Source organism: Coenobita brevimanus, chromosome 44 (assembly GCF_032717465.1).
Source record: "Coenobita brevimanus isolate Jiangsu-jjx chromosome 44, ASM3271746v2, whole genome shotgun sequence".
Taxonomy (NCBI): Eukaryota; Metazoa; Arthropoda; class Malacostraca; order Decapoda; family Coenobitidae; genus Coenobita; species Coenobita brevimanus.
The window spans coordinates 42,174,526-42,318,704 of record NC_136997.1 but is presented as its reverse complement, the minus strand read 5'-3'; the positions used below and the strand labels follow the sequence as shown (position 1 = coordinate 42,318,704).

Below are 144,179 nucleotides of genomic sequence, written 5' to 3'. Positions count from 1 at the left end.
TATATATATATATATATATAAACACATATATATATATATATATATATATATATATATATATATATATATATATATATATATATATATATATAATGTTTTACATATATTTATTTTATATATATATATATATATATATATATATATATATATATATATATATATTTATTAGAGGAGTAGACTGTAGCACCAGTCGAGCAGGGCAGTACTCCCGAGATGGATGGAAAGCTGATGACATGGAGAGCAGGAGCTCCCGTTTCATCAGCCCTCAGGACTAGTTCCTGACCATCCCCCTTTGCTGAACTTTTTCAGTGTCTCAGTTACACAGAGAGTAGGCCAGCATGGTCTCCAGTACAAATTTCTCTAACTATCTACACCAAACTACATGCACAGCACACACTACACTTCGTATTCAAAATTCAACTAAAATGGCATCTCATCACCAAGCCTCGGAGTCCCCAGGGGAGGGGACCATAAATGCCCCCACCATCCGCCCCTCTCCCGGTGACGACTCGAGGTGCCTGGAACCACTGTCTAACTCTCTTTTTCATTTCTGCAACATTCGCGGCTTTTCCTCTACCTTTCGCTCTGTTGAACACCACCTCTCCTCCTCTAAACCTCACCTTCTTTTTCTAACTGAGACTCAGCTGTCTGAGGCAACTGACAGCAAACTCTTTTCTGTATCCTCCTACTTTCTCTATACTCATTTCAAAGCCAATGGTGGCTGTTGTGTATATATACGCAACGACTTATCTTGCTCTCATGTTCTTGAACTCGATTCTTCTGAATTCTCTACACTCTGGCTTCGGCTTTCCTGTCATTCTCTGAATAAATATATCTGTGCTGTTTACTTATCCCCTAATTCTACTATCAAAAATTCTTCGACTATCTTCATCTACGATGGAACACATTCTATCCATTTCTCCTTTCTCTGATATCTCCATTCTAGGAGATTTCAATGTTCACCACCACCTTTGGCTCTCCTCTCCTTTCACGGATCCACCTGGTGAACAAGCCTACATCTTTTCTATCCTTAATGACCTAGAGCAGCTTGTACAGCACCCTACCCATATCTCTGACAGCCTTGGAGAGAGCTGCAACATACTTGACCTCTTCCTCACAACTAATCCTCCTGCTTACTCTGTTAATCTTTTCTCTCCGTTGGGCTCCTCCGATCACAACCTTATTACCTTAACCTGTTCTATCACCCCGGTACAGCCTGTGGACCCTCCAGGGAAACGTCGTCTGTGGCATTTTGGAGCCGCGGACTGGGAGGCCCTCAGGCAGTACTTCTTTGATTTTCCCTGGAATGATTATTGCTTCCATGGCCGGGAGCCATCTGAGTGTGCCTTGCGCATTACGGAGGTTATTCTCTCGGGCATGGAAGCATACATTCCTTTCTCATATTCTTTGACTAACGCAAGAAAGCCTTGATTTAATCACGCTTGTTCTAATGCTGTCCGCAACAGGGAGAGGGCCTACAAAAGGTACCGGAGCCAACCCACCCCTAAATCACATCATCTTTACGTTTCTGCCCAGAATCGTGCTAAGTCTGTTCTTCGCTCTACTAAAAATAATTTCATCCATACTAAATGCTCTCAAATCTCGAACTCGAATTCTTCCCGCTCCTTCTGGCACCTTGCCGAAAATCTTTCTAACAACTTTACCTCATCATCCTTCCCTCCTCTTTTCTACTCTGATGGTTCTGTAGCTATTTCTTCTAGTGATAAAGCAGATCTCTTCGCACAGACTTTCTCCTCCAATTCCACCTTAGACAATTCCGGTGCTGTTCCTCCATCACTTACCCCCTCTGACTTCCTCATGGCTGACATTAAAATTTCTTCAGTTGATGTATTTTCTGCCATCACTGGCCTCAGTACTAACAAGGCATATGGGCCTGATGAGGTCCCTCCTGTTTTTCTCAAGAACTGTGCTTCTGTGCTTACACCCTGCCTAGGGAAACTCTTTCACCTTTGTTTGTCAACTTGTACATTTCCTTCTTGCTGGAAGTTCGCTCTCATTCAGCCAGTCCCAAAGAAGGGTGACCACTCCCAACCCTCCAACTATCGTCCAATTGCTTTAACGTCCTGTATTTCAAAAGTTTTTGAGTCAATTCTCAATAGAAAAATTTTAAGGCATCTTTCCTATCACAACCTTCTTTCCGATCGTCAGTACGGGTTCCGTCAGGGATGCTCCACTGGCGATCTTCTCACATATCTTTCAGACTCCTGGTCATTCTCTTTTCGGGACTTTGGTGAAAGCTTTGCCATTGCACTTGACATCTCAAAGGATTTCGATCGAGTCTGGTATAAATCTTTAAGTTCCAAACTGCCCTCCTGCGGTTTCTATCCTTCTATCTGTGCCTTCATCGCTAGCTTCCTTTCTGGTCGTTCTATAGCCGCTGTTGTAGACGGCCATCGTTCTGCTAGATCTATCAACAGTGGTGTTCCTCAGGGCTCTGTCCTATCACCAACTCTCTTCCTTTTATTCATCAATGATCTTCTAGGCTGTACATCTAACCCTATCCACTCATACTCTGATGACTCCACCCTTCACCTTTCCATTCGGTTCCCACAACGTCCATCTCAATAGTTACTTCAACAAACAAGAGATGAGGCTATGGCACACCTAAAGTCTGACTTGGCTCGTATCTCTGACTGGGGTAAAAATAATATGGTTGTTTTTAATGCATCTAACACTCAGTTCTTACACCTATCAACCCAACAAAATCTTCCACAGGTATAACCAGTAATGTTTAATAATATTCAGCTTAATCCTGCATCATCCTTGAACATGCTTGGGGTTTCATTTACTCGGGACTTATCTTGGAAAGATCATATTACATCTCTTGTAAAATCTGCTTCCAAGAGATTGGGTGTGCTAAGCCGACTCCGCCCTTTCTTTACCCCTGCACAATTGTTGACTCTATACAGGGGTTTTATCCGCTCCTGTGTGGAGTAAAACTCTCATGTGTGGGGAGGCTCCCTACATACAGCTCTTCTCAATAGGGTGGAGTCAAAGGCTTTTCGTCTCATTAACTCTCCTCCTTTTACTGACTCCCTTCAACCTCTGTCTCTTCGCCGCAATGTTGCATCTTTATCTCTTTTCTATCGCTACTTTAATGGTCACTGCTCCTCTGAACTGTCTGTTTGCATTCCTCCACCTCTATGACGGGCGAATAGGACCCGTCTGGCAGCAAACTCTCATCCCTTTACTGTCCAACTCTCTAATGCAAGAGTTAACCGTTACTCCCAGTCTTTCATTTATGCAACAGGTCAGCTCTGGAACTGTCTCTGTCTGTATTTCCTGCTGCCTATGATCTCCAGTCTTTCAAACGCAGTGTGTCCAGGCATCTCAAAATGATCGGATCTTGAATTTGGCTCTCTATTGTATTTTGTTTTTCTCTTGGAGGGAACTGTTACTGCGGGCTCATGGCCTTTGATTCCTTCTTCCTCGCATAAAAAAAAAGAAAAAATAATTGCCAAACGCATTAATCCAATAAGGGGTGGCCACAAACAAATCGCCTCTTTGTTGCCCTGTCCCCCGCCATTTAACTGCCCTGTTTCCAGCTGACAACCCCATCTCTCATATAGCTCTCCACTCCATCCCTCCATCTCATCCTTGGCCTCCCCCTCCCTCTCCCCATCTCCTCCTCACTCACATACACTCTCCTCGTCAGTCTCTTGCTCTCCATCCTCTCCACATGGCCAGACCACCTCAGTGTGTTTCTCCTAACGCTTCCTATCGCATCCACATGCACACTACAATGCTCCTTCACTTCGTCATTTATCAGTCTGTCTCTCCATGTGACTCCACATGCTCCTCTCCAATGACTCATTTCCACTGTTTTCACTTTTGACTTGTGTCCCTCCCACAAGGTCTAAGCTTCACTTCCGTACGTTAGATTTGTTATCACAATACTGTCATGCAGCAACTTTTTTACTTACATGCTCACTTCATTGTTTCTTATCACTGCTTTCAGAAAACCGGCAACCTTTCTTCCTTGTTGCACCCTTTCAAGCACTTCACCTTCTAAACTTCCATCCTTACTCATCGCACTACCCAAGTACTTAAACGCACTCACATTTTCCATTTCCTCCTCAGCCAACCTCCCTGTACATTCACCGAATCCATTTCTGTCAAAGACAATAACTATACTCTTCCCTATATTCACCTTTAGATTCTGTTTCTTACACACTCTCCCAGACTCATTCATCAAGCCTTGCAGCTCGCTTTCGTCTTCACTTAACAACACAGTATCATCTGCAGACAACAGTACGGAAAATTTCCACACATTGCTCTCTCTCATTAAGGAAACTCCTACATCCACTGCCCTACCATGTATCTCTTTTGTAACCCCATCCCTATACTGACTGAACAACCATGGAGACGTGGCATCCTTGTTCAATCCAACCTTCAAATAGAAGAATTCACTCAGTTCATTGTCCACACGCACTGCAGCAGCACCCTCATACACACTTTTCACGGCATTCAACAGCTTCTCATTTACTCCATATACTCTTTATACTTTCCAGAATCCTTCCCTATCCACCCTGTCATATACTTTCTCCAAATCCATGAAGGCCACATACAACTTCTTTTCCCTCTCTAGAAACTTTTCTACTGAAGACGTAAGAATGAACATATGATGTACACAACCTCCACCCTTCCTAAAATTTCCCTGTTCTTCTCCAACTAATTTCTCTGTTATGTCTCTAACTCTGTCAATAATATCGCATCATTCACTTTTCCTATTGCATTAAGAAGACACATGCTCCTATGATTACCACACACTTCTTTTTCCCCTTTACTTTTGTACAGAGGATTGATTATACCTGACTTCCAATCCTCCGGAAGTTTACCATCCTCCCAGGCCACTCTGCACGTCTTCCACATCCATTCTACTACTATCTCCTCCCAACTTCAGCATTTCACCACTTTCTCCATCAGTTCCTGGGGCTTTCCCAATTTTATCTTCATTGCTTCCCCAACTTCGATCTTAAACTAATTTCTTCCTCTTCCTCTCTTCTCACATCCCTCCTTCTCTCGGCTATTCCCCGGCTACTTATACTCTCATTACTTTCATTCTCTGTGTTCAACAATTCCTTAAAGTGTTCTCTCCTTCTGCTCACTTTTTCTCCCTACTCCACTACTATTCTCCCATTATTATCTTTCACTCTCCGACTAACTTCTTTAACGTCTTGTCTCTCTTCAGTTTTACCGGGTGACTTTAAAATAGTTTGGAAGAGACGGGCTTTCTGTACATTTAATAGCTAATTGATTTTAAATCGATTTTTTTTCTTTTGCCTTTTATATTATCTGTCTATGTAAGCAGGTATTGATTTTGTTCTACGGTGGAGAGTTTAACATTTTCTTTCTTTCGGTGAAATTTGAGTTGCTTTGGCGCAATGATACTTTTTAAATATTCAGTTCCATTCTCCCTGTCGCCTAGTTGGTTCATATAAAAAGTAAAACCTCGTGAATATCTCTGTGAATCATGGCAGGGCGAATCTTGAGACAGTCTTGCTCACGAATTAAGAAAAGAAGGGAAGACGATAACTCAAGTATGCCCAGTGGTCCATACCGGGTATATCCTTCCTGCCAAAGAGTGTAGTAGATCTGAAGAATAATAAAACAAAAAAGCTTAAAGTGCTTTCCATTCAAATCTGCAACTCTCACAGCATTCTGTAACAAGGGGGATCACGGATTTTAGAAAACTTGGCACAGAAATTCCACTGACAAGATCAAAGGAACGTATTGTCTACGTACTGGAACCTAGAATTAAAGAAAACTATGTCCTCAGGGCCGTAATGACGAGGATTTGATTATGCTGTACACAAGTATGATACACGAAATGCCAGGATACGTTCATTTTGTATGGTTATTTCAAAGTTAACTATTACTGACACCCGCTAGTCGAATATAGCAAGCTACGGATGGTACAGCAGGCTAAGTATTGGTTGAGATAAACGGTAGACTGAAGAGTACTTTAGGTCAGACCTTTTTTTTTTTTTTTTTTTTTCCCTATCGTCCATTGGGGCCGAAGCCCCTGGTCATTGATGCATAAATATATATATATATATATATATATATATATATATATATATATATATATATATATATATATATTTATATATATATATATATATTTATATATATATATATTTATATATATATATTTATACTGTATATATATATATATATATATATATATATATATATATATATATATATATATATATATATATATTTATTTATTTATACTGTATATATAATATTTTTTATTGTATTTATTTTTTTGTAATATTATTTGTATTTTATTTTTTTTTGTCCTTTTTTATGTTTTTTTAAACCTTGCATTATCTAGTAGGAAAAAAATGCCTACAACCTAAAGTCCCTAAAACTAATAACCTAACAGACAAATCGCTAACCTATACTAAATCTTAAAAAGAGAAATAGCTAAACCTACAGTAATGAGAAAAATAAAAATACCTCGACCAAGAGAACACCATCGACTGCAGATATGTAATGCCTTTCTACATTACATACCTGTACTCATCATCTGCTGACTGTCAGTTGAGGCACAACCTAATATAGGGGACATCAATATATGAAAGGGAACCAGACGAGTCAGGAACATTTCCATATACGTCAGCTGTCGGCCCTAATTAGAATAACTTAAGCAAGATGTTATAATATATTCACATAATATGTACAAAAAGTGAAGGACCTCGCCCTACAGACCACCATCGACTGCAAGTGCCCAATACCTTTCTATATTGCACACTTGCACTCATCAGCTGGTGACTGTCAGTCGAGGAACGGGGTTTAATGTAGGGGACATCAATATTAGAAATAGATCAGTGGGAAGGAGGACCTATTTCAATACGTCAACTGTCAACCCTAAGTAATAGTAAAGTATATACATATTTACAGTCGATAAAAACCATAGCCATTGTTACATGCCTATGATTTCATCATCATTTGTGTAATTTTAACGCACAGTATGCTGCATGTTTGATCACGAGCGTGTTCTGCCTCAGTCCCCCCTTCTACCGTTATAGTAGAGTAAATCGTCCTTTCTGTTGTTCAGAGCAGGAATGTCAGCTCTTTGTCCCCTATGGCTTCATTTGCGCGTCCTTCTTACAAGTTGTATCAAACTCTGCCGGCCCCTATATAATGAGCTCAGTCTCTACATTATTGCCACTTAGATCTACTCCTCATTTTGTTCACATCTCTGTCCTCCCCTGTACAGTTATTATTGTGAGTGCTCAGGAAGTCTCCAACCATCTAGCAGCTGTATAATTTGAGTATAAGTGTTATTGCATTTTGTTCTTGTACTGTATAGCATAAGTTGTTAATTTGTAGGCCTAGTGAGGTTTTTGTAATTCATGTAGGGTTCTTATTGTTAACCATTGTTCATAATAGCTGTAATAATATATCTTGCATTAACTGAGCATTACCCAGTGTATTTTAATTTTATCAGGGCTGACTTAGGTAAATTTACTCTTGCTAATTTCGTGTTAATAGAGGCTATTGCAGTTAACCATATATTTAACCTTTTTTTTGCCATTACATTATCCTTATGAGTCCTGAATGTTTTGTTGTTAGTTTGAGCATTAAACTTTAACTTGTAATTTTACCTAACTCTTTTCTTTTGAACCTGGAACTTTACGGGACAGTAGTGATTTTTAGTATTCTCACTTAAAGTGTACATTATCTTTCTCTGTTCCGTAACATAAATTTGGCGACCTCATATCAGGATATTCAGGATATTATCATAAGGATATTGCTCGATATTTTGTGACCGTGACTTATTCATGATGTCTACTATTACTACACTTGATGAAGCCAAAGATTTTTTTGTCAAATGTGCAAACAGTGTGTGATGTAGAAAACAGAACAAAGAATGAACTTAAGCTTGTTGCTCAACAATTGGGAATTGCTGTTCGCTCTCATCATTCTAAAGACCAAATTGTTGTCATGATTAATGAAAGCTTGTTTAATGTAACTCCTCCAAATGAGCAAACGCAGATTGAATTAGCTAAGTTACAGCTAGCCCTGCAGGAGGCTCAGGCTAAGGAGGCGGAGTCTCGTGCTAAGGAGGCTGAATTTCAGGCCCGTTCTTAGGAGGCTGAGGCACAAGTTGAAATTGCTAGGATTCAGGCAGACCATGAGTATCGCATGAAACAAGGTGGAACTGGATCATCTAGCTCTGATGATTTTGATGTGGCTAAAAATGTTAAACTGTCCCTCCTTTTAATGAATCTGATTTAACAAAGTATTTTCAGTTGTTTGAGAGGGTAGCTACAGGTTTTAATTGGCCCAAAAAGTATTGGCCAGTACTCCTTCAAACTGTTCTCACCGGTAAAGCTCAAGTAACTTATGCATCTTTGCCTCAGGATCAATCTGATAATTATGATGTAGTTACGAAGTAAGAGCTTGATTCTTAAGGCCTATGAGCTTGTTCCTGAAGCTTATAGAGTAAAATTTAGGACAACTTACAAGCAAGATAAGCAATCCCATGTTGAGTATGCAAAAATCGAGGAAGACCTGTTAGAGCAGTGGTTAAATTCTAAGAATGTGGATTCTGATTTTGGTAAATTTAAGCAGATGATTTTGCTGGGGGACTTCAAGAGGTGTGTTAATAAAGATGTAAGCCTATATCTTGATGAGAAAAGAATAGATAATTTGTGTGATGCTGCAGTTTTAGCTGATGAATATGTTCTCACTCACAAGAGATATTCTAGAGGAAAAGGGAAAGCTGTGAGTAAGTACCTTGCCTCTACCCAGAGTACAGGTAACAGGAAAGAGAATAAAGATGATGTTTCTCAGGAAATAAATACCAGCTTCACCTCTAGATTTCAGAAAAGTAAATGTACTTATTGTAGTAAGCTTGGTCATACTACGGAGAAATGTTTCAGGAGACAGCGTGATGTGAACAAAAAGGAGTCTTTAAATATTCAGTCAATTGGTCTAGTGTCCACTCTTGAGAGTTTCCAGAATTCAATAACTGAGTTAACTGAACCTGCTCTGAGGGGTAACTTAAATTCTCATGATGGAGCTCCTCTCTTGAGCAGTAACGTGGGTGATACTCTCAAGAGTTCATGTGCTAATTTCCTGTCTGATGGTTTTGTCAGTCCTCTGGACAGTAATGACAGGAAATCAGTTAAAATATATCGTAATACAGGTGCTTGCCAATCACTTATGCTGACCAGTGTTCTAGGCTAAAATGTTAATTCCTCTGATGAAACTGTAATCTTACAAGGTGTAGGGAATAATTACTTCTCTGTCCCTCCGTGCAGAGTGAATTTACTGTAGAGTCTGGTTTTGCTAATGGTTCCGTTATGGTTGGGTTGGTTGAGACACTCCCAATGTCAGGTGTAACTTTCTTACTTGGAAATGATATTGGTGGAAGTCAAGTGTGTCCAGGTCCTCAGTTGTCTAGTGAGCCGGTGGCTGCGTCCCGGGATTGTGATGTCCCTGATGTGTTCCCTGCATGTGCTGTCACTAGGGCTAAGTCTAAAGTTACTGGTGATTTAGAGGATAATGATGATGATGATGATATCCTAGCTGACACTTTTCTTGCTAATTTGGACCACTCACCAGATGAGGCAGTACCCCGTAGTGTTGATAATTTGTCTCGTCAAGAGTTGGTTGAGTTGCAGGTTGCTGACCCTGAGTTGAAAGGTCTAGCTAACTCTGCTTGCAGTGAGGAAGAGTCAGCTGGTGCTTCTACTTGTTATTATATAAAGTCAGGAGTACTTATGAGGAAGTGGAGACCCCCAACAGCATCAGCCGACTGTGAATGGGAGGTTGTACATCAAGTTGTCATCCCTCGTGTTTGTAGGCAGGATATCATTAGAGTGGCTCATGATTCCAGTTTGGCAGGACACCTTGGAGTGAGGAAGACTGTGGCACGCATTTTGAAACACTTCTACTGGCCAGGTATCTTCAGGGATGTTTCCTGGTATTGTAAGTCTTGTCACACCAGTCAAGTTGTGGGGAAGTGTAATCAGACCGAAAAGGTTGCACCTCTAGTTCCCATTCCTTCTTTTGAGGCGCCATTCACCCGTGTGTTGGTGGATATTATGGGCCCTCTTCCTAAGACTTCTTCAGGATTTTCTTATGTGTTGACCCTGATTGATATGGCTACTCGTTATCCTGAAGCCATTCCACTTAGAAATATCTCAGCAAAGAAAGTGGTTAAGGAAATGCTAGGGTTCTTCACAAAGTTTGGTCTGCCCAAGGAGGTACAGTCAGATCAAGGAAGTAATTTCATGTCAAATGTTTTCAAGCAGTCTCTGAAAGAGTTGGGCATCACCCAGATCACGTCTTCAGCTTACCATCCCCAGACCCAAGGAGCGATGGAGAGATATCATCAAACACTCAAATCGATGCTCAAGAAATACTGTTTGGAACATCAGAAAGACTGGGATAAAGGTCTTCCATTTGTTGTATTTGCCGCAAGAGAATCTCCAAATGAATCACTGGGCTTCTCACCTTTTGAACTACTGTTTGGCCATGAAGTAAGAGGACCCCTTAAGTTACTCAAGGAATGCTGGCTGTCGGAGGAAGATGACGTCAACCTGCTGGAGTATGTGATGAAGTTCAAAGAACAGCTGTCCACTGCTTTACAGCTGGCGGGAGAGAATTTAGGAGCTGCTCAGAAGATGAAGACTTGGTATGATAAGAAGTCCAGGTTACGCCACTTTCAGCCAGGAGATCAGGTTTTGATTCTGCTACCGGTGCATGGGCAACCTCTTCAAGCCAAGTTTAGTGGTCCTTATTTCGTGGAGAAGAAACTCAGTGATGTCAACTATGTCATCGCCACACCAGATCGTAGAAAGAACAAGCAACTATGTCACATCAACATGCTAAAGTTATATCACAGGCGGGACGAAAATAATCCAGTCTGCACTGTAGCTGTTCCACCCGAGTCTGCAAGTGAAGCTCTCCCATGCAGTATGAGCCTGAGTGATAGTTTGGGGAAGAATCCTGATATCATGAATGATCTCCAGACTAAGCTTTCTCATCTAGCTCCTGAGGAAAGGCAGGAGTTTTCGGCATTACTGCAGGAGTACCCGCAAGTGTTCCGTGCCATTCCAGGAAGAACCACTGTGTTGATGCATGATGTCGATGTTGGAGACGCAAAGCCAATTAAACTGCCTCCTTACCGTGTGAACCCAGTGAAAGTTCCTCTCATCCAGAAGGAGCTTGGCTACCTGTTGGACCACAGGATGATTGAGAACTGTCAGAGCGAGTGGAGTTCTCCTGTCACTCTAGTCTCTAAGCCAGGTGGGTCACAGCGGCTTTGCATCGACTACAGATGTGTTAATCAGATAACCAAAACAGACACTTACCCTCTCCCTCGCGTGGAAGATTGCATAGACAAGATCGGAAAGGCTAGGTACATAAGTAAGTTTGATTTGTTAAAGGGATACTGGCAAGTACCTATGACTGAACGTGCTGGTGAGATCTCATGTTTTGTAACACTAGGAAAGACTTTTGCATGTTCTGTAATGCCATATGGTATGAAGAATGCACCAGCCACATTTCAGAAGCTCATGAATGTTGTAACAGAGGGTTTGGCAGGGTGTGTTGTTTATATTGATGATGTATTAATCTTCAGTGACAACTGGAAAGATAACCTATGCCATGTCAGTAAATTTCTTGAGCGTTTGGTTCAGGCTAATCTTGTAGCTAATTTATCAAAGTGTGAGTTTGGTCAAGCTAAAGTTCAGTACCTTGGGTATGTAATTGGTGATGGACATGTTGCACCACCAGGAGCTAAGGTTCAGGTTATAAGTAATCTTCCCAGACCTAACAGTAGGAAAGAGCTACAAAGATTTTTGGGAATGGTAGGTTATTACAGGAGATTTGTTCTTAACTTTTTAATTCTTGTATCACCACTTACAGACCTACTGAAAAAGGGAGTTTAATTTGTCTGGACCGATAACTGTGAATCCTCTTTCAGTAAACTTAAAGCTATCCTGTTAAGTCAGCCAGTGCTCGCTACTCCAAATTTTGCTAAGCCTTTTAAGATGGCTGTTGATGCAAGTGATACAGGAGCTGGGGCTGTTTTGCTGCAAGAGGATGATCAGGGTATTGAACACCCTGTATCTTATTACAGTAAGAAGTTCACTCCACCTCAAAAGAAGTACTCAACTATTGAGAAAGAGCTTTTGGCCTTGATTTTGGGTTTACAGCATTTTTCATTTTATTTGTGTTCTGGTTAAGCAACGTTGGGTCTGGTTAGTACTTGGATGGGTGACCGACTGGGAACACCAGATACTGTTGGCATCCCTACGTCAAGTGGGGTTGGTGGAGGATTAGTGCCCCTCCCTGTAAAACAATTAACTCTAAGCCCTTGGCCACCCCGTCTGGGATACATGGCGTCTGGCAATAAATGAATGAATGATGAGTTTTGACCCCATAGTCATTTATACCGATCGTAACCCACTGAAATTCCTTAGTAAGTTTAAAGATAAAAATCAGAGATTGACAAGATGGAGTCTACTTCTTCAGGAGTATTCATTAGACATACAACATGTCAAGGGGAAAGAAAATGTTATTGCAGATTGCTTATCTAGACCTTAGACAGATTGTTTTAGAGTAATAAGAAATTTCCTTTGTAAATTTCTTTTTCTTTGTGGGGAGGTGTTACATGCCTATGATTTCATCATCCTTTGTGTAATTTTAATGCACAGTATGCTGCATGTTTGATCACGAGCGTGTTCTGCCTCAGTCCCCTCTTCTACCGTTATAGTAGAGTAAGTCGTCCTTTCTGTTGTTCAGAGCAGGATTGTCAGTTCTTTGTCCCCTATGGCTTCATTTGCGCGTCCTTCTTACAAGTTGTATCAAGCTCTGCCGGCCCCTATATAATGAGCTCAGTCTCTACATTATTGCCACTTAGATCTACTCCTCATTTTGTTCACATCTCTGTCCTCCCCTGTACAGTTATTATTGTGAGTGCTCAGGAAGTCTCCAACCATCTAGCAGCTGTATAATTTGAGTATAAGTGTTATTGCATTTTGTTCTTGTACTGTATAGCATAAGTTGTTAATTTGTAGGCCTAGTGAGGTTATTGTAATTCATGTAGGGTTCTTATTGTTAACCAATGTTCATAATAGCTGTAATAAATTATCTTGCATTAACTGAGCATTACCCAGTGTATTTTCATTTTATCAGGGCTGACTTAGGTAAATTTACTCTTGCTAATTTCGTGTTAATAGAGGCTATTGCAGTTAACCATATATTTAACCTGTTTTTTGCCATTACATTATCCTTATGAGTCCTGAATGTTTTGTTGTTAGTTTGAGCATTAAACTTTAACTTGTAATTTTACCTTACTCTTTTGTTTTGAACCTGGAACTTTACGGGACAGTAGTGATTTTTAGTATTCTCACTTAAAGTGTACATTATCTTTCTCTGTTCCGTAACACCATATAGTAAAAAAGTCACACCACTCTGATCAGTCCGGTCTCTCTCAAGAAAGCCATCAATTTATCAGTCATAACAATATCCCCATCACCCATTAGGATGGTGGAGAGGGTGAAGGGGACGTCTGCTGCGCCGCAGTAATTTATAAGTGAACCACGTTCACGAATAAATCGCCGACAGCGCGGGATGATATGACTGATAGATAACATCGCATCACAGATGTCACAGTGCGGTGGGAATCGTCTTTCTATGTCAGGTTTCATGTGCGTAAGCATGGTGGCATTAAGCCGTAAGCGAGCCAACTCTTATTCTTCAAGGCGACTGTTACGGTTGGCAGTGTCCCAGTCGCCCATATACGGCTTACACGTTTGAATATTTAGTCTGGTCCACCGACCTTGCTACAAAAGATTTATTGATTTCTTTCCGAGAGAGAGACTCGACCGTAGATCATGAGGAACGTCCCAAGTCTCCCCGAGCTCTACAGTCGACTTTGCAAGTAAGTCAGCCTGCTTATTGCCGTAGATACGACAATGACCAGGCACCCAGATCAGCGTGAATGACTTGTTGCACGAATGCAACTTATTAACGATGCGGCCCTGGATCTCGTGCGAGTCCGTAGTGCAAGATGTAAATGCCTGAAGGGCTGATTTTGAATCGGAAAATATGACAAATGAATCATGTCTAGAAATGAGAGCATAGTCTATGGCTTTGTCAATAGCAAAAAGTTCAGAGGTAAACACAGATGAGGTCAGACAGATAACCGTGCAGCTTTTTCATACCTGACTGCAAGCGTCACTGTCGGTTAAGATTTGGTGGAAAACTAAAAAGATGGTGCACCATACGGCCTTATGATTCGTAGTGAAATTGTTAACATCAATCAGTGTCATATGATTCAAACATCTGTCTATGCAGCGCTATCAAACACTAGTCTTTCTGGCGATTAAGAAAAGAGCCATGGTACTAGGCATCTCGGGATTCTATTTCATTACAATTTTACAATTATATATGAAAGAACAGCTGACATTTAGTGAATAACAGCACATTACAGTCGAGTGTTTGCATAGCAAACAGCAAGGTGTTCAGTGCACTTCATACGATGATGTAACCCGAGGCACACTCGCCTGGCAAACAAGAGATACCGAAATACTGCAAGTTCTCTTGCCCACCACGGAACCTGTGGACAGGGTCTTCTTTGCCCCAATCTTTTCGTTACCTAGAAGTGAAAACAGGGACGTGGGTATAAATCAGTTTTGTCTTTTGTGTTCTGAGGGAATGTTTAGATGCTTACTTTCTCATTCACACACCGTGATATTTTGCCAAGTCATCTAGAGGGACAACGCTAAATATAACCAGGATGAAGAGGTTGATACCTGTGACTATTATACGATGCAAATAACAGTACATTTTCTTACAACACAATGAAGGTACACAGCCAAAAACCTGCAGTTTCTCAGTCTTTGGCAAAGATAAACCAGTAAGGAAGAGGTAGTACACAGTAGGTCCTAACATCCTGTAAGATGACAAAAATGCGATCCTCAGATTCGTTCTCTTTGATTATAACCTCGTCTGCTTACAATTCTGTTTTAATGCACGGAATTATTAACCAAACGCTACAGGCCTGCAGTGTTCGGTTCACACAGGAACGAATAATACTTTCTATATAAAGTCAGCAGCTGTGCTACGATAAACAAAGCACGAAGTTGGCTTGGCACACATAATCTCTTGTAAGCATATTTTGCAAGGGAGACAATATGCACCCCATTGTTTTCTTGTATGTCCTCGGGCTTTTAAATTATCGGCATTAACTGCATAAATGCGATAAAATAGTGCTTTAATAACTTTCAGCCATAACGCCCCACTAGCTTACCATTAAACTGATAGACCCCACGTTACTTTGCCAGAATAAGATAGTTAACAGGGCAAGAATAGCATTTTTGTAGTCTTCATCGTACAATACTTTATCACTTGTGAGGTAAAGATAAAGGGACTGACTTCTTATACATTTTCTTTTTTTTTACTTTATGTCTGCAATTTGCATTTCAAGATTTTCTTTTCTCCATTTCCTTTTTCTGTTTTGCGTTTAACTTAAAAAAAATATAAGTCTGGAAAGAAAACATGAAAACACTTTAATACTCTTCTATCAGAAAAAAAAAAAAAATCCAGTGATGGCAAATAATGTACAGCCGCCAGCAAAAATTCACTTCACGCCTATTCGTGTGATGAGTCATTTTTTATATCAACAGTGTATGGAGAGTAGTTGCCATATAGGCTATTATAAGCTTTAACCCCTTAACCGCGGGGCGTCACTTTTGTGACGCTCGGGTGCAATGGATCATACCGCGGGGCGTCACTTTTGTGATTCTGTGGTATTTTGAATTATCCCTGGCTTTCAAGTGGTGGCTTGTATCATCTATCATTACTGCCAATGTCCAACACTAGTCAGCACTCCAAATCTCATCTGTACTCCCATCCATTGTTGACATTTTAGCCATTTTCCCCTGTTCCTGACTCCCCTCCCTACCTCCCCTCCATTACCCTGTCCTTTCACCTCCCCGGCCGCGCCGCGCTAAGCAAATCTCCCCCAGATTTTTCCACAGATTTCATCCATTGAAATAAGCCCTATGCCCTATACTTATACAAAATATTATATACCAAAAAAAAATAAGGTAAGTGATAGTGGTATACACCAGGAATTGGCTAATTATCATCTGACAACACCTTACATGCATTCCTTCGCTACACTCCCACGGTAATTTCCCCTTTGAATTATGCCTTGTAATCTATTTCTGTAATAAAAATATATATCAGAAAGGAAGGGAGAAGTCTAAGTGACATTTACATTCACCTGGAACTACCTATTTCTTTATGTATTGCCGAGATTTTCTACCAATAATTTATTAGCATGTAAGTTAGCAGCAGTCAGCCCCATTGTCACTGTCAACCCTTGCCTTCTCAGATAAGCAGTGCCATTTAGTTCCTTGTCCTCCTCTGTGGTCAAAGCATGTCGCACTCGCGCCTCGCCATTTCTGCTGCTTCTGCACTTATTGCAAAGGGCCCCGTGACCTCTACACCCAGAAAAACTCGTGGGGGAAGCAGGAAAGGGCTAAGTGACTCTGCAGTGGAACGTGAACTAGCCGAATTATCAATGGTGATGATGGATAGTGACTTTGACCCTTTGGGGGATTCATGTGATGAGCCGGGTGAGGAAACTACTAGTACGAGTGCTTCAGTGTCCCAGGTTATCCCTAGCTCCAAGGGAAAGGAGCCATTAGTGCAGCAAGGGAAGGAATTTGGGAAGGGAGTGAAAAGGCGGCAGGTTAGCCCCGGAACAATGGCCTCGCATGACCCAGCCCGCCATGAGTCCCGAGTTGATTCACCTCCCCGTTCCCCAAGCCCCACTTCATTCATTTCTTCCTCTTCTTCTGCTGAATTTTTTCCGGAGTCTTTGTCGTTGGAGTCACCACCAGCATCAACAGTGAAGGCAGGCCGTAGAGGAAGAGGTAAATCCCTGACCCGTAAAAGTAGAGTTGCTAGTAGAGTAAGGGCTGCTAGTGCTGTACGGCAACCCAGGGTCAGTGCGAGTGACCTTGAACCTGATAAATCTGCCTCACAGCCACCCTCCACTCTCACCCACCCTACACCGCCACGACAGGGAATCCTGGACGCCTTTGCGTGGATGGAAGGGTCCGATTTTGTCCCTGAACATCTCCATTTTGACGAGAGTTCCTCAGGAGTTCAGCCTGCCTTCACTCTTGACGAGGATGCTGAGTGTGTGGACTTCCTTTTGGCCTTCCTCGATGACGAAGTCATGCAGCACATATGTGATGAGACCAACAGGTATGAATCACAACGTGCTGCAAGTGGTACAGGTGCAGTCAAGATGCAACAGTGGTCCATGCTGGGAGTGCAGGAGTTGTATGTGTTCTTCGCCCTCATGCTTCTCATGCCACACTCAAAGAAGCATGAGTTGGAAAATACTGGTCCATGGACCCCTTACTACCCTCACCCACCTTGAATAAGTACATGGCCAGAGATTGCTTCCGGAACATCATGGGAAACCTGCACATTGCCGACAACGATGTACCTTCCCAAACCAACCCACTCTGGAAGATCTGGGAGATTCTGAGCAGAATGAAGGATAAGTTTATGACATTCTTCCACCCCTGTCAGAAGGTTGTCATTGACGAATCCTTGGTTTTGTTCAGAGGATGTCTTAGGTTTGTGCAGTACATTCCAAGCAAGCGCCATTGCTTTGGAATCAAGTTCTTTGTACTGTGCAACTGTAAGACAGGGTACATCCTTGACTTCGTCATTTATTCAGCCAGCACTGTCGATCTTGATAAAACACACCCCCTTGGTTTCTCAGGCTGTGTAGTGAAAGTGCTCCTTGAAAGGCATTTTGGTGGGAATCATGTGCTGTACACAGACAACTATTATACAGCACCGAAACTTGCCAAATACCTTTCAGAGCATGGCATCGGCTCCTGCGGCACTGTGACGAGTAATCGTGCCCACTTTCCTAAATTCCCAGAGGCAGGAACCTCGCAGCGAGGAGACGTGCACCTACGCAAGTCTGAGACGATGCTGGCAATACGGTGGCATGACAAGAGGGTCATGCACATGCTCACCACCATACATAAGGGGGAAATGACAGACAGTGGGAAGGTCGACCGTAGGACAGGCGAACCTGTGAGGAAACCTGATGCTGTCTTAGACTACAATATCAACATGCGGCTGGTGGACAAGTCCGACATGATGATTGGAGAGATCGACTGCCTCAGGAAGAATACTAGGTGGTACAGGAAAGTTTTTCTGGATCTCATAGACGTGGCGATGCTGAACGCCTTCATCCTGTACAAGATGAAGGTCAAGCCACCCAAGTCCTTCTCCCTGATGTTGTTCGCCAGGACTTGTGTTCAGCAGCTGCTTGAAAGATATGGTAGGGTGACAGCAGCAACTCCAAGGCGCCATCCAGTAACACTTCCCAACAGACTTGAGCAGAGGGCGTACATGAATTGGCACAGACTGGTGCAAATGCTGCCACAGGCAAGAGGAAGGCTGCGATCTGCAGATGCCAAGTGTGTGCACATACCACCCGACGCACACCTGAGCACAAACGCACCTCTTGGCAGTGCGCTGAATGCCAGGTTCCCCTCTGTGTTACCTGCTTCTTTGATTACCACAGCCAGAAGCAGTTCTAAAAGTGCAAGTGGGAAAGGAAAATAATGTGAAAATAATGTGTAAATAATGTGAAAATAATGTGTAAATGTGTAAATAGCAAGTGAAAGCAATGGATGTACAGTACATATGATTGAACAGTGTAATATAGTTTTATGTTACTGAAAGTGACAGTGAATATCATTGTGTAAGTAAAATAGAAGTATAAATATTGAAAATACAAAAGAAAATGTAAATAGAAATGTAAGTAATTAGTAATATAAGAATATGAGTACAAATACTTGATGTTATAACGGTGAAAGTGGATCCGTGGCTCTCTACGTATTTTACTGAATGAAAAATTGAATGACTTCAGTGACAATAAACTAATACTACTGAAGGAAACTTATGGATAAAGACTCCAGATATATATAAGTGTTATATAGTAATAGAAATATAAAGTGTGAGGGGTTTTATGAATAATATATGACAGAATACCAACAGCGAACTAGCGCAAGTGGGAAGGTCATACGCGCTCGTAATTTTCATTGCTTTCACAGTGGTTCTTTTTTTGAGTATGGATCCCAAACTACTTGATAATCATAGAGTAGTGTTTATAGTGTTAATATCTGGCTGTGGTAATCATATTACGGGTTGTCGGGAAGTGTAAAGTGGAGACTTCGTTACCCAAATTCAGAGGTCTCCACAAGTCCTACGGTAAGAAAGGACGGCTCAACAAACATCCCAGGAGAAAGCTGAAGGTATGTGCCAAAGGCATATTCAATTTTGATATTCTAGGCCTAATAACTGATTTTTGGCAAATATTTTTTGAGAGTCTGTCGGAGCCCGAATAACCCGGCAGGACACGCAAAAGATTGGGAAACAAACCCGCGGTGTAAGGGTTAATACCTTTACCTAAACGATTTATTTTGCTTATTTCACCTTACTGTCCTATATAGCCACAATCCACGGATAAAAGTACAGAAAGATATTAAACAGGCATATTCAACAACAACAAAAAATTGCCTGGAAAAGTGTTAGGGATTTCCTTAATCAACAAGAATGCTAACCTTGGCCCGCACATGGTCATGTAGGTATTATATGACGAAAATGCCGTTGTCTACCTCTTGTTGATTCAGATTAATGCACCTATCACAGAATCTTTATCTTGACTGTTGTCGTTCATCACTAGATCTGGGAGAAAAAAAAAATCATTGTTTATTGGGAACCATACACCAACCGGATAGAAAATTATACAGCCCACTGCTAAAAATGGCAGTCAAGGAGAAACTAAATGTTTGATGATTTGGATCCACACGTGGAGAATCTTTCACTATATATACAGTGTTGTTTTCAGCTAACCACGGCAAAATTCTCGTCATGTTGCAGTTTAACATATTTTATGGTAGTATTTGTTTATAGAAGACGAACAGAGGAAGGAAAGGCAAATTAAACTAGAAATCAGTGAGAGAGTGCATACCTCTGCCAATGCTATTTCAATTAAAAAGGATGCGGAACCGGATTCGCCCCCTAATTTAATAATTTCTTTCTTGGTACATGGCCCATTTTTCAACAAAATTTCATTGAAACTCACTGAGAACTTTTGGATATATTGTCTGGGATATTCCGGATCCCTATCCGGATCTACACCAAAATTTATTTATTTATTTATTTTATTTTTTTCATTTGTCTATGACCCACCCATCCACAAAATTTCATCAAAATCCGTTCATAACTTTTTGAGTAATCCTGCTAACAGACAGACAGAAACACAGATAAACAAACAAACAAATAAGCCAACCCCGGCAAAAACATAATCTTGGCGGAGGTAATAATTTTAATCCTTCTCTCCAAGGAGACAATAAGTGCTCCATACACATGTACGAGCAGCTGGATGCATTCTATATATAATCAGAAAATAATTTGGAAAAGAAAAGTCATCACAGAAAACCAACTAATCTTTTATGAAATGAACAATAATTTTTGGATGAAAAGTGTAAAGAGTTCCTTCACAGGCTTTCAAAGGAGGTATTTTCACTTATCTTAGTGCCAGGATACCACTCAAGAAAAATTCATTCGAGTGAACGTGGAAGTCCAGCCTATTGATTCGTCAACATTTCATGATTCCTTGCAGTAACCTAAAAGATGCAGACTTTTCAGAGGAATCTTCCTTAAAAATTGTTTGTCTCTATGTTCAGTGAGCATTCTCGGGAAATTATTACGGCCAATTTTTGAACAGTAATATTGCCAGAATATACTCTTCTCAACATCAGTGTTTTTGATCCAGTTGCATCCATTCACTTTTACCTACTGCTATAAAACAGGCTATTTATTGCTCATAGTTGCCAAAATAAAGCATTGCAACAGATTGAGTGTGGTTGATGATCTTCGATCCGCCCAGCCAAATACATCACTGCATGATTTAAAATTGATAATAATTACTCAAGTTTGTCTCTGTGGTATAAGAAGTTTTATCTTTCCTGTGTGGTCTACAAGTAGTTTATTTTTTCACAGAAAATAAAGCCTTTCAGAAACTTAAGTCAATACTATGCATTTCGTATTATAGTATGGAATTATATTGATAAAAAAATTAAAATATTTGTTACTGAATACCAGCTGGGAAACCAATATCATTTATAACTATGATTATTATATATAGAAAACAATCAAGCCTTCAGCATGTCATCTTTTCAATAACCCATAATTATTTTTCGTCAATGTAGTATATACTCTTTGTACACTTAATAATGTGTGTTAGCACAGAATTGACGAAGTCGGCAAATGGGCAGTGAGCTGGAAAAGATTGTGAACCACTGCTCTACTTCATTGTCACAGATCTTCCTGCCTAGGATCATGCTCTAATGATAATCTGTAGTAAAAACTGAACAATGAAGATTGAGACAGAGGTCAGTTTTAGGCCAAGTTAAAGAACTCTCTCTCTCTCTCTCTCTCTACTATCTATCAATCTATCTATATATATATATATATATATATATATATTATATTATATATATATATATATATATAAATATATATATATATATATATATATATATATATATATGAGAGAGGGGGTGTGAGTTGGGAGCAGGGCAGTGAAATGGCGGGGGACCGGGCGACTTGGAGGCGATTTGTTTGTGGACACCCCAAACGAGATTGAGGCGTCAGGCAAAATATATATATATATATATATATATATATATATATATATATATATATATATATATATATATATATATATATATATATATATATATATATATATATATATATATAGGCTTTGTGTATGGCCACTGTTGCAAACTAAATGTATCCTGGTGTGAATAATGTGTCCATTTGCATTTACCTCCTCGTTCCTGGGACGATTGTTCTGTTTATATCATCCTCAACATCATCAGCCGTTGAGGTCCACTGCAGGACCGGCATATCACCACCGGAGTGGGGACAATACAGCCAATGTATCTCTACCAAGTGGCTTAGGCTGTTTGGTAGAGACTGTATGTAGGGTGAGAAGTGCTTATGAGTGTGATTGTATGGTTGTAGTGGCTTTGGATGTGTGTGTAGTCTGTGAACCAAGTGTAATCGGCCCGCCTTAAGCCGACTGGGTGCAAGCATACTAGTATACGACAATGATTCAACCACACCACCCCTGATGTCCGCCAAAGTAGTAAGTGGTTTGGCGAACGCTTCCCAAAGATTTTACAAGTCTGGCAGGAGGCGAACCCGAGTCCATCAGCGTGCGAGACGCACACTGTACCACAGAGTGTATATATATATATATATATATATATATATATATATATATATATATATTCACTCTCATCTTAAATGTCGGGACCAACTGCCTAGACCCGGGCTCCTACGCTCCTCATGGGGCAATGTAGGATTGGATGATGGATATATATATATATATATATATATATATATATATATATATATATATATATATTTATATGTCTTTCTCTCTCTCTCTCTCTCCGTATATATATATATATATATATATATATATATATATATATATATATATATATATATATATATATATATATATATATATATATATATATATATATATATATATATATATATATATATATATATATATATAGTGTATATATTAGTCCCTTTCTATAGCATTATAAGTTGTCTTGTCAAAATAACTGAAACTTTATTATTGAGCCCAAAATACTGTGTATTGAAAAAAAGTCTAGGAAACTGATTTCGCTCAGAAGTATATAGGTTACCATAGCTTTCTTAATATTAGCATGAAAATCAATGTTATGATAACGATATTAGTACCCTAGTCTCTCATAAAAGACGCCACTTAACATTAGAAGACTTGACAACAAATTATAATTTAAAGAGAGAGAGAGAGAGAGAGAGAGAGAGAGAGAGAGAGAGAGAGAGAGAGAGAGAGAGAGAGAGAGAGAGAGAGAGCAGCACTGATATAAGATTAAAACTGATGTCTTGACACATATCTCATAATTCGATACGTCAGTCAGGGACAGATAATGCAGTTATGATCATGAAATTATGATGTATACTGGCTTGTAAGAGAGAAAATAGTTTAAATAGCATTATGTGCTCCCATTATTAAGGTAACTAACCTAACATGCAGCCCTCTTACCCTCTATCCGTGTTTTCTACTTCCAGCACAAAACAAACTTCGGTCTGTTTTTTAAAGAAAGCCTCCCTCTGGTCGACCTATGACACACTCATTCATCTACCTGAACCAAGATCCAACAACAAGCAGTTGTTATGCTCACTGTGCCATCATAATTCAGAAGGCTCATCTCCAAAAGCAGATTAGCTGTTGAATAGCGTATTTAGACTTGCGCCATAGCGAGGGAAAAAAAAAAAAAGGTCGTGGTGCTCTTAAAAATGAGCACTGCATAGGTGTAATGGTGAGAGTGGAGGCGGCGCTGCCTCACTCACCATGACGCCCTCAACCAGGCAACTCTGCCTGCTCCTCCTCCACCTGGCCCTCGTCCCTGCCGTGGCTGCCTCCCTCACTAAATCCTTAATGCTGACAGGTGAGGCACGCATTTGAGAAAACAGTAGGCCAACAGGACACACTATACTATAATACACATAAACTGTGATATACACCATCTGGACTTAGACTTTAATGTAATAATCACTGTCCTGTAGCATACTTTGCTATAGGATACAAGAATCCCCTTCATTACTGTGGCAATATATACAGGCGGACAGTGACCATTTCCGTAAATGAACAGAATTATAATGAATGGAAAGGGTGCAATACTCCGTATATCTATAAATAACAAGGGAACACTGTGGAGAAACTGGGTTACAACATACTAATGTGCTGATGAAATTTGAGTGTACAACAAACCGACACACTGGTTAAGATCCAGTTAAAAATTAATGCTGGAACCTATCCACAGTTGACCATCCACTTAAACACTCATTTGTTAAACTAGGGGCGGGGTACTGTGTAAGCGGGTCCCATGAATGCTGGGGTTTTCCATTATAAAAGCTGAGCCGATAACTAACCCTCAATATTGATTCCCATTTCCAACTAAAGATCCCTCTATGACCCCAGCTACCCAACGAAAGCTCCCTCTATGACCTCAGCATGCAAATAAGGCCCATCTATGACCCTAGCTACCAACTAAAGATCCCTCTATGATCCCAGCTACCTAACTAAAGATCCCTGTATGGCCCCAGTTACCCAAGTAAAAACCCCTCTCTGACCCCAGCTGAAAGTACATTAATGATCTTAAAAGCATGAACAACTTAAATCAGTGTCTCGATATCCGCAGGCGATATTGAAATAGGTTCTTCGGGTATCCACAAAGGCATATTGAAGAAAATAATGTGTATGGTAACTACCACCAGCTGACAACAACAATTCTTGCCAGTTAGTCCTATGGTTCTGCTGCTTGATTATTGTCCTTCTCACATTAATTTTTTTTTACAAGAAATTGAAGTGCAAGGAACAGTAATTATCGAGAGGGACTATCACTTTGACTTGGAGTTGAACTTGGGAAAACTGAGACCAAGAAGGTTTAAGAACCACTCGCTTAGAAGTAATGCAAATGGAAGACTGACAATGATGAGATTAAAGAGCCTAAATAATTGGGAAAAATCTCACAGTAACAGACGCCGACGGTTGACTGTTCAATAACGGGGGGGAGGGTTTCGAGGATGAGGGGTTAAGGCTGGGACTTTCCTCCAAACCCCTCGCTGCTGATGCTAGTCGCTCAGCACCCTCATGATTTATTATAGGAGACAGTTGAATGATTCACACACACACACACACATATTATATATATATATATATATATATATATATATATATATATATATACATATATATATATATATATATATATATATATATATATATATATATATATATATATATATATACACATATATATATATATATATATATATATATATACACATATATATATATATATATATATATATATATATATATATATACACATATATATATATATATATATATATATATATATATATATATACATATATATATATATATAAATATATATATATATATATATATATATATATATATATATATATATTATATATATATATATATATATATATTGGGTTCTTCAAAGCATAAGAAAATGTTCTGAAAGGAGGTGAAAAGGGTGCGAAAGGGAGAGTCTGGGATGGAAGAGCGAGTAGAAGCAGAGGATGGAAGGATTTTAACTGAGATGGATGCAGTAAGGTAGAGATGGGCAGAGTGTTTTGAAAGATTGTTAAATGTGGAGGACGAAAGGGTGGCTGAGACTGTGGCAGATGGAAGGGTGCAAGGAATAAATGTGTTGGGAGAGTTGAATGATTCGTTGATCACAAAGGAAGAAGTGCAGGAGGCAGAAAAGGAGATGAAAAAAGGGAAAGCTGCAGGTATGCATGGGTGTGCTGTGGAATGCCTGAAGGGTGGTGGAGTGACTATTGTTGACTGGTTAGTAAGATTGTTGAATAAGTGCTTTGTGAAAGGTATGGTGCCAGTTGACTGGGCAAGTGCTTGTGTGGTTCTGTTGTATAAAGGCAAGGGTGATAAGTATGAATGTACTAGCTTTAGGGTTATAAGTCTGTTGAGTGTTGTGGGTAAGGTGTATAGTAGAGTGTTAATTAAGAGAGTTAGAGAGGGTACAGAGAGAGTGATTGGTGATGAGCAGTGTGGCTTTAGGAGAGGGATGGGATACGTGGATCAGCTGTTTGCTGTGAGACAAGTGTGTGAAAAGTAATGAGCGAAAGGCAAGGATGTGTTTTGGGCATTGACGGATTTAGAGAATGCGTATGATAGAACTGATAGGGAGGCTTTTTGGACTGTTTTAAGATTGTATGGACTTGATGGTAGGTTACTATAAAGGGTGAAAAGTTTTTATGTAAATAGTAGTGCGTGTGTAAGGGTGGGAAATATTGTGAGTGACTGGTTTCCTGTGAGAGTGGGGCTCCGGCAGGGATGTGTGATGTTGCCTTGGTTGTTTAATATTTATATTGATGGTGTTGTAAGGGAGATGAATGCAAGAGTTTTAGGTGGAGGTCTGAATCTGGTGAATGTTGATGGTAGAGAGTGGAATCTGAAGCAGCTGCTGTTTGCAGATGATACTGCACTGGTGGCTGATTCAGAGGAGAAATTGAGACAGTTGGTAGAGGAGATTGGAAGGGTGTGTGCAAGGAGGAAATTGAAGGTAAATGAGAATAAGTGTAAAGTGATGAAGTGTACGAGGTCGGTCGATGGTAGGAGGATGAATATAGTTTTGAATGGTGAGTTGCTTGAGGAGGTAGAGTGTTTTAAGTATTTAAGGTCACATGTTGCTGTGGATGGAAAAATAGATGCAGAAGTGAAGTTTAGAATGAGTGATGTAGGAAAGGGGCTGGGAGGAATGAAAAAAGTGTTTAGATGTCGTCCGCTTTGAGTGGATGTAAAGAGAAGACTGTATGAGGGTGTTGTGGTACCGGCTGCATTATATGGGGTGAAACATTGAATATGGGTGTAGCAGAGAGGAAAAGTTTGAATGTAATGGAGATGAGGTGTCTGAGGAATATGTGTGGAGTGACGCGTATGGATCGAGTGAGAAATGATGAAGTGTGAAGGAGAACAGGAGTTGTTCAGGAGATGGCTGATAGAGTTGAGCAGAGGGTGTTGCGATCGTTTGGGCATATGGAGAGAATGGATAATGAGCGATTGGTGAAAAAGATACCTAGATCTGATGTGAGAGGTGTAAGGCTGAGAGGGAGACCACGAATAGGATGGATGGACAGTGTAAAGAGAGCGCTGAATGCGAGAGGGATGTATTTTGAGCAAGGAAGAGTGGCTGTGAGTGACAGAAATAAATGGAGAGAAACTGTGAATGAATAAATGATGACGCAGCCCCGGGAGGATATTCTCCTGCATTTAGTCTGATCAGCTAATCAGGTCAGGTGCGGGTAAGTTGATTGGTCTACTATGATGTGGCAGGGGTAAATCAGCTCTGCTGTTGGGCCCTGCTGCAGATGTCACTGATTGCACTGCGCAGATGACCCTCGTGCGGTGTGGTGTGGTGAGGATCTGTTCCTTCTCCCCTTTGGAGCTAAGATGCGAATGAATGTGTTTGAATGGATGAGTAAATGGGGAGTGTGTCGTCCTGTCTCAGCTACCTCCCTTTCCTTGGGGGAAGCAGCCTAGGTATATAGATAGATAGACAGTTTCAAAAGTCTCTCATTATTTTTTAAAATTTATTAAAATTGCAGCAACAAGAGGAACAAAATGACAATATGATTGCTAAGTCTACGATTCACGAGAATTTTGGTGGCATCAAACTTGGCTTCATAAGTGTACTGGAAAGTCACTGGTACACCTCAACGTGGGCTCTGCCTTTTTCAAAACAAGCCAGTCACCATTTTACGCATTCTTGGCCGACATTGGACAACATTTCAGGAGTAACAGAAGCACACACATTCCTGATCCGTTCTTCTAGTGTGGGGAGGTCTCATGGCCTGGTGGCGTACACTTTGCTCTTAATGTAGCCCCACAAAAAGAAGTCGCATGGTGTAAAATCTGGCGAGTGAACAGCTCATTTGATGGGACCACGGCGACCAATCCACCGATCTGGGAACTGCTCATTCAGAAATGAGCGAACCTCACTTGAGTAATGAGTAGGGGCACCGTCTTGCTGGAAAATGACTTCTTGCGTGTCGGTTACAGCTGACAGCTGGGGGATGCAGAACTCCTGAAGCTTATGAAGGTATTTGTCTCCGCTGATGTTCTCGGAATTTTATTTATCCCGGAAGAAGATAGAACCAATCAGCCCAGCTGAGGAGATGGCACGCCAGACGACCAATTTCGGTGTATCCCTTTCATGTTCACGGATTTCCACAGGATTGTGTGTTTCCCAGATGCGGGTGTTGTGCCGATTGACGCGACCAGAAAGGTGGAAGAGAGCTTCGTCACTGAACCACATGTGCTCCAGGATCGATTGATCTCTTTCGTAGTGATGCAGCAGTGTCTCACATATCCCCACCCAGCAAACGTAGTCTTGAGGTTCCAGCTTCCGAACCACCTGGATCTTGTACGGATACAGCTTGAGATCAGGCCGCAAAATCCGTTAGATACATGTCACGCTAATGTTCAGTTCTGCAGCTGCTCGCCAAAGGGACTTTCCTTGACTCTGAGCAAAAGCCTCACGGACAGTTTCGACATTCTCCTCACTCTGCTCAATTCGAGGTCTTCATGATCGGGGTTTGTCCTTCAAGGATCCGGTCTCCATAAACTTCTGGTGGGTGGTGACGATGGCGTTCCTATCTGGTGCATAATGCTGTCCATAGACTGCCAGGAATCGTCGCTGCACTTCAACCACAGAATGAGAAACCTCCTGTCATACAGAGATTTTACACCTCTGCTCTTGAGTCAGCATGATACCAGAAGAAAGCAGTGCAAAACTTCAAATGTAGACTAAAAAAAATTCTCAGCTACTGAGTAAGAGTTTACCACAAAATGAACGTCGTTGGTTGATTACCTGCAAAGAAAATTGAAAATTAAATTAGCGAGGGACTTTTGAAACACCCAGTATTATATATATATATATATATATACCTAGGCCGCTTCCCCCAAAGAAGGGGAGGTAGACAGGACGACACACTCACAATTTACTCATCCACACCCACACACATTCATTCCTATCTTACTCCCAAGGGGAGAAAGGACAGATCCTTACCACACCACACCGCACGAGGGTCAACTGTGCTGTGCAATCAGCGACATACGCAGCCGGGCCTGACAGCAGAGCTGGTTTATCCCATGCCACATCATGATGGACCTATCTCCTTACCCACACCTGACCTGATCAGCTGATAAGACCAAATGCGGGAGAATATCCCCTCAGGGCTGCATCACCATTTATTCATTCACAGTTTCTCACCAATCATTCCTATCGCGTGCAGCCACTCTTCCTTGCTCAACAGACATCCCTCTCACATCCAACACTCTCTTCACACCGTCCATCCATCCTATTCGTGGTCTTTTCAGCCTGACACATCTCACATCCATCCAGTTATCTTTTTCACCAATCGCTCATCATCCATTCTCTCCATATGCCCAAACCATTCCAACAGTCTCTTCTCAACTCGATGAGCCATCTCCCGCATAACTCCAGTTCTTCTTCGCACTTCATCATTTTTCACTCGATCCATGAACATCACTCCACACATACCCTCAGACACCTCATCTCCATTCCATTCAAACTTTTCCTTTTTGCTACACACATATTCCACGGTTCAGCCCCATATAACGCAGTCGGTACCACTCCATCCTCATACAGCCTTCTCTTTACATAGATTCTAAGTGAAAGACATCTAAACACTTTTTTTCATTTCTCCCAGGATCTTTCCTACTTCATTCATTCTAAACTTCACTTCTACATCTGTTCTTCCATCTACAGCAACATGTGACCCTAAATGCATAAAACACTCTACTTCCTCAAGCAACTCACCATTCAAAGCTATATTCATCCTCCTACCATCTACTTAACTTCGTACACTTCATCACTTTACACTTATTCTCATTTACTCTCAAGTTCCTTCTTTCACACACCCTTCGAAACTCCTCCACCAACTGTCTCAATCTCTGAATCAGCCACCAGTGCTGTATATGTCATCTGCAAACAGCAGCTGATTCAGATTCCACTCTTTTCAATATTAAAATACCAAGGCGACATCATACAACCCTGCCGCAGGCGCACTCTCAAGGGAAACCAATCGCTTACAGCATTCCCACTCTCACGCACGCTCCACAATTTACATAAAAACTTTTCACTCATTTTAGCAACCTACCTTCAAGTTCATACAATCTCAAAACAGTCCACAAAGTCTCCCTATCAGGTCTATCATTCACATTCTCTAAATACATGAAAGCCCAAAACACATCATTACATTTAGCTATATGCCTTTCACACACCTGTCTCACGACAATCACTTGATCCACGAATCCCCTACATCTCCTAAAGCTGCACTGCTCATCACCAATCACTCCCTCTATACCCTTTCAAACACTCAACAGACTTACAGTATATCCCTAAACCTAGTACATTGATATTTATCACCCTTGGCTTTATACAACGGAACCACACAAGCACTTGATCAGTCAACTGGCACCATACCTCTCACAAAACACACATTCAACAGTCTTACTAACCAGTCAACATTAGTCACTCCACCACCTTTCAGGCATTCCGCAACACACCCATCCATACCTGCAGCTTTCCCTGCTTTCATCTCCTTTTTTGCCTCCTGTGCTTCCTCCATCATGATCAAAGTATCATTCAGCTCTACCAACACATTTATTCCTTTCACCCTTCCATCTGCCACAATCTCAGCCTCCCTGTCCTCCTCTACATTGAATAATCTTACAAAATACTCTGCCCATCTCTTCCTTACTGCATCCATCTAAGTTAACATCCATCCATCCTCTGCTTTTACTCTCCGTTCCTCCCCAGACTCTCCCTTTCGCACCCTTTTCACTTCCTTGTAAAACATTGTCTTATTCTGTTGAAAATTCTCAGTCAACCGCCTACCCTACCTCTCATCTGCTGCCACTTTAACATCACGCACAGTTCTTCTCGCCCTATTCCTCTTTTCCTTTTACCTCTCATATGACACCACATCCTACATCTGAATCCACACTTCATAAGCACGTCTTTTCTCAGCCACAGCAATACTTCCCCACACCACCATTCACTTCCCTTTCTTACACCACCGCTCACTCGTCTCACACCACACACCTCTTCCGCATGCCCCACCAAAGCACTCTTAAACTGCCATTCCTTCTCCACAGTGCCATTTTCTTGATCTTTCACTACGTTCCACTCATCTTTCAACTTCTGATACTCTATAATTTTCTCTCTTTTATCCAACTCACTCACTTTCAAAACCTGCCTGCCAAACCTAACTCTTCTAGCTCTAACCGATATCTTACCCACTCTCAGCTTTCCCTCCACAAGGTAGTTGTCAGAGATACCTCCACCCTCCCCTCTCAGAACTCTCACATCCAACATTCCTCCTATTACATTCCTGAACACAACCACGTAGTCCATCAATGCTCTAACAACAACCCTTCCACCCTCCTGTCTCACCCATGTATACTTATATCTTTCTTCTCAAATAAGGTATTTCTAATCACCATCTCTCGCTCAACACACATCTCTGTCATTCGTTCCCCATTTTCTTTTCTTCCAGGCACAGCATGCATACCAGCTACATCTTCAACTGGTACTGTACATTTCCCACTCTAGTATTTGGATCTCCCATCATTACCACATTCACAGTCTCCGCAAGACTCTGCAGACACTCATCAACATCATTCCAGAAAGACTCAGTCTCTTCTGCATCCCTTTCGCTACCAGGCCCATATGCACTCACAAATACCCACAATTCATGTTCAATTTTCGCTTTCACCCACATCAGTCTCGATGACACCTCCTTCCATTCAATCACACATTGTTGCACTCCCGGGCTCACTAACAGGGTCACACTTCTCTCGCCCTTCCTCTATCTACACCTGACATCCTGCCATTCACACTTCCAAACTTAGACTCACCTTTCCCTTTCATCTTTGTTTCATTCAAAGCTAATACATTCAACATTCTTCTCACAAACATTCTCCCAGTCTCCTCCTTTTTAGCCTCAATCGTACTACATCCACGCACATTCATAGACCCAATCTTCAGGGTACGGGGATATGTCATTAATCCCCCATCGCATTCTATTCCCTGTCTCATTGTAGGAACTAAAAAAACAGAGGAGGGGGTTCCTAGTCTCCTCCACACACACACACACACACACACACACACACACACACACACACACACACACACACACACGCACACAGAGGAGGATATAATAAATAAAAGTAGTGATCAACCAAAGCTGTTTTACAGCTATATCAGAAGCAAAACCAAAGTAAAAGATATAATACAATCAATTACGGACGAGGGAATCACTTATACACAAGAGAAAGATATCTGTGAAGCACAAAATAAAAATTTCCAATTAGTTTTTACAGAAGAAAAAAATTTTGAGAGGGACTATGTGGAACATGCATGTCCACACATAGTACCAGATATACAAATAGCAGAAAAAGTAATACAGGAGGAGTTAAGTAGATTAGACAGGAAAAGCAAGTGGTCCTGATGAAATTTCATGTTGGGTACTACGAGAATGTGCAAAGGAGATAAGTAAACCATTATTTTTAATTTTCAAGAAATCCTTGAGTCAAGGTAAACTACCTGATATTTAGAAAAAAGCAAATATTGTCCCCTTATTCAAGAAAGGAAATAGACAAAATCCACTCAACTACCGACCAGTATCACTGACCAGTGTTGTAAGCAAGGTATTAGAAAAGCTTATAAGAAAAGCTTGAGTAAATCATCTAGAAGAACACAGTATGATAACAGAAAGACAGTTTGGTTTCAGAAAAGGAAAATCATATGTTACTAATCTGTTGAGCTACTATGACAGAGTAACAAACACAATACAGGAAAGGGAAGGATGAGTGGACAGTATCTATTTAGATTTCAAGAAAGCTTTTGACACAGTACCACACCAAAGACTTTTATGGAAACTGTACCATCAATAAGGAATTAGAGGCAAACTGTTTTGTTGGATGCAAGACTTTCTCATAAAAAGAGAAATGAGAACAGTACTAAGAGGAAACTACTCATCATGGAAAGAAGTGACTAGTGGAGTACCACAGGGTTCAGTGCTGGCACCAATCATGTTTTTAGTGTATATAAATGATATAAACAGTAACACTGGAAATGAGAGCTATCTGGATATGTTTGCAGATGATGCAAAAATACAAAGGAGAATTACTAACACAGACTCTTGTAAAGAGCTACAAGAAGAATTAAATAAACTTCATGAATGGAGTAGTACATGGCAAATGGAATTCAATGTGGACAAGTGTCATGTAATCAAGTTTGATAAAAGTGGAAAAAGACCTGATTGGGATTATAAGTTAGGAAATAAAACCCTATACACATCAGAAAGAGAGAAAGACCTAGGTGTGATTATCAATAACAGACTATCTCCGGCTGACCACATCAGCGAGAAGGTACGGAACATGTATACACTGCTTGCAAATATGAGAATAGCATTCACATACATAAACGAAGACATGCTAAGAAGGATAATAACATCATTCATTAGACCAACCCTGGAATATGCATCAGTAGTCTGGAGTCCTCATCTCAAAAAGCACATAGACAAGATTGAAAAAGTTCAAAGGGCCGCTACAAGATGGATACCAAGCTTAAGGGACCTAAGCTATGAAGAAAGACTAAATAAACTGAATCTACCAACACTACAGGAGAGAAGGAAAAGAGGTGACATGATAATGCTATATAAGTGCATATCAGGGAGGGAGAAAATAGACATAAATGATTACTTAACGGAGAAGCATCAGCAAGAGGACACTGCAAAAAACTGCATAAGAAGAGAGGTGATAAAGACGTAAGGAAATTCAGTTTCCCAAACAGAGCAATTGATCAATGGAATGCACTACCGAATGAAATAGTGTGTGCCAAAACAATCCACAAATTTAAGGATATGTACGATAAATATGGTTTAAGACACGGGACAGTACGAGCTTGACTCATTCCTGTAAAGATACAATTAGGTAAGAACAATTAGGTAGGTAAGAACACATATAGGTAGATAGATAGATAGATGTAGATATAGATATAGATATCATCATCATCATCTGAACCTCCATTCCCACCCTAGGACAGCATGACGAGTAGCAATGTCCAGAGAGTCCAAATTTGCCCAATCCAATGGGCCACGCTTCCATTCACTCATCATTCAAGCCCCCTGGGTCCTGGCTCTATCGGATACGCCAAAAACATTCACCAAGTATCCGACTGAGTCAACTGGGATGCTGCCACATTAAAAAGGGGTGCCAAATCCCTGATCATGCACTTCTCCTCACAACATTCATCCAACCAGCTCGATGTATTGTCAGTTCCCTAGCTTCACCGATTTCCAAACCTCACTTCCTCACACACCCATCCACCATATTTCTCCACTTTCTCCTTGGTCTACCTCTCCTCCTCCCTCCTTCAAATTCTCTCAGATACAAGTATACCTTTTTCACCATCTATTGCTATCCATTCTCTCCACATGACCATTCCATCTCACTACACTTTCTTCGATTCTGGTGTCCACCGACTTCCTCACTCCATATCTTTCACAAAACACATGATTTCTCATCCTATCCACCCTCTGTACTCCACATACATTTCTCAGCAGTCCCATCTGCACTGCTCTTAGGCCGCATTCACATGAGGCAACCGGCAGCCACCGCCTATGGCCTCCACTAGTGGCCCAGTGTGAAGGGGCCGGCAACTGGTGGCGTCATATGATTGCGCCGATTGGAAAAAATGCTCTACAGTGAGTGACAGGAACCGCCAGTGGCGGACACTAGTTGCACGAGCGAGCCACCACCAGGAGGTGGTTGCCTGCATTGCAACCACAGTGGCCTTGTATGAAAGGCTCCATTGAAAACTATGGGAGGCAACTAACTGAGGCCACCAGTGGCCTCGTGTGAAAGCAGCCTTAAAGTTGGCACTAACACTCCTTCATGTAATCCTCATGCAGCTGCAACACTCAAACCTCTGTATCATATCAAAGCCTTCATTGCACCAAGTACTTTTCTTCCTTATGTCACTCTACTTTCAACTTCTTTTGCATATATATATATATATATATATATATATATATATATATATATATATATATATATATATATATATATATATATATATATATATATACATACTGTGTGTGTGTGTGCGTGTGTGTTCTGTATAGAAATCGAGAGGGATACATAGAGAGCTCGCTAAACAGCTATAACAGGTGTATCTTTTTTCGATGTATTTCATGGTGTATACTGCAGTTACAAATGGTAAGTGAATGAATGGGGCACTTGCGTCTCTCCATTTAGTTAAAGGGTGCAACATTACCCCTGTATTTGTTTATACAGATACCATCCATAGTTGTAAATGGTTTCCCTCAGGAAACCATTAGTTAGGACAGTCAGTATAGAGCCACCTAGAGGCAGCACTACATCGGATGAGTTAATCATGGTGCCCCCACCCTTGAATTAGTAGACCTCTTTATTACATGTCGCTCCCGACTGTTTCTTATTCTCGTCACTCTACACAACCGACTCACATTCCTTAACAATCCCATTTAGTCCATGAACCATTGTCACAAAGGACTTTGTAAGTTACTTGTAGAGAAGGGTTGTTGTTTAGTTGTCACTCTCGATTTCTTGTAGTAGGAATTAAATATGAATACAGTGAGTGGATCTTAATTTATTATCTTCAGAGAAATCTAAGCTGAGCAGGGTATGTCTTACAGAGACAATATAATAAGTAAGTCTAGTTGAGCCCCTCTTTCTTGTTCACTCTCTCCACTACCTATCGGTTCAATCGCAAGCCTCCTTCTGAGCTCTCTTTCCTAAATTCTGGTGAAACAGGGGTCGTGTCACATGTGTTACTCTGTGGTTGGAAAGTTCCAGAACCCTGTGTGTGAGTATGTGTGTATGTCACTAGGCTTTGTTCGCCTGCTATCTCGCTGACACACTACCTACATCATCTCCTGACATTGCTACTTCCTATGTGTCGTCAACATTTCCTCAGTTAACTTGCAAGATCATTTCCCTTTCCCAGGCTCGCATGGAGCTGTCTATCTATCTATTTATCTATCTATTATGATTTGTAATTATAATATGGACTCATAACATTGCTCGGCCACGCCGCTGAAGGTCCTCCGTCAACAATCATCATTGGCATATGCTAATCCATTAGTACATAATATTGATTATAATATTGTATACATATAATATTCATAGTAAATTGCAATGATCCAGTAATATTACATTTTAAACAAGTTGTATACATATTTGAATAAATGCACTAAAAGTAAACTATTTAACTGTAATACAGTATGTACTTGGGTTATTGTAGTGACATGCATACATGCAAGAAAAAAAAAGTTTAAAATTAAGATTATGGTAAGAGTTATTAATATTTCATTTAAAGATAATGGTACTGGTATGCCATACTTCTATATCATGGGTCATTCTTCTTTGTATTTTATTTTATTTTATATATATATATATATATATATATATATATATATATATATATATATATATATATATATATATATATATATATATATATATATATATATATATATATATATATATATATATATATATATATATATATATATATATATATATATATATATATATATATATATATATATATATATATATAATTAATACTATATACATAATATGTACACTTCATTCAGGGGGGTTAACTTGGATGTTAACTCTCCCCCCACTAAATACTGACTCCAAATTAGCAATTCTTGCATGCATTCTGTGCATTGCGAACAGCAGTACTGCAAATACAATGCAGAAGATTATAAAGACAGTGGGTGCTGGGCTATACACATAATATGGGTTGAACATACTCAAACTCAAATCTTCCCAGGGTTTCATTGTTTCATTGATCAGCTGCATAGTTTCAAACTTAGGTGAAGTCAACTTAATACTTGTGCTCATGTTTAAGTCCATATCAGGCAGTGGGTGGAAATGTTTGTGTGTATGATTGAGGATGGCGTAGTGATTGATGCTGGAATAAGTAGACATGGCTGGTGTAAATACTGCACAGTAGTCTGGTGCTATGTATAATCCTGAGGCTGAAGTATGAGATGGTGGTATGTTTGGACAGACTATGTAAACTGATGTGTTATGAGTGAAATAAAAAAACTGAGAGTGTCCAATGCGTTGATGATGTACAAGTTTATCTGGAGCAAAAGTGAAGTTGCAATGATGATGAATATTGTCATTTCTGATGATAGCCATTTCACAAAGGACTGTATCAGTAGGCTGAAACGTGAAAATGTACGCAGGACAAAGATGAACAACATGTAAGGATGTGCGGCACTTTCGTTCAATCGTTGATTCACTTGCGAAAGTGACACTTTCTGTCTCTTGGAGACCATGATGAGTTCGGTGTCTGTGTTGATGATGATGACCAAAGTGTTGTTATTTTTATAGGGGAAGGGGTGTATTTGGTATACTGTGAACAGGTCTTCAGTTATGAAAGGTACATGAACTACTACTGATGTTGGTGTTAATGTCGCTTCTAAATATGGATATTATTGCATGAATTCCCTACTGCGGAACAAAGGCTTCAATTTATGTTTATGTATGCCTTGACTAATTATCTGACGTAGCTCATGAACTGGGAGTAAGTCAATTGTGATCTTGCCATCACCAGCATTCGAAATTCCTTGCATAATTGCCCTGAAACGACCTCTAGTGTTGTCTAATTGTAGTAGAATCGTGTCAATATGTTCTGTGATGATGGAGAAGTGTTGGAAAAGTGTAATGTTTCCTTCCATTTCATTTATTTTATCTACACTTTCGAGAGCTATGTTTTCTGCCTTTTTCAGATTTTTCACAATTGTCTTCATTGCTGAGTTCTGTCCTGTGATGAATTTATCTTGGTATGTTAGTATCTGAGCTATTTTATTAAATTTGTTGTTTATTTCTTTAAGGTCATCCTCTGTAGCCAATCCAAAGATGTTCCCAAGAACTGCGCCACCCAGGTCGAACAAACCTCGCTTTTGGCGAGTACGTGTGATGTTGTTCCTGTAGCTCAATACCTCCGTTCCATAAGATGGGAGATCTTGGATCATGACGAGCATAGTTGACTTTGCCTGTTCTAGTTTCCATTTCGCTAACTTTACCATTTCATTCACTTTCTTTGTGTTATGTGCTTGTCAAACATAGTTTCCTATCATGAAGTCTAGAGTTCGCATAGGCTTCGCAAGATTGTCTAGATAAGTAGGTAATTCATACAAGTAATCTGGACTTATTTCAGTACTCATGACGTCCTTAACGATTGTAGTCGTGGACGTTGGAGCTATGAGGCATCCTTGTCGTACTATGTGTTGGGGGTCTAAGTGCGCATATCCTCTTGCTATGTAGAGGAGAATCCATAGCATAAGTTCCTTCATCGTAACCTACCGAAAAAAAATCCATTAATTTCCTAATATGGTCATGCTGTGGTCGATGATAGTGATGATGTGCGTTACGGTTGATTGTTATTTCATTTATAGAAGGAGTTTAAATCGATACTTAATTCTCGTAAATGATGTACTGTAGATTTTATTGGAACAGTTGCACCTATGTTCGATTGTTTGGTATATGACCTTAATTTCTTTTTGTAATCATTGTTGTTTTCTTGTTTGGTTTCTTGAGGTACGTTCGTCTGTTCGGTTGTATCCGATGCTGCTTAATTATTGGATAATTCCCTTGAAACTCGTTTTAAATGGTCAATATGAACTTGTTTCTCTTCGCCACTTGACAGTGACTTAATTAAAACTTTGTTTGCTTTTATGTTAATTACTTTGTATGGGCCCTCAAATTTTGGGGATAATTTATTGTCTCTCGTATGAATGATACCATAAACAATGTCTCCTAAGCTGATAGGTGAATCTCTTGCCTTCTTGTTAAATGCCTCCGTCATTTCTTCCTTGGACATTGTTAATTGTCTTTTGACTCTTTTGTGTATGTCCTGGAATTCACGTAAACGGAGTTTAGAGTAATCATCATAATTGTATATGGGCAGACTGTCACCTTCTAGGAGATCATATGATAGTTCTTTATCTGTCCAATATATAATGAAATGTGGTGTGTCACCTATGGATTTATTTATCGATCCATTAATTGAGGCTTCTACTCTGGGAATCCAATCATCCCAGCTTGCATAATTTTCACTGAGAATGTGTCGTAGCACATATAATACTTTTTTATTTTGTCTCTCTACCAACCCATTCGATGCTGGGTGATAGGCTAAAACGTTAACCCTTTTGATGTTGTATTGTTTACATATTTCTTGTAAGATCTCAGAATTAAATTCTCCTCCATTATCACTTATTAGTACCTTTGGGGTAGTAAAGCGACATATTACATTATCTGTTATTGCCTTTGCTACTGTCTCTGCTGTCTTATCTTTAATTGGAGATAAAATGACATAACGGGAAAAATGATCCGTTGCTACGAATAAGTATAGGTTATTATTGTATGATAATGGCATCTTGAGTAAATCAACAGCGACAACGTCCCAAGGTTGATGTGGTACAGGGTAATTACCCATCAGTGCTGGTGTGATTGGGTATCCTTTGTGTTTCGCACATGATTCACATCTGTCTATATGATTGTTTATATCTTTTCGTAATGAAGGCCAGTAATATAACAGCTGGGCTTGTTTGAATGTCTTATCCTTTCCAGGATGTCCTGCATGTGGGCTATCGTGTATCGTTCGTAATACTTGGATATCATGTCATTAGGTACTACCAACTGGTTAGTATTTCTTTGGCGTTTTGGTTGTTTAGAGTTAATCTTGTATAATGTATTATTGACCATTGTGAATTGTTCGAGTGGGACATGCAGTTTGGGTAATTGTATGTCATCTCCACTTTCTAACTTGTATATAATTTTAGACCATATTGGGTCAAGTCTTTGTGCCTTTGCGATATCATCGTGGTTTGGGATATTTCCTTTGAGATCTAATGCCGCGACCTGAATTGTGTTCAGGTTCCTAAATAATGCGTCAGCTACTATGTTCATTTTACCTTGTATATAATGAATTTGTACATTGTAGTTTTCAACTGTACATTTCCATCTTGCTCTCCTCCCAGAAAGGAGTTTTTCTTTAAACATACCCACTAGTGGTTTATGGTCGGTGAATAAGTGGATTTCGTAACCATATACCAAATCTCGAAACTTTTGTAATGCAAAAACCACTGCAAGTGCCTCTAAGTCTGTAGTGCAATAATTTTCCTCTGCACCTCTTGTTTGTCTGCTGGCAAATGCAATTGGTTGATTTTTTCCTCTTTTATCTTCCTGCATCAGTACAGCCCCTAATCCTTTAACTGATGCGTCTGTACAAATAAGAAATGATTTTGTGTAATCTGGATATGCTAAACAAGGTGCATTTGTTAGTTTAATTTGTAGATTGTTAAATGCCCTTTCTTGTTCTTCCCATTGGAATATAGCATCTTTTTTGAGTAGTTGGAATAGAGGAAAGGCTATATGAGAGAACTGTGGTACGAATGACCTATAGTACCCAGCCAGACCTAAAAATTGTCTAACTTCGTCAGTCGTAGTGGGTTCAGGAAAATCTCTCACTGCCTGTATTTTGTCATCAGTGGTGTGAATACCATTAGAGCTTAATTTGTGGCCTAAGAAATTTATTTCCTTAAAGCAAAATTTTCATTTAGAAAGCTTAATTTTTAAACCAGCATCACTAAGCTTTTGTAAGAGTAAGTCTAATTTCCTTAGATGATCCTTAATATTCTTCGTTGCGATTATAATATCGTCAAGATAAACAAATATTCCTTGTCCTAAAATTCCGGACAATACGTAATTCATAAGACGCTGGAATATGCCTGGGGCTGTCCTCAGTCCCATTGGCATTCTTATATATTGGTAATGGCCTCTGTTTGTGGAAAAGGCTGTGTGTTTACGTGACTCCTCCGAAACCGGAATCTGATATTAGCCGTTTAGGAGATCGATGGTTGAGAATATGTTATTCTCAGGACCAATATTCTGTAGAACGTCGCTTAGCAATGGCATGGGAAATCGGTCTGGGATTGTGTGATTATTTAGTTTACGGTAATCTACTACCGCACGCATTTCTCGATTTCTTTTGGGCACGAAGAATAATGGGGCATTCCACGGGGAGACTGAAGGCTCAATAATTCCAAGTTTTAACATTTCATCGACATACTGATTTGCAAGTGTACGTTGGGAGTGTAGGATGCGATAAGCTGGTACGAAAATTGGTGGTGTTTCTGGGTGCATATTAATCATGTGATTAATCAGGTTAGTACACCCTAATTGTTCTCTGGGTAATGCTACGGTGTCCCTGTGTGTTTCCAGCAGGGTTAACAAATAATTTCTTCATCAAATTCACCTGAGTGAATTAAATTCTCTTTTATTCTTTCTCTATCCGTAGATTTTATCTCACTTGCCACTCCAGCTATAACTATTTCCTTCACAGGGGCAGGACATTTTTCAGTATTAACTATGGAAGTTCCCTTTTTCAACTGAACTTCCCCATTCATGTGATTAATTATGAATATCTGAGTTTGCCCTTCGTCGTTCATATGACATAATGCGTTTTCTACTGACAATCCCTTTACATAATTCTTCTAAGACAAGAACAGTACTATTCCGTAATTTGCTCTTTATGGTAACTTTCATGTAGGAATTAGGTGGTATACCTAAATCATTGGTGAGATGGGCTGGAAAAACTGATAAATCAGTACTGTTATCTGGGTCACTAATTCTGGAAGCTGGGGCTGGTGGTGGGAGTGGATCTATACACTCATCTGTTTGTGTATGTGTGTTTAAGCCTTTAATATTACCAATTCTTTTTGGTTCTCTTTTACTAATCGGTGAGGGCTCTGAAGGTATTTCCTCTATGAATTCATTGTCAAAGTCTATTCCATTCATCTGTGGGAGTATAGTTATGTTCTCTGCTCTCATGGATCTTAAGCCCAGTAACATATGAGCTTTAATTGCTAAGTTTTCAACGATACAGAAAAATGCAGAGAATGGTCTTGTAGTCTCTGTGAAACTGATATTTAATCTTATCATACCTTTCACTGTAATTTGTTTTCCATCTACCGTGTATAAATCTAAATCAGCTTCATCCAGAAAAGTTACTTTCTTCTTATTTTCAAGAATTCTATTTATTTCTTCATGTGTTATTAAGTTCACTGGAGAGCCTGTATCCTCACATACAGCCGGTATCAAGATACACTCATTTCCCAACATGCCTCCTATGTGAATTTTAGACTTGTTTTTCTTTACGTTTGTTCGTTTTTTGTCATGACTTGGTCTTCCCCCGATTTGAACATGGACACAATTTTTTCTACTGTTTTGCAGACACTGGTCCAGTGCCCTTGGTATCTATGATGCCTACAGTAAGGACCAAATCCTTGTGTCTTTTGTCTAACCTCTTTTGCTTTGATAAAGCATTCATACCTTGTGGGTCTTGTTTTTTCACAATAATGACATAGAATGGACCTATCTCTTGACTGTGACCTACGAGGTGACTTCCCATAAGTAGTGTTGTTTATGGCGCGAGACCTGCTCGGGCTGCGCGAAAACTTATGAAACTGCCTGTAGCCTGGTGTCTGTGATCGAGCCCTCATCACGTTTGGTTGTTTGCTCTGCCTGCTTTCGGGTCGCGATCGATTTTGTTCTCTGTTTGGGGTCGGTGTAGATGTTTTCACAGCTGATACTGTCTCAGGTATTCTCATTCTACTAGAATGTGCGGGTGTGTCGACCATACCTGCTTTACTACACTGCATCTCTACCTCGTTCATTAAGTCTAGTAAGCACATGCCTGGGGTGTACGCGATCGTCTTAGCGATCTTAAGGGTCCTATCAGGTAATTTACACAAGGCAGCTACATAACCATGATGTCCACGACGAGGTCTGGGGACATCTTTCCATCCTCTATTATCCAATTTGAGTTTTCCAAAGTAACTAACAATGTTCTTTTGATTGTGGAGACATCAGCAGTTATTTCACTGAGCACATGGTTTGTAGTGTGCTCCCTTACAAGATCTACAATCTTATGTAATTCTGGAATTATACCTGGCAAGAAGTTCATACCTCCAGAAAATTTCTTCAAAAATTCAGTTTTAAATTCATCATATGTCCTAGCTTTAAGGAGCTTGTCCGATCGCAATAAATTGCTTGCTGGACATCTTTCCTGGCTTATGCAAGATGAAAAAATGGCAATTTTCTCTTATTCATCTAGTATGTGGCACTTGATGAACATTTGTTCACACTGACTAACTAATGAAATTACATCAATGCGATCATTTACTGTGCCAGAGAGTTTTGAGGCAGTTTTATCTTCATGGTACACGTACACATGGGGTGTGGTTGTTAGATCCGCGGTATTTGTTTGGTGATTCATTTTCACTGTTTGCTCTGTTAATTTAACTTGGACTTGTTTATCGTTGTGTGAGGGAATGGTGGAATATATTCGGCCGGAACAGTGAACCCCGTTAAGTGTATTGGCATACGTGTGCAAGTCAGCGACAAAGTCCTCACTTGCTACGTCAGAGGGGGTTTCCCACTCATCATCTGGAACTGCCGTATTTGATTCTTGGTCTTTAATTTGTAGTGAGGTTTGTACAAGGGGTGTGTTGCCTTGGTGCTCTCCTAATTGTGAGTCTGTTGTTGTGGCTAATTGTGTGTCATCTGGTATTAACGTGGGTGGTGGCGAAAATATTCCTGTCATTAAGATTTGGTGTTATGAAATACGCCTTTTGTTTAATTATGTCCTAACAAAATAGATGAGTAAATGGGTTGAAATAAATGGTAGATAGTGAGTGTATCAGTTTATATACAGAAATAAATAAAGAAGTTGAATATAGCTATTTTTAGCACTGACAAGAAATGAGTAAGTATAATTTTACCCACCTGATACAGATCGTAGAGGTGTGTCGATGCAAAAGTCGATCTCGGAAGAAAAATGCAGGGTTGATTGAATACCTCTTGATAATTCTAGTGCTGTGTTGATGGACGATATTACTCAGGAAATTCCATGGCCTGGTGCTTGTGGTGGTTAACAGCTGTCACAGGCAAACCTCAGCATAGAACGTCGAATTTCCAACTCAGTACTGTGGAAATAAATGAGTATGAGTAGGAGCTATGTGAATAATGAGTAATGAGTAGTGGGTGAGAAGCGCCTGGTGTCAGTCACACGTTGCTTGGCATGGCAAACTCACGTTGTGAAGTCATCTCAGCACATGGTGACGTCGGCTTCCCACACTGGTAGCTGTGGTGAATACTCAGTAGCGATGCGTAAGCTAGGTGAAGAAAGGTGAGTAAGTCGCGTTATAAATGTGGCTCTGGTGTTTTGCTGCGTGTCTTGACCTCTGCGTCAACGATGGAGGTAGTCGGGAGAGAGTGGTGGGGGTTTGTTTGCTTGTTGCTTTGGTTTTTCCTCTTCTTTACTTGCTTTGTTTTTTATTCTTCTTGCTGCTACTTGAATTTACGTGAAGATTATAGAGTTGTTTTGTAGACTTGTAGGCTATTTGCATTGTAGGCTGTATTTTGTAGGAAATCACTGTTGATTCGTAGGCGAGGTTCGTATACGTTCGCTGCTACCAAATGTCACAACGGACTTTGTAAGTTACCTGTAGAGAAGGTTTGTTGTTTAGTTGTCACTCTCGATTTCTTGTAGTAGGAATTAAATATGAATACAGTGAGTGGATCTTAATTTATTATCTTCAGAGAAATCTAAGTTGAGCAGGGTATGTCTTACAGAGACAATATAATAAGTAAGTCTAGTTGAGCCCCTCTTTCTTGTTCACTCTCTCCACTACCTGTCGGTTCAATCGCTAGCCTCCTTCTGAGCTCTCTTTCCTAAATTCTGGTGAAACAGGGGTCGTGTCACGTGTGTTACACTGTGGTTGGAAAGTTTCAGAACCCTGTGTGTGAGTATGTGTGTATGTCACTAGGCTTTGTTCGCCTGCTATCTCGCTGACACACTACCTACATCATCTCCTGACATTGCTACTTCCTATGTGTCGTCGACATTTCCTCAGTTAACTTGCAAGATCATTTCCCTTTCCCAGGCTCGCATGGAGCTGTCTATCTATCTATTTATCTATCTATCTATTATGATTTGTAATTATAATATGGACTCATAACACCAAGACCCCAATTTTCATTATTTGGTACCACTTAAGGTGGGAAATTCTAGTTTTCATTTTTGATTTGCTACATATCTCTGGTTTATGCTTTGGTATGATAACCTTTGCTGACTGGCAGCTTAGTGTGCTTTATCACTCGTTGAATGACCATATCCCTGTTACGGCCTTGTGGTAATTTGCTTCTTTCTTTTGGTATCAGTTCTAGGATAAACATAATTTATGGACATTATATGCATCTCCAACTACTCCTAAACTCTCTCAATGTACTTTCAGCTACCCTAAAATACCTTTGTTTCCAAAACATAGTAATTTTTTGTGGTATAAGCAAAATTAATGGTGATTTACATTCGTCATTTATTATAAATATTTAAACATAACTAATTACAAAAGTAAGGAGTTATTTGCTTTCACTTTCTTTTGTCACTTTCATTATCAAACTGCTTAGATATCAGTTCTGTCACTCTAGATGGAGCAAGAGTCTCCTTCCATGACTCACAGTTAAACTGCATAAAAGATATTTATTGATCTATTTCAGGTACTATATCCCATTTCTTCGTACAAGGAATCTTGTATGCTGATTTCCATCATCAGTATCAGAGTCTGTTAGCTCTGCAGCTTGCTCCTCTTCCATGGCCTGGTTATCACAGGTTTGGAGCTTACACATATCTGTGCGCCTTAACCCATTACTAAGACAGCTGCAATCTGGCAGTTTGCATGAAGGGGAGCAGTTACAAGACAACAGTTCTAGCACAGCATCTGATGCAGGAGACCCTCGCATCCTTTCAACAGCCAGCTGGTCATCATCATCACAGATCGAGCCATGGTCCTGGTGGCTTGGAAAGTAAAGTTGGCACTGTAGGCATCGCTTCAATATGGCAGCCTGATAGGTGCCACGCTGGGCATGCATGAAAAGACAGTCTTCACAAGGTGGGAGCTGACTGGACTCCACCTCTCATCGCCTGGCACAGAAAAGTAGTAGTAGTAGTGGTAGTTGTTCCCTAGGGAGTCTGGCCGAACAGCCCCGAGTCCCTTAGGAAGGCCATGGCCGAGACCGGTCTTTCCCATAGAGCTCTCAAAGAGTGTACCGGCATGTTGTGTTTTTGCCGTTGGTGATTGTGTGTAATGCAGTCTTCCATAATGTGCCTAATAGTATGGGGTGCTGTGTTACATCCTGGACAGGCATCAGTGACGGAGTCATCCAGCCTATTCTAGTAGCTTAGGAGTGCTGGATGGTGCCCACATCTCAGCCTGGCCAGGTGCACCCTGTCCTCACGAGGGAGACAGGATTCAGATGGGTGGATGTCAGGAGTCCGTGCATGCAGCTGTGTGTTGTCTTTAAGTGACTGAATGGAGCGGCGAGTGATCTGAGTGTGGATATGCTTCTGGAAGCTGGTCTGAGGTGGGCGAGGGGGGAGAGATGACAATATTTGTGTATGGTATCGTGTGCTGGGTGTTGTTTTAATGTTCCTTGGTGTGGGTGGATGTGCTGCCATGTAATATTGTGGATGTTGTGGGTCTGTGGAGGCTGCAGCAAGAAACTGGGTGCCTCTCATGTCTAGGTGATCCTTGACTTTGAGGACTTTGGTTTCTTGATGAAGGTGGTCTGTGGGTGTAGTAGCTGTGCAGCTTGTGATTATTTTTAGGGCCTTGTTCTCTATGGCCTGTAGAGTGTTGTAGTTGTTTTGGTGAGGTTAGGAACCCAGGCAGGGCTTGCATAATTCATCACTGAACGTATGTATTGTTTGTATACTGTGGTGGTGGTTTCTTTGTTTTGTCCGAATGTTGTATGGGCAAGTGACCTCAACGCATTGAGTCTTGGTGTTCTTTTATTTCTAATGTTTGTGATGTGTTGTTTAGATGACATTGATGCATTGTATGTTACACCAAGGATTTGGGGTGTGTGTGGTAGGTGAGTGTTGTTTATGGTGAGGTGTGGGATGGGACTGTGTTCTGCTGTCCAAGTTTGTGAGAAGGGTCACTGTAGATTTGGTTGGGGCTATAGTCACTGTAGATTTGACTGGGACTATTTTGAGCCTTTTTGTGGTGAACCATTCGTGTGGTGTGTTGAGGTAAGGTTGGTTTATGTATGCAGCTGTGTTTGCATTTTGGTGCGTACATGTAAGTGTTATATCATCTGCATGGGAAACTATGTGTATCTGTGGTGTGTGGGGTGTGGGTATGTTGTGCATGTATAGGTTAAAGAGTGTTGGGGACAAGACAGATCCTTGGGGGACGCCATTTGTGAAGTTTCTGATGTTAGAAGACTGACCGGCAAATGTTACGTGTGCACATCTGCGTGCTAAGTAGTTTGTCAGCCATCTTTTTGTGTTATTGTACATGTTTGTGTTGAGTATTTTGTTTGTGAGGTAGTGGCGGGGGATGGTATCAAAAGCTTTGGTGATGTCTAGTGTGATTAGGAGTGTTCTGTTTGGTGGCCTAGCTGAATTCATGCCATCCAAAACTCTCTGTGTAAGGTCTGTAAGAAGGGTGTTTGTGGAGTGTAGTGGCCTAAAGCCATGTTGTGATTGGGCTAGGGGAATATGAGATGTGACTAGTTGCAGGACCAGTCGTTCAATGATTTTAGACGGGGTGCAGAGGAGTGTGATGGGACGCTGTGAGGAGGGTAACGTGAGGTCTTTGTTGGATTTAGAGATAGTGGTGATAATGCCATTCTTCCAGATGTTGGGTATTATGTTGTGTGAGTAGCTATAGTTTGATACGTTGGTGAGTGCTTGTATGCCTTGTGGTCCAAGGTGTTTAAGGTGAATGTTGCTTATATTGTCTGGTCCACAGGCAAATGAGTGCTTAAGGTTGTTAATGATGTGCTTCGTTTGGCTGTAAGTGAAAGGTGCGTAGTCTGGGTCTGTGGGGAATTATCTCTTACGTCGGATGATACGTCAGTCTTCGGGATGGGGGTTTAGATGGCTGACTTGTGAAAAGTGATTGATGAGAGTGTTTGCTTGTTGTTTGTTTGAGGGTATGGTGTCTGTTGTTGTGATAGCAGTGTGTGATTGTGTAGTGTTGCTGTTGGAAAGTGTTTTGTAGAGTTTGCTGATGTTTGTTTTGTGGTCAAGTGTTTGGAGGCAATTTTTCCAGTTTAGTGTTTGCTGTTATGATATTTTATTGTTTATCTGAGTGTTGAGTTCTTGTATTTGTTGCACGGTGTCTTGTTTATTGGGTGTTGGGGAGTGTCACAGTGTGTCCCGTTGTCTGATGAGGCCTTGAATTTCTGGTGTGAAGTTGGGGTTGTGTCTCTTTCTGTTGCCTCTAGGGATGTCTTTTGTCTGCGTTTTGCATAATTGTATTGAAAATGTGCACAGCGGTGTTGATGTTTGTGATGGGTGTACTGTTTAGTGTTTCAAAATATTGTTCTGTTTCAGTTACAAAGGCCTCACAGTTGGCTTTCTTACAATTAGTGTATGTGTGTTTGTGGCCAGCTGGGGAAGAGTTGATACCGCAGCTTGTTGACTTCAGTAGTGTGAGTGGATCTCAAGTACATTTGGCAGATGAACTGCCACAGTCTTTCAAACAACTCAGCAGATACATCCCAAGCATGTCCTGGTTGACTGAAGTCTTTCTGGTGGGGCTTGTCAGACATCAGCAGCTTGAAGGCAGTTATCTTCCCACGACCTGCAAAAGCACTGATCCTGTCACAGCCAGTGAAAGCATGCATACCAACCAAGGCATCACATACGCCACTTCCTAGTGTCTGGTGTATCTTTGTAATGTCTATATACCGTATGCGGTTCTTTGTGCCACATTTCTGGTACATGGGGCATGGGATGCTGCTGCTGACTGCAAGGCACAGGACTAAGATGTCTGTGTCGTCAGCACTGATGCCACAGCCTTACAGCTAGATTCTGCTGCATGGAGTGTATGGAGAAGGAGGCGTGTGTCTGCTTCATCCTGTGATGAGTTGAGCTCTGTTGCCTCTTCCCACGTCTCTTCGGTCATCTTGATGCACGCTTCTTCACAGGTCACGTACAGTTCCTTGTCTTGCAGCTTCTCTCTGAATCTATACTCCTTCCACTCATTCACCAGAAAATTGATTAGACTTGCTTCACTGAATGGACAACAGAGTATCTTCCTCCACTGCTGAATGCTGTGCCCCACGTGCGATATTTCTGCGATATTTCTGCCAGTACCTTTGCCAGAAACTCTACCATAGACGATACCAGCCAGAATGTCCCAGTACTGGAACTTGATTCTCCCGAAATCGCCCCACTTAAAATACAGACAAGATACGTAAAATCCATCCTAGACAATTTACCTACCAACAAAGCTCCAGGTCCAGATGGAATTCCGCCAATTGTTTTGAAAAAGTGTTCCCCTGAACTTGCCACGAAAGATCCACCATTGACATACTCAATCTCTTAACTCATACCGTCCATCAATCAATTGATCTTTTTGGAGAAACTCATGCAGTAGCTCTTGATATCTCTAAAGCTTTCGACAGAGTATGGCACCGTTCCCTGCTGTCCAAACTCCCTTGCTATGGACTAACGTCTTTTGTTCCTTTGATTTCTTCATATTTTAGTGAGAGGAAAATAAGAGTAAAAGTAGATGATGTATATTCCAATTTCTACCCAATTAACGCCGGCATGCCACAAGGTTCAGTTCTGGCACCAACCCTATTTCTGGTTCATATTAATGATCTCTTATCTGTCACCCACAATCTCATTCACTCATATGCAGATGACTCAACACAACATAGTTCATTCACACTCAGACACCCATTTACAAAGTCTAATATCTCTACCTCTCAACTCAGTACAGCCATCTCCATAAATCAAGATCTATCTACGATCAGTGAATGGGGACAAAACAACCTTGTCTCTTCTAATGCTAGTAAAACTAAATATATACAGTTTACTAATAGACAGATATTGCCAGATTCGTACATTACCTTCAGTGTTACTAATATTCCCATCTCCAAAAGTATTGAAATTCTTGGCATCTCACTTAACAGTGCCCTCAGCTGGACCTCTCATGTGAGATCACTTGCTAAAATCACCTCAAAGAAACTTGGATTATTGTACAGAGTCCGTAACTTCTTCGCCGATGAGCAGTTAGCTAAAATTTATAAGAGTCATGTGCGCTCTTAGCTTGAATATTGCTCACCCTTGTGGAATGGTTGTGGAGAGGTTGCATTAAGACAACTAGACAAAATTCAGAACAAAGCTGTTAGAATCATTAACAACCCTGTCATTACATATAAACTACCTCCCCTGCAAGTACGAAGGAATGTTGCCTCCCTTGCATTATTTTACAGATATTTTTTTGGCAAATGCTCAGACGAAGTTGCGTCCATGGTCCCACCTATCCATGCCTTCCCTGGTGCTACACGGGCATCTGGTAGCGCTCATGACTGGAATGTCACTCAGCCATATTGCAGAACTTCTGCCTATCAGAATTCTTTCATTCCCCGAACTGCATCTCTCTGGAATTCACTTCCCCAGAGTTGTTTCCCTCCAAATTTCAACCCACAGCTGTTCAAGTCTAACTGTTACAGATATTTTATGAACGGAGGACGCCAGTAATCTGGTGTATGGATTATTATTTTTTTTTTTACTCATTTGTTTTTCCTTCCTCCGTTCTGTTATTAAAAAAAAAAAAAAAAGAATGGATGCTCATGTTTGCTCCAGCTTCCCTGCTGACTCTCTCTACATCATTAATGGAGGTCTTTCTGTAAACATCAAAGACAACGTCAATGTGCTGGCTCTTGGCACCTTCATGAAGAACTTGGGATAAGACAGACTCAGTCAGCTGTGTGAATGTCTTGCCATTGCCTTTCATCTTCTCAACGATACTCATACCATCAATGATATTTGCTGATGGCTCTGTGATGACTTAATCAGGTGAAGCATTTTACTCCAATTCTCTTGCCATGGCTGCTTTGTTAGTTTTCCACAGGGATCCATCACCATTACCAAGGGGCCGTGGTAGAGGCCCCAGGGGATTTCCCATGACTTCACTCAAGCACATTTCTCTGCTTTCAGTAACAAGAATCATCTGCCCAAACAACTTCTGTCAGTTTTTAGGACAACTTGTTTGCTTGCTGTCAAGTGCTCATCTTCCTCTTGATGTCTGAGAAAGTCTTCAGTTTCTTCTTAGTCATTTTGTCATAAAAGTGTGTAGCTGATGGAGTGGCTTCCAGGCATTCTTGTCTGAAAGCTTTATAGGCCTTCACTCCTAATTTATGGGCTTCAAGAAGGTCCTTGGCAATGTTTGGTGGTGCAACAGTAGCAGTTGGCAAGCTGATCAGTTCTTGATGGTCTAGACTGAAAGGATTTAACCTGCTGGTCTCCATGAGATCTACCAAGGACTGGACATCAGCCTTGTCTCGCTTGATTCTGGGTGGCTGTAAATCTGGGTTACTGAAATAACTGCCATGATGACCCATCATGTTCCTCAGCTGCCTGAGGTACATACTTCGGTACTCTAATGTCATATAGTATCTGGTGACAGCTACACATTTCAGGCTGAAGCCTTTCGTCCATCCAGGTGTTTGAGTATTTTTGTTGACAGTCTCTTCAATTGTTTGATCTACAGGGATTCGCCCAAAGGGATTCTTTTTGCAAATCTGGAATGAGAAGCCACCTTGCATGAAGTTGTCAAATACATAAAGGTGGTCAATAGATAGCTGAGACATCATTGCATAGTAGAAGGTCAGGAAGCATGCATAGTTGAACTTGTCACATGCAAAGCATCAAGAAACCATCTGCCTGATTGCTTCAAGGTGGAGCATCCAGTTCCCCCTCTTTGGAAGCTCTAAGTAGAGCCAGCAAGATCTCAATCATGTCCAAATATGACATCCAGAATGTAGAGAGTCCAGAACCATCTCTGAGGGAGTCTAGGTAGCCCTAAAACAGCTTCAAGATGTATGTGCATGATGCAGTCTGCAGTAGCTCTTCAATTTATGCATGAGAGACACCATCTTGTAATGCGGTGATATTTTTCAGAGTTTCCTATAGGTCGTGAACTTCCCCAACATGCCTTGCCTCTAGCCATGGAAGGAAGCCTTTCCATGCAAGCCTCATCATTGCTTCATACACCAGCTTGTGCACTGTAACTGCACGAAGGTACTTTCGGCATTCCATCACAGCAGTGACTGATCCCTCTGCAATCACTCCTGTTTCCACACAAAGGTCCCTCAGACCTGCATCTTGAAATAGCTTGCCAGTGATGGACAGCAGGTTGCAAACAGTATGGAAAGCACCCATCCTGATGATGATGTTCATGAATCTGTCTTGCTTCCACACTATCTCTGCAGCCTTAGCATACAGAGCTTGGTCAAAGACACAGACAATATCATTCAGGTGCAGGGACTTCATAATGCTGAGTGTGTGGTTCAGAACTGCATTCACAGTGGACATTTCTGTAACAGGAGCAGTGATTGTTGGCAGGTAGCGCACAGTGTCCTAAATCACCATCACATTGTCCCTGATTTGGATGTTGAAGCCTGTCCAGCTGCCGATTGTCTGGTTTCTAGGGATGGACATACATGCAAGTAGCCAGACAAGGTTCTTCATTTTTGCCTCCTGGGCCTGCTTCCTAGTGTTAACATACAATGTCTCAGTATTTAGTGGTCCAACCCGTTGACCAACGTAGGAATAAAACTTCCAAAATTGGAAAAAAACAATGATTTTAAATTAATTTATTATCTTTATATTGTCTATATTTTTATATTAATTTACTGTTTGACTAAGTTTCCATCAAGAAATCTCTGCACAATTGAATATCTGGATCTGTCATTTGAGATGTTGTTACGATCTTGATATATACAGAGCCACAAATTGATAAAAAATTGGAAAAAAAAAAAAAAATAGCTGTCACTATGGGATGGTTATCATACCCTAAAGTACTTGTAAGGATCCTACAAACATTCTGGCACCACTGAAGTTTTGCCACCCCAGATTGTACCAATATCTGGTCTGGCTCAGGGACTAATTTATAATTCTCTCTCTCTCTCTCTGTCATGGTTATTCAACTTCATTTCGTATGATGTCACATTGGTACGTTAAAGAAGGCATTAAAACATCCCCATATAGTCTTCTTATTTCCTTCATACTCGATTTTTCCAATATATTATGGTTTTCACAGTCACGACCACTTTTCTGGTTACTTAGACATTTACGTCTTAAACCTATCCAGAGTGCTTAAATTTTATTGCTTACACTCTACCCATTCTCTAGGTAGTTATAACGTGAATTACTGTATATCGACACGCATCACGGGTGTATACACTCTCAGCTGAACTGCGTTCACGAAACTTAGATCTGAGCTGCAAAATTACTGTCTACTACTGGCTAACTCCGCGTCATCATCTCTATGAATACGATCCAGAACTCTTCGATTTTCATTATTTATCACCGGATTCACTCTAGCTTCAGAGCTACTAACCCAGCTATTTAATATACTACATCCATCTAATGAAACTGTTCAGTCTGCAAAATTAGATCTGTTTACATAATAGCGAAAAACTTTGCTTTTTGTTAAAGTGACTCTGACTGATTGGCCATTTTGTCAACAGCTCAGTACAGTTACAATTTTGTGAGGCAATTGTAATCTTGTTGATCATTTAGGAAAAATATTAGTTTCGCAGTTGTATGAATGTAAAGAATTAGAAAAGTAAACATTTCGAGACACTGGAGTTATTCAAGCATGTTCACTTAAAAACAAAAACTCAAAATCTTCATAGGATCTGTGTTTCATTTTGTCACCAAACACACAGCTTCACTTTGAAACCAAACGAGAGCCCTGCGAAGGCTGGTTTTGGCCTTGTTCCATCTAATTTGCCGGTGAAATGTTGTGGACAAATAATTAGCATAAGAGTTGGGCAATGAAACTGGAAAGAATCTAACTAACAAGGAGATGGAATGCAATTGAAGCCAATCACAAATGGACGCTAGCCTCCTGTGGTAAAAACTGCTTTGAGCGTAATGTGTTCAAAGTCTGAAAAAATATCAGGCCGACACCCGGTGTTCCTTAATGAAAAAAAAAAAAAGTTGTCTTGGTGATCGAAAGCTGGGCACTCAGACTGACCGAAATAACTAAAAAATAAAACAGCATTTTCTTTTCAAATTTTGAGATTATTTGTGAAGCAATTTAATTCGGCCCCAACAGATTACAATGGAACAGTTTCATTTCCACTCAATGGCCATGGACGAGCTGAGTTTCTGAATGCAAAAACATTTGTAGTTCGGGTAATAGGAGAGAAAGTAATTGATTTGTCAGTTGAAACAGTTTGTGAAGTTTCTTTCCAATGATCATATGTCTCAGGAGGTACAGTATACCTCTGTCAAGAAGCCGTTATTGATTATATGGCATGGTCAGGGCTAAGTTGCAGCAAGTCTTGTCTGAGCGGCCTTGTTGGTGGTTAATGAATCAGGGCATATGAAAGCAGAAGTAAGTGCAGCTCCTACTTTCAGAAGATTTTACAGAGGCTTATAGATAATTCGAGTTGGACAGTCAATAAAGCTTTCATGAACCCCTTCAATGTTAGTGATCTTTTATGTGGTGCATTAAGTCGTCTGATCGACAAAAAGAATAAAATGTCATCAAATTGAAATGGTTCATTTACTTGCTGTTAATGCCAGGTATATCTGATTTAGATTAGATGCCGTTCATTCTGAATATATCCGATGTTTCATCAGTTTAACTGGAATGAATCACCTACCTGTTGGAAACCTATTTCATATACCTTAAGGAAAGTACATGGGTGTAATGAAACTGAAGGCCTTTTCCATACCTAACATATCATTCCCTCTCCATCCACATTACGGAACCACTCAGATGTCCTTCTACTATGTCACATGCTGCGTTTCTATTACAGAAACCTGAAGCAGAAGTACGGTACATTTTTTTTCTCTCTCTCCACCATATTTGCTTAACGTCTGCCACAATGTCTATTGCAGGCATGGATTTGGTGGGGGCTCCCTTTTTTCGGCAGCCCAACAGTTACTAGTAATAAAAGATGAATGTTATTTACCGTAATATATGCAAAATTTTTAAATTTTATTCACAGAATCATTTCAGTGGAAAGAGGGATTTGACAATAAGTGGATGGCTGGTAATGAGTCAAAATAACCTCAGACTTGCAATTCTGTTAGTTTTTGCCCACCCTTTTCTAAACTACTAGATCCTGCCCTGCTTTTAGTCACTTTGTGATACGCATAATTAACGTAGACATATAAATGCCATATGGTTAATCAAAGCACCGTTTAGAGGTAAGGGCCTTATTATTATCTTTTGTGTAACGTTTCAACCTAACTCTTGCCCAGTATACTGTATCCTCAGGCCTGGCTACGGAGGTGGGGCGCTAAGAGGGTGTCTAATCCAGTTGAATTAGAAAAATATATCAAATTGTGGAAAAATGATAAAGTTTTTAATTTTGCAAACACACTACTGAAGGATAACAAAACAAAGATCCAAAGAGTTCTGCTCCTTCCGACCTGAGCCACCCCCATTCTGGGGGGAAACCCTTCCTGCAGGGGTCCTTCTTACCATATTTTCGCTTTTTTTTTTTTTTTTTTTTTTAAGTGGTGCATCGAACGAGGAAAATAGAGGTAGAAATATGGGAAATAAAATTTTGCACAAGATTGTCTCTGTACTTTTTTGCCCTAAGGATAGTTTTTGTGTAAACAAGGCCAAAAATGGAAGACGAGTTTTTTCCTCTAAAAGTGCTCATTTGACTGGACTAGTAGGGTAGCTGAGTCTACATGCGTGAACAAGCATCTTTGTGTGCGCTTTGAGTGTGTAGGAACAATAGTGACGCTACTACTACTACTAACTAGAATGCCTCTGATAAATTATATTACCATAGCCATTAGCTACTAGAAGCCAAGCTATGAAGTTTCGTGGCTCTAGCTTTAGTCTTTCATATGAAATCAGTTAACTTCTCTCTCTCCCGGAGTAGTCCAAAATTTTGGGCCATGGGCGATCTCAGAGAATTGATCCTAGCTGGACTATCTTAAGCACTGAATTACGGCCATGTCCCAGGTATATGCCGTAGAAATTTCCGCCCTCTAACAGAAGTGGTTCTTGAGCTTTAGGGTCGCTATATTATCCGGATTCTACCCGGGTTCCAGAAGTCCGATCACGAGGAAAGTTGGTCTGATGAAGCGGCCAAGCAGTACTATAATATGGCAAAGAATTAATTCTGTAACTCAAAGGGCATGCGATGGTGGCGATTTAGATCTTCCCTAGAATTATAATAGTAGTAGTAGTAGTAGTAGTAGTAGTGGTGGTGGTAGTAGTAGTAGTAGTGGTGGTGGTAGCAGTACTAGTAGTAGTAGTAGTAGTTGTAAAAGTAGCAGTAGCAGTAGTAGTAGTAGTAGTAGAAGTAGTAGCAATAGTAGTAGTAGTAGTAGTGGTAGTAGTAGCAGTAGTAGTAGTAGTAATAGTAGTAGTAGTAATAGTAGTAGCAGTAGTAGTAGTAGCAGCAGTAGTAGTAGTAGTAGCAGCAGTAGTAGGTAGTAGTAGTAGTACAAGTAGCAGTAGTAGTAGCAGTAGTAGTAGTAGTAGTAGTAGTAGTAGCAGTAGCAGTAGCAGTAGTAGTAGTAGTAGTAGTGTTAGTAGTAGTGTTAGTAGTAGTAGTAGTAGTAGTAATACTACTACTACTACTACTACTACTGCTGCTGCTGCTGCTGCTGCTACTACTACTACTACTACTACTACTAACACTAATACTACAACTAATATTGACAAACCAAGAAAACTTCCCACATACTGTAGATGTCGGAAGTTTAAAAAAAAAAATAATTAAAAAAAAAAATAATAATAATAATAATAATAATACCCAGAATTTTGAAATTGGTGAAGCAATATACAAAGAACTCCACATGACAAATGAAAATGATTTTCTTACAATTGTAGACCGAATATTCAGAGACTTTTGGTATGACTAAAAAAATTTTACGGATTTTGTCCTATCACTTTGAGATCAAGGTCAAGGTCATTCATACTATGCAAATCATGTTTGCTCATGACCCAATACATTTCCACCGAGTTTGGTCAGAATCGGCCAAATACTTTCCGATTTAGAACTTTCAGCCATGAAGTGGGCATTTAGGTTTTCCTCAATATCTCAGAAAGTATTTGTTGGATCTCAGTATCAATACCCATTTGCACTAGTAGCCTATATGTTGACGACTAGATACCGGAATATTTGCATAGCAATCAGGTAAGTAGTTTTTGCTGTGCAGGAGACAAAAATAATCTAGAAAACATCATAGAGGGCACTAGTGTAGCGCCAGTGCTAGGATTTTTTTTTTTAAATGCCAAAAGAAGTCTGCAATCAAAATGCATACCTGGAAATTTCGAGTCTCTGTCTCGAACGGTCTTGGAATGCCAGCCTTCTAGATCTTCCTCTCCCCCCCCCCTCTCCCTCTCTCTCTCTCTCTCTCTCTCTCTCTCTCTTTATATATATATATATATATATATATATATATATATATATATATATATATATATATATATATATATATATATGTATATATATATATATATATATATATATATATATATATATATATATATATATATATGTATATATATATATATATATATATATATATATATATATATATATATATATATATATATATATATATATATATATATATATATATGTATATATATATATATATATATATATATATATATATATATATATATATATATATATGTATATATATATGTATATATATATATATATATATATGTATATATATATATATATATATATATATATATATATATATATATATATATATATATATATATATATATATATATATATATATATATGTATATATATATATATATAATATCAGTAAGTACTCCACAGAATCTGGATTTCTTAGTAAATGTTATTATTATTAGTAAACAAGCGAATAAAGCGCCTCGGACCAGGACGGACCATACATTAATGACTAAGGAACGGGCAAAGGACTTTCTGAGGGTGGGAACGTGGAATGTGAGAGGCGTCAATGATGAAGTGAAAGAGAGAGAGATTGTTCAGGTGCTTGAGGATGCAAGAGTGGATATATGTGGATTGACTGAAACTAAAGGGAAAAGGTGAAAGGGTGAGAGAATGGGAATATGGTTTAGGTATATGTGCAGGAGTTAATGAGAATGAGAGGGCAATAGAGGGAGTATGTCTGACGATAAGCAAGAAGTGGAAGGAGAATATAAGAGAGTATGGAACAGTGGGTGCAAGGATTGTATGGGTGAGGATGAAAGTAGGTATACAAGCGTTGGCGATTGTATGTGTATATGCTCCAACAGAGGATCGAGTGGCAAGAGTGAAAGATGAGTTTTAGGCAAGAGTAGAAGCATGTATGGAAAATTTGAGAGGAGCGAGAGAGTGCTTTTGACTGGAGACATGAATGGCAAAGTTGGGAATGTACGAGTGGATGGAGTGGTTAGTCAGTGGGGTGTGTCAGCTGATGTAGATGGGAATGGCAGTGCTTTGGTGGAGATCTGTGCTGGTAAGGGGTCGCAATAGCCAACACCTACTTTTGGCAAAAGATGATCCACCGGTATACATGGAGAGTAATGAGGAGGATGGATGGTGAACTTATTGAATGAAAGGCAATGATAGACTACGTGTGTGTGGAGGAGCGAATGAGAAGGCAAATGTTAGATGCAAGAGTGTAGAGAGGGTGAGGGAATGGAGTCTCGGACCATCACTTAGTGATGGCCAAGGTAAAGCTGCAAAGAAAATGGTTGAGGAGACGAAGGGGAAGGCAGGAGGAAACAGCTCCTGTGAGAAGAGTGGAAAATTTGCAAGATAGTGAGAAAATGGAAGAGTATAAGAGCATAGTGGAAGAAAGATTGGGAAGGTATGAGCTAGAGCAGATGGAAGGGGTGGAAGACGTATGTAAGATATTCACGGAAGAGATAGGCGCAGCATGTGAGGTGGTTTGTGGAGTGAGGAGGAGATGCAAGGGTGTGCAAGGGACAGCATGGTGGAATGATAAGGTGAAACGAGCTGTAGAACAAAAGAAGAAGGCATATGGTGAATGGTTGGCGAGTAGAGGTAGGGGAGAAGATGAGAGAGAGAAGAGAGAGGTATATGTGAGCAGGAGAAGGGAGGTGAAGAGACTAGTGGAGAGTAAGAAGAAAGTGGATGAAGGGTTTGGGAGGAATCTGAGCGTGAAATGGAGGGAGAGTAAGAAATTGTTTTGGAAGGAGGTAAAGAAAGTAAGGGAGTGTGAAAAGGGAAATAGTAGGGGAGTGAAAGATAGGAATAATAGATTGCTTGTGGAGAAGAGAGAAATTGAGGAGATGGAAGGAGCACTTTGAGGATTTGTTAAATGCAGAGAGTGAGAGCAGTGCGAGTATAAGTGGTTGAGGAATGGCTGGGAGAAGAAGAGATGAGAGGAGGGAGGAAGAGATCAGTAGGGGCGGAAGTAGTGGAAGCAATGAAGAAGATCAAGTTGGGAAAGGCCCCAGGAATTGATGAAGTGTGTGGTGAAATGCTGAGGTATGGGGGTGAGATTGTTGTAGAGTGGATATGGAAGATGTGTAGATTGGCTTGGGAAGAAAGAAAGGTTCCGGAGCACTGGAAATCAGGTATAATTGTTCCTTTAAACAAAGGAAAAGGGGAGAGAGAAGTATGTGGTAACCATAGGGGTATTTGCCTTCTTAGTGTGACTGGTAAAATATATGGTAGAACACTTATTGACAAGGTTAGGCATATGACAGAGGAGCTAGTTGGAGAAGAATAAGGGGGATTTAGGAAGTGAAAAGGGTGTGTAGATCAGATATTTGTTCTAAGATGTTTAGTGGAGAAGTATCTAGAAAAAGGAAAGAAAGTGTATGCTGCCTTCATGGACTTGGAGAAAGCTTATGACAGAATACATAGGCAAGGTAAGTGGAAGGTATTAAGAATATACGGAGTGGAGGGGAAATTGTTGAGTGCTGTTAAGAGTATGTACGAAGGAGCTAGGGCTACGGTGCGAGTGGATGGTGAGCTGAGTGAGTTCTTTGATCTCAATGTGGGACTGAAACAGGGTTGTGTGATGTCTCCATGGCTGCTTAATATATACATGGATGGGGTTGTAAAGGAGGTGAAAGGTAGGGCAGTGGATGTGGGGGTGGCTCTATTAAATGAGGGTGAGATTTGGAAGATTCCGGTGTTGCTGTTTGCTGATGATACAGTATTGTTGAGTGAAGATGAATGGGAGTTGCAAGGTTTGGTGAATGAATTTGGGACAGTGTGTAGGAGGAGGAATCTGAAAGTTAATGTAAACAAAAGTAAAGTTATGGTGTCTGAGATGAATGAAGTCACAGAATGTACAGTGAGGTTGGATGGTGAGGATATGGAGAATGTGAGTGCATTCAAGTACTTGGGTAGTGTGATGAGTAAGGATGGAACTTTGGGGGATGAAGCGCGTGAAAGGGTACAGCAGGGAAGGAAGGTTGTTGGTTCACTGAAAGCAGTGATGAGAAATAGGGAGGTGAGTATGGAAGTTAAGAAGTCACTACATGATAGTATTGTGATCCCTACCCTGACGTATGGAAGCGAGGCGTGGACCTTGCAAGAGGGGAACAAGTCAAGAGTGAGAGCAGTGGAAATGATTTACTTGAGAGGAGCATGTGGAGTGACATGGAGGGACAGGTTGACGAATGAAGAAGTGAAGGAACGTTGTGGGGTGGATGTGGATGTGGTTGAAAAGATTAGGAGAAATACACTGAGGTGGTTTGGACATGTGGAGAGAATGGAGAATGAAAGACTAAGAGGTTGTATGTAGGTGAGGTGGAGGGAGGGAGAGGGAGGGGTAGACCGAGGATGAGGTGGAGGGATGGAGTTGAGAGGTATATGAGGGAGAGGGGGTGAGTTGGGGGGAGGATAGTCAAATGGTGGGTGACAGAGCGACTTGGAGGCGTTTTGTCTGTGGCCACCCTTTGCGGTATTAGGGCGTCGGCCTATAGATAAATAGATAGATTATTATTATTATTAGTAGTAGTAGTAGTAGTTATAGTTGTAGTAGTAGTAGTAGTAGTAGTAGTAGTAGTAGTTATAGTTGTAGTAGTAGTGGTGGTAGTAGTTATAGTTGTAGTAGTAGCAGTAGTAGTAGTAGTAGTTATAGTTGTAGTAGTAGTAGTAGTAGCAGTAATAGTAATAGCTGCACAAAATGAACAAGTGGTGCCAGGCACAACAAACCTCTAACTACAGCAGTTGTATTATTGCTGTTAAATACTGACTCATTTCTGGTATTTAGTGCCAGTGCACAATTTAAGTCTAATGTAATGATGCAAACGTTTTCAAGTTACGTCCTCTGAAAACCCGTGATCTTGCGTTTGACTTTCAAGGCCACTCAGGGTCAAAGGTCATGTTGCCGAATGAACGCCCACATGAGACTTCCTATATCTTGGTAGTAGTATCTCTGTCTCCAATGAGGATCGAGCTATAGCCCCCTGAATATCCGTGACCCTGAGTTTGACCTTTCAAGGTCATTCAAAGTCAAAGGTCTTGGTGCCAAATGAAAGTCTATATTACGAGATTCTGTATGTTCCTAATAGTAAATATCTCTATCTTCAACCGTTTTCAAGTTATAACCCTCTGAGAATCAGTGACCTTGATTTTGACCTTTCAAGGTCACTCAGATACCTTAAAAAATTAATCACTTTCTTTGGCGACCAGTGACCACATATCCTGAAAGTTTGATGTAGTTTCAGTCAGCTGTTTTTCTGTACTGTTGCTAAGAATGAAGGAAAAAAAAAGAAACAAACTCTACCAAATACAATACCTCGTTGGATTCCGTCTGAGCGAGGTAATTACATTAGATATTTGCCCAAGCATGTACACACACACACACACACACACACACACACACACACACACACACACACACACACACACACGAGATCCCCTTACCCCTTCCGCCTCCATGTAACCAGACCTGGTGGTACTGTATACAGGTAGTATTTTGGTAGAAATGACTAGTGTCTGATAACAACCGGAACAAGGCAAAAAGTTATACATATGAAAATACAAAGGCTCTTCCCGGTACGTTTATCTGGGGCATACTAACCATTCGTTTATTGCAGTGATTCTCAAGTAATTTCTGTGGTACCTGCCTCTTTACCAATATTTCTTACAAACTTTAACTTTCTGCTACAATTCATTACCTCTGTAAACCCCTTACGCTATGTCACTAATATCTGCTTCTTTCCTACTTTTTCAGCCTTTTCACGTCATTCTTCACTTCTGCAGTTTTGTTATTCTGTGGTGCCCTTTTCCTCTTTTTCTGTCACCGAGTCGAATCCTGTTTACCCTGCAGTTTCTCAAAATAGCACATCCATCTGCTCCTTATTTTTTCGTCCGTTTGTTTCCATTTTTCTACTTCACGTTTTGCATTTTTTAATACGATTTTTTACAACTCCGTTATTAATTTTATTGCTGGAAAAGGACACAGTTTTTTTTTTTTTATGTGACCGACTCTGGGCATAGGCTTCACAGCCTGCTTTCAAGGCCCAGTAGTCCTCCTACGTAAGCACACCTCTACATGTCACCACTTCGGCGCTAAGACCCACCGTCCATACTGAATACATGCTAGGGCCGTCTCATACAGGACTGGTGTATTGGTGTTAGCGGGGGTATTTTTACTACATGTCGGCGGGTCTTCTGGTAGATCAGTAAAGTCTGATTTTATGAAATTCAAATCCTTAAACTGTTCCCTGCCTCAGCGGGATTTGAACCCGGGTCCGTCAGGACTGCAGGCCAACTCTCTACCGATTGAGCATTTATGCTATGCCACCGATATATCTGGACAGTTCTGTTCCCATTTATACAAACGTCCCTCAATTTATTCCCCGAGTGGGGATGGTGGACTATCAGAGAAGGGCAGCTTCAATCACCAGTCCACTGGGTTCACGTTTCAGGTAAACTTGGAACTACAACTACTCGCGCTTCAACTAATATTTTGCATTTATTGTCTTCTATAACACATCCTTCATAAATTTTCATTCTCAGAGTACTCCATTGTCATTTATATCCTGGCATCAAAGGCAACCATTTCATGCATTTTTTTACCTGGTTGTTCAACTTCCACATAATACCCCAGATTTTTTTTAAATTAATCATCACCTGTGTTAAACATATACAGATTAAGTATGCTTAGCCAAGTATTTCGTGTTTGCACTCAACTTTCATTTTGGTTCAACCTTGTCCATTAATTTTTCAGTAAAAAGTAGTTCAAAGTTGTTTTGTTAGTGAAAGGAAGAAGAATGTGATGGAACTCAGTTTCCCGTCTGTTACGCCACAGGATCGGTAACAGCCACTCATTTCGATTTCTTGTCCCCCAGAAAACATGATGCTGGCTCAAAACGCTCTCTGCACTCTTGCGTCCGGGCCACTGAGTGGCCACGACCTCCTGCTGATCACGGACGACGACAGTCAGCACCTGCTGGATATTGGCCGAGTGGTGGCAGCGGCCGGAGCCTCACACACGCCCGTACTCCTCGTCACCCAACACTCACTCCTCCACACCACCCATCCCACCCACCACACAAAGGGTTCCCTCCTCACTGCCATCCTCATCTTCCAGCATGACCCCACTGCCTTTCTTCTCCTCCTGGCTGAACACAAAAACTGGAACCCCAGCTACCTAGTGCTCTTCTGCTTGGGCATGTGCCTCAACACCACCACTGTCCTTAGCCAGCCCGTCGTCCAGCAATCCAGGTTCATTCTGTTGCTCCAGCCAGCTGCTAAAGCCAGTCGACCCCGCCTTCTTGCCTACGCTCCTAGGCCTACAGATTTACGCCACTCAATCGAAAAGGCAACCCTAGGAGTCTGGAGTCCTGAAAAATTTCACAGCCGGGAGGCACTGTTTCTTCCCCGCTTCCACGACTTTGGAGGCCAAGTTTTAAGGGTGCCCATGCTATGCTTTGATGAACCTTTCATTTACTTTAACAGGAAAAACACGACAGGTGATTGTATTGGAGCCAACGCAGATGCTGTAGAGATTATTGCTAATAAACTTAACTTTCGAACGAAATTTGACTATATGGATGAATTAGTGTGGGGATTCAAACGGAATGGGACATGGAAGGGAATGTTGGGTGAGCTGATGTACAATGACAGAGATCTGGTAATTAACGCACAGCACATCACGCCTGATTTAGTAAGTGACTTTGATTCTACTTATCCATTTTGGGAAAGTAGTTATGGAATAGTTGTTGAAGTACCTCGGCCATTACCCCAGTGGAGGAATATTCTTTATCCTTTCTCCCCATTAACATGGGGTTTGGTGTTTGTCACCACGGTGGTGGTTTCCTCAGCACTGGCCTTCATCCTTCGCAGACTGTATCACACCAGCGACCCTATTGGCATTGCCTTCAAGGTGACGAACCACATAGACACAGCCCGCATGTTCTTTCCCTGTGTCACCACAACAATCACTGCTCATTAACAGATATGCACTTTGCACTCGTCATCACTGCTTTCATATACCCTTATTACAGAAGTAGTACTGCTTATGCTCAGTGTGGTTACATCATTTACTCTTACAGCAAACTATAAATTGTAGTGTAAATGTATATTTCGTTCACGATTAAGCGAATATCTTTTTTATCAGCTTAGCCCCATCTATATCAAATATTCTTTCTAGTGCGGCAAAGTTACTCATTCTTCGTCACATACGTTCGTTTTGTTTTAGTGTGTGCACTCACTAGATAGCAGTGGGATCACTGCGTTTTGCTGTGGCATCAACATTAGCCCTACTTGAGGGAAAAATCTCCACCTTACATATTTTCGTTACGAGTATACGTACATCCCTTGCTATGTTTACTGTTGATGCTCTATGATGAACTGTTAATAGCAAAAAGTGCAGCCTACTATATGTATTTCGTACAAGAAATTAGCGTTGTAGCAAACTGGGAAAGCATCATATAGATGAAGGCGCCCCATCAAGTCTCAAGAAAATGGGCGACAGTGGTCAACATTGATTAAGAGAAAGTACCACAGAAACAAATTTAGTCGAGTACACTCTCATTACTGGTCATATTTTTGAGAAGGGAAACATTTAGATACATAGGCAGTGTTAGTGATACAGTACCCAACACTTCATCAGAACACAAAATTCTGCCTTTTTACAATGCCCTTTAACAGGGAATAAAATATACGTCAACACATTTCTCATCTACCTCTCAGTACACTACTCTCATCTGCCTATTTCAGTATGGATGATCCTTAAATATTATGTAACACTGCATTGCAGCTGAGCCCCCGAGGGAGGTGTCAAGAAATACTCCCACCCATGTTCCATGTGTTGTGATGACCATTTGCATTTCTTTGAACCAGTGTTTGTCTCGTTTATATGATTACTGTAGCTTCCGTAACCTTTCCTCCGATTCCTCTCTGCTGAACGCCTTTATTTATCCTCTAAGCTTTAGATTTTCCTCACCTCAACCCAGCTAACAGACATCACTGGCAGCACCCCTGTTCTGTGCTCTTCTACTTTCTCTACACTGATTTAAGTACCAAAGGTGGTTCTTGTTGTCCCAAGATTGAAACTTATGAATATTCCACTCTCTAGCTCAGTGATTCCCAACCTTTACACCTTGGAGGAACCCCTGTAATAATTTTTCCTATTCCACGGAACCCCTATATATGGTATACTAATATACGGGTGTCTTCTTAAGCGCAGTAACCCCTGTTCACCTAACAGAGAATAGGTACAGGACGTAAATCGAGAAGTTGTGACCTCATAATCCGGCAGAAGCTGGATGCTAGGAATCCTACCCTCCTGTATGTGTATGTGGTGATACGGGAGCGGAAGGCCAACAGCCATGCCATCCCGTGTGTGTGTATTGTGTGCTTCCTATGAAAGACCAGAAATGGTCTACGCCACACCCTGCATGAAGGGTAAATCAGGCGAGGTATATATATAAAAAGTTTTTTTTTTAAGAAAAATTCTTGAGCAACATCATGTGAAATCTGCAATTACATCACAAGAGAGTTCACGCTAATACGTCAATAATGTTAAAACTTACCTTCAGTGTGACACTTGGGCTTGTTTCTCTTTGCTTATCTGTGAAATTCTTGGCCGAGTTTTTGATAGACACACGCGCAGTTCTTCCTCGACAGACAGAAGACGATTTCTTGATTTGCTTTTAATGACGGTCAGGCATGAGAAAGCTTGTTTACAGAGGTAAGAAGTTGAAAACTGGAGTAAAACATCCAATGCTTTCCCTGAGATGACAGGGTACTCCTGCTTTGCTGAAATCCAAAACTTGTCAAGTGATACTTCATTAAATTTCATTTTCAAAGTTCGATCGCATTGTAGTTCACTCAGTTCTTCCTCTTCTTGCAGACCAAGTAGGTTTTCTGTACTTGGTGAGAACTCAGTGAAGGGGTTTCTCACCCAGTCATACGTATCTGATGACAAGGAGGGGAAGTATTTATGAAGCTTTTCTGACAGTGATTCCAAATGACTTGTAATTAATGGAATGGCATTTTCATATTCAGTCTGAGTTTGGACTTGAAGTAGGAGTGGAAACATTTCGATGTTTCCTCTTGAAAGGTGCTTTTTCCAAACAGCGAGTTTATTCTTAAATGCAAGAAGTTTGTCTGTGGAAGTCAGAATGTTTTCCTTCACACCCTGCATGCTGGTGTTCAGGTTATTTAAATGCTGATAAATATCTGCTAAATATGCTAGTTTCATTTGCCAGTTTGTAGATTCAAGACATTCACAGAAACTGGCTTTATTATTCTCTTTGAAGAAAAGCAGCAGTTCCTGTCTTAGCTCGAATACCCTTGTCAAAACTTTACCTCTTGAAAGCCATCGAGACTCTGTGTGCAGGAGAAGTGTCACGTGATCTTTTTGCATGTTTTCACACAACCTTGCAAACATGCGAGACTTCAGAGGGCGCTGCTTTAAGAAGTTGACCATGTTCACAGTTGTATCAAGGACTTGTTTTAAATCATCCCCAATAGTTTTTGAAACCAGAACTTCTCGGTGGAGAAAGCAGTGAGTTGTTATGACTTCAGGGTTTTTTTCTTTCACGCAGTACAAAGCCTTGTACTGAGCCAACCATTGAGGGAACACCATCAGTGCAGATCCCAACGCATCGGTTCCATGACAAACCACAAGATTCCAGGTAAGAAGACAAGATGTTAAAAATGTCGTGGCCTTTGGTAGTTTCTGGCAGTTCTTTACAGCAAAAATAATTTTCCATTATTTCACTTTCATTTTCAAATCGCACAAATGCCAGCAGCTGAGCTTTACCAGTTATACCAGTTGTCTCATCTACTTGGAGAGCAAAGTTGTTATTTTGCAGTATTTCAGACAAAATACCAGAAATATTGTTGGACAGGTCATCCACACGCCTACTGATTGTATTATCAGAAACAGGAACCTTGCTTATTTCACTTTCAGCTTCTTCACCTAGCATTGTTTTCACAATTATTTTGCAAGCAGGCATTATTAGGCTTTCTGCAATAGTGTGACTTTTCATTTTCTTGGCAACTAGCTCAGCCACTAAATAGCTTGCTTCTTGTGCCTTATCACTGATGGTTACCTTCTTTTCAAAAACTTTTCTTTGTTTCTGCTGTGAATCCAAGAGCCTTCGAAAATAATCCACAGTTTTATTTGACATGTGGCTGTGATTAGTAGTGAAGTGTCGCTTTAACTGGCTGGGGCCATAGCTGTGTTAGCGAGCTTTTTCCCACAAACAATGCACAAAGGAAGTGGACAGTTTTCTTCTCCAGTCCATGTAAAGCCAATGGCCAGATAACTGTCATTGTAAAGGCGACTTTTTTTAACATGACTCACTTTTCCTTTACTCGTACTTGGCTGTGGTATTTGTGATTCTTCGTCACTGTCCTCCTCTCCACTGACATGCTTTCTTTTCAAATATTTCAACATGCTTCAGTCTTTAAAATCCGTGTCAAACTAATCTTAAGTGGTGAGCTTAATTAACACAACGTTTCACTCGGTTGCGCTGCTCAAAACTGACTGAAGGAAGATGTGTGAACGGCTGGACTGGGGCTCGTGACACGTATAGTACTCGTACGGGTTGAGTCTCCCTCCTACCCAACCCCCGTGTCGCCAAACTTGCGGAGTAGGAATGAAGGGTGTATCCCGCACCAGCAATGACGCTATCTTTTTTTTTTTTCTTAGTTGTACGCATATTATTTGCTCTCATGACTATATACATGGTACTACCTGACACGTACGAGTATGTTGGTGTCTTGAAAGTGTTTGTAACATGTTGTTGAGTAGGAATTATGAATTAAGATCACAGTCATTTTGTAATAGCACATCAATATTTTACGGGTTTCTCGCGGAACCCCTGGTGATGGTAGGCGGAACCCCAGGGTTCCGCGGAACCCCGATTGGGAATCACTGCTCTAGCTAAAGCTACTCTGCCAGTAGCTGACTGATGTATCAGAATCAGTTACTTATTCGGTAACTATACCGACTATCAACAGTTCTTTGGAGATTTCATTTCTAAAATGGAAGCCATTCTTTTTACTTCATATTTCTATGAACACTACATTCTACATCTCATTATTGTTCAGTGCAATGAATAACTACTTTTCCATCCAAGATTTGCTTGGTGAACAAATTCATATTTATTCCATTATCACTGACCTATAGTAGTTTACACCTACCCTTATTCCTGAGTGCCTTTGATATAGCTCTACAACTTGCTCTTAAATCTATGACCAATCCTTCTACCTAATCTGTCCCCCTTCCTTCAACATTGAACTCCACAGATAATATTATATCAGAAATCTCTCCTGTCACTCCACTAGTGCCTGTTCACTCTCCCAGGAAACGGTATAAAGAGAGAGAGAGAGAGAGAGAGAGAGAGAGAGAGAGAGAGAGAGAGAGAGAATTAACAACTGAGGATCCAGTAGGGAACCTGATGGCATATATAAAACTGAAGACCAGGACAAGGAGACGATGGACTGGGGCCGTGTTCACGATTTATTTCGGTGATGTTTCGAGGAAATCCAACCTCATCATTAGACAAAACTAAAATACATAAAATGAATTAGAAAATGAAGTGTCACCAAAACCCCATTCACAAATTACTAAAACCAATACCGGTACAAACTAAATTAAAAGATGAAGTAGCAAAAAAAAGAAAAAGAAAAATCATTCACAAAATTACTAAAAATCTAACCTACACACGTCTACACCGTGGCAACTACACAAAGCATCTGATCAGTAGACGAAAGTCTATGGAAAAGTAAACTTGGTTGAGCTGTATGAGACGGCTGAATCGAATCACAATGAGTCAGTGCGTAAATAATTTGATGAAAGAATCATAGGTATTCAGTGAAGGCTTTAAGTCATGTATAAACAATGATTCCGCTATTCTAAGACAAGTTTTGTCATTATTTGTCATTATAATCTCAAAATCATCTAGATTTAATGTATGACCCGAAACAAATGAATGTTCCCTAATTTCCGAGAAGGGAGGGTTTGATAGTGGTAAAGTGGTTCTATTTGACAGGCCTTTGTGTTTGAACATCTTAATTTTCAGGTTTTGAATAGAACTCCCAATATATCCTGCATTACAGGAGGAACAATTATACTTGTACACAATATTAAAGCATAAATCTTTGGGGATTCTATCCTTATACTTAAAAAAGGATCCAATAGTATATGAATTTCTAAAGATGAATCTAAATGAAACCTGTGGATAAACTGCATTAAGCAGTTTATTCAATTCCTTTCTGATGAGATAACTGTTGTGCCCATAATAAGGGAGACTAATATGAAGTACTTGTTTGGGAACTAAAGACACAGGTTTAGTGCAACTGAATAATTTATCCAGGAACTTGTGTAAGGTACTTTCAAAAAGATGCAAAGGATATCCATTATTCAAGAAATATGTTCTAAGCCTAGAAATTTCTAAATGGAACAAATTCTAATCCGAGGAAAGGTTATAACACCTGAATAACAAAGTCTTAATGGAATTGAACTTAAAGACCCTGGGTACAAAAGACAAAAAATTAAGACCAAGTCCTGCAAAGGTACTCTTCCTATACACAGAGGTACTGAAACTTGAGTCATGTCTATGGACTAAAACATCAAGGAATGGAAGCCTATTTTCCTTTGTTTCTACAGTGAATTCAATATTAGGGTGCCTATGATTAATGTAATTCAAAAAATCATTTACATGATCAGACTGCCTAAATAACAAAAAAACAGTCGTCAACATATCTACGGTACAGCAATGGTTTAAAATGAGCAGGACAGTCTTTAAGCCATGACACCTCATGGTGACAAAGAAATACATTAGCCAAGGTAGGACCCAAAGGAGTACCCATTGCAACCCCATCAACTTGTTTATAATAGTTATTGTTAAACAATAAAATACAATCTTTGACTGCAAATTCGAGAAGAGATTTAAACTGTTTCTTGGTAAAATTTAGGAACTTGTCATGGCTTACAAAAGAGCTATCTGTACATATCTGTAGTGTCTCATTAAGGGGAATATTGGTAAACAAACTTTTTATATCAAAACTGGCCATATAAACCGGATGGGAGTAGCATAACTTCCTAAGTTCTTGTACAAAGGCTGTCGAATTACGAACTGAATATTCATTACTAGTGAGAGGGCTAAGTATAGGTACAAAGAATTTTTAAAGGTTGTAGTTAAATGTACCAATAGCTGAAAGAATCGGTCTGATAGGATATGAAGGTTTATGTATTATAGGTAGTCCATACAAAATACCAGGCACTGATCCAGATGCAAACAAGTAGTCATATGTATCTGAAGTTATAGCCTTATCTTTTAAGGTCCTCAAGAGTCTGTTAAGTTTGTCTTCCAATTTCAGGATGTATGGAAATGGATCAATATCTAACTTAAGAAACTTAGAAATATCAGATAAAATACCGTGAACCTTTTCAACGTATGTACTCTAATCCAAAATTACTACCCCTATTCCCTTATCAGGATTAGTAATAATGATGCTACTGCCCTGTTTCAGAGTTTTTAATACATTGAATTTTTGCCTATTGCATAGAGACTGAAAAATTATTGACATTCTTAAATGCAAAATTGCTCATGAAAGGCAGACCCTACGAAGAACGATTCACTGGCCATGTCCTTCCTATACTGGACTACTGCTGTTGGAGCCTGTGGCAGTGTGAGAAGAGGACGTATCAAGTGGTGCCAGGAATGGGAAAAAAAATGCTGCAATAGGTCAAAGTTTTGATACTAAGCCAGAAGTTGTACAGATGACAAGCCAAGCTAGGCAGGAGTAGGTATCTGTGGCTGCAGTCATGAATTTCCTAAAGGCGCAAAGTGAAGGAAAGAAAGATCTCAAGAAAGAACTCAGTGAACTAATGGAAGGATAGAAAGAAGTCAGTGAACAACTGCAAGCACAACTGAAGGACAAAAGGAACTCAGTGAGCAACTTCAAGCAGAAACTGAAGGACAGAAAGTACTCAGAGAACAACTACAAGCACAAAGTGAACAACTAGAAGCACGCAATGAAGAACAGAAAGAGCAATGTGAATGGCTTCAAGAGGCGTTACAGGAGCAACACAAGGAGCTGCAGCTGAGGATGCAGGGACAGCTAAACACTTCCATGGGGAAAATGAAGGAAGAACAGCAACAGCTGAAGAAGGAAGTATACGCTAAGCTATAACAGCAGAACCATGAGGTAAGCAGTAATGTGAAGAAGTGCAGATAGCTTGTAGATGATCAGCTGAAGATAATTAGTGAGGGAACTGTGATGGAGTGCATACAGCATGTACACAACCAGTTGAGATAATTAGTGAGAGAACTGAGGCTGTAGAGAAATCGTGCATTGCTGAGCCTCAGTTCATTGTACAGGGAGCATATGCAAAAAAAATGAACAATGTTTGTTGAATCTTGATGAATCCCAGGCATCTAAAGGTAACATTACAGGCTTCAGTAATCAGAATGTATAACTTTTGAGTCCTGGACTTAACCCCCAAACGTCAGCGTGTTTTTTATGCAGTCCACCTCACTACAGGTAATTTCCCAGAAATTGTTCATTTTCAAACCTTAATATCTCGGAATGTATAGGATATACGGAAACAAAATAAAGACCACATTACCCATAAACTCCTTCTCTTGTGAATGAAAGTATCCTCAGGTCTGTAGGTCGTTTCACTGATAAGTAATGACATAAGGAAGATAACTAATTTTTGGCACGAGAGCATGTCATGTCCATGCATGTGCCCGCAGCACCGACTATGGCTTTGCTCTCAACGTGATAACTTCTCCACTACTAGAGAAACTGGAGACTGTTGCATCCAAGGCATGCCTTATGGCACTACCAAGGAGCCCTTTTTTTAGTATCCCTTGAAAGAGGCTTGGCAAGGCTGGATGATGCAATAGGCTACAGATGGCGTGGACAGAATCAGACAAATGGGAACATGAAGACATTGTACACTTGGTAAAAGCACGGGACAAGCTGACTCTTGCATGTGTGCTATGGAGGGACTCCCACCCTACCCTTTGGTGCAAAGATGAAATGGCAGCCGGTTCAAATGATGGCGGGAAGACACTTGCATTTATAGCCACTACCCGACGGCCATGTAGCACCCCAACGTGATACTCCAGTTCTTAGACCCCAAACCAGTAAAGTGCTTGGCTATAATGGGGGGAGCACAGATATGGGACCATGTACCAGCCTGGGGTTTACAGAGCAAGACTCTGGACCTGTGTATTGGTTCGAGGTGTATCCCTTCAGCAGCTTGCTCATGACCTGGAGAGTATGATACACAAGGCATACCTGGAGCAGCAGCTAACCTGTTGGCTGTTCTTCTGAGGGACCAGTTCATTGATGGTCTTGATGGTGCAGAGTTGAAAGTGCAAGTGAAACAGGAACAACTTAGAAGCATGCAGGAAGCACTAGCCAGGGCTCTTGAATTTGAGTCCTAAGTCAGGTCCAGCACGTCCAGTTTGCTGGCAGGTAATAGAGCAGGACTCAAGGCAAGAAATGGGCGGATATGTGAAGCGTAGAAGTTTGATAGAAGTTGCTGATTTTGAGAAAAGAGAGGACATAGGAAAGATGGCTGCTACAAGTGAAAGAGGAAACAGGAGAAGACCAGAGAAGGTTGCGGGTTCTGCAGAAAGCTAGGTTACAAGAGGAAGGATTGTTATAAATGGAAATAAAGAGCAAGAACAGAACAATGCAAGGAAATCCATGAATGCAACAAAAGTGTGTTGGACCTGTGTTGTGGTGGGACACGTTAGTTCTGACTGTCCAGAGAAGATAAAGCAGGATAGGAAGAAGGCTGCAGATAACAAGAAAGAAGTGGAAAACCGGTGAAAGCTGATGTTAATGGACAACAACCAGCTGCTTTTTCCCAAGTTGCCCCACCACAGAGGAAATGCAGGAAAACTGCGATTGACAGTGTGCGAGTATTTGGAAGAACAGATGGCAAAAGGTGTTCCCTGGTAACTGACCCAGCCTCAGAGCAGACTTCTGTGAGGGCTGATGTGTTACATCATAGGTATCTGCCTGAGTCATCAGAACAATTGTGTGGCATAACTGGGCACCGTGTAGAACTGAGAGAAAACTTGAATGTCCAGACTGAAGTGGCAGTGCAAGAGGCTATGCTTCTAGTCTACATGGCCAACATGAAGGATCCTTGTCTTCTTGGGCTGGAGTATCTGATGTCCATGGGATGTGTGCTGGACTTCTTTTCCATGAAGCTCAAGGTCTGAGGAAATTCAGCTCCTGTCATGGCAGTGAAACATATCAGTTCTGGTGGAGAGAAGAGGGTGCTGCACCACCAAGGTCAGAACTACTGATCCAGTGCAAGGTGAGTGGCTCTTTTGACAGCTGTCTTGGGGTGGTGAAACCTGAAGGATGGTGCAAGATGAAAGATGGAGTGATGGTGGGGATGACTTTGGCAAAAACAGGTACAGGTGAAGTTCCAATTGTGGCTGCCAGTTTCTCAGATTATCAGGGAGGGAGAAACTGTGGGACTGTGCCAGGCAGTGGACCCTGAATGGCATCACTGGATGGCCTGTAAAAGGAGTGTACTAAAAAAAAAGATGGGAATCTACCAGACTATTTACAAGACCTGCTTTCCAGAAGTTGCCAGTGCATGGATGACTCACAAGTGCTGCAGTTAAGGCAACTGCTACTGAAGTTTGCTGATGTCTTTTCCACAGAGACCTACACCTGGGAGGTGCACATCTGGTAGAGCATTGTACTGACACCGGCGATCACAGCCTGATTAAACAGCCAGCTCAGAGGATGGTGCCAGTTCAAAGGCAAGAAATGGAGAGGGTGACAAAGAATCTTCGATGTAAGGGAGTGAGAGAAAAGTCCAGCAGTCCTTGGGCATCAACAGTTGTTCTGGTAAGGAATGGATGATTGAGCCCTGAATAAAATGACAGTAAATGATGCATACCCCTTGCCAAGAATTGATGACACACTGGATGCTCTGTCAGGTGACAGGTGAATCTCCACCCTAGACATAAAAGGAGGATATTGCCAGATCAAGGATGCAGAGAAAGACATGGAGAAAACAATTTTTTCTTATTGATGGTTTTTTTTGCAGTTCAAAGTGATGCCAGTTGAACAATGCAATGCCCCAGTTAGATTTGGCGACTTATGGATAGAGTACTGGAAGGTCTGCACTGCAGACAGCTCTCATCTATCTTGATGATGTAATTGTGTTTAGACTGACGTTCGACCAGGAACTGGAGAGGCTGTCAGAGGCATTATACACGATCCAAGCAATGCACCTCAAGCTGAACCCTAGGAAGTGTTACATGTTCCAGAAGGAAGTGGAATACCTGGGACACATTGTAAGTGAGGGCAGCATTCATACTCATCCAGAGAAGGTGGCAGCTGTGAAAAACTGGCCAGTTCCAACCTATGTGAAGGAGCCACGGAGTTCGGGTTCCTACTTTTGAACACCACTTTTCCTTCTATAAACCTCACCTTCTCTTCCTTACCAAGACTCAGCTCTCTGAGGCAACTGACAGCAAATCCTTTTCTGTATCCTCCTACTTTCTCTCTATTCATTTCAAAGCCAAAGGTGGATGTTGTGCACATGTACGCAATGACCTATCTTGCTTTTGTGTTCCTGAACTTGATTCTTCTGAATTCTCTACTCTCTGGCTTCGACTCTCCTGTCATTCTCTGACTAAAAATATCTGTGCTATTTACTTATCTCCCAGTTCTACTGACAATCAAAAATTCTTTCACTATCTAACTTCTATGATGGAACACATTCTATCCATTTCTCCTTTTTCTGAAATCTCCATTCTAGGAGATTTCAATGTTCACCACTACCTTTGGCTCTCCTATCCTTTCACTAATCCATCTGGTGAACAAGCCTACATCTATTCTATACTTACTGACCAAGAGCAGCTTGTACAGCACCCTACCCATATCCCGTAGAGAGAGCTCCAACATACCGTCTTGACCTCTTCCTTACATCTAATCATTCTGCTTACAGTGTTAATATTTTCTCCCCTTTGGGCTCCTCCGATCATAACCTTATTACCTTAACCTATCCTATTGCTCCAGTACAGCCTGTGGAACCTCCAAAGAAACGTCGTCTTTGGCACTTTGGAGCTACGGATTAGGAGGCCCTCAGGCAGTACTTCTTTGATTTTCCCTGGAATAATTATTGGTTCCCTGGCCGGGAGCCATCTGGGTGTGCCTTGCTCATTATGGAGGTTATTCTCTCTGGCATGGAAGCATACATTCCTTTCTCATATCCTTTGACTAATGGAAGAAAGCCTTGGTTTAATCATGCTTGTTCTAATGCTGTCCACAACAAGGAGAAGGTCTATAAAAGATATCAGAGCCAGCCCACCCCTGAGTCACATCTTTTTTGTTTCTGCTTACAATCGTGCTAAGTCTGCTTTTTGCTCTTCTAAAAATAATTTCATCTTTACTAAATGCTCTCAACTCTCCAAGTCGAATTCTTCCTGCTCCGTCTGGCACCTTGCCAAAAACCTTTCTAACAACTTTACCTCATCATCCGTCTCTCTTCTTTTCTACTCTGATGGCTCTGTAGCTATTTCTTCTACTGATAAAGCAGATCTCTTTGCTCAGACTTTCACCTCCAACTCTACCTTAGCTGATTCCAGTGCTGTTCCTCCATCACTTCCCCCCTCTGACTTCCTCATGGTTGACATTAAAATTTCTTTACCTGATGTATTTTCTGCCATCAGTGGCCTCAATAGTAAAAAGGCATATGGGCCTGATGGAGTCCCTCCTCTTGTCCTCAAGAACTGTGCTTCTGTGCTTACACCCTGCCTAGGTAAACTCTTTCGCGTTTGTCTTTCAATTTGTACCTTTTCTTTTTGCTGGAAATTTGCACTCATTCAGCCAGTCCCAAAGAAGGGTGACCATTCCCAACCCTCTCACTATCGTCCAATTGCTTTAACATCCTGTGTCTCAAAAATTTTTGAGTCAACTCTCAATAGAAAATATTTAAGGCATGTTTCCTATCACAACCTTCTTTCTGATCGTCAGTATGGGTTCTGTCAGGGACGCTCCACTGGTGATCTTCTCACCTACCTTTCAGACTCCTGGTCATCCTCCTTTCGGGACTTTGACATCTCAAAGGTTTTCGATCGAGTCTGGCAAAATGCCCCCTTATGGTTTCTATCATTCTATCTGTGCCTTTATGTATAACTTCCTTTCTGGTCGTTCTGTAGCTGCTGTTGTAGACAGCCATCATTCTTCTCCTAGGTCTATCAACAGTGGTGCTCCTCAGGGCTCTGTCCTATCACTAACTCTCTTCCTTTTATTCATCAATGATCTTCTAAGCTGTACATCTAATCCTATCGACTTGTATGCTGATGAGTCCACCCTTCATCTTTTCATTCAGTTTCCTCAACGTCCATCTCAACAGTTACTTCAACAAACAAGGGACGAGGCTATGGAACACCTAATGTCTGACTTGGCTCGTATCTCTGACTTGGATAAAAATAATGTTTTTAATGCATCATAGACTCAGTTTTTACACCTATCAACCTGTCAAAATCTTCCACAGGAGCACCCACTAATGTTTAACCCTTTACCCACAGGGATGGCTGGACCGGGCCATGCCCCTCCCTCCGGAATAGCAGGAAATCTAGACAATACATAATAAATTAGCTACTTCCAGGTCAATGGAAGTATTACTTAGCCTTTTCCCTTTTTTATGTAATTTTTAGTATGAGAATAGGTCATAAGGGACATTTCGATGGGTAAAGAACAGGGAAAATTAGTGACGAAGTGCACGTGGGGTGTTGCCAGGTGACAAATTAGCTACTTCATGGCCAATGGCAGTATCAATGAGCCTTTTCCCTTTTTTTATAATTTTTAGTATTAGAATAGGGCATAAAGCACATTTCAATGGAAAAAGCGAAGGGAAAAAACTGGCCGGGAATTGCGTTGCGCAGCCAGGCTGTAGCCAGGTGGGAGAGGGGGTAAGGGAGGGGAGGTGGGGAAGCAAGGCAAACACAGAAAAATGGCTAAATTGGTAACACTGGATGCAAGTATCTGCGGTATTAGCAGTGCTGCCTATAGCTACACAATGGCAGTACTGACAGACGATACAAGACAGCACTTGAAAGCCTGGACGATTTTAAAAATCCCTGGATCACAGAAGTGATGCCCTGCAGTATGGTGTTAATGTAAAGAGCGTCATGGTAGTGATGGCCCGCGGGTAAGGAGTTAATACTATCCAGCTCAATCCTGCATCATCCTTGAACATGCTTGGGGTTTCTTTCACACGGGGCTTCTCTTGGAAAGATCATATTGCATCTCTTGTCAAATCTGCTTCCAAGAGATTAGGTGTGCTCAGCTGACTCTGTGCCTTCTTTACAACTGCACAGTTGTTAACTTTATACACTGGTTTTATTCATCCTTGTTTAGAGTAAAACTCTCATGTATGGGGAGGCTCCCCTCATACAGCTCTTCTCAATAGGGTAGAGTCAAAGGGTATTCATCTCATCAACTCTCCTCCTCTTATTGGCTCCCTTTAGCCTCTGTTTCTTTGCTGCTTGTTGCCTCTTTATCTCTTTTCTATCGCTACTTCAATAGTCACTGCTCCTCTGAACTGTCTCCTTGCATCCCTCCACCTCTACGATGGGCACGTAGCACCCGTCCAGCAAAAAACTCTCATCCCTTTTCTGTCCAACTCTCTAATGCAAGAGTTAACTGTTACTCCCAGTTTTTCATTTATGCAACAGGTCAGCTCTGGAAATGTCTCCCTCTGTCTGTATTTCCTACTTCCCATGATCTCCAGTCTTTCAAACACAGTGTGTCCAGGCATCTCAAAATGCTTGGATCTTGAATTTGGCTCTCATTTGTATTGTTTTTTTTTTTCTTGGAAGGAATGCTATGCGGGCTCAGCTTTTGGTTCCTTCTTCCTCGCATAAAAGAGGAAACTTCCAGTGTTTTGTCAAGGTTTTTACAATGATAGCTGGACCTCTGCACAGGTTGTTAGGAAAGAGAGAAGTTTACATCGACAGCAGTGATTCAGAGGGCCATTGATGAACTCAAGCATTCGTTAGCAAACTTTCCGGTGTTGCCGTACACAGATTAGTGTCAGCCATTCATCCTCAACTGTGACTGAAATACCCACCCGGAGGAGCAATCCCGACACCACCACCCCAGAAAGAAGACATGGGGAGGTGGCCCCCATCCCAAGAGGAGGCAATGGGGAGATGCATAGGCGTTCTGTGCCACAGTGGCTCATATCCTCTGTGACCCTATGCCCCTCTTCCATGCAGAAACGAAGTACACCGATTGAGTACATTACCCTCTGATGGGGAGAACACTTGCCAGAATTGGGGTGGGACTTGCACATCAACAGTCCCAGGTAGGCCCTCAGGTGCAGTGTCCACCGGACCTACCTTCACAAGAAGGAGGCCGTCACCAGCGCTCACAGTCCTACTATACCCCAGGGGAGCAGCGCCACAGTAGCATCCACTGGATCTCCTACTTCTGCCACGCCCCCTCTGGGAGCAGGCATCTCAGACCGTCACTCCGATGACCTTTGCCTGCAATCCCTGGGAGGGTAGCAGGGCCCGTCATAGTATCCACCAGATCTGCCACCAGAGGAGAGACCACTGGTCATCCTCCAGCTGTGCTTTCCCCCGACAGCAGGAGGGCGGCAAAGTCCACTGGACTTGCTGCAGAAGCCAGAAGGCCCACTGGGCCTTCTCCTCCTGCTGTTCCCAGGACAAGTGGTCCCTCGGCAGCATCTCTCGGACCTGTCAACCCTAGGGAGTGTCCACCGGATCTCCCTCGACCACTACTCCAAGAGGGAGCCTGGGTAGCATCCCCCAGACCTACCAGGTGGAAGGAGTGCCCCCCGGGACCTCTTTCCTCTGCCCCGGAGTGGAGATTCGGCGGGGACCATCAGGCCCACCAGGCTGAGGGACAGACCACCAGTCGTCCCTCGTCCACTACCCCGGAGGCTCCCTACGAGGGTGCCGTCCCTTGCTTGGCCCACCCCTCCTGTGGCTGAGTGAGACCCCCCTCCTGCTCCCCCTCCTCTACGAAGGGAGGAGACTGCTCCCCAACAGGGTCCCCGTCGGAGACTACCTGGGACGGACCCACCTCAAGGCTAGGCATCCTGACCCTACAGCCCAGCCCCCGATGTTCCCAGCAGCTGACGGACTCCCCGAGGGTGAGCGGCCACAGTCAACCCCTGACGGCCTCCTCCTGCCAGTGAGACAGCAGCCCCAAGACGATGAGGGGTGCCCTGCGGCTGACCACAGGCCAGAAGCAGCCCAGATCCGTCCCCAGGACTCCTACTATGGCCAAGGGCAGGGGCCGTGGTGCACGTCTTTTAGCCCTGTTTGGCCCCATTCCAGAGGGCCATCACATTCCCTGGGCTCCTCACCAGATTAGGGCCGCCCACCACGCCGCCCTCCAGCTCAACCCAGACCCCCGATCATGCTGTACGAGACCTGTACCGGGAATGCACCCCGGATGACCCTTTTCCCACACCAGGCCGCATCTTGGGCGCACTCCAGGCGCCCATCAGCGACCCAGCCTACACTGCGAAATACTCCACTGATGATTCCCAGTGCTACAGACCCTGTGTGAACTCTCCCCCTCACCCAGTGTCATGTCCCTGTGTGCCCTAATTCATACTAGAACCCCGTGCAGTGCTCCCTATATGTGTTCCCCCTAGTGTGCCACCCTACCCCCCGTGTGACCTTCCACCCCGTAGGTAATACCCACACCCCTTGTGAAATATTGGTGTCCCCTACATGTGGTACCGTGACCCCTGTGTCATACGAGTGGTGATATACAGTGTCTTAGTCCTGTGGATTATCCGTCCCCTTGATATATATACGTCTATGTAAAAACTTGTGTGATATATCTTATTGATAGTATATTTCATTGTAGTGTCACATACTGTATCTGGATCACGGGTCATGCTGTTCCCCTGTGTGCTATATGCATTGCTCTTGTTATATGTTATATTGTTTGTGATGTATAGAGAGGTAGTGTCGTGTGCTATACTGTGTTCATGCTATATATGTGTATAGTGCTATGTCATATAGTGTACTTGTGACCCATATCCAATTGTCCATGTACTTGTGTGTGAATTCTTGTTGTACTCTGTTTGTGAGGTAAAATACGTGTGGAACTGGTTAGCCCATGTTTGAGCCCTATCCCTTGTCTGCATGCTCTAGCCCGGTCCAGAGTAAAAGAACCCAAGACCCGTGCCTGTATCTGAGCCAAAGAAGTTGGGCACAGAATACGCTACACATACGCTGCATAACACTGGTGGCTAGTGGTGTTTCTCAATCCTGCAGAGCTCAACAAGGGATAAATGGAAAGTGGCAAAAAATGGCTGCTAAATCACATGTCCAGTTACCTAAGTTTGACCCTGAGCAGTACGACATACACACATATATGTCCATGGTCAAGCCTACATCGGATATAAGTTTCGAAAATGACAGAGAGAAAATCGCATTTACACTCCCACACCTTGGAAAAATTGTCTCTAGTATTGCGGCAAAAATTGTCCCAGAGCTGACATTGGCTCAAGTCAAGCGAATTGTGATGCAAGCCATTACACCCCCAGTGGGGAAGATCGTTGCCTTCTCCCAGCTAGTTGTCCTCACCTATGACAGCAATTTAGATGATACCCTCATCCAGGCCAGGCGGCTCATTGCCGCTGCCTACCCAGAGGCTGATGCTGACATCTGGGACCAGCATGTGTTCAACATTCTCCTGAGGATCCTCCCCAGCATTGTCAGAGGGCATTTCACAATCTACAACCCAACTGGGGACCTCGATAGAGACTTACAGGTGGTGAGGCACCTCCTTCCCGCTCGCACTACTCCTCAACAAATCAGGACAGTTAGCCGAGTCCCTACTTGGAAACTGTCCCCCACTAAGCCCCCTGTATGCCATCCAGAAACACTGCTCCACCCAACCCTCCCACCATACCAAGGGCACTCCCAATGTCAGAGATACCGACAACTTCATCTCCATCAACCCATGGGAGTTCTCAGCTTGCAGCCACCACTGGCCCAAAAACGACATCAGGAAGCAGTTAAAGGCCACCCGTTGCAAAACGGCCAACCAGGAGCGCCGCAAAGTTTCCGCCATTGAGGACAACCATGTCGAGGACGAGGCCCCTCCAACCAACTACCCTGAGCATGAAGAAAAGGAACTTGGTGAGGAGGATGCCCCACCACAACTGGATTTTTAGGTTCACCCCCACACCTCCCCACGGTGGGGGGAACCACCTCACATATATACCATCCGCCAGTCTACAACAAAATGAGGCTGAATGGGGTGAAAGCAAGGCTTCTGGTTGATATGGGAACAGCCAGATCATGCCTCTACCACCACTTTTACTCCTGTCACTCCACAGCCTTCAGCCCCCTCCTGCCCACCTCTGCCCATCTCATAGACGTAGGGGATGGCCTCCTGCCTATCCGTGGTGAGACACGGGCCCTCCATGCTGAAACCCACCAAAATGTGACTAATCAGCACCGATTCATTATATTTGATTCCACCTGCCGTGCATGTTATGGCTCCCTGGGACTAGATCTCCTACAAAAGCTCCACGCCAGCATAGACTGCCACAAGCGGGGCCTACATGTTAACAAGCCTCCGGATACCCCCCTTTAGTCACTCTGCACATGCACCACCACACCTCCCCCTCCTGCCCCTGCCCCACCCCACCCCCACACACACCCCGTGCTCCCCCCTGTCACCATGACCACCACCCCCCTGCCCCACCTACCCCGCTACCATAGCCTCCACCATCAACGTCCCCCCACCATCACGAGGACGAGGCCTGGCTTCTCTTGCATCTCCCCACTGGAACTCGGTGGTGTTCTTCCCAAACCCACCAATGGGTGCCACAGTCTACTGCCTGTTGTCCACCAACTTCCTTCCCTCCCACGTCGGAGCAGTGCACTTCACCAACCTTTCCACCATTCTCCTCACCCTCCCCTACTAGTAGTCAGAGAGATGGAAGAGGCCGAGCCCTGTGTCTTTCCCTTCACTTGCCCCCCATGCCGTACCCCAGCATCCCAGACCACCTCTTACCATACCAAACTGACAGCCTTCGACGCCTCCTTCTCGACTTCCAAGACATCTCGTCGGGACCAAAAGACATCGGCCAAACCTGTCCCGCGAGATTCACACAAAGGGGGCCACCCATCCGCCAACCCTCATGAAGGAAAAACCCTAACCAGTGGGCTGAGGAAGACCAGCAGGTCCAGGACACGCTAAATGCTAGTGTAATATCACCATCCACCAACCCTTGGTCTACCCCCTTCATCGTGGTGAAAAAGAAAGATGGTACTCTATGCTTATGCATGGATTACCGCCACCTCAACGATGTAAAGACTAATGATGCCACTGCTCTACCCAGAATTGATGACTCCCTCGACTCCCTCTTTGCGGCAGCCTGGTTTTCCACCCTCGACCTGCTATCAGGATACTGGCAGATCCCTGTCCACCATGATGACAGAGGCAGTACTGCATTTTCCACCAGCAACAGGAAGCATTACGAATTTAACATGCTTCTTTTTGGCCTCTGCAATGCCCTGGCAACATTCACCAGGCTAATGGAGTCGGTGCTTATCAACCTCACCTGGAAAATATGCCTGGCCTATTCGGATGACGTATCATTGTCAGTAAAATCTGTGCTGACCACCTTCACCGCCTATGACAAGTCTTCCTCAGGATCCAAAAGCCGGACCTAAGCTTAGACCATCGAAATGTGTCCTAGCCCAAAATTCCGTTTCCTTCCTGAAGCACGTCATATCCAAAGAAGGCATAGCCCCCAACCCAGAAAAACTATGGGCCATAGCAGATCTCCCCTTACCCTGAAATGTCCACGAGGTCCGCACTTTCATCTGCCTGGCGTCACACTAACAACGCTTCGCGAAAGGTTTTGCAAATATTGCCAAGCTGCTACACGACCTAACCAAGAAGGGGAACCTTTCACATGGAGAGAGGACTGCATACAGTCTTTCAACACCTTAAAAGACAAACTCATCAAATCACTGACCTTATAGTGGTGTTCCCAGACTATACCCTTCCCTTCCGCCTGCACTCTGATGTATCACTAGTGGCGATTGAGGCTGTCTTGGCCCAAGTTGACGGGAGGGAACACATCATTGCCTGCTCCAGCCGCACACTAAACCAGACCGATAAGAACTACGCCGCCACGAAGCGGAAATGCCTGGGCATCATTTGGGCCTTGGAATACTTCTAGGCCTATCTGTCCGGCACCCACATCATTATCGTCACTGATCATCAAATCCTACAATGGTTATGACAGTCGGAGACGCACAACACCCAGATCATCCATTGGAGGTTGACCCTAGAAGAATTTAACTTTGACAAAGCCTGTCAGCTGGGCAAACTCCAAACAAATGCCAACACCCTCTCCAGGCTTCCCATAAATTCCATCCATGCCACCTCCACCCTCCTACAACAATGGCAAGCAAAAGACCATCCTACCTGGATGCCCGCCCACATGTTTTCCAGACTACAACGACACGGTGACCACCTGTGCACCCATTCAGGACACATCGCCCTAGACCCAGACACTGCCCTATTCACCTTAACTCATCTTCACTCCAACAATGAGATATACCTTGGCACAAAGAAACTCCTACAGATTTTCAGTGATATTTATTGGGCCCCCCAAACCTCCCAACTGGCCAAACAAGTTGTCCAAACATGCCGAGCATGTGCCCTGGGCAAAGACACCACCAGAGCACCAGACCCATCCGGTAGCACCCTAGCCAGGAAGCCCTGGCAGCTGCCGTCAGTAGATGTCATCGGGCCTCTCCCACCCAAGTCTGGCTACAAATACATAATAACATTCGTGGACGCCTATTACAAGTTCCTGATTGCCTGTCCAGTAAAAGAACACCATGCCGTCACCGTCGCAGACACACTGGTTCATCATGTGTTCCCCTACTTCAGCATTCCCCAGGCTCTTCACCCTGACAACGCCCCAGAGTTCACAAGCAAGATTTGGACCAAACTCTCCACACTATTCAGCTACGCCCTCTCCCACTCCTCGCCGTATTGGACATAGGGAAATGGCATCTGCGAATGGAGTCATCGCACCCTACTCAACCAGGTGCATACTAGAATACAGGAAACCCAGAATGAAGACTGGCCGGCGCATGTCAAGATCGTGCAATGAGGCATGAACTCCTTCCCCGCGAAGATGGCATCATCCCACATGAGCAAGTGTTCGGTGAGGCACCCCTACTCCTACCCCTCCACCACCACTTACAACCACCCGACACCACCCACTCCTCCGACCCTCTTCACCACCTAAAGCATAAATTCCATCACCCCCAAAAAACCCAAGACCTAAAACCTGACACCCCTGCAACTAACCCTTACAAACCAGGCGAATCCATCACGGTAGCCACACTGCCAACACCAAACAAACTAGCCACTCGCTATACTGGCTCCTATACAATTGTAAAGGTTCCTGACCCATACCAGGTCAAGATACAGTGCTGCAACACCACCCGCACATACCGGAACCGCCATGTGTGTCGCTTTCACGTACCTCCAGCACCACAACCTCACCACCCTCACCTACCTAACGCACACCCCACTCTGCAGTCTGAGCCCGATGACTCATACTCCTGTTACTTCTCCCCTTCCTTATCCTCGCCCAGCTCCCCCGCCACCATCACCACCACTGCCCTGGACCCCTCCCCTCCCCCTCACCCCCCCCACTCACCTCCAGTGACCTCACCACACTCCTTCCCCACCACGCTACCACCACCAAGCCCGACACCACACGCCTGTCCGATGGTCCTACTCCCATCGCCGCCACCCACTCCTCACTCCGCTCCATTCCCCACTCCCATTAGACACCCTGACTCCCCTTCCCCCACATCCACTCTCTCACCACCTCCTGCAGTCACACCTCCAACCACCCATCCACCTGCCACCCACTCCACCCACATGCTGTCCCTGGCCACCACACCTCACACACCCAATTGCCGCCACCCCTCCATCACCTGCCCAGTCCACCCCCTCATGCCCATCACCATCACCCCCCCCCCCGAATCAAAACACCTCTCACCCACCCACCCGCTACCCACTCCTCACTACCCAAACCAATACTAACCACTACCCGGACCAGATCAGGCCATCTATCCTGCCCCCCACCCAGGTAAGCTCAAATCCCCTCCCTCCCATCCACCCAAGCGCCTAGTACCTCCTCCCTCACCCTAAAAATGCAACACACCACGTGGAAGATTTCAGTGGCCCGCCCCACTAAGCCGCTTATGACGACCACTCGACAACCTCATAAAAGCAAGGCAACCTCACTCATCTCCAGTCTGCAGCCGGAAACCACAGGTCACGCATCACACTTCCTGCCACCCGAGATGAAAATCAAGCATATCATATGGACTCCAGCCGGAGGATGCAAGCAACGCCTCAAAGGCAAATCCAACTCCTCCACCTCCTCCAGCAGACACACCTGCCATCGTCGCTCACCATCCTTTATTGCTCACACCAGCAGCCAAACCAACCAACACTCCATTGGCCAAATCTACTCCGCCAGCTCATGCCCTCCCATTGGACCTTCACAGTCAATACTTACTATCTCCAGTCACCGGGACGTGGCTTCCACCCCCGTGATGGTGGTGAAATACCCACCCATATCCTGACACCACCACCCCAGAAGGAGGACATGGGGAGGTGGCCCCCACCCCAGGAGGAGGCAATGGGGAGACACATAGGCATTCCATGCCACAGTGGCTCATACCCCCCGTGAACCTACGCCCCTCTTCCATGCAGCCAGACCACCAGGAAGTATGCCTATTGTTTACATTATCCTCTGATGGGGAGAATACTCGCCTGAATCGGTGTGGGACATGCCATTCGACAGTCCCAAGTAGGTCTTCAGACTCAGTGTCCACCAGACCTGCCTTCATAAGAGGGAGAGCCGTCACCAGTGCTCACAGTCCTATTATACCAGTGCTCACAGTCCTATTATACCCCAGGGGAGCAGCGCCACAATAGTATCCACCAGATGTACTGTAGGAGGAATGTCAACGGAACTCCTCCTTCTGCCACCCACCTCTGGGACCAGGTGTCTCAGACTGTCACTCTGACGACATTTGCCTTCAATCCCCAGGAGGGCGGTGGGCCCAGTCATAGTATCCACTGGATCAGCCACCAAGGGAGAGACCACTGGTTGTCCCCCAGTTGCGCTTTCCTCCGACAGCAGGAAGGTGGCAGAGTCCACTGGATCTGCCGCAGAAGTCAGAAAGCCCACCGGGCCTTCTCCTCCTGCTGTACCCGGGACGAGTGGTCCCCCGGCAGCATCTCCTCTACATGTCAGCCCAAGGGAGTGTCAACAGGATCTCCCTCAACCACTACCTCGGGAGGGAGCCTGGGTAACATCCCCCAGACCTACAAGGTGGAAGGAGTGTCCCCTGGACCTCTTTCCTCTGCCCTGGAGTGGAGATTCAGCAGGGATTGTCAGGCCCACAGGCTGAGGGACAGACCACCAGTCGTCCTTTGTCCACTACCCTGGAGGCTCCCTACAAGGGTGCTGTACCTTGCTTGGCCCACCCCTCCTGTGGCCGAGGAAGATGCCCCTCTTGCTCCCACTCCTCTACGAAGGGTGGAGACTGCTTCCCAACAGGGTCCACGTCGGAGAGTACCTGGGGTGGATCCAACTCGAGGCTAGGCATCCTGTCCCTGCAGGCCAGCCCCAGACGTCCCCAGCAGCTGACAGACTTCCTGAGGGTGATCAACCACTGACGGCCTCCTCCTCCCGGCGAGACCACAGCCCCAAGATGACGGGGGGCACTGCACCCTGCAGCTGACCCCAGGCCTGGCCCAGCCTGTACCCATCCCCAGGACTCCAACTATGGCCAAGTTCAAGCGTCATGCCATAAGCCTTTTAGCCCTGTTTGGCCCCTGTCCAGAGGGCCATCACACTCCCAGGGCCCACCACAAGAAAAGGGCCGCCCACCACGCCGCCTTCCAGGTCAACCCGGACCCCTGATCACACTGCATGAGACCCATACTGGGAGTGCACCCCGGACGGCCCTCCTCCCACACCGGGCTGCAGTCTTGTGTGTGCCCCTAGCGACCCAGCCTACAATGTGAAATACTCCCCTGACGATTCCCAGTGCTACAGGCCCTGTGTGAACCCCTCTCTCCCTCGTCCAGAGTGTCGTGTCCCTGTGTGCCCTAATTCATACTAGACCCCCGTGTAGTGCTCCCTGTGTGTGTTCCCTGTGATGTGCCACCCTACCCCCCCATGTGACCCTCCACCCCGTAGGTAGTACCCACACCCCTTGTGTAATATCGGTGGCCCCTACATGTGGTACTGCGACCCCTGTGTCATGCGAGTGGTGATATACAGTGTCTTAGTCCTGTGGAATATCCGTCCCTTTGATATATATACGTCTATGTAAAAGACTCGTGTGATATATCTTGTTGATAGTATATTTCAGTGTAGTGTCACATATTGTATCTGGATAATGGATCTTGTTGTTCCCCTGTGTACTATACAGGGTGTTTTTGAACAACATTTACAGACTTTGGGTAACCTATTCATCATTTAAAAACAATCATTTTTTTCTATGATGAAAAGAAAAAACTAACCTTTAATAAATTACAGGCCTGAAATTAAACACTGAGTGTGGGCCCAAGCCCGTATTCTAATCCAAACAATGGCCTTGCTCTCTCCTCCTTACCCTACCACCATAGTCCCGTAGTTTATGACCAGTTTTAGTTTAATATCAATATTATTACATAGGGATGATAGTAACATTTCTTTTATAAACCAAGAAGCCAACCCAGTTTTATGTTGTGTAAATACCAATCATTTTCATTAACGACTGACTGAGCCCCGAATGAGACCCAACATTCGACCCGGACTTTGGTGTAGCATAATACGGACGCCAAAGCCTGGCTCGACTGTCGGAATACATCTGGGGTTAAACCAGTCGTTTATGGATAATGTTAATTCCCACAAAATGACTGTTGTTTGTACTGTCATGTTCAGGGATAACATTAGGATTTTGAAGGAGTAGTAAAGAAATGTTGTCGATAGAATTATGATAGGTATTATAAGCCACATCATCATGATATTGCTGAAAAAGTGAGCAATGGCTAATGGAATGGAATGAAACCCACAGAAAGGCTCCCATTTCTTTATCATATTTTTGTGATTATATGAAGTACAAAAGGTAAATTTGGCAATGAAATGAATGTGTATATGAAGTACAAAAGGTAAATTTGGCAATGAAATGAATGTGAGTGTGTGTGTGTGTGTGTGTGTGTGTGTGTGTGTGTGTGTGTGTGTGTGTGTGTGTTGTTATCAATAGTCCTTCTTCATTGTTTCAATTATAATGTAAGGATATGGCCAATCATTCTAGGCGACCACTGTATGTGAAAGGTGCACAATTACCTGGTTGCACATTTGGAATTAAGGGAGATAAGACCAAGCAAATGCTTCAGCATTCGAGCAGATCGGAGCGAATATCGAAGCTTCACAAAACAATTCAACCCATAACTTAGGTAACTTGCAGCTATAACGAAGTAACATCTTAGACTGCTGCTGAGTTTGCACCTGGTGAGTGATATCAGATACCACGATGTGTGTGTGTGTGTGCATGCGTGTGTGTGGGTGTGTGCGTGTGCGCGTGTTTGTGCGTGTGTCCGTGTTTGTGCGTGTGCGTGTGTGCATGTGTGTGTTTGTGTGTGTGTGCATGTATGTGTGTTACAGAGAATGTTTCAAATTATTTTATATATTTCTCTACATAAGAACGCTTGTATGTGCATTTGCACAATTCCTCAGTAAAGTCTAATGGAGGCCTATTCTTTTTTTCATGTTATTGTTGTAACTTTTGCTAAATAGAAATATTCCAATTTAGTCTTGTCAGATTACTAATGGTCATTCCAAATGCATATTAACTGTTTAGAAGTCCATACATAAATTTATCATTTTTCTACGTGTATCATACAAATCAATCAGTGTTAACTACACATCAACAGGTGTACTATTTTTTTTTAAGTACAGTACATATTATGTAGGGCAGGGTATAAATAACCATCTTCGACACAAAGAAATAAGTCATCCTTGTCACTGCTTCAGATAACCTGCATGTATTGATGATTATCTTGCCTGCATTTGCTACTTCCTGATATTAATCCGAGACGTCCCGTCGACATATGGGTACGTTGCAACATTTTACATTTGCCAGTCCTGTCGACGTACTGGTACGTTTTGTGATTGCAAGGTCCCTAATTTGCACAATTTTCAGTTTTTGCGGGTGATTTTTTGTAAGTATACACGGGACACCTTCCTCTATTCCTCTACAAGATGCCGAGCAGGGAAAATGCCTTACACCGCATAACCTTCACCCCCCCCCGCACGCCATTGTCTCGGCAATTCACCTGTTACCAGTGACCTAGCCAATAAAGACATTCAGGGCCAGAGTGATTCCCCAATCGATGACAATGTGGAGGAGAAAGTTTACATAGCATTAGAGGAAGAAACAGTCAGAAATGATGATCAGGTAATGTGGCAAAAGAAGGTCAGAAATGGTGATGAGTTAGTGAGTGAAACAATGCTTATAATGCCTATATTACTGTTTGAAAACCAATATACTCTCATACTACATATAAATTCGTACCAAATAAATAAATAAATACCGTTTAGGAGTGGTGTGGAATAGTTATCCTCCCATAGAACTCGTTTTCTTTGCAGCCAGCCTGATAAAAAACTCTGTAAGGTAAGGAGGTACTCCTACCTGTATCGAGTATTTAAACCTCAGGTGAGCGATTTCTCTATGAATTTTTGATGTTTCTCACCAAAAGCGGAGGTTGTAGCCAAAAAAAAAAAATTTCCAAAAATGATCGGGACTGGGGGGTGTCGGAGGTGCGAAAGTGGTCGGGACGTGATGGGTTAAACAGACAGTACAATATTGTTTATCTCTTCAGTTGGCCAGCCACTGCAAGAGGTTCAGCAATGCAATATCCTTTATGAGTTGTTCAATGTCAGTGCTTCTTTCCTTGCAGGTTGTCAGTATGCACAGGTTCACATATGCAGAGTCGGCGGATATGCATCTGACATACAGTGCTGCTCAGGTACAAGGCAGGGTAGCTGCCTGACTTTATGCAGAAAGGTTTCCCCAGCGGTATCATCCATGTCACACTGCTTTCGCTGGCATAGACAGAAGACCAAGGGGGAGAGGATCATTTTGCGATTGTAGGGTAGACACAGGACAACAACGCTTTGTTTGGACACCCCAGATGGAAGAGAGAATTCAAGAGAGTATTGGAAATAATCCTCAAGGTAGCACTCGTGGCATAGCTAGTGACATGGCTATCAGTCATTCTACCATATGGCAAGTACTTCACGAGCAACTTCTTTATCCATATCATTTCGAGATAGTACAACATTTAATGCCAGATGATTTCCCAAGACACACTACCTTCTGCCACTGGTATTTGGATGAAAATGCACGAAATAATGACTTTGTTAGCAACATATTCTTCACAGATGAAGCAGGTTTTACAAGAACAGGGATTTGTAATAACCTTAATTTACATTCCCGGGATGATGAGAAACCTCATATAACATGGCAAAGAGGACACCAGCATCGATTTTCAGTGAATGTATGGCGTGGCATAATTGGCGAGTACATCATAGATCCTCATGTACTTCCTGGGCAACTAACAGGCCCTATATATCATGATTTCCTAGAAAATGAGTTGGCAATATTGTTAGATGATGTACCTTTGACAACACGCAGAAGGATGTGGTTTATGCACGACGGTGCACTGGCACACTTCAGCAGGACTGTACTTGAATATCTTGATATGCGTTTTCCTGGTAGGTGGATAAGAAATGATGGACCCTTTTCCTGGCTGGCACGATCACCTGACCTTAATCCAATAGATTTCTTTTTGTGGGGTCATATCAAATCACTAGTATATGAAACCCCTGTTGACACTGAGGATGATTTACTCCCGTGGATTCAAGCTGCATGCAATCAAGTACTGTACATACCTCATCAATGTTATTTGAGCACGTTTATCAGTCTATGGTCTGCCGATGTCGTCTGTGCATTGATGTTGGGGGTAGACAAATGGAACACCTACTGTAAGCTATTTCTGAGGTACAGTATGTTAACGTGTGTAGAGAGTAGATATATCATGCATTAATAAATAGTTAATCTAAGGCCGATATGTCAATACCCTAACCTTTTCTGTGACAGACAGATGACATGTATGTGACTGTGATCTCATATTAAAGTTATAATTACACTATATTACAACTATTTCGTGTTCACATAACCGTATAGTCTTGAACATTAATATCTACACTTTTGTAAAACAGCATACACAGGATATCATTGTTTCACTAGAAACATTCAGAGTCTGAAAATGTTCAAAGCTTCAAATTATTATGTATTAAATAATAATTATAATTGTCCGGCCATTAAGGCCACTGCTGAACCGGCCTCCCCTACCTCGTAAGGTTAGGTAGGGGTGGATGTGGCAAATAATGCCACAACATCGCCACAGGGGATGTTGTGAGATACCCCAGCCATGTCACGCAAAATACACCATCTCCATCCTACCTAAGCGGTCACCCATCCAAAAGCTATCCACAGTCGACGGGACATAACCTCTCCAAGCACAAGAGCAGCAGCCAACCCAACATGGCATGGCGGGGGGGGGGGGGCATTATGAATTTATTATTACTCGGTACTTTACAGTCCAGCACCATAGTTATCTGTATTGAGCAGTGGAACTGAGAGTACAGATTTGAACATAGTAGTTGAAGGAGTATGTATAGTTGTGAGTAATAGATGGAAGAGGAGCATAAGACAGTATGGATCAGGTGGGTCAAGGATTGTGTGGGTAAAGTTGAAAGTTGGAATACAAATGTGGGCGATTGTGTGTGTGTATGCACCAATGCAAGATCGTGCTAGAAGAGTGAGAGAAGAGTTCTGGACAAATGTAGAAGTGTGCATGGAAAAGTTTGGAAGGAATGAGAGAGTGTTTTTGATTGGTGATATGAATGGTAAAGTTGGGAATGTGAAGGTGGATGGAATAGTTGGTGAGTGAAGTGTGCCTGCTGAGATAGATGAGAATGGGAGTGCGTTAGTGGACATTTGTGCTGGGAGGGGGTTGGTGATAGCCAATACCCTCTTCAGGCATAAAGTGATCCACAGGTATACATGGCGAATGATGAGAAGGGTGGGTGGTGAACTGAATGAAAGGAAGGCAATGATTGATTATGTGTGTGTGGATGAAAGGTTGCAAAGATGTGTAATGGATGCAAGAGTTTATAGAGGTTGGGGGAGTGGACTTTCTGACCACTACTTGGTGGTGCCCAGAATTAGAATTCAAGTAAGATGGAGGAATAGAAGAAGGGAAAGACGAGAGGAAGGAGTAGTTGCAAGGAGAGTGGAAAGGTTACAAGAGGATGAGAAAAAGGCAGAGTATAAGAGAGAAGTGGAGGAACGATTGGACAAATATGAATTGGAGCAGATGGGAGACGTGGAAGGTGTGTGTAGGATATTTACAGAAGAAATGTGTACAGCATGTGATGTGGTGTGTGGAAGGAAGAGAAGACGGAGGGGGGTGCAAGGAACAGCGTGGTGGAATGAAGAGGTGAAACAGGCTGTGGCACAAAAGAAGAAAGCATACAATGAATGGATGAGAAATAGGGGCGTGGAAGAAGTTGAGAGGCGGAGGAGAGAGTTATATGTAGAGAGAGGTGAAAAGATTAGTAAGAGAGAGTAAGAAGAGAGTGGATGAGGAATTTGGAAGGAATTTGAGTGTAAAGTGGAGGGACTGTAAGAAAATGTTCTGGAAAGAGGTGAAAAGAGTAAGACAGGGTGGAAGTGAAGTTAGCAGAGGAGTGAAAGATAAAAATGGTAGATTACTAGTGGAGAAGGGAGAAAAAGTGAGCAGATGGAGAGAACACTTTAAGGAATTGTTAAACGTAGAGGATGGAAGTAATGCGAGTATAAGTGGCTGGGGAATGGCTGAGAGAAGGAGGGAGGTGAGAAGACAGGAAGAAATCAGTAGGATAGAAGTTATGGAAGCAATGAAGTTAAATCGGGGAAAGCCCCAGGAATTGATGGAGTGTGTGGTGAAATGCTGAAGCATGGGGGAGAGATAGTAGTAGAATGGATGTGGAAGATGTGCAGAGTGGCCCGGGAGGAAGGTAGAGTCCCGGAGGATTGGAAGTCAGGTATCATTATTCCCTTGTACAAAGGAAAAGGGGAAAAAGAAGTGTGTGGTAATCATAGGGGCATTTGTCTTCTTAGTATAATAGGAAAAGTGTATGGTAGGATACTTATTGACAGAGTTAGAGAAAGAACAGAAAAATTAGTTGGAGAAGAACAGGGAGGCTTTAGGAAGGGAAGAGGTTGTGTAGATCAGATATTCATTCTTAGATCTTTAGTGGAAAAGTTTCTAGAGAAGGGAAAGAAGTTGTATGCAGCTTTCATGTATTTGGAGAAAGCATATGACAGGGTGGATAGACAAGGATTGTGGAAAGTGTTAAGAATATATGGAGTAGATGGGAAGTTGTTGAATGCTGTGAAGAGTATGTACGATGGTGCGAAGGCTGCAGTGCATGTGGGTGGTGAACTAAGTGAATTTTTCTCTTTGAATGTTGGGTTGAAACAGGGATGTGTCATGTCTCCATGGTTGTTCAATCTGTACATGGATGAGGTAATAAATGAGGTACAAGGTAGGGTAGTGGATGTTGGAGTGGCCCTGGTGAGAGAGGATAGTGTTTGGAAACTCCCTGTACTGTTGTTTGCAGATGATACTGTGTTGTTGAGTGAAGACGAAGGGGAGCTGCAAGGCTTGGTGGATGAGTTTGGGAGAGTGTGTAAGAAACGGAATCTAAAGGTGAATGTAGGGAAGAGTAAAGTGATGGTCTTTGAGAGAGGTGAAGTCAGTGAATGTACAGCGAGGTTGGATGGTGAGGAATTGGAAAATGTGAGTACGTTTAAGTACTTGGGTAGTGTGATGAGTAAGGATGGAGGTTTGGAGGGTGAAGTGCTTGAAAGGGTACAGCAGGGAAGAAAGGTTGCTGGTTCTTTGAAAGCAGTGGTAAGAAACAGGGAAGTGAGCATGGAAGTGAAAAAGTTACTACATGACAGTATTGTGATACCAACTCTAATGTACGGAAGTGAAGCTTGGTCGTTGTTGGAAGGACACAAGTCAAGAGTGAGAGCAGTGGAATTTAGTTATTTAAGAGGAGCCTGTGAAGTCACATGGAGAGACAGGCTGACGAATGAGGATATAAAGGAGCGTTGTGGTATTGATGTGGATGTGATAGGAAGCGTTATGAGGAACACACTGAGGTGGTTTGGCCATGTGGAGAGGATGGAGGGTGAAAGACTGATGAAGAGAGTGTATGTGAGTGAGGTGGAGGAGGGAAGAGGGAGGGGGAGGCCAAGGATGAGATGGAGGGATGGGGTGGAGAGGTATATGAGAGAGGGGTGTGTGAGTTGGGAGCAGGACAGTGAAATGGCAGGGGACAGGGCAACTTGGAGGCGATTTGTTTGTGGCCACCCCAAACGGGATTGAGGCGTCTGGCAATAGATAGATAGATAGATAGTTGAATGAAAAATATAGAAATGTATATTACAGATATTTAACTGGGTTCTTTTTTCGGCTTGTAAATGAAACTATATTATCATCCCTATACATAATAATATTAATAACTAAACAATATAGTCCATAAACTAGGGGTGGTAGAAGAAAGAGGGGTTGGGTTGGGGGTGGTGAGGGGACCACGGCCCATGTTCGGAGTAGAACATGGGCTTGGGTCCACAATCATTAAGGTATATAACTCATTAAAGGCTAGTTTTGTGCATTTCGTTATAGAACAGTATTTCTCAAACTATGGTCCGCGACCCAAGGGTGGGTCGCACAAGGAATTTTGATGGGTCGCAGGGATTTAAAATAGGCCTAATGCTTTCACTGTATTTCATTAACTTAACTGAAAGTCTAATTATCCTTACTACACTATTAGCATATTCATAAAAACTACGATAGGCTATATACCGGTTACTGTGTGTGTGTGTGTGTATTTAATTTACTGGATCGGTCAGGATCACTTGTTGGTCGTGATCGTCAGCTTTTACCCTCCCGGAATGGAGTTGACAGCTCATATAATCCGATCTAAGGGCAAGGCTGTGACCTTCAAACATGCACACACCCGTCCCCTTGCTCAAGGGGGACAGTAACCACCCACTTCGTCAGTGAAACTTTTTTTGCAACCTGAGCGAGGCGTGATCTCCCATCTACCAAATGGCAAACGAGAACGCTACCACTGAGCCAGCGAGCGGTGTGTGTGTGTGTGTGTGTGTGTGTGTGTGTGTGTGTGTGTGTGTGTGTGTGTGTGTGTGTGTGTGTAGAAAAAAGTTTATATTCCAATGTGTATATTTGATTTTTTTTACCCTGTGGGTCGCGAAGTCTTGAAATATTCCAAATAGGGTCACACACTAAAAAATTTGAGTAACGCTTTTATAGAATAAAGTGATTTTGTTTTTATGTGATGAATAAGTACCCAAAGTCTGTAAGCGTTGTTCAAAAACCCTCTTTCTACCTTCCTTGCATTATATGTTATATGGTTTTTGTATAGATAGGTAGTGTTGTGCGCTATACTGTGTTCATGTATATATGTGTATAGTGCTGTGTCATATAGTGTACTTGTGTTCCATATTGAATTGTCCATGTACTTGTGCGTGAATTCTTGTTGTACTCTGTTTGTGAGGTAATATACGTGTTTGAGCCCTATCCCTGGTCTGCATGCCCTAGACTGGTCTAGAATACAAGAACCCAAGGCCCGTACCCGTATCTGAGCCAAAGAAGTTGGGTGCAGAATACGCTGCACATACGCTGCATAACAGTGATGCTAGTGACCATGGAATTGGTGGAGTCCTGTTGCAGAAGCGGGATAACAATGAGTATGTGGTGGTGTATCACAGCAAGAAGCTCAGCCCACTGCAGAAGAACTACTGTGTGACCCATGAAGAGCTCTTGGCAGTAACGAAGAGCCTTGACTTCTTCCATCCCTACTTGCATGGGTCTTACAGTACTTCATCATCAGGATGGACCATGCAGCACTAAAGTGGCTGAAGACATTAAAGAATCCAGAAGGGCAAGTGGCATGCTGGCACTGGGTCAGTAAGCTGGGCCAGCATAACCATGAGATGTAGCACCATCCTGGGCGGGTACTTTGCAATGCTGACAGCTGAGTCATCGACCTTGTGACCCAGTTTGCATGCAATGTAGTAAAAGAAGATCGTAGCAAGAAGTGCAGATGTGCTGCTGTGACAGTGTCAGTGTCGGCCGAAGAAGACCTGAAGAGGATACAGATGGAGGATACAAATTTTTCAACCAGTGCTAGAATGTCTGCAACAAAGAACAGTGCTACCATCTTGGAAAGAGGTTTCCAGGCTCAGCCCTGCAACTAAGAGCTTCTGGAGTCAGTGAGACTTTCTTGGTTTAAACCCTGAAGACTGCATTTTCCTGAAGCTATATTTCACCTCTGCTGCAATTCTGGGTCGATTTTTCATCTTTTACCAAGGTAAACTTTTTTCTTGCAGATTTGTAGAGCTTGAATTTACACACCTGAAAATGCCAGTTTCAACCCTCTATGCCTAATGGTTACCACAAAACTGCCCATGAAAGAATTTAAAAGTCCCCTCTGGCATTAAAGAGAAAATGAAAAAAATGAGAGAAACCTAATTTTCCCAAGAGAACCTTAGCAAAATCAATGAAATCAATGTAAAATACGTTTGTAATGATGAAACTATGTGCAGGGGTGAGCATGAGTAAAAAAAATAAATAAATTAAAAAAAAAATTCCCAAACTGGAAAAATTCGGCCAAAAACTAATTTTTTCGCTACAGAGCCTTACCAAAACTAATGAAATCAATGTGAAATATCTTTCTATTGATGAAACTAGGTGCAAGAATCTACAGGAGAGAAAGAAAAAGCCAAAAAAAGTTTTGGTGAAAGTCGACAGGCAGAGGCTGATCACGGCACGGAAATTACCGTGTCATATTCTGGACAAAGGATAGGGAGGGAGTAAGGTGGAGGAAGGGTTGGTGGGTCTCTGGTGGGGGGTTTGGGGGGATGAGACACCCCTCCAATGTGGGGGAGGTGGTGTGGGGGGTAATATGGTGGGAGGAGAAAAACACACACAAAGAGAGAAACTGGGCATCATTCGATATAAAGGCAGTGAGTGGAGGGTGGTGGAGGAGGGGAGGGGGTTCTCGGGGGGCAGGCGGGGGTGAGTGGTCATGAGACACCCCCTCATATGATGTAGATGTGCTATGGGTGAGTAGTTTGGGTGGTATGGGACAAAGCATGCTGTATCCATTCAGCCAGAGGGAGGTGGATAAGTGGCTGAGGAAGAGTCCCCCACTGACCTGGTAAGAGGGTGGAATCTTCCTTCCCACCACCTCATCACCTAGCTCTCTTTGAGTAGGAACCATTTATATCATAAAAGAGGCTGGCTTAGCGTTCGGCAGTTTTTGACAGACCTTCTACTATCATCAGGCACAGGACTCTATGTGGCAAACTTCCAAACTGACGATCATCTGTCATAGTGTTTTAAGGGTTAACAACAGACTGCTGGAACGTCAGTGGAAGACACCCAATAGCCTCAGCAAGTATTGACAACTGGTATTTCCTAAGAAAATGATGTGTAAAGTCTTAGAAGAGTCTCATAATTGACTCAGTAGTGGGCATCTGGGAGTGAAAAAAAACTCTTAAGTTGCTGTGACAGAGGTTCTACTGGACTGCCATGCATCAGGATGTTTAAGAATGGTGCTGGGCCTGTGATGTATGCTGTGCCATGAAGGGACCCAAAAAACGTGGTTGCGCCCTTTTTCACCTGTACCAAGTGGGTGCACCAATGGAAAAAGTCACACCGGACGTTCCTGGACTTCTGCCACTCACTGAAAGAGGAAACTGGTATATGTGTGTTGCCATGGACTACTTCACAAAGTGGCCAGAAGCCTATGCCAGCCTATGCCATCCCTGATCAAGAAGCCGCAACTGTTGCTCAGGTATTGGTTGACCAGTTCTTCAGTCGTTTTGGGATGCCACAAGAGCTACATTCAGACTAGGGTAGAAACATTAAGTCTGCTGTGTTCTGTGAGTGCTGCAAGTTACTAATGATCAAGACGACAAGGATGATCTCACTAAGGCCACAGTCAGATGGGATGTTGGGGAAATTCAAGTGGACCCTGGGACAAGAGGTGGCCAAGTACTGTGTAGAAGGACAGATGGAATGGGACCAGAAATTTCCTGCATTGCTGATGGCATATAGGTCTCCATCCCATGAGTTTACCAGCGATACCCCCGCAAAACTGATGCTGGGCCATGAGTTACGATTGCCAGTTGGTTTGTTAGTGGGAAGGCCACCTGACAAAGAGAGGCCTACAGACACCTTAGCTATGTGAAGCATCTTCAGGAATGGCAGGCTGAGGTACATCATCAAGTCTGAGGAGGTCTTAAGTTTTCATGTGAAGTGATGGAGCGCTAGTATGATACCAAGCCAAGTGATGTGAGTTTTAAGGATGGTGACAAACTTTGGTTATACAGGCCTCAGCTGAAGAAGGGACAGTCACCGAAGCTGCAGAGCCCATGGGAATGGCTCTTTGATGGACAACCTGTCAGATGTAACGTGCCAGATTCGGGGTGGCTAGAAGTCTCACCCAAAGGTGGTACACGTGAATCGTCTGTGCCAATACCATGGGCCAGGACAGTACAGCTGGGACGTTGTACATACTCACAGCCAACGATGTTGAGGAAGACCAAGGAGCTGAAGCACAAGAGGGTGGGCACTGTTTCCATAAGAAAAAAGTGAATCAGGAAGAGGACGACCAACTCATTCCTGGATGAGTGGACTGTGTGGAGGAGCAGGGATGTCGTTGAAAGTGAAATAGGAGAGGACCTGATAAGTTTGAGGACTATTTTGTTTATAACTTAATATTTAGCTTGGATTAAGGATTTATGTTTGTAAATAGTGTTTAGTTTTGTCAGGACGACAAGAAAATTAGGGAGGGGTTGTGCTGAGAAGCAGGAATGTTACAGCAGCTGGGTGGTACTGGAAGGTTGCCAGTGGTTCTCATGTTTTCAGTTACGAGTCAGAGTTGCCAGAGAGCCTGCTATTCTGAACAGAGGTATTTTGTAAAGATGCCCATAAATTTTTAATCGTTTTCTTTCTATAATATTTTATTTCGATGATTATGTAATATTCAGAATAAATTTCAGCTTGTATGCTAAAGTATTTAGAGTGCTACGTAATGTAAGAAAGCTTTGGAATATTTTCAACGTCTCTGAAATAGAAAACTGTAATTGCTAGGAGCACGTACTAGAACATTCGACTTTCAAGCAAGGTTTAAAAGGATAGGGAACAGAATAAAGGACTTTCAGTTTAGTTGTACTTGTGGCCTTGTGAAGATAGTGTAGCTCAGAAGTTATTAAGCAGACAGTGCAATTAGTAGGAAAATACAGAAAATGAACGTGAGAAGCCTATGTTATTACAATGCCTGAGTTGATTTTGTGTACATTGAAAGGCTGACCCTACAAAGAACGATTCACTGGGCAATGTGCTTCCAATACTGAACTTATTAAATCTGTCCTGAAGGAGGAAGTATAGCCTATGATGGCCTATTCCTTTACCCAGGAGATTCTTAGCACCGCCTGCACCAGAGTTATACTGATCATCTCCAAAACCAGCAACTCCTTTGCTACCAGGTATTGGGGCACTTTGTCTGAGGTGTCTGTCCATAATTTTGTTCAGGGGAAAAACAGCCAATATTGACTATCCATGCTGGCTTCTTATTCAGATGGGGGAAAGTGCTTTTATCCCGCTGCATCCTGACAGATTTTTCACCAATGACCCCCCCTCCCCAATCCTGGCAGATTTTCGAAAAGCTTTTCTTTGGGTAAAACCTCCACTTTTAATGAGAAACATTAGAAAATACCAAAAAAGTGCTCACCTTAGCTTAGAAATGGGCTATATAGGTGATCTTTTAAATACCTGCTACCATGTTCTCTGGAGCTGCGCTGTGGCTGTCGCATTTTCTATGGTAGCAGTAACTATTGCAAACCACTCAGAATAGGTAGATATTTGTTCATTTGGTATGAATTTATATGTAGTACAAAAATATACTGGTTTTCACACAATAATGCAGGCAATATAAGCGTTTTTTCACTCACTGAACACATCAGCATACTACACCTTCCTTGGCAACGTTACTTCCACATCATTTCTGCTCATTTCTTTCTCTGGCACCACATAATCTTTGTCCTCCACATCATCATCGATTGGGGAATCACTCTTGTCTTGACTTTCATACTGTGGCGCGACTTGTCTTTACTTGCCAGGTCAGTGCTAACAGGTGAGTTGCCGAGATAATGGCATGTGCGGGGGAGGTCACGCGGGGTAAGGCAGTGTCGCCACCTGGCAGTGAGTAGAGGAAGGCCTCCCGCATATGCCTACCAAAAATCATATGCAAAACTTGAAAAATGTTCAAATGACTGATCTCGCAATTGCAAAAAGTATGGGTACATTCATAGGACTCAGCGTGACAAAACGTTATGACATATCTATACGTTAACGGAATGTGGCAGGTTAATCATTCTATTGCTTCCAGGCACATCTAGCATGGGTTGCACCCATCTAGTCAGGCTCTACGAGGTCGATACAGTACTCAAGTCAGCTCCTCTTTGTATGGTAGTTTTCCAGTAGCAGGCTCACATCCTCCCCCAAAGGAGGGTGGGGTATGAGTTGGCCTGGATGACCTCTTTTGTGCTTCTCTCCTCCCTGCCCTACAAAAGGCCACGCCTCTTTTTCCGGGTGGGCTTAGGGTCAACAGGGCCAGAGGAGGTGGGGGTTGAGGCGCCCTTCAATCCAACTCTGTGCCATTCCTATCTCTATCCTTGAGGGGCCACTGCTGACTAGGGCTCTGGCTCATGAGGATCTTGTAAGAGATTGGGAATGTGGTGGCCTTGTTATTCATGTTTGAGCCCTCTTTGCTCCTTTCCCTGAAGGAGAAGTGAAAGGGAAAAATAGTTATTCCATCCGTCCTGGCTTGTTGCAGCTCAGGTGGGGGAGGAGTGTTCTTAGTCTGGCTGCTGACAGTAGGTCCTTCTAGCATTGTTGCACCTTATCTATCTTGCCTTACTAGAACAAAGCAGTATTAAAGCCCGTTTACCTCTAAAAGGTAGCAGTAAATATATATATATATATATATATATATATATATATATATATATATATATATATATATATATATATATATATATATATATATATATATATATATTGTTTTTAAAGGCTCCAACACGCTTGCATGCATCAGCCTTGGCCACCTAATGGCGGCTTTCCATGCTGTTCGATCTCTGGCAGCTTCCCTATTCAGTCCCTTATCCCTTAGGTCATAATCAGTGACCTCGTCCCAGGTCTTTTTTGGTCTGCCTCTCGCAACCCTACTCCTAACGTTAACGCCTCACACTTTCTGCACCCAACTGTCATCCTCTTCACACGTCCAAAAAACCACAGTCTACCTCTCCTCATCACAGCACCAACACAATTCAGTTCCATCCTACAGTACCTCTCAAATCTTCAATCATAATCCTAGCCCCCACAGGCCTTACATTCAAGGATACAGTACACATTCATAAAATCATTGTCCTTTCTGTATGTTTGAGCCTACCAACATCCTCTTCCTTCCTTTACTGCCCAGGCCTCACTACCATACAGCATTTCGCACCTACCACACGTCGCATATAGAGATCTTTTAGCACAGCGTGAAAGCTCTCTCAATATCAGAAGCACCAACATCTCTCTGAATTTCCTTCAACCATTCCTTACCCATGTCACAGATCTAGCTCCAGACCCACCTCCAGCACATAACATATCCTCCAAAGAGGGAAACGCTTCCATACACTCAAAACACTTACCAGCAAGATCAACTCCTTCATGCCTAACTGTATCTACAGGCTCTCCTCGACATACCACACACATGTAATCAGCATTTTCTCGCAGTTTACCTCTTTTACCACTATATCTCTTATGTACCCACTTATCACAAATTCTGCAGAAGACATAGTTTCGCCCCACGCCCTTGTGGCAAACTGCAATGGCCAGTCTCCTTCTGCTTTGACAAGACCGCCACCAGCCCTAAATACCATCACTTTTGTTTTATCCGCATTTACTTTCATACCCTGGTGCCTCATTTCATTTCTCCACTTCCTAAATCCTTCCTGCACCTTTCTTTCATTCACTGCAGTGAACACCAAGTCATCAACATCCAACATCTCCCATGGAAGTCCATTTCTGATTCACGTGAAACTGCAAGCACCATGGCACACAATAAGGGGCTCAAGACTGACCACTGATGCAAGCCAACATTCACAGAAAACTCATCATTCAAAATATCCACTCTCACCTGGGTACAGCACCCACATACATAGTCATAACTTCCATTTACCCAGGGATGTATTCCACACGTACTGTACATACCTGCTTGTGTTATGAACTAATTTTCCCACTACCCTTCACACCTACCCACCCTACCCTACCCATCCACCTTCCCTCCCACCCTGTCCACGCATACACTCACCAACACATCCTGAACATCCACTCATCCACCCACGCTGCCCAACCACACCCATCCAACCTTGCACACCTATTCCACCCACTCTGCCACACCACCCCCACTTGCCCACCCAACCTTCCCACACCCACTCATCCACTAAACCCTGCCCTCCACACTCACCTGTCCACTAAACCCTGCCCCTCCACACCCAAATATCCATTAAATCCTGCCTCTTCACACCCACCCATCCATGTAACCTTACCCCTTCACACAGCCCCATCCATTACACCCTACCCACCTACCTCACTAATCCGTCTACCCATCTGGCCTGCTGTAGCTAATAATATGAGTGCAGAAGTACAAAGTACTAAAGTAACTGGCTCCATTTTTTCCATCATGTTGGCTTTATTCTTCAGTAGTTTTTCCTTGGCTAACAGAGGCAACAATTAGCAAACGTAATGTACAAATGAAACATTATTAACCCTTAGACATCCCGCTTATCTCCCTCCCCTTACAGGCATGTTTCTCAAAAATAACCTTTTTTCAAACCTTCATATCTGGGAAAGTATAGAAGTTTGGGACACATATTAAAGACCATATTATTCAACAGCTCATCTTCTTGCAAATGAAAACATCCCCATGACTGCAGGTGGTCGTGTTGATGAGTGTGGACGTGAAGAAGATGAGTAACTGGTGGCGCTTGAAACGGGATGTCTCCTTGCATGTATGCACACCCCAGGCATGCCATAACACATATATTACTACTTAATAGCACTTATTCTATTTGCACTTCATATCACATTTACAGTCTGTATCACACATTTTGTATAATAATTTCAGGGCCAAGAGAAATACAGAAGTTCAACCCAAAATAGTACTTTTTTACTGGTGCAACTTAGGTTTTTTTTTTTTAGTGTGACTCAAGATATTTACAAACTCAATTTCCCTTATCGGCTTTGAACTTTCATTATCGCTTACAAAATATGGACAAACAGACACATCACTTGCCCATCAAGTATCCTTGGGCAGAGGCTTGGCAGGGGTCAATGAGACAAGGGGTTTGCATGAGATGGGAATGGAATTGAATGAGGCAGATCCAGAAGACATCGCTCTACACCTGGCTAAATCACTTAGAAGACTGATGCACATTTGTATTGGGCGGCACGACTCTCTCCATTTACTTTTGTGACAAGATCAAATGGCGACCAATTCAAATTGTGGTGGGATTGCATTTTCGGTTCCTACCAACACCCAGCGGTAAGCATCCAGCCCTTTAGCATCGGTCCCAATCAACGCCCCACGCACATGGTTTAAAGTTATAATTATTAGAGCTCTTTATAACATTCTGCATGCATCCTCTTCAGTTTCCATAACAGAAGAAAGGACAGACAAACATTAACTTCTTTTATTTATGCAGATTATATGATTCATCACTTAACCCTTATGTTACCATTCGACTCAGGCTGCGTCCTACCGTGAGTGAGTACTCGGGAGGTGGGCCTTAGCTCCCAAGGCCACACACTGAGAGATACCCCTTGTCACTTGCTATTCCCACGTGCTCGATAGTTCATAAACAGTTTATCTTCACACCCTTATTTATGCTTCGATAATCGTATATTTTTCACCATAATCCTGAATAAATGTACATGCTTATAGTGTTGTAAAAAGATCAGCCAAATGTAAATTATGCCTTAAATAATTTTTTTTACTTCAATATTTTTTTCAGTTTTTCTCATAGAAATATAATTTTTATGGTAAATTTTACTTAGAAAATGTTATAGGGAAATAATTTGGCCACATTTTGGTGTATGAAGAATTGCTGTACGTCAATTAGAACCAATTTATGAAACGTGAACGAAAATTATCTTATGCTCGAGCTAGGCTTGTAGCACACTGACTGGGGTAGTGGGGCAACACTGGATGCAGAATGGGTCAAGCGTGGCAGAGGGATACACGGGGATGCAAAGTAGTGTTTTGTTCTCACCCAGAAATCATTCCATAATAAAAAAAAAACTAGGGGCCATTTCGTTCGATGCAACTGACGTCGAATGGAAACGAGGAGTTGAAATGTGTGCAGACGCAGCCTGCATCTAATGGTATCGAGTGCATGGAATTTGCACCACATCCATAAACACCAAAGGGTTAATCTGAAATGTTTTTTTCAATCCTAACCCTCAAATTTACATATGAGTTTCTGCTTACCTTGCCTGCACCATTCACCTTGCTTGCCTTTCTCCAAATCTCCCAAAAAACTTTGTTACTCGTACATGTAATAAAAAACATATAGTTCCAGTTTGGACAAACAGAGGGGAAACTAAGGATATCCAGCTTCTTGTGGTGATAAAATTATTAACAAACTTCTTGCAACTGTTATGTACACCACTATATTTAGTTCCTATCTTGTTAAACCCTAAATGGCCACCAGCATCGAACGATGTTTTACCAGAGCATGGCTGGTGGCGTCAATGCAGTGCGATCTGTAAAAAACTGCGAAGAATTGTGGGAAGTACAGTGTGTGGCACAAGCATGAGTGGATGTCCGATTATCACTTCCCTCATGTCCAGCACCCCCTCGCACTTCTGCACCTGCACACTTGCCAGGCCTTTTCAAGCCCTGAAATCAGGGCTGAATTCTTCCAGAAGGATGGGAAGAGTGATGATGATCATATTGTCTCTGATGATAATCGTGAAAGTAGCATCGATGACCTCTCTGATGATGACATTGGCAATTGGTACCAGATACCAACAGAGGATGACGATGATGACGAGGACTCTGATGACACTGGCAGTGATGCTCCACCACCTTCTCACTGCAAGATTGCTGCACCACCTGAGAAGAAAAAGAAGGTGGCAAAGCAATTATTTGCTGCAGAAGAGGCTGAGGAGGATGTGAGCATGTTGCAGTAACATTTGCTGCAGGTAAACATTTGCCGCAGGTGCAGGAGCACCACGCGAGTTCCTCCTCCTGCACTCCACCATTACCACCACTTCATGCAGCCTCTCACCAACCAGCAGAGTTGCATCACCTGATCCAGCAGTAGGGCCATCTTCCTCTGTACCGGAAACCTTGTCCCTTGGCCTTCACAGCAAACTTGAAAATCTGTCATGAAACGGGTTCTCCTGCAAAAGATCAAAAGGCACGCCAGGCAGCAGTTGCAGGTACAGGAATCCCCTTCCTGATGATCATATGCATGGACACCAACCACTGACTTCACACTGAGGACCTTTATGTTCAATGACAGTGACTCAGGTGTACGTGACACAACATGACTTATGGCAAATAGTTCGGTGCTCAGTTTCTTTTTCTTTTCTTTTTTTTTATGAGTACATGATAACACTAATTATGACAGAGATAAACAGGTTTTACCAACAGACTACTGCCAACGAAGGACAAGAAGGGTGGTGAAGAAACACGCAATTGTCGAATAATGGAAAACTGACATTTTGACAAGTCTCGATGCGCTGAGCAAACACATTTCTTGGAACATGTACCAGAACATCCTACAGTTCCTTCATTTCTTGGACAACACTACCACGGACCTACAGTCAGTTTGTACAAGATCAATCCCATCTTCGAGGACTTAGAAGGCAAAATAAAATGCCGTTTAGGAGCTTTCCAAATGTTTATGATCGACGTGTAGCTTATGTTATTCCGTGGCTGTATTTCTTTGAAACAGCCAAGTAAACGTCATCATTTTGGAGTAAAGATATTTGTTCTGCGTGACTGTGATATGGGTGTTGTCTTGGATATGATAATATACGCCAGGGCAATGACTGAAATTCCCCATCACGATCATCTTGGCATTTCTGGTGCAGTAGTGAAAAAAATAATGGAAGATTATGTGGGTAGGGATCGGATACTCTACATGGATAATTGGCACACCACTCCAGAACTGGCAATGCACATGCTCACCAGGAACATTGGCTCGTGTGTCACAGTGCGGTCAAACCGACATGGCATGCCAATATTCAGAAATGAACAAGCGAGTGGCATTGTGGAGCTGCAACGAAGCACGGATCTTCTTGCCCTGCGTTGGTGAGACAGTTGTGGTGTGCACATGCTGTCAACTGTGCACACAGGAACTCTCGCTGACACAAGGAAAGTAGATCGTGTGACAGATGAACGCATTTGAAAACCAGATGCAGTCACAGACTACAACTGGTAGATAAGAGCCACATACAGGTTGGTAGTGTGGAGTGCACTCATTATTCTGTCAAATTGTATAAGAAACTCTTGTTCCACTTGGTAGACGTGTGAATTCTGAATCCACATCACTACCACTGCCAAACACCAGACAGATGATCTCTATGAGAAAGTTTATTTTTGTTAGTATGTTCAAAAACTTGCAGGAATATGGTTCTCTGGCGTTAGCGCCACGGAGGCGTACAAGTGCAATTCGAGACAGAATGAACCAACATGCCGCAAAGGATTGGGCTGCCGTACATTTCTTTGAAAAGATGCCACCACCCAGTAAATGCCAAGGGCCTACAAGCACAGGCAGGAGTACCCAGGTACGTTGCCACGTATGTGCAACCACCGAGAGGCGGCCGTGAGACAGAAAACTCAACATGGCAGCGTCACGGGTGCCCTCCCTGCTTCCCTTAGTACCATTCCATTTTGAAACACCTAGAATGAAAAGAAAGTCTTGAACATAGTGAAAAAATATTGTGTAAGGAACTATTCAGAGAAGTATGTTTATGCTTTTGATGTAAGTATATCTAAGGAAGTGCAGTATTGTACGATTGACTAAGGAAATAAATGTTAGTGCATGTGTGAAAAAGTAAGTCAAGAAAAGAGAGTAAATGTGTTTCCCAGATAAGACTACTTATCAGAGTTTACTTTTCCCCTGGGAAGGGAGGATAGAGAGATATGCATCCCTGTCACTCGCATCCCTCTCGCTGCCAGCTCCACAAGGCACAGCCTCCAACCCTACAAGTGTAAAAGGTAGTATTTTTTGCCTTCAGTCATTTTCTTTCTGTCATTTCCTCTTATGTTTTTCTCGTACTTGCAGAAGAAATAGTCGTATTCATTGGGTATAGCTATATCAACAGTATCTTACAGCCTCACAATTCCCTACACCTCCTTCCTGAGCCAACCATGCTAATATCTGGCATTATTGTTTTCTGAATGCGAGGGTTGTGCCTAAACACAAAAAGCCGTACCAGTTATCTCGAAACAGATTGAAAATATAATTTTTCTCCTCTTTGTCCACACACACTCTACCACCCAGAGCATGAACAGAACACTAGGGGGATCTCCACCTGTTTGCAATTTCAGCAGTGTTTCTCAAAATTTTAGCTACTGTAACATATGGACCAAAATTCACTGTTAAACAATAGACACAATTGTTAGAAGAGTTTAGGGTTTTTAAATGCAACTCCATCGATTTCCATAGAGGACAGATACAGACAAATATTCTCTCTTATAACACACACACACACACACACACACACATTATGTTACAGGCAAACTCTGAAATAAGTCGTTTCATGAAATGCCTAGTCAGTTCGTGAATTGAGTTTAACTTAGGATGGGATATTTTGGGTAACGTTTATTAGGCTGGTATTAGGTTAGGATGGGATAATTTAGGTTGTCAGGTTAGGCTGGGTTAGTAAGGTGAATTTAGATGAACTCTTAACGTAATTTAGCAAACGTCTGTATTAATCTTACCTAACGTAACCTATCCTAACCTAATTAACCTAACCTAGCCTAACCTAACCTAAACTTAACCTAGAGTATTCCAGCCTAACCTAACTGCATCTTATATAAAGGCTATTGATGCTTCAGGTGGCTGCCGTGTTGTTGGGTCAATCCATGGATGACAGGAAAGTGCAGATGCCGTGGGCGCGAGTGTGGTTGACATCCTGGTGGCTGGTGGTGGAAATCCTAGCTGTTGTCTACACTGGCAACCTGGTGGCTCTGCTCACCATCCCGGCCTACCCCGCCCGTATCCAGACAGCTCAAGAGCTGGCCCAGTCCCATTATATGTAAGCATCTGTGTGTGTGTGTGTGTGTGTGTGTGTGTGTGTGTGTGTGTGTGTGTGTGTGTGTGTGTGTGTGTGTGTGTGTGTGTAATCCTTAATATGAAATGCCGGAAAATGTAATTACCGTATGTGTAATGCCAAAAAACAATGAAATTAATACTACACACATCTTTGGCTATCAAACCAGGGAAAAAGAAGATAAACCACATTACATTGTTACACTACTAATACTCAAATAACTTAGCTATTATGCTGGCAAAACATAGACGTGACAATCATTACTGTCCTTGGTTGTCTCCTCTCCTGGTTTCTGCATCCTGGTTTGACTCCAGGTGACTCTAGCTTTAACCACATAGTGTGTACAGAAAAGACCTTGAGGTTTGCTTCGATTAAGCAACCTGGTGAATCCCATAATGGGGCTCCATGACTCCCGTCTTTAATACCAACAGCGATGAACGCCTCACCATAGCCACACCGCCCTGGATGTCGTTATTCTATACGCCTACAATTGTGCACACTTATACACTTATACTTACCTATACCCATGTTACAAGCAGGGTTAAAAAAAATCATAGCCAAATAATATGTATGAGAAATAATGGTGATTATATGGTACATTTTCGCATCTAACTTTTCTCCACATTACATAGGACTGCAATTCGAAACACAATTTTTTACCCATGAATATTATTTCAGACTGGGAATCTGAAATGGAGACTTATATTATCAAGTTTACGAAACTCGATATCAGTTCAAATCTCCCCCATACTCATATACAAGAAAGACATCTGGCTAGTCTCGTTCAGCGTATATTTTAATTCTCCCCAGACATGCATACTGTTGGAGTGGTAACAGTCACCAGCCAGGACGAAGTGCAACTTTTACTCTTTGCTTTATAACTGAGTCTTCTGTGAAACTAACCCTCGTACTAGTCATCAAATTCACACTGATACTCATGTACACAGTCACTCTAAAGGTGTTTTCTGAATTAAGTTGGCAAAAAATTCTGAGTTAATGCACGTAGAGTAATCTTACTCCACATCTTATCTACATTGCATTTGGAGAAACCCGAGTTGCTTCGCTACGAGGATTTAATAGACGGGATACCTAAAGGAAAAGCAGTAATGATAAATGGTCCAACCATGGGAGTTTAATTATGTTGTTAAGAGAGTAACATCCATGTTACTCTCTTTACAAACATGTAATCAAAGATTTACATTTTGTCTACACGGTTCCTATCCAACATAACGGTCTAGTTATGGGGAGGAATCCTGATATTTGATTGTCAATGTTCTTGAAATAATATAATATCTATGTTACTAAATATGTATCATGTTAAACATAAAGGAAGCAACTCAGGAAAGAGTCATTAACTGCTGAGTAGGTAAATTTATATATAAATGGATGACAATTGTTAATAATTATTGATACACTTGAATGATTTTATAATGATGGAATACAGGGGTATTCGCTGCTGATGAATTTTATGCATATTCCAATTAATATAGCATTCTGCATTCAGGGATAATCAAAAGAAAATATGCAGCAATAAGTGCATGTCAAAAATTAGGTTAAGAATCACTCAGCGGAAATATCCTTTGCCCCATAATGCCTCCTGTGCACTGATGCCATCTCAAATGTCGGATATCATGGGTAACCACTCATTTACTACGTAGTTATGCTCTCCGTCCCTTCGAACATATTCTAATATATAACCCACCAACTCAGTTGTAATTGGTGCAGTGTTCAATGGTGTACCCAGAAAGGTAGCCTAGATGGCATTAGCCACCCATAACATACAGCCTGACCATGCAAGTAACCAACCAAACTTTGACTCCCCTGTGTGGAGTACAACTCTCATGTGTGGGGAGGCTCCCCACATACAGCTCTTCTCAATAGCGTGGAGTCAAAGGCTTTTCGTCTCATTAACTCTCCTCCTCTTACTGACTCCCTTCAACCTCTGTCTCTTCGCCGCACTGTTGCATCTTTATCTCTTTTCTATCGCTACTTTAATGGTCACTGCTCCTCTGAACTGTCTGCTTGCATTCCTCCACCTCTACGACGGGCGCGTAGCACCCGTCTAGCAGCAAACTCTCATCCCTTTTCTGTCCAACTCTCTAATGCAAGAGTTAACCGTTACTCCCAGTCTTTCATTTATGCAACAGGTCAGCTCTGGAACTGTCTCCCTCTGTCTGTATTTCCTTCTGCCTATGATCTCCAGTCTTTCAAACGTAGTGTGTCCAGGCATCTCAAAATGATCGGATCTTGAATTTGGCTCTGTATTGTATTTTGTTTTTCTCTTGGAGGGAACTATTACTGCAGGCTCATGCCTTTGGTTCCTTCTTCCTCGCATTAAAAAAAAAAAAAAAAAAAAAAAAAAATACAGTATATTAGCCCTTTTTGTCTACCTTCATATCAAGCTTGTCCACCCGATATTTGATACTCCTGCAACATTCTTGATGGTAACATGCTGCGTTATAATGTAATAATCGACGAAAATGGTAAAAATTAACAAAAATCTCGATTATTGTTATGGGCGAAAAAGAGAAATTTCATGTGACATGTTATCCTTCAATTTTTTTTCTATCATACTGTCACTTGGGATAAGATAAAATGTCAGATTTCAAGGTTTGTACACTTTTTTATGCAAGGAAGAAGGAACCAAAGGCCAGGATCCCGGAAATTGTTCCCTCCAAGAACAAACAAAAAACAAAATAACAAAGGACCAAATCCAAGATCCATTCGAGAAACCTGGCCACAGTGATTGAAAGACCAGAGATCATAGCCAGTAGGAATAACAGAGAGAGGAAGACAGTTCCAGAGTTGACCTGTTGCATAAATGAAGGACTCTGAGTGATGGTTAACTCTTGCATTAGAGAGTCGGACAGAAAAGGGATGAGTTTGTTGCTAGACAGGTGCTACGCGCCCGTCATAGTGATGGAGAGGTGCAAGCAGATACTTCAGAGGAGTGGTCATTGAAGTAGCGACAGAAAAGAGATAAAGATAGCGCTGAGGTTGAAGGGAGCCAGTAATAGGAGAGTTAATGAGACGAAAAGCCTTTGACTCCACCTTGTTGAGAAGAGCTGTATGTGAGGAGCTTCCCCACACATGAGTGTTGTGCTCTGCTGTATACAGGGGTGAATAAAACCCATGTATAAAGTCAACAACAGTGCGAGGGTAAAGAAGATACAGAGTCGGCTTAGAACACCCAATCTCTTGGGAGCATATTTTACGAGAGATATAATATGATTTTTTTGATAGGTGGGGGCTCTCACCATCCACTCACTCGATGTAGTGCTGCTCTCGGGTGTCTTTCCTTTCCTCTCCTCCATCCTTCTTTCCTTCTATCCTCTTCTGTCTTTCTTTCCTTCAGTCTTTCCTCGTCCTTCTGCCTATGGGTGACTTTACACTCTCTCTTCTGTCTTTCTTCCCTTCATTCTTTCCTCTTCCTTCTGCCTGTGGGTGACTCTACACTGAGTGACAAGCCAAATGGTTTCCTGTACACCAGGAAACCATTTAGTACGCCGAGTGGTAACCATATAACAAAATTTTGGCACCTGGTGGTTTAGTGGGTAATTATTGCACTCCAATCGGGTTGAGCAGATGAAGGTTTATATCCAAGGGATGGTTGGGGTTTATTGCTCATGCAGTGCCCCTCAGGGATGATTGAGGCTTGTCACTCATCTAAATGTCAGGACCAACTGCCTAGCTTCGGGCTCCTACGCTCCTTATGAGGCAATGTAGGATTGGTTGATGGATGGATGGATAATATGATCTTTCCAAGATAAATCCCGAGAGCGTGAAACCACAAGTACGTTTAAGGATGATGCAGGATTGAGCTGGACATTACAATACAGTAGTGGGTACTCCAGAGGAAGATTTTAATAGGTTGATACGTGTGGGAACAGTTTTTGACGCATTAAAAACAACACAATCACTTTTACCTCAGTCAGAGGTACTAGCCAAATCAGACATTAGGTGTTCCATAGCCTCAACCCTTGTCTGTTGAAGTAACTGCTGAGATGGATGCTGCAGGAAGCAAATGGAAAGGTGGAGCATGGAGTCATCAGCAAATTAGTGGATAGGGTTAGATGTCCCGGTGACGACTCGAGGTGCCTGGAACCACTGTCTGACTCTCTTCTTCTTCATTTCTGCAACATTCGCTGCCTTTCCTCTAACTTTCGCTCTGTTGAGCACCACCTCTCCTCCTCTAAACCTCACCTTCTTTTTCTAACTGAGACTCAGCTGTCTGAGGCAACTGACAGCAGACCCTTTTCTGTATCCTCCTACTTTCTCTATACTCATTTCAAAGCCAAAGGTGGCTCTTGTGTATATATACGCAACGACTTATTTTGCTCTCGTGTTCCTGAACTCGATTCTTCTGAATTCTCTACACTCTGGCTTCGGCTTTCCTGTCATTCTCTGACTAAATATATCTGTGCTGTTTACTTCTCCCCTAATTCTACTGACTATCAAAAATTCTTCGACTATCTTACATCTACGATGGAACACATTCTATCCATTTCTCCTTTCTCTGAAATCTCCATTCTAGGAGATTTCAATGTTCACCACCACCTTTGGCTCTCCTCTTCTTTCACGGATCCACTTGGTGAACAAGCCTACATCTTTTCTATCCTTAATGACCTAGAGCAGCTTGTACAGCACCCTACCCGTATCCCTGACCGCCTTGGAGAAAGCTCCAACATACTTGACCTCTTCCTCACAACTAATCCTTCCGCTTACTCTGTTAATCTTTTCTCTCCGTTGGGATCCTCCGATCACAACCTTATTACCTTAATCTGTCCTATCACTCCAGTACGGCCTGTGGACCCTCCAGGGAAATTGCGTCTGTGGCATTTTGGAGCCGCAGACTGGGAGGCCCTCAGGCAGTACTTCTCTGATTTTCCCTGGAATGATTATTGTTTCCATGGCCGGGAGACATCTGAGTTTGCCTTGCGCATTACGGAGGTTATTCTCTCGGGCATGGAAGCATATATTCCTTTCTCATACCCTTTGACTAACGCAAGAAAACCTTGATTTAATCACGCTTGTTCTAATGCTGTCCGCAACAAGGAGAGGGACTACAAAAGGTACCGGAGCCAACCCACCCCTGAATCACATCATCTTTACATTTCTGCCCGGAATCGTGCTAAGTCTGTTTTTCGTTCTACTAAAAATAATTTCATCTATATTAAATGCTCTCAACTCTCCAACTCGAATTCTTCTCGCTTCTTCTGGCACCTTGCCAAAAATCTTTCTAACAACTTTACCTCATCATCTTTCCCTCCTCTTTTCTACTCTGATGGTTCTGTAGCTATTTCTTCTACTGATAAAGCAGATCTCTTTGCACAGACTTTCTCCTCCAATTCCACCTTAGACGATTCCGGTGCTGTTCCTCCATCACTACCCCCCTCTGACTTCCTCATGGCTGACATTAAAATTTCTTCAGTTGATGTGTTTTCTGCCATCACTGACCTCAGTACTAACAAGGCATATGGGCCGGATGGGGTCCCTCCTGTTGTTCTCAAGAACTGTGCTTCTGTGCTTACACCCTGCCTAGGCAAAGTCTTTCGCCTTTCTCTGTCAACTTGTACCTTTCCTTCTTGCTGGAAGTTTGCTCTCATTCAGCCAGTCCCAAAGAAGGGTGACCACTCCCAACCCTCCAACTATCGTCCAATTGCTTTAACGTCCTGTATTTCAAAAGTTTTTGAGTCAATTCTCAATAGAAAAATTTTAAGGCATCTTTCCTATCACAACTTTCTTTCCGATCGTCAGTATGGGTTCCGTCAGGGACGCTCCACTGGCGATCTTCTCACCTACCTTTCAGACTCCTGGTCATCCTCCTTTCGGGACTTTGGCGAAAGCTTTGCCACTGCACTTGACATCTCAAAGGCTTTCGATCGAGTCTGGCATAAATCTTTAATTTCCAAACTGCCCTCCTACGGTTTCTATCCTTCTATCTGTGCCTTCATCACTAGCTTCCTTTCTGGTTGTTCTATAGCCGCTGTTGTAGACGGCCATCGTTCTTCTCCTAGATCTATCAAAAGTGGTGTTCCTCAGGGCTCTGTCCTATCACCAACTCTCTTCCTTTTATTCATCAATGATCTTCTAAGCTGTACATCTAACCCTATCCACTCATACGCTGATGACTCCACCCTTCACCTTTCCATTCGGTTCCCGCAACGCCCATCTCAACAGTTACTTCAACAATCAAGGGATGAGGCTATGGCACACCTAATGTCTGACTTGGCTTGTATCTCTGACTGGGGAAAAAATAATATGGTTGTTTTTAATGCATCTAAGACTCAGTTCTTACACCTATCAACCCGACAAAATCTTCCACAGGTATACCCACTAATGTTTAATAATATTCAGCTTAATCCTGCATCATCCTTGAACATGCTTGGGGTTTCATTTACTCGGGACTTATCTTGCAAAGATCATATTACATCTCTTGTAAAATCTGCTTCCATGGAGATTGGGTATGCTAAGCCGACTGCTCTTTCTTTACCCCTGCACAATTGTTGACTCTATACAGGGGTTTTATCCGCCCCTGTGTGGAGTACAACTCTCATGTGTGGGGAGGCTCCCCACATACAGCTCTTCTCAATAGGGTGGAGTCAAAGGCCTTTCGTCTCATTAACTCTCCTCCTCTTACTGACTTCCTTCAACCTCTGTCTCTTCGCCTCACTGTTGCATCTTTATCTCTTTTCTATCGCTACTTTAATGGTCACTGCTCCTCTGAACTGTCCACTTGCATTCCTCCACCTCTACGAAGAGCGCGTAGCACCCGTCTGGCAGCAAACTCTCATCCCTTTTCTGTCCAACTCTCTAATGCAAGAGTTAACCGTTACTCCCAGTCTTTCATTTATGCAACAGGTCAGCTCTGGAACTGTCTCCCTCTGTCTGTATTTCCTGCTGCCTATGATCTCCAGTCTTTCAAACGCAGTGTGTCCAGGCATCTCAAAATGATCGGATCTTGAATTTGGCTCTCTATTGTATTTTGTTTTTCTCTTGGAGGGAACTGTTACTGCGGGCTCATGGCCTTTGGTTCCTTCTTTCTCGTATAAAAAAAAATAAAAAAATAAAAAGGACAGATCTCTGAGGAACACCACTATAGATAGATTTAGAAGTACGGTGGCCGTCTACATCAGCGTGTATAGAACGACCAGAAAGGAAGCTAAAGATGAAGGCACAGATAAAAGGATAGAAACCGTAAGAGGGCAATGTGGAAATTAAAGATTCATGCCAGACTCAACTGAAAGCCTTTGAGATGTCAAGTGCAATGGCAAAACTTTCGCCAAATCCCGCAAAGAGGATAACCAGGAGTCTGAAAAGTAGGTGAGAAGATCGCCAGTGGAAAGACCCTGGCAGATCCCATACTGACGATCAGAGAGGTGGTCATGATAGGAAATATGCTTTAATTATTATTATTTTTTTGTTTTAAGAATATATTCGAAACAAGACGCACGATGTTAATGCAGTTGGGCGATGGTTTGAGGGCTGGGAATTATCACCGTTCTTTTGGACAGGCTGAATGAGAGCTAACTTCCAGCAAGAAGTGAAGAGATACAAGTTGACAGATAAAGGCGATAAAGATTACCTAGGCAGAGTGTAAGCACAGAACCACAGTTGTTGAGGACATTACGAGGGACTCCATCAGGCCCATATGCCTTGTTGGTATTAAGGTCAATGATGGCAGAAAATACATCAACTGAAGACATTTTTATGTTAGCCATGAGGAAGTCAGAGGGGGTAAATGATGGAGGAACAGCACCGGAATCGTCTAAGATAGAACTAGAGGAGAAAGTCTGAGCGAAGGGATCTGCTTTATCAGTAGAAGATATAGCTACAGAGCCATCAGAGAGGAAAAGAGAAAGGGATGATAAGGAAGAGTCGTCAGAAAGGTTTTTGCAAGGTTCCAGAAGGAGCGGGTAGAATATGAGGTCGAAAGTTAAGAGCATTTTGTATTTATTGTTATTACAGAAGGCTAGTATCGTATGTCTATACAAATTTTCTTGAAATACTATTACAATTATTATTCATAAAAATCATAAAAAATACATTATATTCCTATGTTCATTGCTCGAAACACCAGATGTTACATTATTGACAGTAAATGTATATTCGTTGCTAATGTGTGTGTATGAATAGTGATCTGTCATTCACCTGATCACTGCGTCCATGTAGCTGTTCCCTTGAACATTACTCATATGCCTTTCTGTGAACGCCATGTACTTTCATATAACTGAACTAGTTACATAATTATATATCTACGAGGACACTGGCGAAGCTCAAGTTCATTGTTTACTGAAATAGATGCTTCGTATGATTCTCTCTCTCTCTCTCTCTCTCTCTCTCTCTCTGGCTTATGAAACCACAGGAGATCCAGTCCATGGCTTTAAACACTCCCTGTACTTGCAAAATTTTTCTTCGTCAGAAGAAAGAAATAATACAGGTACAGTTCCCTAAAAATTAAATGATACTATAAAAAAAAAAAAATCAACGTAGTTCCGACATTGTGCAATCATCACTGAGTTTTTGCCATAAGTAATCTCTTGAGGGGTCAGATAAATGGGAAGTATTAGTAAGGTGACATAGGTATTTTACAATACCCTAATGCAACAAATTCCTCCCGTTCTTCAATCAATAATATCCCATTCCCTTGACTTCCATCAACACTAAAGAAAACTGAAATGCTACCACCACCCTGACAGACCAAGCCGAGGAAAAGATATTAAAGCCAATTACACTTTTGCACTGGTTGGACATGAGCAATTTTTCCGTAATGCTGGCGAGAAGTAAAAACGGCATGTCTTAGGGCATCTCCTCATCTGTTCCTAAAGCACTGTGTTCGGACAGGTTGGGAGAAACTGTATCACAGCGAGGAGTTTGGATATTCCGCCTTCACCAAAGTTGAAGGCTCCGTACTTCAATCTTGCAGTTTGGCTCAGCATGACTTGAACTAAAATTGTACCTAGTACTCTAGAATATGAAAGGAAAAAACTGAATTGGCTAAACAAAAATCTATTTTTCCACGGTAGTTTAACATTCAGTAAACCAAACTTTGCAAACATCAGTTACATAGCAACATAGTAAAATGAATACCGCTCGAATGTTATTAAAATATGAAAACTTTTATGTATTAACTGCCAAAGCATAAGTACTTACCCCCTCCATGGCCGTGCCAAATAAAGGACGGGCCCTCCCTGACTGCTGCAGGGACCATTTTTTCTAGTTTCGACAATAGTATTTTTCCTTTACCGCTGCGAATAGAATCGTCTGGCGTACCTGGTAATGTGATTTTTAATTTCCTAAACCCATCCTGTGGTGTGATTTGTGATGAATTGAAAAAAAAACAGGAAATAGCAAAATGACTGTGGAAACGTCAGTAAAAACTAAGGAAATGCACCGCACTAAGTAATAACCATATTTTTTCAATAATAATAATAATAATAATAATAATAATAATAAACTTCAGTGTTGCTGAAATTATTAGGAATGACCAGACAAATGTAGTTCAAAATTGGCACATAATATATATGGGAAGTTATATAAAAAAAAAAAAATGATTGTGAATGTTATTTACTATTTTTGATGTTTGTGTTTATGCAAGTATGGAGTTAGTTTTGTGGTCTGGGTGGTGCAGTGTGCGTCTAAAGAAAGGCGACAGATGTTATTTTAGTCTGTTACCAAAGAAGCGTGCGGCTGTGTGGGTAGAGGCTGAACGGTCGTTGCCAAAAATCGACATGACCCGAGATACCACATTGCACGAGAGAATTAGCGTGAAGGGATGGGAAGACTTTGAATCCACATACTTACCACGAGATCACCTCATTGTTACTGAAATGCTTGTGTAAAAGAAGAAATATGTAAAAAGAACATTTTCAATAGATAATATGTGAACCTACATATGAATAGAGAGAGAGAGAGAGAGAGAGAGAGAGAGAGAGAGAGAGAGAGAGAGAGAGAGAGAGAGAGAGAGAGAGAAAATGAATGTTTTCCCTCTTTTTTTATTATTTTTATTCTTGTATGGAGTTGTTTTTTTAACGTGTGTTTCATTGTGCATGTGGAAAGAGCGGAGAAGAATGCCATTTTTAGTTTGCTGCAAGACAATAGGTGCAGCTGTGTGTGTTTAGGGACAACTCTTGCAGTCAAAAAAGCCAAAAAGGCGGTCAAAAATTATAAGGTCAGAGATTAGCATGGTGGGCTGAGGTAGGAGGGGTGTGGGTTGATGAGGTTGTAAGTTGTAGCTGTCAGTAAAATAAACAAGAAGTATGAATTTTTTTCCTGGAAAATACAAAATTATACGAGGAAAACAATAGAATACAAGAAATGATGACACAAATGACTAAAGAAAAAACAATAACCTTTTATGCTTGCAGGGTTGTCAGTTTGACGTAGTAGAGTGGGCTAGCTAGAGTGAGGGATGTTTATCCTCTCCCCTCCCGTCCCAGGTCAAAAACAAACTTTGATAAGAGGTCACTGTCTGGCAAACACACTTTCTTTTTTTGACCCATTCTTTTATTCTTATTTACACTAACCCTTCAGAGGAGTGAAAGACGGACGTCCTCTCAAGACTGATTCACGTGTACTGACCGCCTGGATGGTTTCGCAAGAATTAAAAGTCAACCGAAGTTGACTTCTGTTGACTTTTTACGTAATAATGTTGACTTGGGGGTCATTTTCTTGTCCAGGCGAGGACATAATCCAACATCGTGACGTCATATAATTCCAACCAGGACCCGCCTTTGCCTCAACAATGGTTGGGAGTAGTGTTGCCCCCTTCCAGCCTGTTGCTGTTCGATCGCAAACGTAAAAACCGCTCAGCTGATTTTCAGTACTTCACGTTCTTCCCACTTTTATCCATATTTAACTATGGCTACGACGACGGAAACCTCTGAGTAAGTAAATGTGTACTATGTGATAGTTATAATTTAGTTCAAAGTGCAAAAACCTTCACAAAATTCAAGTAGTCAAAGCACTCTCCCTGGACGTCATATTTGTTGTCGGTGGTGAGCGGGCGGGAGAGGGGAGCATCAACTGATCAGCTGATAGTTTGTTGTACAAGCGATCGCGCGCCGACGATCTACCCATCCTAGTTGGTCAGTTAACCATATGAGTTAACTTTTTTCTCACGAAATAATGACTTAGGTCTGTGCCAATATATCCCCCACCTTCGTTCCCTTCCCAAAACTGTTCGCAGTTTTTTACAGATCACCCCGCATCGACGCCACTGGACATGCTTGGGTAGAGTCGTTCAACCCCGGTGGGCATTTAGGGATTAAAGTTACATCGGCCCTCGCAAGGGATTCCTATGTCACCACGTGATATGTATCTTCTCTCAATATTTTTGCAGTTCAGTAATCAAATCATGTTGCACTAAATCTCAATATTTTCGCAATTCATTAACCAAATCAACTTCTACCTATCTCAGTAATGATAATCAATAAATGGTGAATCTTGCCTTACAAAAGAGTGCACAAAAGCAGTAAAAAACTGGGTTGATGGAAAGGTATTGACACGCACGTCCACCCGTTGTGATGGCATCCCTCTATTTGGCATGTAAGGACCAAAACAAGGAGGAGGCGTACAGTCCTCTTCTGTGTTTATGTTCATATTTTTTACTTTATCCTTATAAGTATTTGTTACTTCAAACAATACTTTTTGTGCGTGAGTCAGGAATAATCAGATCATTATTGTTTTCAAAGTATTTAAGTACGCAGAAATTTTTATTGATTTCGATTCGAAATAGTTTGTCTTAATCCGTGGGTTACACCTACATACAGACACATATTCACTCACATCCTCCCCATGCCTATGCCATGTGACATGCAGGCTCTTAAAAAAAGAGAATAACAAAATTCTAACATTAATAGAGAAAAACTGAAAATTGGGGACTCAGACATACCGACAATATGTGTGTGTGTGTGTGTGTGTGTGTGTGTGTGTGTGTGTGTGTGTGTGTGTGTGTGTGTGTGTGTGTGTGTGTGTGTGTGTGTGTGTGTGTTATAATAAAGACTGATTCATTAACCACAAGTTTTTAGTAATTAGAATAAAGCATACATGGTAACGAAGGTACTTATTCCATTTCGTTCCTCATGACGTGGTTCTTATGATAGGTCACGTCCATCGATCCGTAAGTCAGTTAGTCTGGACGTTCATTCATCCATTCCATGCTGTATCTCAGAAACCATTTGTTGGAATGTCCTCATATTTTGTATGATTACAGAGCCATATTGAAGGTTGATGCCCGTCTCTTCGATATTCTGAAAAATCCAAGATGGCCGACTTATAACCAATTTAATATTTTTGAAACTTTAAATCCTTTATATCTCATTTACGTTAACCGATAGATTTACAGATCGTAACGAGGTGGAATATAGTCTTTCCGAGAGAGGCTTGTTTTTCTACGAGATAAATCCTTAGCAGCAACTATGTTCGGTACCCACCCCACCTATTTTAAAGCCTTACACAACTTACACTGAATTTCTACTTATGATATCCCACATACTGCAGATAAAGACAAAAAAATAACAAGGGTCATGAGGAAAACAGCGAAGCAAAGAAACTGTGTGTGTGTGTGTGTGTGTGTGTGTGTGTGTGTGTGTGTGTGTGTGTGTGTGTGTGTGTGTGTGTGTGTTTCCTTTTCAGGTGGTTTTACATTGAATGACAGGCCTAATGATACCCTGTTACCCAGGAAACTATTTACAATGCTAGATGGTAACTATGCAAAAACTGTAATAAATCACGCTAAATCAAACTTTCTTCATAATTAAGCATCAAAACTAATGAACAACCGTAATGACAATAGAATATTCGGGGCAACTTTCAGTTCTTTCAATAATAACTTTAACAAGTTATCATCTATTACCTCGCTGTAATCTTCAGATGGCAACATTACAAATGACCCACGTGGAAAAACAGATATCTTTGCCCGTACATTTGCCAGAAACTCTACCATAGAGGAAGTCAACCAGAACATCCCAGTACTAGAACTTGACTCTCCGGAAATTGTTCCACTTAAAATACAGACAAGGCAGGTAAAATCCATCCTAGACAATTTACCAACCAACAAAGCTCAAGGACCAGATGGAATTCCTCCAATCGTTTTGAAAAAGTGTTCCCCTGAACTTGCCTCTGTTCTAGCTAAACTATTCAGACTATGCATACGTACTTCTTCATTCCCCAATTCGTGGAAAGAAGCAATTATGCACCCAATTCTAAAGAAAGGAAGTTCCCCTGACTTCTTTAATTACACTCCAGTAGATGTCACCTATTCTTTTGGTAAAGTATTTGACATTTTAATTAATAAGCACCTAGTTAAACATCTTGAATCTAAGAACTTACTTAGTGACAGACAATATGGGTTTCGCCAGGAAAGAGCCACCGTTGACGTATTCAATCTCCTGACTCATACCATCCATCAATCAATTGACCAAAATGGATAAGCTCATGCAATAGCCCTTATTATTTCTAAAGGTTTCAACAGAGTGTGGCACCGTTCCCTACTGACCAAACTCCCTTGCTATGGACTAACGTCTTTTGTTCCTCTGCTTTCCTCATATCTCAGCAACGGATAAATAAGAGTAAAAATAGATGATGTATATTCCAATTTCCACACAGTTAACAGCAATGTGTAACAGGGATCAGCTCTGGCACCAACCCTGTTCCTCGTTCATTTTAATGATCTCTTATCTGTTACTCACAATCCCATCCATTCATATGCAGATGACTCAACACTTAACGGTTCATTCACACTCAAACACCCATTTACAAAGTCTAATATCTCTAATTTCAACTCAGTACAGTCATCTCTATAAATCAAGACTTATTTACAATCAATGAATGGAGACAAAGCAACCTTGTCTCATTTAACGCTAGTAAAACCAAATATATACAATTTACTAATAGACAGAAATTGCCAGATTCGTATATTACCTTCAGTGCTACCAATATTCCCATCTCCAAAGGTATTGAAATTCTCGGTGTCCCACTTAACAATGCCCTCAGCTGGACCTCGCATGTCAGTTTCGCTTGCTAAAACCGCCTCAAAGAAACTTGGATTATTGTACAGAGTCCGAAACTTCTTCACTGACGAGCAGTTACCTATATTTTATTAGTCATATGTGCTCTCAGCTTGAATATTGCTTACCCCTGTGGAATGGATGTGGAGAGGTTGCATACTAAAACAACTAGACAAAATACAGAACAATGCAGTTGGAATCATTAATAACCTGCTAATATAAATAAACTACCTCCCCTACAAGGAAGAACGAATGTTTCCTCCTCTGCATTATATTACAGATATTTTTTATAGCAAATGTTCAGACGAAGTTGTGTCCATTATGCCACATCTCCATGCCTTCCCTCGTGCTAAACGGGCATCTGGTAGTGCTCATGACTGGAAAGTCACTCAGCCATATTACAGAATTTCTGCCTGTCAGAATTCTTTTATTCCCAGAACTGCATCTCTCTGGAACTCCACTCCTCGGAGTTGTCTCCTCCCAAACTTCAATCTACAGCTGTTCAAGTCCAACTGTTACAGATATTTTATGAATGGAGGACGCCATAATCTGATGTATGGATTATTTTTTTTTATCATTTGTTTTTCCCTCCTCTGTTCTATTATATATATATATATATATATATATATATATATATATATATATATATATATATATATATATATATATATATATATATATACGGTAGAGAGGTGGCTTGTAGTCCTAACGGACCCGAGTTCAAATCCCGCTGGGGCAGGGAACACTTTAAGGATTTGAATTTCATAAAAATCAGACTTTACTGATGTACCAGAAGAACTGCCGACATGTCGTAAAAATACCCCCGCTAATACCAATACACCAGTCCTGTATGAGACAGCCTTAGCATGTATTCAGTATGGACAGTGGGTGTTAGCGCCGAAGTGGTGACATGCAGAGGTGTGCGGTACGTAGGTGGGCTACTGGGCCTTGAAAGCAGGCTGTGAAACTTATGCCCAGAGTCGGACACATAAATATATATATATATATATATATATATATATATATATATATATATATATATATATATACAGTCTTTGTAGGTTTTTGTGGTAAACCCCGTTGCCAGAAGCATTAGGTAGTGAAAGAGTTCTGGTGCTGAGGCCGAAAGTGGTTTTAAATATATTTCATTTCCTTGGGGATTGTATTTGTGCTGAAAGGACACTCTTATGCTGGATACAAGTCTAGGCAAGGAAGTTCATTTGGAAAAAATTAATCCTTCCTTCATCCTTACCAACGACTAACCTCTCATTCTTGTCTCTTCCCCGACCACCACATACTAAGACCTTCCATGGCTGAATACGGTGATATGGTGCCTGAAGCCCTGAAGTCCTCTGAGAACCCCACCCTGGCAACCCTGGGGGATAAGCTGTTTTTAGACACAAAACGTAATGATTTGGACCCTTATGGATTCCTGCTTAGTAAAGTTCTTGCTGGTACTCATGCCTTGATTTGCTCTGTTGATTATCTCATCTATAACTTACATAACAAAATGATTACGCGTTCTACCTACGTCTTGAATGAGAAGGTAAACATCCATAGCTTCGTTCGAGGTAAATTTTTATTTTGTCATAAAAGTTGTGATGTCACAGTACATAATAAACTTCATGAAGTCAGTTTCCTCTTGAAACACTGCAGTGTTATAATGGAGTAAATATTACTCAATGCAGCTGATATAGAGTTAAGTTTATCATGACTGTGTCCTGTACAAGGAGGGCATGATTAATGTACATCTTTACAGCTCTACAAAACCTACTTCGCGTGGTACCTGCAACGCAACACTGCCTACACCACCATCATCTCTGATCACCTCACCCGGCTAGTGGAGACCGGAATATATGCCAAGATGGTCGAAATTCATAAGGCAAAATTAATCGGAAAAGGAACTCAGGTATGTAAATTATCATGGTACATTTTATAAAGGTGCTTTTCAAACATTCGTCGAAGTGGAGAAGGCAAATTTTAACTGAAAGCTGTTCAGATACCCCATTAGTGATAATGACACAAGTGATATCATCATCCTTAACAACACCATCATCTTCACCTCAACTCACTTTCCTGAATTGGGCACAAAAAAAGAAAACGAAAATTATCAGATTCATAGGCCAAAAACCTTTCAGCCAAAGTCTTCGAAATTATAGGCTCTTCCTCAAGAGGCCTGTCAGCTCACACAGAACTACACTTCATAATGCCTGTGAGATGGTCTTTCCGTTGGGTAATTAAAAGGGGGAATGCATGTCATGTAGTGCTGCTTGCAAATATTGTGTTCCTTCCTACATGACTGTGAATAGTGGGAGGATGTGTTAATAGAGTTTGCAATGAGGTCTAACTGTGAACTGCAACCATGACCTGTCATCGGTATGGCCAATATTACTAAGAGCAGGACGATTACATACGAATCTGGTTATATACTGACCACATTTATTAATTTATTTGGTATCTAATTATACCATTTCGTGAGAAAAATGTGTTAATTACGTACAACAGTGCATAAACAATGAGAAAAATTACCACTCACCATCGTCAGAAAGGGTGGATGGAGGGTGAGTGAGGGTGGGGGAGACGGGTGGGGAAGAGGAGGGTTGGACGGAGTCAGGTGTGCGTGAAGGAATGACACTACTGACCCAGCCAAGGTCTACAGAATCCTAACAGGTCGGCTCACTGACTAGAGAAAATGGGAGTCTACAGTGCAGTGACTTATTTTTACGCTCACACACACACTGACCATACCCAATCTAGTATATAACATATCGTAAAGGGCATGGCAGGTTCGTAGCAGCCTTTTCCTGCGTTTTCCTACATACTTGGAGGCAGCAATGCCCAGTTATTACCCTGTATAGGAGTGTTTCTCAAATTACGCAAGTGGTACCACAATCCACACCATCACATCATAACCTCCAGTATTAAAAACTATTACCATTCCTACCTTTTTCTCATAATATCACGACACTTATGCTATAACTATCTGAACCAGAATTGTAACTACCATAATTACCACTGCCAACCACCACTACTATTTACCACTCTTAATACCACCACAAAAGCCATAATTCCTGCCACCGTCAACAGTCAATACTACATTCATCACTTAGTACCACCATTACTACTACCAGCTATCACCACTACCTACATCTATTACCACTAGCAATAACAAAAACCATTTCTACCACCATTACAATCATTACAATGAACACCACCAACTATTACCATTACAACAACCATCGACTACTACCACAACCACTGTTAGGCTGCCAACACCACCATTACCACCTTAACCAACAGCCATGATTACGACCACCACAAACTACCACCACTACCTACCGCCATGGCTACCACCATTACCACCACCGTCAACCTCCATTACTACCATCACCAACTGCCCATCAACTGCCACCATTACCACCACCATCAGCAACTTTTTTTTTTTTTTTAATGTGCTCGACTCTGGCCATAGGCTTCACAGCCTGCTCCCAAGGCCCAGTAGTCCTCCTACATATCATACACCTCTGCATGTCACCACTTCCGTGCTAACACCCACCGTCCATATTGAGTACATGCTAGGGCTGTCTCATACAGGACTAGTGTATTGATATTAGCGGGGAATTTTTACGACATGTCGGTGGGTCTTCTGGTAGATCGGTAAAGTCTGCTTTACATGAAATTCAAATCCTTAAACTGCACCCTTTCCCAGCGGGAATTGAACCTGGGTCCGCTAGGACCGCAGGCACCTCTCTACCGATTGAGCCACCGCCTCCCCCATTACTACCATCACCAACCACCACCATTTCACCACAATTAATTACCACTATTTTTGCCACCACCACCTCATCAATTACAACCCATCAACTACGGCCATTAGCACCAATAACAAGTGCCGCCATTACTACAACCAACTCCCACCATTTACACCATCATCAACTAGTTACCACGACAATTATCATCACCAACTACCACTAGTATAACCACCACCAACTGCCACCATTACTGTCACCATTACCTACCACTATTACTACCACTGACAACTACTAATATTACTAAGTCAATAAAATAAATAAATGAAGAGATAAATAAATATGCAATCTGCTTGTCATCTGATCTTATAACGACAGGAGGGTATAACATTCTGTATATCTGCCTATTTGCAATACATTTGAAGGTTAGTATGGTACACGAGTTTTCCTTGACCATTTAAATATTTTTCCTATGAACACAGGTAAACAGGTCAGCAGACATCATAGTAGGCAATATATGGTAGCTTATATAAACGAGCCTCGAGGCCCAAACGGGCCATTCAGCATTTGCCAAATTAGAGCCGTCTCTGAACCACTTTTCTCTTGGATGTGGTGGCAAAGCAGTTGCCCAAATGAAAGCCGTTGCTGAACAGCTACCACCACCACCGTCACAACAACCACAACCCCCAATATCCTCATCACCACCACGACCACGACAGCTACCACAACCATCACCACAGCTACCACCATAACCACCATCACCACAGCTACCACCACCACCACCACCATCACAACAACCACAACCCCCAATATCCTCATCACCACAACGACCACCACAGCTACAACCATGACTATAATCACAGCCGCCACCACGCCACCACCATCATCATAGCTACCACCACCACCATCACCACAGCTACCACAACCAACAGCATCACCACTGCTACCATCACCACCGTCATCACCACCAACACCACAACCAACACCACCACAGCTACCACCACTATCATCATTACAGCTGCCACCACCACCACTGTCACAACAGCTACCACTATCACCACCACGACAGCTACCATCACCACCACCATCAACATCATAGCTACTACCACGACAGCTACCATCACCACCACCATCAACATCATAGCTACAATCACCAACACCACCTCCATAGCTACCACTATCACCATCATCACAGGTACCACCACCATCATCACAGCTACCATTACTGCCATCATCACAGCTACCACCACCATCACCACCACCATCATCATAGCTGCCACCACCATCACAACCATCACCACAGCAACCACCACCATTGCCACTACCACCACAGCTACCACCACCACCGTCATCATCACAGCAAACAGCTACCACCACCACAGCTACCAGAACAACGATCATCATCACAGCAGTCAGTTCCACTACCACTACCACTGCCATCATCATCACAGTTACTACCTCCACAGCTTCCACAGCTATCACCATCACCACCATCACCACAGACATATCCATCAACACCACCACCACCACCACAGTTACCACCATCATCATCACAACTACCATCACTAAGACCATCACCACAATTATAAGCACAGCTAGCACCACCACCATCACCATCACGGCTATCCCCACCACTACAACTACCACCACCACCACCACCACCACCACAGTTATCACCATCTTGTGCTGAATTAGATTATCTGTTCGTAGCATTAGCAAAGTAATAGACATGGGACTGTAGATATACAACCTCTCTCTCTCTCTCTCTCTCTCTCTCTCTCTCTCTCATGATGCATGAAACTCCACACAAATGCCCTGCTGCCTCTTCCATGTGCATGTATTTTTGTACCAATGAGGACAAACTTTTGGGTCCAAAATATCCCTAAGAAAATATTATCAGTTGACATCAAACAGAAAGTGGCCCATCTGGGAACCAATTCCAACCACCTTGCCAAGTTTCATCAAAATCCTTTTTCCAGTTTTGGCTGTGCTACACACACACACACACACACACACACACACACACACACACACATTATTAGATATTAGATAATTTATTTATAAAGAATCGCCACTCTTTGGAAACACACGTTATACTCATATATACAGAAGGAAGAATCACATAGTGCTTGAAAGTCTGTCTCTCTATCTATCTATTGCCAGACGCCATAATCCCGTAAGGCCACTTTCACACGAGGCCGCCTGTTGCCGCCACCGATGGCCTCCAATGGTGGCCCAGTGTGAAGGGGCCGGCAACTGGTGGCGCCGTATGAATGCTCCGATTTGAAAAAATGCTTTACAGCGAGTGGCAGCAACCGCCAGTGGCGGACACTAGTTGCGCGAGCGAGCCACCGCCGGGAGCTGGTTGCCGGCCAGGCAACCGCAGTGGCCTCATATGAAAGGCTCCATTGAAAACTATGGGAGGCAACTAACTGAGGCCACCGGTGGCGGCCACCAGTGGCCTCGTGTGAAAGCGGCCTAAGGGGTGGCCATTTGACTTTGAGTTATTTGTTTTACGGGGATGGGCACTAACCCTCCACCAACCCATTTGTTAACACGTAGGGAGCGTGTATGGTTTGGTTATATGGTTACCACCCAGCGGTGTAAATGGTTTCTTGCCTTACAGGAAACAATCTGGCTTGTCACTCAATGTAAAGCCACCTGTAAAGGAAAGAAAAACGATAAGAAGTGACAGGAAAGATTGGGAGAAATAGGAAGAGAGGAAGGCAGGCACAGAAAAAGAATGATAAAGGCTAAGGAAGAAGTAGGCAGCACTACATCAACTGAGTGGATGATGGTCACCACCACCAACCACTAAATTCTGGCGAAAAGCATAGCATATTAATGGAAAAAATCGAACACTGCTTCTTACAGGAAAATTTCAGCATACAGTGTACCACAAAACAATGTAACAGATATACCAAAGAGTAGAATTTGGATTCGTTAAGTATCCATAGGAATGTGTGGTGAGCATGGACCTACTGGGTAGACCCTTTGTTTCACTCCCAGTACTCGGTCCCCCTCCCACTCCCTACTAGCCCTTGCGTAACCCTCGTATTGTGCTCTAGACCTTGAACATAGCCTAACTGCCTGACAGTCAACCCTCGACATGCAAATACCAAAGGTTTCATGGTTTGATGCGCATCTCAGTCGTTGATTTGATTTAATTTGGGAGAATTTTTACTCTGAACAGTGACCAAAATTTAACTCTCGGGAAAAAATACTCCAGATCATTTGTATCTGTGAATGAAAATATGTTGGGAATATTTAAAGGTAAAGTCAGGAAGAGACGCCATGCTGTGCTTTGCCACGGCGCTCATCTTCGTAAAAATAGGCCTTTGAGTCTGTGGCGGGTTATTCACTAATTGTCCTGGGATACACGGCCACTACATCGTCCAGGTTACCATTACTTACCTCCTCTCCGTGTTACTTAGGGGAGGTAACCACAAACTCCAGTGCCAAGTTACTCAATCTATCATAAAGACTAAATGTCATAAAAGACTGTGTGGTTCCTTTGTGGTTGAGTTATATATATATATATATATTTTAGACTTGTGGACGAGCGGTTTTTATATCTTGGAGTAGCTTCCCATTTGTCATGTAGTGACAGGAGAGGTAAAGAATAGTATGGGACTATTTTTATTTGTCTTGGAAATATTAACAAGTCTCTGTCTCGCTCTCGCTCCCTCTCTCTCTCTGTCTCTCTCTCTCTGTCTCAAGTTGCTAAGCCCTTCTCCCCATTACCTGCCTGTTCTAAGGCTTGTCTCCTGCTCCTGCCTGTTCTGTGGCTAACCTCCCTCTGAGCTCTCTTTCCTAAATTCTGGTGTAGCAGGGGTGTGTCACGTGTGTTCCTTGTGAGTGGAAAGTTCTAGCAGCCTGTGTGTGAGTATGTGTGTATCTGTGTGTATGGTCACTAGGCGCTGTATTGTGCCTATCAAGCATTCCTCGAGTTAAGAGTGTGTAAGCATGTTTAGCACTGCTCGATTCTCGCAGACACAATACCTTCTCATCATCTGACTCCCTGCTTCTATCTTTCTCTCTATCTATCTATTTATCTATCTATCTATTATGATTTGTAATTATAATATGTAGTCCTGACATCTGCTCGGCCGCGCAAAAATGGCGTACCATCGACAGTTAATAGTTCTAACATATTAATATATATTATATACACATTATAATGAACTTATAAGCTAATTAAGTGAAATACATAATATTGTAAAAGTAACATAATTGTATGAATATTGTATACATATAATATAGTAAATAGTGATTATTCAGTAATATTACATTTTAAACAAGTTGTATACATATTTGAATAAATGCAATGGTTGTTGTATAACACTTTGTAAGACGTGCATGTACAACAGACGTATGCATATAATTGTGCAATGGTAATACTGCTAGGTTATACATTACATAGAGTTATCTCTTCAGTAATGTCTAATATTTCACCTAACTTGTATGATGATACTGGTAATACAGAATTGTGCTATAATTGTATGACTTATATTGTGTTAATGCATAATTGTGTTGGCCTTATATAAGTGTCTTGGCCTTATAATTGTAGTTAAAGTTACATAAGAGTTACATCTTGTTAATGCAACTGTTAATTGGCAAAGTGTAACATAATGCAATCGTTTGTCGTTACATAATTGTTACATATCGTTTGTAGTTACATTATTGTAGTTAAAGTTACATAAAAGTTACATCTTGTTAATGCAACTGTCACAGAAATGGTACATATTGTTTGTAGTATTGTTTGTAGTTACATAATTGCAGTTAAAGTTACATAAAAGTTACATCTTGTTAATGCAACTGTCACATAAATTGGTACATATTGTTTGTGGTTACATAATTGTAGCAAGTGTAACATAATGCAATCGTTTGTCGTTACATAATTGTTACATATCGTTTGTAGTTACATAATTGTAATAAGTGTAACATAATGCAATTGTTTGTCGTTACATAATTATAATATGGAGTTACATAATTGTAATAATTGCAGTCCTAACATATGCTGCGGTCGATGATAGTGATGATGTGTCATGCCACTTGCTTGTGGAGACAACAATTTGCTTTTTTGTTTGTAGTTTATGTGGTATTTTGGCATATGTAGTAACACTTACACTTATTTTCATTTGTTTGTTATGTGATCTTACTCTATTTCTCTTTTTTCCGTTTTACTTTTCTTTCTTTCTTTTCTTTTTTTCTTTTTTTTTTGTATGTATTGATTTTCTATAGTTTGTTTTTCTTCGCTTGTGTACGCTTTTTCTAAGTTGTTCATGGTTGCATAATTACTGACTAATTTCCTTGGGATACTTTTTTAAAGTTTAGTTTATATTGCACAGGTATTACTGAAAATGATATTATATAGTCCCATATTTTGTTATTTTATATAAAAAATATATATACATATATACAGTATTAACTATATACACTGATTTGTTGTTCACTTGTACCTATCGTGGGTAATATGTGTGTCAGCACTGTGTGGAAATCATTGTCTTCACGATTGTGTTGAAGATGTTCACTCTTGCTAACGTCATTTGTGTTGGCCATTTTTTTTTTTCTAGTTTACCTTGTAACTTAATTTATATGTTTCCACTAGGTAGCTTTAATTAATAAATGTTTAATGCAGTTCTTTTAATTGCTCACTGAGTAACTGTGACGGTATATTTTCTTTATTACTTTGTAGATGTAATAATGTATAGTTGTATGTATGAAACACGTATTTTACGTAGGTATAAATGGTAACACTCGTTGGTAGTAAATAATTGTTATAATAAATGAATGAATATATACAGTGTAGAATATTTATTGTTGGTGATTATTTAGTGTTTGAGTTATGCAGACAACTGAAGTAAGTATGTGTATTTAAGCTGTAACTAAACCACAAACTCCAGTGCCAAGTTACTCAATCATCCCCAAACCTCCCGCCATCCTCAACATCCTGACACTACAACATAACAGCAAGTATCAAAGCCCACCCATGTAGGTACAAAATGAGTCCTATATTGCGCATAATGAATCTGATAAACAACCAGTGAAACTTACACACCTTATAACAGTGCTCCAGCCCCCACCCTAGATACAGTACTAAGCCCTCACAAGTAGTAGGCCTAAGCTTTGTACGTGGTAAGTTAGTGATAAACACTGCCAAATTCCTGCAAGTATGCTGTGTACAGTCAGTGTTTAATGAAGTTAATTAGTATCAAAAGACACTTCATATATCGAAGAGGTGTCATATCGTTAATCTAAGTGTAATTAATAATAAGGTACAACCATACTGCCTAACGTACACTGAATATGGGTACGGTGTAAATAAGGATAATGACAAACTGGATGTAAAGAGCACTGGGTACTCAGTAAGGTATTTCAATACTAGTGAGTTAAGTGGTGTATGGAGGACATGTATATTAATACCAGTAATGTGCGTTTTGTGAGCGCGTGATAAGCGAGCGAGCGAGCACCATTTCATCACAATTTCCCTCTGATATACAGTGTTTTGACAGAAAATCTTTTAAAATTTGATTTCGTAATAGACATTCATCAACTGGAACCTAACACTCCCTTGGAAAACTCAAGATTCCAATGGGTTCCTACGCGTTTGTGGGTGAGTTTTTAGTTGATAACAAAATTTATTGAATGAATGTATCACATGCAGAAAGAATTTCAGCTCTACATCATTTAAGAGTAAAGTTATTTGCTTCTGGTTACTGCGACCGCCGGGTTGGGCCGGGCTGCCCATTTCTAAACTAAACTGAGGGTAAACATAGCTCTCTTGCTTCGCCCGTTCGCTCGTAATCAAATTTTTAATGTTGTTCTTACAAACTGTAGAAAATGTATCACTATACGAGTATATATATTAAAACTAGCACCGGCAATACCAACTAATACTGAAATATCTATGGCATTATTATGTTTATTATTTTGGTATAGCATTAAATTGATACTGGAGTAGTAATATTACAGCAGTATTAAGAATGGTATTATCTGTATTATAACAGAAATGTTAAATTACATATCACAGATTGGATATGCACTACACAATGATATGAAGTAACATACTGAATTTATCAAGCGTGGACTGTTAAGCTGAGTGTCAGCTTGGGTTTATGAAGCGTGATACCTCATTACTTACCCATTATGCTACTGAATTGTTGAATATAATGTAACAGCATATATAGAATTTAATGGTGCAATTTTACATTATGCGTTTCATCGGAGACGACCAAGACTACCAATTTTGAATGTATTGAGGTAACATTTAGACCCAACACTAGTAAAAACATTCCTCAGCTTATACATTTTCAGCCAAGTAACCAATAAACCGTTTGTTGTTGTTGTTGCTATTATTATTATTATTATTATTATTATTATTAATGATATAATTATTGTTGTTGTTGTTGCTAATGTTGTTGTTCTTGCTGCTGTTATTCTTATTATTATTACTGTATTGTTATTTTCATTTTTATTATCTATATACAACTAAAGTTCCCACTCTGTTTATCTGTTTGTTTGTACTGTTAAATGAGACGAAACGGTGCACTACATTGTAACAATTATTTTATCAGCGTACTTAAAATGCGCTAACTTGAAGAATGAGGTAAAAAGCCTGGTGAAATTGGCCTATGATTACCAAAAATGTTGTTAATTAATACACGTCCATATCTTTCATGACGAGGTAAATGCAGCGGGACATTTCCGTGGAGTTTCGTCTCTCTGCGTCTAGTGTGTGTGTGTGTGTGAGAGAGAGAGACAGAGAGAGAGAGAGAGAGAGAGAGAGAGAGAGAGAGAGAGAGAGAAACTGAACAAATTATCGTCTGCCAACACTAGGCATTATGAAATGTGAGTTGGATGGGTACTATAACTTACACTGTGGAACACTTTGTATGCTGTCAAAGATCACCTCCACGACAACTTCACATAAAAATAATCTGCATTATTATCGAGTAATACCAACTCTGATATATAAATGAACCATTTGTGAGAGTGCATATGTAACATGAGCATTCCTGAACTTGGCACATACGATGCCGGCAGCAATTCCATAACATGGGTTAGGAAGGAAGGATACCAACAATGTGTGTGAGTGCGTGTGTGTGTGTGTGTGTGTGTGTGTGTGTGTGTGTGTGTGTGTGTGTGTGTGTGTGTGTGTGTGTGTATGTGTGTGTGTGTGTGTGTGTGTGTGTGTGTGTGTGTGTGTGTGTGTGTGAGAGAGAGAGAGAGAGAGAGAGAGAGAGAGAGATCTGCAAGCGAAGCAGAAGAAGGAAAGGGTGCTCACGAGAAAAACACAAGTGATGTAATACTTAGGTGCTCACGAGAAAAACACAAGTGATGTAATACTTAGGTGCGCACGAGAAAAACACAAGTGATGTAATACTTAGGTGCGCACGAGAAAAACACAAGTGATGTAATACTTAGGTGCGCACGAGAAAAACAAGTGATGTAGTACTTAGGCCAGTAAGATGTGTACAGTGGGTAAGAGGCACAGCTCATACGTGGCTATAGCAGGTGTTCAGCAGCTGTGTATAGGATCCGCAATGTGTATTGGTAGTGACAACTGGGACAGTGCCCAAGCCTGAGAGCCAATTGGTCTGCCGGGAGCAGGGATATTGGGTAGAACGTTATACTGGGGAAACTTAACCTCTTCAGTAAATTCAAGTCTTCTTTCGGTCGTGTATTCTATTACTGATAGGTGATGGCATTGTTAGAGAGGCTGGGTCGGCATTATATTTTCAACTGAATTATTAAATAATGAAGAAAGCTCTCGTACTTTGTAGCTTGTATTAGGCTACAAACTGCCTATTTATTGTTGCTGACTTTGTGTAGGCCTATTTTTTCATCATTACTTCTACTCCATTAAATAACTTTAGCATTAATTTACTTAAAAGAATGAAGTTCCTGTCTAAACGAAAGAAGGGAATAGTATTTTTAATTACTGCTCACTTAATCATTTGAAAGTAAACGTCTTTAGCAGCTGCAATGAGCAACCAGAAAAAAAAAAAAAAACATTTGATAACATTAACATGTCATGAACGCATTACTTTACTCTCTGTCTAACACTGTAATACATGTATTCCTTCCAAAGACAGACGATAATTTCCAGGACGACATAGGTGTTTGTGTGTTAAGCAAGTGAGTGATGGCAATTAACTATTTGTCTCAGGTTCGTGGCGACGGGGTGCTGAACCTGGGGCATCTACAGGGAGCCTTCATCGTGCTGGCGCTGGGCCTGGTTGCTGCTTCTCTCACCCTGATGATGGAACGCCTGGTCTAGCTTAGTGTAGCCAAGCCTTAGCCATCCCTCAATCTTGCATCACCCCAACCCTTCCTCCACCATGCCTCACCCTATCCCTCCGTCCACCCTGCCTCACTATAGCCCTCCCTCCATCCCACCTCATACCAGCCTCCTGACTAAGTCCACCTTTCTCCTACTGAACACCCAAAACTCTGTGGCAGGGGTAGATGCGGCCGTGAATTTGGATGAATATAATTAATTCAAGTGGCCTCACTGGAGGAGGGTGGATGCAGGGAAGAACTTCAATGGATTACAGTGATTCTGGTTGCCTACTCGCAACCAGTCATGAACGCAAGCATCCGGTGTGGTCGTGGCCTTATCCTAGCTATCCTAGTCAGTTACTTTTGCTCCTCAATAAATACCTGGCAAATTGTGTACGATCTTCTTTGTACATACTGCATGTGTGTGTGTGTGTGTGTGTGTGTGTGTGTGTGTGTGTGTGAGTCCCAACCACCCTGTTGTGGTAGCGGGACTTGCATGCCCCGTAAATCTGGTTGGCCGTGCCAGGGGAGGAAAGATCTCCTCCACACTTAACAGGAGGACAGGCTTATCCATGCTGGAAGGGCCATTAGTCAGACTAAATGTTCCTAAGCCCACTGCCTTTCGGTTTACCCTTGGATAGGCTACTCCAACTGGAGCAAACCCCGAACGACAAATCCGTGAGTGGAGGCACACGGAATGTATAGCCTAGCAGACAAAGCTCCCGGCAGACTCCAGCAACCCTGATCAGTGGATAGCTATTGTGAATCTTCATGCCACCATTACAGGCTGAGAAGGGCCAAGTCATATTGTGGTAAAGACTGCACTTTCTCAGCATCAAACCAAATTAATTAACTGCACAAGCCCATTGCTATACATTCCTCCCATTTCATCTTTTTTATCAACATAAAAAAAAAAAAAAAAAAACTATGGCAACAGGATAGGGTGAGGGTGACAATCATGGATGTGGCCGGAAGTCACTAGCATGAGTCCCTCACATTGGCGGCACTGGACCTGAGGTTGCTGGCATTGTGGCGTAGGAGCAGTTAGTCCTCCAGCAGCATCAAGTGCGACTAAGCAGCGAAGAAACGGATGCTCATTTGCTTACCCCTGATGTAGAAAGGGTTTATACAAGGTAATCTGAACACTTGCTGCTCTACATTACTTGCGTAGATAACCTGTCAAGGAATCCCACACTGCAGTCAAAAAAACAAATAAATCCCTTTGACTCTTAGTACCTGGAATATACGAACCTCCCTTGATTCCAACTAAGACACACGATCATGTCATGAGACTGTTCTTAATGCCCATGATTTGAAATGATACAAAACTGACTTTGCCTCCTTGTCTGAGACTTCACTTCTAAGGAGAGGGCAACTTAACAGAAGCAGGAGAAGGTTATATATATTTCCAGAAGGGATACCTAAACAGTGTAAGAAAAAAACAGTGTTGGCTTTACAGTCCATAGCAACCTCCTACAAATGTTCCAATAAACACCTGTGGGTATATCAGAAAGGCTGACATCCTGTTGCATACCACTCTCTAAAGGTCAATATCCAACATTCATCAGTGCCCATGCCCCAACGCTTGACTCTGAGGACTCCATTAAAGATATTTATTTTATGATTCTCAATGCTATCATTCGCTCAGTACCACAAAATGACAAGCTCATCCTGCTTGATTATTTTAATGCTATAGTAGGAAAGGACAAGAACCTCTGGCAACCTCTGGCAAGGCATTGTAGGTTGTCATGGCGTTAGTAACGTGAAGAACAATGGCCTTAGACTGCTTTCCTTATGACTGGAACACAGTCTGGTCCTCATCAACTTTTTCAGTTTACGAATAAACACAAGGCCACGTGGATGCACGCACGATGTGGACATCAGTGCCAAATTACCTGTGTGATTTTAAGTGCGAGATCGAAGACATATTCTTAGTACCCGAGCTATGAGAGGTTCTGAGTGCTCAACAGAGCATGACCTTACACTTACCAAACGCAACTACTTGTACACCCACAAATGGGCCGTACACCATCCTCCAAGAAACTAAACAGTAGTACTGTATTTTCAAGGGTGTGGTGACTTGTAACACCTTCCGGAGCACCATTACAGACAAGCTATCTCAATGCCAACCACTTGACCCAAACAACAGTGCAACAAGCCTAGATGCAGAGTGGATGAACATTAAGAAACTGCTTTAAAATACTACAGAAGGAAACCTAGGCATCTCCACTAGCCACCATAAAGACTGGTTTGATGAAAATCCTGAGGGCATACATGACCTTCTTGCAATGTAGATCATAGCACATAACAACCAGTTGGCTCATCCTAGCTGCTTAACTCTAAAAGCTGAATTCCAGATTCTTAGAAGTGAATGCCAGAGAAAACTGAATGACATGGAGAAGAAATGGTGGACTGAGCGAGCAAAAAAACTGTAAGGACTGGCTGATATTAATGATTAACATGGGTTTTGCAAGTCCATATAAACCATCTATGGGCCAACCATACACAACACAATCCATGTTGATCAACAGAAGAACAACTCTTGAAAGACAAGCAAGCAGTCCTCGAAAGATAGGCACGTTTCAATACGTTACACTATCGAAGAAAACCGGAATAGCACAATATTCTAGATAACACCCCAAATGCTCCTGAAGCAGCGAATCTCGATGTCCCATGCACACTTACAGAAACTATTTAGGCCATCTGATCTCTAAAAATATAATAAAAGCCCTAATAAAAAAGGGTGGCCATTTATTCTCCCAGTGCCCCCATGATTCCATGTGAATAGCTTGCTTTTGATGCTGTAACCAACTACAGGAAGTAAGGGGACTGCTCAGATTGTGACAACAGCAGCGGTATTTCCTTCCCTGTAAATGCTGTGAAAGTACAAGCCATGACAATGTTATTCAGACCGACAAAACATCTGACTGAATCAAACCTTCCTGAATCATAATGTGGATTTTGGAGGGACCGAAGCACATGTGATATGATCTTTGTTGCCCGACAGATACAAGAAAAATGTCACGAACAGAAGAGTGACTTATATACTGCATTAAGCGATCATACAAGAGCATTTGACACTGTCAACAACGAACTTTTACGCAATGCATATTCAAAATTTGGAGTTGCAAACGTATTCCCTATCATGCTGAGATGCCTGCATGATGGCATGAATACTCAGTGTTCATAGGTGGGAGCAACTTGGAACCCTTCAACGTGGACGAGGGAGAAAAGCAAGGATGTGTTCTGGCTCCTGTCATTTTCAGCATCTGTCTCATTGCAGTGGTCATTTAAAGTCATCAACAAATGAACTGTGATGATGAAAAATAAATCCAGCTCCATCTAGACGGTAACTTTTTAAATCTCAGATGTCTTCACGCACATCAAAGACTGAAATTGCTTATTTCCTACAGACACAATATGCTGATGACTGTGTTGTCCTTGTTCATACCCCGGAAGTCCTACATCGAAGCCTCATTATAGTCTCCATCATATATCATGCAAGGGGGGCTTCCAGTAAATGTCAATAAAACAGAAATATGATCTCAGCGACAAAATCCAGCAGAGATCCTGTATTTCAGATAAATGGAAAAATGGAAAACAGATGGAAAATTTTACCTACCTTATAAGTGTGCTCACGGATCAACATAATGATGCAGAAGTCCTGACATGAATCAACCGCACCTCAGAATCTTTTGGACGTCTCAGATCTAGAGTCTTTAAAAACACCAAATCGAGAATCGAGATGAAGATATCAATACATACTGCTGAATGTCTCTCCACATAGGTGTATGGTGCTGAATCCTGGACTACCAATCAGCTTCACATCAAACAGCTTGAGTCATTTCATGTCTGATGCTTACAACGTATCCTACGACTCACATTGGAGGATAAAGCCCTTTACTCACAAATTCTCATGTGAGCAAAGTCAACAAACAATAATAAAAAAAAAAATGCTGGCTAAAAAGCACCTGAGATAACACAGACACATGTTCCTCATGCCTGACCATCGCTTTCCCCGCCAAGTTCTTGATGGCGAACTCACTTAAGCACACCACAACCTAAAGGCAGAAGAAGTGATATACAGATCATAGAAAGACAACTCTAAAGAAAGCATCATACTAAAAGATCTTGAAACCAGTGCCTATGATAGAAAACAACGACGAACCCTCTGGAGTGAAGGAACCACTTGCCTAGAAGAGCCTGACTAGAAAAAGAGTGCAGACAATGGAAGCACAGTCAAAACTGACGTCTTGTACTAAAGCCGCACTTGTCATACCGACTATATGTCAAAGTTTGTGGACCCAGTATTGGTTTGCACAGTCACAAACGCTGGCACCAAAGACAATGAGAAGCCTTGTAACCCTATGGGTATGGTACCTGTCGTCTTCTGTAGCAGAAGGACAGCTTTAAGTAAGTGTGTGTGTGTGTGTGTGTGTGTGTGTGTGTGTGTGTGTGTGTGTGTGTGTGTGTGTGTGTGTGTGTGTGTTTAATTCAGTGTCATACGTGGAAACTCAGTAAATTGCACCATCAATGGTATGTTACAGCAATATGCTTTAAATAGCACAAGTGATGGTGATATTAATGATAATAGTGATGACAACCGATCCATTTTGTTTGCTTTGGAAAACATGGACGGATGGACAAACAACATGGTTTTCTTGGCTGTAGCATTGGTGGTGTTTTTAGATATAATGGTGAAAGGGACAGAAGTGGTCGAGATAGTAATCGTTGTAATCTGATGATAGAGCGATTCATTGACTGGCTGGTAATTACCAGTCAAACAGTTTTTATGATTGGGAATCAGCTCAGGCTAGATACTTACTAGCAGAAAGTCACACGGTGCCGTCCTGACCTGGCACCATGTGACTCTTGGCTATTCCTTAAACTGTCAGAAAAACTTGCCGGGATCCTCTTCGAAGGGAACAGGACCTTGCCAGGAGGATAAATTCATAATTGAAGAGTATATCTGTTTCTTAGTACTCGGAGTGCTTTGTTAAGTGGATGACATGGCTCCAGAAGTGTGTAAACCTTAGAGGAGAGTATGTTGAAGGAGTGTGAACTTCAATAAATGTGTACCTCTATTAATTTTGCTTTTATTACCCTGTTGCCAAAACTTTTTGAACGCCCCTTGTGTATATATATATATATATATATATATATATATATATATATATATATATATATATATATATATATATATATATATATATATAACACTTGCCGTCTTTCATTAGTTTTAGTATTTGCCTCGAGTAATAGCAATCCTCGTCTTCTTCAAGAATTTGTTCATTTTTTCTGATGGCGCTCTTTCGTGTATTTGGATTAAACATTGTTTTAGGTTTACCCCTTTTCATCTTTAGCCCTAATCTGAGACTTTCTGTATTTAGGTCATTCAGCATTTCTTGCAATGTCTTCTGTTTCTAAGATTAAGACAGTGTCATCTGTAAATCATAAATGGTTTAAGTTTTCTCCATCTATGTTTACTTCTTTGTTCTCCCAGTCTACCTTTCTAAAAATATTTTCTGGGAATAATGTGAACAATTTTGGTGAAATTGTATCTCCCTGACCCACCCCCTTCTGAATCTTAATTTTTGTCGAGGCTTTATGTAATTTATCTGTAGCATTTCTCCCTTTATGTTTTCGAGCAGTTTTACAATGTTCTCATTAACTCCTCTTCCCTGCAATTAATTTATAATTGGTATGTGCTTCACCGAGTCGAAAGCCTTTTTGTAATCAACAAAACCTAAGCACAGTTATTTATTATATTCTGCAGTTTTCTCAAGGAGCTGGTTCACATTGTATAGGCGATCAGTAGTCGAATACCCGCCCCGGAATCCTGTTTGTTCACGAAGTTGGTTTTCATCCAAATTCGTGGTTATTCTGCTCTTTTGGACTTTAGTGAAGAGTTTGTAAATAACAGGTAATAAGCTAATGGGTCGATAGTTACTGAGATCTTTTGAGTCACTTTTTATTTATTTTTTTTAAAGAAAAATAATTCTTTAATGCTTGGTGGGGACGCCCATTATCCCCTCACTCAGTGTAGTGATACTGTACTCCAGGGCACTGTACACTGAATGACAAGCCAAATGAATTCCTGTATGCCAGGAAAGCATTTAATACGTTGTGGGGTAACCTTATAACCAAATTATTCGTGTTCCCTACGTGTCAGCAAGTGTGTTGGCAGAGGGTTAGTGTCCCATCCCAGAAAACAAATATAAAGACAAAAAAAAAAAAAAAAAAAGCCTCAAACCAGGACTGACCAACAGGTGACGACCAAGGACAGTACAAAATACATGATGCCGATTTCAGCGTGGAATGAGAGAGAGAGAGAGAGAGAGAGAGAGAGAGAGAGAGAGAGAGAGAGAGATTGTCTGAGGATGCAAAGGTGGACATTATGTGGACTGACTGAGACTTAATGAGTAAATGAGACTGGGAGTATTGATTGGGTATATGTGTGGGAGTAGGTGAGAATGAAAGGGCAAAGGAAGATGTATTTATTGTTGTGTGCAAGAAATGGAAGGAGAATATACGAGAGTATGGATCAGTTGGTTCAAGGTTTGTGAGGGCAAGATTGAAAATAGGAATTCAAGCACGGACGATTGTGTGTGTATATGCACCTACGGAAGACCGTGAGAGTAGAGTGAAAGAAGAGTTCTGAGCAATTGTGGAAGCGTACATAGAAAGGACTGAGAGGAATGAGAGAGTGTTTCTGACTGGAGATATGTGTGGAAAAGCAGGGAAGTGGTTGGTGAGTGGGTGTGCCTGCAGAAGTGGATGAGAATGATAGTGATCTAGGGGACATTTGTGCAGAGAGGGGGTTGGCGATAGCCAATACCTTCTTTGGACACAAACTGATCCACAGGTATACGTGGCAAATGATGAACTGAATGAACGGAAGGCATGGGTGATTATGTGTGTGTGTGTGTGGATGAAAGAATGAGAAGGTATGTACTGAATGCGTGAGCATTCAGTACATGACCTCCACTTGGCAGTTTTGATTGTCAAGGAGCAATCATGAATAGGAGAGACAGGCAGGAGGAAAGAGTTCATACAAAGAAGGTGCAAAGGTTGCACGAGGGGGGGAAAAAGGCAGAATACATGAGAGAAGTGGGGGATCGATTAGGTAAATATGATTTGTAGCAGATGGGGAAGAAGGAAGTTGTATGGAAGGTATTTACAGAAGAAATCTGTGCAATGTGTGTGGTGGTATGCAGGATGAAGAGAAAATGAAAGCGGGTGGAAGGAACAGCATAATGGAATGAAGAGGTGAGACAAGTTGTGGCGCAGAAGAAAGCATATAATGAGTGGATGGGAAGCAAAGGCATTGGGAAAGTTGAGAGACGAACCACAGAGTCACATGTAGAGGGGGAGAGAGTGGTGAAAAGATTATTGAGAGAAAGAAGTGAGGCGATGAGGAATTTGGAAGGAATTTTAGTATGAAGTGGAGGTAATATATGAAAATGTTCTGGATAAAGGGCAAGTGAGTTAGACAGGATGATGAAGAATGTTGTTGAGGAATGAAAAAATAAAATGGTAGATTGATAGTGGAGAAGGAAGAAAATGTGAGCAGGTGGTGAGAACACTTTAAGGAATCCTTAAACATAGAGTATGAAAGTAATGAGAGTATAAGTGGCTGGAGAACGGCTTCGACAAGGAGGAACATGGGAGGGGAGGAAAATATCAGTAGGATGGAAGTAATGGAAGCAATTGAAAAAGTCTGAATGGGGAAAGCCCCAGGAACTGATGGAGTGTGTGGTGAAATGTTGAAGCAGCAGGGAGTGACAGTAGTAGAATAAATATGGAAGATGCGCAGATTGGCCTGGAAGTAAGGTGAAGTCCCGAAGGATTGAAAGTCGGGTATAATTATTTCCCTGTATGAAGGAAAAGGGTAATAAGAAGTGTGTGGTAATCACAGAGGCAATTGTCTTCTTAGTGTAATAGGAAAAGTATATCGTAGGATACTTATTGACAGAATGAAGGAAATAATAGAAGAGTATGTTGGAGAAGAACAGGGAAGTTTTAGGAAGGGAAGAGGTTGTGTAGATCAGATATTCAACTTAAGGTCTTTAGTGGAAAAGTTTCTGGAGAAGGGAAAGAAGTTGTACTCGGCCTTCGTGGATTTGTAGAAAG

General features: G+C 41.9%; 1 protein-coding gene across 1 annotated transcript; it reads left to right on the top strand.

The window, feature by feature from the left end:
- The first annotated feature begins 63,242 nt into the window (after positions 1-63,242).
- Positions 63,243-136,044, top strand: LOC145398066 (glutamate receptor ionotropic, delta-2-like). The gene is made up of 5 exons (XM_080271023.1): positions 63,243-64,274; positions 108,789-108,988; positions 124,315-124,558; positions 124,772-124,921; positions 135,934-136,044. Exons 1-5 carry the CDS (start codon positions 63,243-63,245, stop codon positions 136,042-136,044), a joined length of 1,737 nt encoding a protein of 578 aa, XP_080127149.1.
- Positions 136,045-144,179: the final 8,135 nt, after the last annotated feature.

Bases quoted from the DNA above. Each gene is read 5' to 3' on its own strand.
- LOC145398066 (XM_080271023.1), top strand. From the start codon at position 63,243: ATGATGCTGGCTCAAAACGCTCTCTGCACTCTTGCGTCCGGGCCACTG. The intron at 64,275-108,788 runs GTGACGAACCAC...TTGATGCTTCAG, and splicing joins CTATTGGCATTGCCTTCAAG to GTGGCTGCCGTGTTGTTGGG. The intron at 108,989-124,314 runs GTAAGCATCTGT...CCACATACTAAG, and splicing joins CTGGCCCAGTCCCATTATAT to ACCTTCCATGGCTGAATACG.